Here is a 101,236-nt window from a genome sequence, read left to right on the forward strand (position 1 = left end):
TACTGAACCGTGTACTGGAGCACATGATTGTCGCTGTCAGAGGGTGCATGCCAAGTTAGCTTCACCCTCTTGCTTCCAGAATCAAGAAGACGAAGATTTCTTTCTCCCAATCACTTAGTACAACAGAGTTACTTACGTGTTTCCAACTGGTACTGAACCGTGTACTGGAGCACATGATTGTCGCTGTCAGAGGGTGCATGCCAAGTTAGCTTCACCCTCTTGCTTCCAGAATCAAGAAGACGAAGATTTCTTTCTCCTAATCACTTAGTACAACAGAGTTACTTACGTGTTACCAACTGGTACTGAACCGTGTACTGGAGCACATGATTGCCGCTGTCAGAGGGTGCATGCCAAGTTAGCTTCACCCTCTTGCTTCCAGAATCAAGAAGACGTAGATTTCTTTCTCCCAATCACTTAGTACAACAGATTATCTTACGTGTTTCCAACTGGTACTGAACCGTGTACTGGAGCACATGATTGCCGCTGTCAGAGGGTGCATGCCAAGTTATCTTCGCTCTCTTGCTTCCAGAATCAAGAAGACGAAGATTTCTTTCTCCCAATCACTTAGTACAACAGAGTAACTTACGTGTTTCCAACTGGTACTGAACCGTGTACTGGAGCACATGATTGTCGCTGTCAGAGGGTGCATGCCAAGTTATCTTCACCCTCTTGCTTCCAGAATCAAGAAGACGAAGATTTCTTTCTCCCTATCACTTAGTACAACAGAGTAACTTACGTGTTTCCAACCGGTACTGAACCGTGTACTGGAGCACGTGATTGCCGCTGTCAGAGGGTGCATGCTAAGTTATCTTCACCCTCTTGCTTCCAGAATCAAGAAGACGAAGATTTCTTTTTCCCAATCACTTAGTACAACAGAGTTACTTACGTGTTCCAACTGGTACTGAACCGTGTACTGGAGCACATGATTGTCGCTGTCAGAGGGTGCATGCCAAGTTAGCTTCACCCTCTTGCTTCCAGAATCAAGAAGACGTAGATTTCTTTCTCCCAATCACTTAGTACAACAGATTATCTTACGTGTTTCCAACTGGTACTGAACCGTGTACTGGAGCACATGATTGCCGCTGTCAGAGGGTGCATGCCAAGTTATCTTCGCCCTCTTGCTTCCAGAATCAAGAAGACGAAGATTTCTTTCTCCCAATCACTTAGTACAACAGAGTAACTTACGTGTTTCCAACTGGTACTGAACCGTGTACTGGAGCACATTATTGTCGCTGTCAGAGGGTGCATGCCAAGTTAGCTTCACCCTCTTGCTTCCAGAATCAAGAAGACGAAGATTTCTTTCTCCTAATCACTTAGTACAACAGAGTTACTTACGTGTTTCCAACTGGTACTGAACCGTGTACTGGAGCACATGATTGCCGCTGTCAGAGGGTGCATGCCAAGTTAGCTTCACCCTCTTGCTTCCAGAATCAAGAAGACGAAGATTTTTCGGCCTGCCTGGGGCATCTGAAATGAATTAAAAGAATAAGGCCGGTATCACAAGACAAAAAAAAAAGAGTTTAGGTGTCGAATATGCTACACCTGTACCATGAACGAGTTCCTGGTGCACGATAATATACGGCCAGTCCTAACAGTTGCCGATCTGCTGCCCGAATTCCACGCATGCGCAAAGCTAACATTTTAGTTGAGTTTCTTCCAGATGGCGTGCCCGCGCCGGGTTCTAATGAGGACGCAAATGCGTGCTTTATTAAAATTGTATTAAAATTTAATTAATTATTTTTTTGAAAATTAAAAAAAATTACATTTTCTGATAATTACGGATTTTCAATATGGTGGCCGTGAAATCATAATACAAGATGGCGGATAGTTTTATATTAACTTTCATTAAAATTTTTTATCAATTTTTAAAAGTTTTCCGGATTTTCTAGCATAATAATTACGGATTTTCTGGCATAATAATTACAGATTTTCAAGATGGCGGTCGTAACGAAAAGTGCACCGATCTAGAATCCATTATGGTGTCCGTAACGAAACACGCAACGATTATGTTGTACACATCCAAGATGGCAGGCGTAACGCAATGTGCAACGTTTCTATAATCCAATATGGCGACCGTAACTAAATGTGCAACTAAGTTTTAAAATATAATTTTATTAAAATTTAATTAATTTATTATTTTTATAAATTTTAAATTTTTTCCCGAATTTCTAGCATAAAATTACAGATTTTCAAGATGGCTGTCATCACGATAATTGCATCAGTTAAGTCAAAATTTAAGATGGTGGTTGTGTTGTAAGAAATTGTTATTAAATTTAATTAGAATGTTTTAATATATTATTAATATTTTTTTTTACTCCTGCTGGGTATCGAACCAAGGACCGAAATCTATTAAGTAAGTAAACATTTGAAGTAGCCACATTTTTATATATATATTTTGAAATTTTTTCGGAATTTTTTATTGAAAAATTAAAGAATTTGAATTTTAAGGTCAAGGTCGAGGTCCTGATAATATCGACTTATGGCAGCTTGCTTTTAGGAGTCTTAAGCCGTTTTCAGGAATTTGTGTTCTTTCTGAGGCAACAGTCTTTTGAGGTTTTTCGAATTCCTAATTTTTGAATTTTTGAGGATTTAAACGGAAAATGTTCCCTTAAACGGCAATTTCTCCTTCGAAAATGGGAAATGTTTAGAAATTTTGAGTCATTTTCGAGTTATTTTGAGTCCAACATGGCCGCCGTGACGTCCGGCTCCAAGCCTTAAAGCCTGGCGCAGGATGCCCTATTATATACTACTTGTGTCCATGTACACAATTTTATCTACGTCCATGCCATCTGTCCATAATCTAGATGCTATTTCATGAGCAATTTTTAACACTCTGTGTTCATTCTGGTATCTCGTTTAATGTGGAGTGTTTGTCTGTCATTGATGTCATTATTGTTGTCTTACACAACAATAATATTTAATTAGGTGGATGGTTTTGGGAATTTTACGGCATGCGCTTCTTCAACATTCTCTTTAAAACAAGTATGATGAAATTTTTTTGTTTAAGGTTACTTTTCTTGGTCAGATACGTTTAAATATTCCAATTATATAATTTTGGCGTGTTGTGTTGATGAAAAAAAAAATTGCCCAAGCTAATTTTTTATTCACTGTTTTCTGATTACATGTATTTCCTAAAAGAATACGTCGCAATTATATTTTTTTACTAAAATATTATTTTTATGCCATTACAGTGTCACTGACACTAAAATTTTTATTGCCTCTGCATATTATTTTTTGATTTTCCAAATGTAAGGGTAAATATAACTAAAATTGTTGTGAGCAATTAAGTATTTTTTGTCGGGCCTCGAAACCTTGACGCGCAAAATGGCTTAGATGTATGACAACATATGTTTAAAATTATGTTTTTATATTATGTTAATACATTTTTACTAAGCTCTATGAAATAACTATAACTGTAAAATGCTCACCTTGAACATGAAGGTGAATTGTTCGCTCGGATTTTCCAAATGGATTTTCAGCAATACATGTAAAGATTCCAGTATCAGATTTCATAGTATTTGTGATGTGCAACTCAGAAATGAGACCCTTTTCCAGGGGGCTTTCTTTTATTTCATATCTGCAAATGAAATTTTTGTTGCTTTTCATGGTGTAAAATGCACAAACGATAGCCTACACCAACAAAATTGTCAGAAAAGATAACACTCAACAACGAAAATTATCAGCAAACATGATCGCTTGGATGACAAAGCTGACAAAATTTTGTTTGTTTGAAACCAAGCCACACAACGACTCAAAAACTTATTTTCTGATTCAGTAATTGAGTGATTCAGGGCACAATAAGAAATATAGAACACTTGTGCTTAATTTTGCAACTTAAAACACCATAGTTTAAAAACACACACTTTTAGACACCAACGTTCATAAATTATAGGACCAGATTTCCATTCATAAGTAATAAGGAATGCTTTACACACAAAATATTACATAAAATTTAAAATATGTCAAATAAATTATTTTAGTATTGACTTTAAAAATTTACTATACTGATACTCGTGTTCTATTTTATAGAATAGAAGTCTTAATTAATGTTTATTAAAGTAAAGCTGCTTACTGTAGTTTACACCCTGTGCACAGCTTGGTACACAATAACCCATTGGATGTACAATCTACATTTTCAAAAACCAAATAATCATTTTCACTTCAAACATTTCAAACCCGTCATAAAATAATTGCAAAGAAATCTTTCCATTTAGTAATTTGGGAATGAATGTGCTGTGTGGTTGGCGATTTGATGCATCTCCTCCGTCACAAAGAGCAAAATAACGCAGCTATAAGACAATGGACTCGCATCCAAGGGAGCTTAAGTTTAAATACCGCTTCAATTACACTTATTTCAGTTTTCCACCTTTTTCGCGGAAGGAATGCAGGCAAAAACTCAGATGATTTCTTGCTCTAGTCCAAAGCTGATTCCTCCTAACAATATAAATCTGGTATCATTGTTGTGTGTTCTCTACTGTGATTACCTGAAGTCCAAGGAACGTAATGATTAATCAACAGAAAAAAATCTTCTATCGGTAACTTGGATTCTGTTTTATGAACATTTTTCACCAAGTACACATTTATTAACACTTTACATTACCAAATCAACATCACTTACTTTTTTTACAAGTGCACTGTTTATGACAGTACTATGAAACAGGGGCAGCTGGTGCAATGTATGATTGCTTGTTGGCTCGTCGGCTTGTCGATCGTGAAGATTCGGCTATGTTCGGGCGTGTACGTCGCTCGATGTCTATTATCAGGAGCTCGTCGACCATCTTCGGTAACATTCGTGTCCTAAATTCGCAATCCAGCCCGATGGTTCACTGTTTGTGAACTATAGTGTGTGATTGTTAAATTTTTTTTAATAATTTAAAAATAGCTCAGAGGTGGACGGATTCTAACCAACGACCCTCAATACTTCAGTGCCGAGGAGTTACTTTATATGCACGGTCATCGCACCGACCATCACAAGCAGCTGAAGCACACGAGATAACAAGATCGTAGACTGTGATGAAGCACTGAGACCAAAAAGATGGAAACGACGCGTTTGAATAAATTATTCTCGTCATTGGGATTATGACAATTTGAATGACTTTGAGATGGTGTTAAAACAGAAGTATTTAGTTATATTAAAAAGACAATTAAAAACAAGTAAGGAAGAGGACAGCATCAGAAGAGATTGATTACACATCATGGGAAGATCCCAAAATATTGATCGACAGGTTAAAACATCTATTTGCTTCGCAAATTGTTGAAAATTTATCCATCACCAAAGAAAAATATACTGTGGGCTACATAGGTACAATGAATGATTTTAATAACCTGCATGCGTATAAATGTAAAAAAAAAAAAATTCATAATTTTGATTAAAACTAATATATTTTTTTTTATTTCTGGAAATCTAATTTCTAACTTAAAACTGAGTTCTCGTTATACAACTTCTAACTAAATGATATAAAGATTATAAAAATAACTAACAATATGGAGAGGAATAACAAAGCTATTCGAGCCATTGGGACCAGTTGAGCAAAATGCAACTGAAATCAGTTGGAACAGTTGTAGCCAGTCGGAGCAATAGTAGCCAGTTGCCGCACTTTTTATTATTGTAGCCAGATCCTATTGTATCCTGTAGATCGCATCCTATCGTATCCTAATGTATCCTGTCGATTGTATCCTACCGAGTTGAAAGTGTGTTCAAATGTACGTCCTTTTCGTTAAATGTGCTCAGTCAAGTCTGTAAGGACTGAAGATATAAAGGTTCATCACCTCATGGTCTTGTAGTAAGTATAAAACATTTTTCAGAATTTTTGGTCCTATAGCAATCGTAAAACATGCTTAAATCGGTGGTCTATATGATTGTAATAGGTTATGTCCATACTGTAGGTCTGGCAGTTCGGAGAATGTTGTCTTGTCTACTTGAAATAGGTCACATTTGTTTGAAAGATATGACAAGTTTGCTATTTTGGTTCGGATATGCTTGGTTTATATGTCTGATATTGGACATGACTTGGTTGGAACGAATTCTAAGAATCGATGAAGAAGGCCTTGTGGTTCGGATACGCTTGGCCTATAAGCCTGACACTGGACATGGCCTGTTTGAAAGGTATGGCAGTATCTAACATTAGGTGTCTGGATTCGGAGACGCTTGATCTACACATCTGACATTGTACATGACCTGGTTGAATACTGTACACATTAATGTCAGACCTTGATATTAGCGACACACAAATGTTCTGCAATAGAGCATGCCCACAGTTCTTCCCTGATTGCAACTAACCAGCTGTTGAAATGATTACACAGTACTTTTAATGTAGCTAATCTAACCTAACCAACCATCCACACTCTTTTTTAAGTATTTTAAATATAGCTAACCTAACCCAATTGACCAGTCTCATAATATCACAGATTTTTAATATATAAAGTAACTCTACCCTAAATGCAATATTTTTCATTCTTATTATGTAATGCGCAGGTTATAATAATGCATATAAGTTAGGGAAGTAAAGAATTGCCGTGGTTTACCGTGGATTGTGATGGGCCGAGATTTTCATGTTTCCTCTGTGCCAGGAGATGGTCAAAGGATGGTCTCCATGTGTTTCACAAGCGAGGGTCTGCGATGCCCCACGCCTCACAATTGCTTGGGAAGATTTTACCTCAAAGTCCGGAGGAACTGCCAACATTTGAAACACAGTTTATCACTGTTAAGCCGACTTTACAGGTCAAGTAATACAATATAATATTTTTATTATCTTTCCCTACTCAGGCGAAGCTAGGAAGCTGATTTGGTTGGGGATGATCAACACAATCAGCTTGTGGTTTGTTTCATAGACGAGCCAGTAAATGGCTCCCATATGAAAATTGGCGCTGAAGTGGAAAGTACCCACTTAGACGGGGAAAGTAGACGGACAATTTCAGGCAGCCAGTACTTGCCTTCATCACTGGCCACCTCCGTTTTCCCCGTCTATAAGGAGCTAAAGCCCCTTATATGGCTGTCAGAAACTGTCGGTCTACTTATCCCGTGTAAGTGGGTACTTTCCACTTCAGCAGCAATTTTCATGTTGCAGGCAGTGAAATCAAAAATGTTGCAAACAAATTGCTAAACGTTCGTGGTTCCAAAATCTATTGCATCACCACTTGGAGTCATTGGCAGCTATGTTGCGTTAGTGAAATGTTTAGTTATGTGCACACGTATTATAAAAAGCAATTTGCTGAAGAAAAAAAATAGAATCCATTGCAGTGGACATGTTCCAAAATAAGAAATAGCTCACAGTGAGGTTATGTTGCTCCCACTTACCGTGTACGACGAGGGTCACCATGGCACTCAGCCCAGCTCCTATGCCATTTGTTGCCTCGCACAAATAGTCCCCTTCGTGCTCTGGAAGCACCTGCCTGATATACAACGTGCCATTAGGAAACAGCTGAATACCTCGACTTCTGTATGAAACGTTTTGGTATTCGTTCGGCTGCCTTCCTAGATACAAATCATGTTCACTAAAATATGATACAACACCCACATCTGTGAAGAAAAAGTCATTATTTTAACGTAACATTGTGCACCTTAATATTAGTTACTTGTATGTTTTAAAGATTAAATATTCTTTAATGTTTTTTAGGCACAAGTTATTAAATAACTGTACAAATTCACAAACAATAATAAGATCTTACAATTTTAACAGAATTCCCATTTCTTAATAGCTGAAAACCTGATTAGTAGAGGTGACGATTTATAGCGCAGATATTTTGTACCAATATTATGAATATAATAAGGACTGCAGGTTCAGAGAAATGTCGGACGACTCCAACGCCATAAAGCAGCCTCAACACGAAAGCTTGGACTGCCGTGACAACTGCCGAGAAAGCCTGAGATCATTTTAATTTTCGTTTCATACAATTTATTATTCGAGTTGTTTTACAGAAATAACTTGAAGACAAAATCAGCAACTCTCACCAAAGTGATCCGGATTCAATTCACGGGGGCGAAGGGGGGAGTAAAGCCTGTTTTTTTTTCCCCAAGGGGGAATCGTGATGAATGTTGACGTGAGTATAATTATGTGTGTCGCGTGGCATTTTTATAGTCTCCACCTTTTCATTTCGCCACTGCTTCGTTCTGACCTCTTAGCACCTCTTCAACTCACATGACCCCTGTGTTGCTGACAAGTTAAGCCGAATTTCTTTCATTCATGCACTTGGTGGAAACAAGGGCGTATCTTCCTCCGCACGACCAAGATAGATACATTGGTTACCGATATGATTAGCCACCTGACACGAAGAAACAGAAAACTGGAAACTAAGTTAAGAAAATACGTGATCCTGATTGAAAAGTAGTATTAAACATGTAACTTTAGTTTCAAAAAACAGATTTTTTTTTTGAAATTATTAACAAAAAATATATTTGTTAATATGTTTACTTTATTTTTTACAAATGTTTCAAGATCAAATACTGTAAAATGGGGTGAAATGTAAGAGCTTGGTGAACAGAAACAGCCTGCTCAAAGAATTTTTATACATGCAGTCCTTTCATTTAATTTTGTAAGTTATTTATTAATATTAGTCAGAGTGACTTTGATTGCAGATTTTTGTAACCAAACGGTCTTTGAGTGGACTGTTTATATCCGCCCTTCTATGTCTATTCAACCTTTTTTTTTATTAGTGTGTTTGTATATCACATCAGTGTATTGTAATTTTTTAAGATATATTTTTAAAATTATTCCATTTTTAATAATAATGTAAATTAATAAGTTTTTTGACCAATTACTTGATATGAGTTTTTCCATTTTATATAACATTCAGAAAAAGTCCTATCAATTAAGAGCAGAATCAATTTTTTTGGCATGCTTTAATATTTCAGTTTTCTGAGTCCTGTGTGAGCATAGCAAGCAATCCCCAGAAAGAAAGCACAGTAAAAAAAAGGAATAAACTCTTTCATAGACTACGTTAAGGTATGTTATAATTTGGTCAGCAAATTGACCAAGTAAAGTCAGAATGAAAATAAACTAACGTGAATGTTACTTCACCGAATATCGGACATAGGACATTTATTTTGATATGCAATTTATGATTAAGAAATGGAAATAGAGCAATTTTTTATAAAAAGACAATTATATGAAAAAATAACGAATAACCTAAAATATAAAGGGCTCTTATATGAACGTATTTCTCTATATTAGTGTGTACATGTCAAAAATTATAAAATTATTTGCATTTAAAATTTTCGCTAATTTTTTAAATAGTACAGAATGTTTAAAGATAGCCGCTGTCTAAACTATGTGAGTGTGAGTGACAGTAAATAGATTTTTATTTAATATTTTTAATGATATTTGAATTTTTTTTGCAATATTTAATATATTTTACATTTTGGTAGAAGAATTATCTGGGTGTACAAAATTACAACATGGCCGCTTTCAAATCGGCCTGATAAAGAAAAAGAAACAAACTTTTAAGAAATTATCATAACAGGTTTAAAAGGTTCGTGATATAGAAAAGTTATCCGGATGAATAAGTTACAGTAAGAACATCCTGTTTCAATTGAGGTCAAAATCAAAACCTATTGACGCAGTGATTGCCGTTGTACGGAAACACGTCTCTTTTGATTCCCGCACTGAAATATTCGCCCGAACCTACAAACAACGCCCCTCCTACACCTGCGTGTTTGTTAGCTGCCTCTGTTGTCTCCAGTTCGAGGGATGAACAGAACAGTTAGCAGTTTTTCTCAGAGACGTTACTGTAACCACTGTGTGATGACAAATACTTCCCTCGAAGTGACAATAACTAGGGACCGGAAAAATTCGCGGGTTCAATAATCTCCAGGATGAACTCCATAGTTCTACGTACACTCGGTCAAATGTCACCCACTCATTGGCTGCTGTCTTGTGAGACGTCCCAACGTAGCAGCCTGTGATTCGATAAAGCTTTGGTCGGGTGTTTCTCATTGGCCCAGAGTTATCCAGGTGAGTTGTGAGCCAATAGCAGAGGCAGCACTGAGGTATAACTATTTGTATTTCAGCCTATCGCGAAATGAATTCGCGAATTTTTCCGGTTTCTAACAATAACAGATCCACAATGGATTTCATCAAAACTTGTTTTCTTCGCTCGTAGGTGTACTCACCGATAACTTTACGCCACACGTGGTTAGGATTAGGGAATCCTTCTGCTTGACAGTGGAGCATAACTTGGTCGTCACGTGTGACGTTCACGTCTCGTGGCTCTGATATCCACCTTGGGGGCACTGTAATTACCAAAGTTTCCCATGAAACTGGTTATTTCGTGGGAGCTCAAGTCGCACAACCCTACACTGTTAAAACAAAGTTTATACCGAGATTTCTACAACCATGCAGTGAACCGTGGTACAGATATCATGCACTGAAGTCGGGTTAAGCTTTCAAGTACTCGCGTTTCAGTAAAACTTAATATTTGTAATTATAAAATGTGTAAATAAATTAGAATAATTTTATGTACTCTATATGTAGTATTAAAATTCCACATATAACTGTTCATTGTTGTATGTATGCTACATAACGATGTCAAATGTAAAGTAATACAATTTCCTATAGTAGTATTTATTTATAAAAACTCAGTAGATAACTGATTATTAACTAGTATTATGTTCCTACACAGTCACCGAAGCAGATAAAAATCTTCATGCAAGTTAAAGTACTAATTCCACATTCGTAATTATTTTCAGAATGTTACAGAATATACTAACAAAATTTATACACACGCACATGTATATATACGCACTCATACACACACACATCATGTTCAACGCATGGTGGTCAGGGTTTGCTAACCCCACTTAACTGAGCTTAATGTATTTTCCCCGGTGATAGATAACATTTCTTCCTTGGCTCAAACGAAGTGTAACTGCGTGAATAAACTGTGTCTTTGTCTGGTAGAACCAAAGACGTAGTTTTTAAAATTGCTATTTATTTTTAGTTTGTTAATGGAAATAATAATTGTTTTTGTGACAATTGCAATTATTTTTAAAGTACTATCTTCCACACACGAAAAGTTTGGCCGAATATTTTGTAACCATTACTTGTTACTTTTTGTAAACTTCTTATTTGTTGTGTTTACGTTGAAGCTTAACTCGACCTCATTAAAATAATCATTTTGTATTTTGTAAGTTTATTATTAGGTATTATTATAAATAAATGCCTTTACACGTGAAACACACTAAATAATTGTTAATAGATGCACCGACAACTAACATTGACATCGCATGCATACAGAAGTTGCAGTTACGTAACATAGACACAATTGTCAACACAATAATTTAAAATTAATGGGATATTGTAAACTAATTTATAAAATTTTACAACATAACTAACAAATTTGATTTACAAACAAATTACTTGCGTTGAAATTTTTTTTTGAACCAATAATAAGTATACAAAATTGTCAAGTTATATTTGATTTCCAGTTATTTTGAAAGTTCGGCTTGGTTTGAAAATACAGTTTAGGAAACATGAATTTTTCATAAAAACGTTTTTTTTGACACTGAAATCAAACGTTAGACATCATAACATCGTGTACGCAATATATTTCCATAACACACAAGTACAAACGACGGTGCAAGTTCTAAGCACAGCTAACTGAAATGGCTTGGAATTGTGCAGTTTGTGAAGCGGGAAGCGGTGCAGTGGTTCACTCAAGTGTCCGGCTGGTACAGCAAACATACAGTGCACAAGTCCTGCCTGAGGCAGCGAGGAAGGCGATGGTGCAGTGAGCAGAGTGCGTACAGAAACGAAGCGAGTCTAAGAGCCGTGTGCTGGTGCACGAAAGCAAATAACCATGTGTTGGTGCAATCGACAGAACTGAAACGAGATGCGGTGCTGTGCCCACACAGACCGACAACCACTAGAGTAACCGGCAGGTTCAAGTTACCACTAACAACAAGTTGGGCTGTGACCCTCGCCTCCTTGTTGGCTGGGTTATTGGCAATGCACGTGTAATTCCCAGCATGCATTCTGCTCACACGTGGGATCGCCAGTGTGCTAGAATGAGCGTCTTCGACCAACTGAATCCCTAATCGCAGGGGGATCGCACTGTCATCCTTGAGCCACTTGAGGATGAGCGGCGGGTCTCCGGCTTGGATGACGCACTGAACCTGCGTGCGAACGCCTTCGATAAGCTCGCCAAAAGTGAACGGACCTATCCTAGGAGGAACTGGAAGAACACACTTTCATTTGAATCTTTCTACTAGAATAAGTCCGGCCACAGCTCGTTGCCCAAACCGAACAGCGACTATTCCTGTGCTGCCGACAGGGAACCAATCACTGAGGTGTTTGGGCAACGTCTGAGGCTCTTTACCATTGACCATCAGTCTGGATGAATGGGAGTCCTTAGCAGCCGAATTGGAAGCAATGCACGAGTAGTCCCCGGCATGGTGAGGCCGCAGGTTCTCAATGCTCAGGGAGCTGATATATTCACTCAACTGTCGCACTCCTACGTCCGCTCCGATGGCCAGTCCGTCTTTGCGCCACTCAATTCTGAGGGGCAAGTCTCCTTTGGTAACGAAGCATTGCACACCGGCTCGGTCGCCCAAATGCAAGTCCGTTTGAAAGGAGAAAGGAGCAATTCTCGGAGGCACTGTAACACAACATCTTCGAAAGGATGTACAAATCTGACTGTTCACACGTTAGCCAGCATTCTTTAAATACGATCAACATACTCGTGTTAATTTGATTTGATATACGTTTCAAACAATCATACACAGGAAACATTTTTACGCTACGATTTTCCTCGTTTTTTTTTTTTTTTTTTTTTTTTTTTAACAATTTTGACATGTGAACGGCTTACTTGATGTATTACAAAAATGAGACATACATTTACACACGAGTTTATTTTCCCTTAAAACAAGTTGATCTTAATTACAAGAAACTGTAAAAGAATCAATGTGAATTTGAAAAGATCAACAAATTTTCCGTTAAAACTTAAAAATATTACATGTCAAACTAATTTACATTTTAATTAGTTTGATTGTGTAAAAACATACTGTAAGCTACTGCAAATACGTATTTGACAATAAATAAAGAAAAATAAAATTTACAAATGTGCTACATTTATATGAAAAATAAAATTTATAACACCTCAGAAAATATTATAATGCTGAACACATGTTAGTATAATTTATTTCCCCATTATTTATCCTTATATTGCACGACTTTATACTGTATGATATCCATGAATTTATTCATGAATAAAATGTTACATTTGAAGACAGCTTTTTTACTAGTCGCATAACACATATCGGTGTCAACTTTTTTTACAAATGCTGCTACTGCTAATTATGAAAATATTTAACTCTTACAACAAAAATAATATGAATTGAATTGAGAATAAAATCTTAACTTATGTTATTTTTTCTTTTTATTCACATTACACATGTATAGTAGCTACCGTAAATTGTTTGACCATACCAACACCTGTATGTTTGGTATGAATAAATCTTTCCTTATGGGCATGATTCCCAAAATAGTCACCTGAATGGTCTGTATGAAATATTTTAGTAGGTATGTGAAATAGTAAAATAGTTTAACTCCGAAAGCACCCGTGACAACGTTTAAAACCATCTTTGGAATTATTTATTTTGACTATTTCAGTAATTAATTAACTTATTGAGTATGTGTTATTTCTTCTAGCCTAACAGGAATATTTGTGTCTAAAATGCATTATTTACTTACACTAATTGCATAAAATATGATTCTAAACAAAAGTAAAATTAAAACTACATTCTCGTAAGCAAAATAAAACCTTTAACTAAAATTCCTTAAGTGGCTATAGTTTTTCAATGTGTTATATATCACTGCATTGTTGCCACATTTTTCTCAAACATTGGTTGCCTAAACACTGATTTCTATAACTTTTAAAGAAAGTTGAGAATCATTCCAATACTAACCACTGGTTAGAAGTACTGTTAAAATTTATCGGATGATAAGAAGACCACATTGCAAAAGTAGGCCTAAGACATTTTAGGGGGATTGGAAGCCACGGTGGTATTTCTAAAAAGAGTTTTACGTCACACCGTTATACACAGAGGCCTAAGGCGACGGCGCCTTCACTTTTATAGTGTGATCGAGTGAGATCTCTCGCTTCCAGCCAAGGCGATCCGGGTTCGATTCCTCCCGAGGTAAAACATGTATTTTTCGCAGTTGGTTATTGTGGCGGACGATGGGTTTTATCGGGATGATCCCGTTCATGTCACCCATTTGCCTATAGTGAACTCAAGACCATTGAGTCGTTTAGCCCTATTCCATTCATGTGAGCACTTGTGAGGAAACCTGTAGCCGCGCAACAGGGAGGGCGGATGGATGTAGCCCCATCCCAAAAAAAAAAACCTAAGAGTAGTATAGCTTTCTAGGTCCTGCTACAGGAGTAGCAGTGAGGTGCTGGTGCCAATGTCCGCGATCTTGGATCCTGACGTCACGGCGGCCATCTTGGATGACCTTGACCTTGACCATGGCCGCTATCTTGGATCTACCATCTTGGATTCCGCCATATTGGATTACACAATTTTGAATTATGATGTTACATCTGCTTTCTAAAACTTTCCACCATTAAAAATTATGACATCTCTTGCAATTTATGTTATGGCGGCCATCTTGAAAATCTGTAATTATTATCCGATTTTAATGGGAATAATTACAAAATTTACAAAATAAATAATTACATTTTCATTAAGATTTTATTTCAAAACCCATTTACATCATGGATCTTGGACTCATCGGCTCGAACTCGGTGAGTGCAAAAAAAAAATAGCGAAGGATCCTTCCTCCACAGAAGCCATTGACAGACTAACCGCTCACCACTAATGCCAAGGTACATTTAACGTCAGCTTATATAAAGAAACGTCCACCATTTTGTTTTATTCTGCTGGAGGTTGCCATCTTGGATCAGACATATTGTTTTCATCTGCTAGAGTGTGCTATCGCCATGTTAATTTAATTTTTACCTGCTAGACTGCAATAATTATTTATCGCCAGGTCACCCGCCATCTTGTAAATCTGTATTTATTAAGCTAGGAATTCAGGGAAAATTCCGAAATCCATCAAAAAATCACTTATTAAAATAATAATAAAATTTATCGATTACTGTGATTGGTTCGAACCTTGCTCGATCCAAAACTGTTTGTTCTAGGTAAAAAAAAAATACATTTATTCAATATAAAATGGTGAAAAATCCTAAAAGCAGCTTAAATGCCTCATCTACTAGCCTTCAGTAAGCCTATGATGACATATTGGCTGCCATCTTGGAAATTATTAAAATGAACCTAGAAAATCGGGAAAAATTTAAAAAAACATCAAAAAATTAATTATTAAAATAATGATTGAATCAATCGATTTCCATCCTTGGTTCGATAAGTGGTCAGTGAAAATAGTAACTAAAACTTAAAATAAATTTTTAATTCTGTTTCCTATTACTTTTAGTGGAGTTGATTAATCATTTTCTCTATGAAAAAGACTCTAAACAAGATACCTGTCAAGATCAGTGTAGCATACAAAATAATTTTAAAAAATAGAATTTTACAAAAATAACAAAAAATATACAACAAATAATAATAAAAATATTAAAATATAAAATTCCATATTGTGCTATAACTCTATCGTTCCTGAACAAACGAGACGTTCACTAGCTGATGGAAGTTGTTTTGTAATTTTTTTTAGTTTTGTATTATTTTTATTGTTTTTGGTAATTTTTTGTTTTTAATTTTATAATTATTTTTTGTGGTTCACTAACTTAGATTTAGGAAAACGCGTACTTGTTTTCTCTGTGTGCTCCTGATTATTACTGTTATTATTTTGTTGGTTTTCTCTACTTGCTCCTGATTATTCCTAATGAGACTTCTGATGGTTTTCTCCATGTGCTCCTGATTATTCCTGTCAATATTCTGTTGGTATTCTTGTTGAGACTTCTTCTGATATTCTCCGAATGTTTCTGTTTATTCCTGAGAAAACAATCCCTGTATTTAAGTATTTTGTACTGAGACAGCCTAAAGCTGACAATATCGAAAACTGTGATGAAGGTCTTTTAAGCCTATTTTAGGATGTTTCACCATTTTAGATTGAATAAATGTTTTTACCTAGAATAAAAATTTTGAATTGAGAAAGGATAGAACCAACCACTATATTGGATCAATCAATTATTATTTTAATAAGTATTTTTTTATGAATTTTGGAATTTTCCCTGAATTTCTAGATTAATAAATACAAGTTTCCAAGATGGTGACCGATACATTTGACAAGATGGCGGTCGGCCTGCCATTAAATAATTACTGCATTCTAGCAAGTGAAAATTAAACTAACATGGCGGTAGCGCACTCCAACAGACAAAAACATTATGTCAGATCCAAGTTGGCGGCCTCTGTACGAAAAAAAGATGGCGGACGTGATGTCATAATAGCTGGTGATATATACCTTGGCATTAGTGGTGGACGGTCAGTATGTAAATGGCTTTCATGGAGGAAGGATCTGTCGCCATTTTTTTGCCCTCACTGGGTTCGAGCCGAGGAGTCCAAGCTCCATGATTTAAGTGGGTTTTGAAATAAAATCTTTCTGAAATTGTATTTTATAATTTTTTATAAATTTTAAAATATTTCCCATTAAAATCGAATAATAATTACAGCCATAATGAAAGTTGCAAAAATGACATCATAATTCAAAATGGTGGAATCCAAGATGGCAGAACCCAAGTTGGTAGATTCAAAATGGCGGCAGTATTAAAGGTCAAAGGTCAAGGTCAAGGTCATCCAAGATGGCCTTTGAGAAGTATAAATCCAATATAGCGGACATCGGCACCAGCACCTCACTCCTACTTCTGTAACAGGATCTACCAATCTATACTACTCCTAAGAAATCCTAAAAATCAATCGTTCCCACCAAAGAAGGGAAAGAATTTAAAAGCAAACAACAAAGAGTTTATCCAACCCTCTCTCACCACCCAAAAAATTAAATTCTGCCTGTGCTCGTGGCTGATTTAGAGGAAAATTTGAATTTTTAATTTTATTTGTTTCTTAAAAGGGAAATTTTCTCTGAAAAATGTGAAAATTTTGGTATGTTTGTTTGGTTAAAAAAAGGAAATTTCGAATGTTAAAGTTCACTGAAATACGAAATGGTGGTCTTTCACTGACTCTCATCACTCACCAGAGCCTGAAACACGTGTAAAACTTGCCTATTACATATACCTAATCACAGCACTTGTTTGTTGATTTTTATTATATTCTAGTGTACACGTACATAATTCAACTTACATGAATTATATTATTTTAAGTAATTAATACATAATATTGGCTATAAACTAATTTAATAACTAAAACATTCTTGCAAGTGGAGGTAATTTATGTGAATCATTTGGACATACGTTATTGCACGTTGATATCTTGTGAATTTGTAGATTATTGTCAACTTATTGGATATCAAATGCAAGTAACTCAGCTCTTAAATGAAATAAATTACCAATGTTTTCCACTCAAAATCTTATTCATTTCGTCGATGAGTAAATACAACAGTAACGTGTTAGAACTATATCACAAGAGAGTTTCTCAAATCTGTTACACTGAATACCCAAGAATACAGAAGCGAAATTACTATTGGCACTGCCAATCCCAGCTTGTAAAATGTTACTTGTTGACAGTTACGCTGAAATGTCATCTGATGCCGTGTAGGTTGTTTAGAATATGTGAATTTGTAAGGTACGTAACCGCGCTGCATGCGATGAAGTTGAGAACAACACACTTTGTTTATTTTTGGTCAGTTTTTTAAGCTACATTTTATTAATTTCATCCGAATCAAGAAAAGTTGTATACTAAAAACTATGACCTCCAGATCACCTGACGAAGTAATTAATATAAGTAATATACAGTTTGATTTGAAACACCATTAATTAAGAACCCCAAATTAAAAAAATCAATTATGGCACTTATTTCATACCATTGTCAATTAAGAATCAAACTAGCGATGAATAATACGGCTGAACCATCACTGCTTAAAGATAAGCCCTTAAGAAGGTTAGCCTTACCAACAGTGAATGTTCCCAGTCAAGCATCAATCAATCAACCCAATGACCAACGTAGGGCTACATAGACTAATAATTAAAAACACTAAAAACACATTTCGCTTCTGTATGCTTAAATATTCCGAGTCCGTGATTTTTTAATCTATTTACCGTTAAATAGTACTTTTTACCGACAGCAAAAATATATATATATGAGTTAGTCTTTCAGTACTCGCCAAATGTGTAACATCAAACCTCGGTAAGGAGCAAATTCATGTGTTCACGTGTTGCAAATAAACTTAAAATACGAAACATGGACACGAAATAAAACGCAGAATTTTTTAAAACAATCCCGAGCGTGATAAATATACGCAAACTGTGTTTTCAACTGAATTTCTGGACGCAGATCACACGTAGTTTCTACACCCGCCGCTAGAATTCGCTGCCGGAGCAGCTACGTCGACTATAGAAATCTCCTAAAAGGAATTGAAAAAAAAAAAATCTGAATCCCGGGTTTGGTTCTGATTTACGACAAGGAATTTTATTAAAATACTGCCCATCTTGTTGAAAACTCATTGAACCGTTAGTACAATAAAGATTTTTCTTTGTATTTGTGAACTTTGGTATGCGCCATCCGCCACAGATGGCAGCACCGTGACTATACAGCTCCAGATGTCCTGCACCGAGAGTTAAGACGTTACACAAAAGGGAAAAAAAGAGCAATGGCGTTGTGGAAGCAGGCGAGCTGCGCAGTGTACCTATAACATTGAGCGTGAGTGTCTGCGCGGAGGTGTGGCCTTGCTTGTTGGACACCCGGCAGCGGTAGTCGCCCTTGTCGGCGTCTCTCTGCACGTTCTGGAGCAGCAGCGTGCCGTTCGGGAAGACGTGCTGGCGTCGGTTCAGCGGCAGCGCGTCGCCGTCTGCGAACAAGAGTCGCCGTGTCGCCGTGTCCCCGTGTCGCCGTGTTGTCGTGTCACCGTGTCGCCGCGTCGTCGCGTCACCGTGTCACCGTGTTGTCGTGTCGCTGTGTCGCCGCGTCGCCGCGTCGCCGCGTCGCCGTGTTGGCGTGTTGCCGTGTCGCCGTGTCATCGTGTCACCGTGTCGCCGTGTCGCCGCGTCGCCGTGTCACCGTGTCACCGGGTCGCCGTGTCGCCGTGTCACCGTGTCACCGTGTCGCCGCGTCGCCGCGTCGCCGTGTCACCGTGTCACCGCGTCGCCGTGTCGCCGTGTCACCGTGTCACCGTGTTGTCGTGTCACCGTGTCGCCGTGTCGCCGTGTCGCCGCGTCACCGTGTCGCCGTGTCGCCGTGTCATCGTGTCACCGTGTCGCCGTGTCGCCGCGTCGCCGTGTCACCGTGTCGCCGTGTCGCCGCGTCGCCGTGTCACCGTGTCACCGCGTCGCCGTGTCGCCGTGTCACCGTGTCACCGTGTCACCGTGTCACCGTGTCGCCGTGTCGCCGCGTCGCCGTGTCACCGTGTCACCGCGTCGCCGTGTCGCCGTGTCATCGTGTCACCGTGTCGCCGTGTCGCCGCGTCGCCGTGTCACCGTGTCACCGCGTCGCCGTGTCGCCGTGTCACCGTGTTGTCGTGTCGCCGTGTCGTCGCGTCGCCGCGTCGCCGTGTTGGCGTGTCGCCGTGTCGCCGTGTCGCCGCGTCACCGTGTCGCCGTGTCGCCGTGTCATCGTGTCACCGTGTCGCCGTGTCGCCGCGTCGCCGTGTCACCGTGTCGCCGCGTCGCCGTGTCGCCGTGTCACCGTGTTGTCGTGTCGCCGTGTCGCCGCGTCACCGTGTCGCCGTGTCGCCGTGTCGGACCACCGGCTCACTGGCTGCGCGCGAACTCTCTTGGAGAAAAACTAAATCTCAACATAACGAGTGCTACAGAAGCGAGCGTGTTCTTATTTAAAGCTGTCGGAACTCTGATAGTCATTTCTTGTGATCGATCACGACGCACTGTCAGGCAAAATCCATTAATTAAATATCTATATTTGCCTGACCTCTTGCAACGAAACACACCCGGTGATATGAATAGCTACAAAAACTTATAAATTATCCTAATTACATTAACTAATTTTAGAAAAAATCCGAGTCATAAGAAGACTACACTGAGTGCAAGTCATTGTAATACATCCCTTGTTTTTAAGATACCGGCTATTATGGGACGCGCACTAGCTAATGTTTTTCTGCGCGGTCCTACTTAGAACAGCATCTGAGTACCTTTACACGTACCTATGTGTGTTCAGTTTATTTACTTCTCGCGAAATAATTTTTTTTTGCATGAATAAATTTAAATTTTGTAAAGACACTCCAGGCGAATTATGGAATGGTTCCTCTTGAATGGCCATAGCCAAGTGTTCTTTACCGACTCCTCTGATTTGTGATGCAGGTCTCCAACAAACTCATCAACGAGACATAGCATTAGTAAAACATTAACAAATATTATAGGGAAGCAGGTTGTTTATATTTTTATGTACGCGACACATTAAAATAAGAAATATAACTTATAGTGACAGGTAAGTTAATTACATACTATGGAACTCCCTTGGTAGTTTCAACGACGAGTTGAAATTCCCTGACCTCTTGTTGTACGGTGCATTCGAAACACAGTTTATTAAATCTTGAAGGTATTTGAAGTCAGTTTATAGTTCACATTATTGTTTGAGCGCAAATTTCGAAGTGCGTGTGTTTGATAACGTCACAGCAAACCACGGCAGTCTGACATAAAGTTTATGTTTACGGTAAACTTTCCGTCGTATCTCGTATCCTTGCCCTTAATAGTGTGCAATCGACATATCAACTCAGTACCTATCAGGTTACTCCAACGAGAGTGTACCCTGAAGAACAAAAACCCACGTATTGTCTTAACAGTAAACTACAAACGTTAAACTTCATCTTCTCGTCACATTTAGGTTTAGCTTACAATATTCACTTAGAATTTTTTTTAATAAAACTAATAAAGATCGTTTAAAATAAAAATATAAGTTCGTTCACACATATATTACCTCGTTCCCATGTAATTTTTTCGATGGGATATCCTGCCACTGGACACGCTATATATAAAGGCTCTCCAGCAATGGCCGATATGTTGGACATTGGGCGGATAAAAGGCAGCCCTGAAAAATGAAACGGAGAAAATCGTAAATCTTTTATTACATAGAATAAAATTTCCACACCAAATCTTCAAAAATGTATTCGAATTTCAGAAAACTTAACGTTGATTCAAATCATTACTTGCGAAATAAAGGAAACATACTTTCAGAGAAAAGAATTTTTTTCTTGGTAAATAAGATACTTGTAGCCAAGATTACTTACAAAGAAGTGAAATTAGTGCTAGAAGTTGTTGAAGAGTTACTTATATTAACTAGGATAACGTCTGCTCTCTTACCATAGACTCGCATTTCAGCTGAATGGCTTACATCTCCTATGCGATTACTAGCAGTGCACTTGTAGATCCCACCATCTTCTATTTGCACACTGCTTATGTTAACGTGACTGATGACGTCACCATGCATTGTGACGTACTGTCCAATCAGGAACCTGAAACATCACCCACAGGAAAACATTGTGGTAAGCAAGTTACGCATCTCTGTCCTGTGACATATATCTGCAAAAAATCGTTGGGGATTGATAGTTTATACGCATCGATCAGTATTAAATACATATTTATTAATATTTTTATTTTCAAATAATGGAAATACGAAAATACAAACACATATTTCGAAAAATCGCTATAATAACACAAACAATAATCAAGCAGATTTTGTCTGAACAGAATAAACATTTCAAAATTTTCTTTTTAATTCGTGCAACACATTTAATGTGCCAGGACTAAAAAAAGTGTATCTCGCTTAAAATAAGGTATCAAAAATCAATTTTAACTAAGAGATTGTAGACGTACATGAATTTCAAAGATAACGTAATTTCTTTATGAAGCATTTAAGGTTGTCAAACTTTACTATCTAAAATTATCATAAGCGTATATGTAATATCAGTGTCTTTAGTCTAACGAAGACTTTACAGCAACACTGTTAAAATATTACTTCGACAATCATGTTACGTATTAAAGAGAAAGCAAAAATATTGATGTGTTCTAAATGTACCACTTTTATTTTCTGTACTTCAGGAAGGCGGGATGTTTATGATTTTTTTGCTAGACAGTGTAACCCAATATTAATTTATATCTCCTCTAAATTCCGATAAAAATTAAAATAATATATGAAAAGATGTGTCCACTTCTTGCCTTGCTCCCTTACCCCGCAGAATAAATTATGTTCACAACTTACACACAGAGCTGTTCTTAAATTCCCTTCACTACGGCATCTCCTTCAGTTTAAAGGAAGTTTAGCCTGAGGTCTTCCATATGCGACTAATCGGTTGGAGGTGAAATACTATGTTCCAGACGAAAAGAAAACTGGCTGCATCATAAAAATACCCATTGCAGACTGAATCTTACTGATGATAAAGTAATTGTTTTTTGAGTATTTTTTTGTGAGTCAGAGAAGAATTAAACTACAGCTGCTGGACTCACGCCAACAGCGAAAAAAAAAATGTTAATATTATTTCACACATTTAGAATCAATTGTAGACGAAAAATTACCATTTTTCTTATATAATCTTAATCCATTGGGGAAATATACACTCATGTAGGCCTATATATATGTATATATATGCACGCAAGTACACCTACATCTACACACATGTATATATATATATATATATATATATATATAGTGTCTCATAACTCAACGTCAGGCCGAGAACAGTCGATAGGCCAGTAAATTACTGTTCTGAAACTTAAAACAAAATTTCAAAAAGTGTCGTAGTTGTTTTAATTATATGTATTTTTTTCAAAAGTTGTTGTATCCCCAACTTTCACCAAATTATTCGATACTGGGACTAAACATTTTTGCTGAGCAATCATAAATAACCCTGCCATTGATACATATTCAAAATAATATCAAACATGGTAGGTATGTTTAGGAAGAAAAAAAAATTTGGATTACTGGAAGACATATGCGGCAAACTAATTGTATTTGGGTAAATTTGACTATCAATAATTTTTAAAAAAAACTTTGCTAATTAGCAAGTTGTTTGAAAATACGTCTAATCAAATCAAATAATTTTTTCTAAGTTAGCAAAAAAAAAAATTTACAATGTAAATAGTCAAAGTTGCCAGATTAAAAATGTTTGCCACATGAGTCTTCCAAATAATTTTCCCCCCAAAAGTATATCAGTTTGATTTTATTTCGAATTGTTATCAATAGAAGAGTTATTTATGACTGTGTACCAAAATCGTTTAGTCACAGTATCTGATGATTTGGTGCATGGTGGGATTTAAAAACTTATATATATATACATATATACATATATAAGATGGTGGACATGGCGTCATACTATCTGACGATATATATAACTTGGCTTTAGTGGTGGGAGGTCAGTATATCAATGATATTATCTCTGTGGATAAATGATCCATTACCATTTATTTGATTTAAGAGCTCTATAAATTAATGTGTATTAAATTGTATTTAAATAATTTGTTTATAAATTTTATAATTTTTTTCCGATTATCTAGCTAAATAATTACGGATTTTCAAGATTGCGGCTGTGACTTCATTATTTCAAAATGGCAGAATGTTTTTATTAAAAATTGAATTAATAAATTTTATTATTATCTAATTTTAACCTTTTTTTCCGAATTTTTAAAATAAATGTTACGGATATTAAAGATAGCAGTTGATTTTCAAAATGGCGTCATTTTTTTTTATTAAAATTTTGTAAATTAAAATTGTTTATTAATTAAAAAAAATTCACCGAACTTCTCTTAATATTTACGGATTTTCAAGAAGGCGGCCGTAACGAAAATTGCAACGGTTAAGTAATAATTCAAAATGGCCTCCAAGGTATCCTAATTGTCTAGGTCATGACCTAAGTGACTTAGGGCGGATACACTTCTATTACAAAGAAATATATAATAATATACAATATTATTTGATTTTTGTAATTGGTATCATATTTACAACGAAAAAAAAAACCTGTCAGAATTAATTCTCTGTGACTAAAAAAAAACATTTCTTGACCATTTTTCAAACCGTGGCTTGCAAATCATCACATGATGTTTGTTTACTAAAACTGACAACCACGTAAGTTTGTTTATATAATACAGTCGAAGGAGCAATGACAGAAGGATACGTTTATCTTTTTTTTTGACGTGACAACGTTTAATAAATCGATGAACGCTGGCTGCACGCACGAAAAAGTGTCCCGTAACGCACATTGTCCCGTTACGCTGTGTCCCGTTACGCTCATTGTACGCTTGAGCCGCATCTATCTCTCTTCCACTCGATTGGAACAACCATCGATTTGACTTTTTCGAGGCACATTAAACTTGAAACACTCCCATTCGTTTCCTACTTTTCCTATCATCGTCCTATCCTTAACAGAATAACACAGATTGGAAGAAGTTAAATAGCAAACATGTACAACAGTTATATTTAAAATAATCTCTTCGTTAAAGAAATAAACATATTTGAATTAATGAGTGCAAATAAAGTAAATTTATCAATTAAATTGTAGATTTCATTTCATTCCTTTGTATCCATACAAAATAGTTATAATTCAATAAAAATGATTCAATTTTATTCATAAAAGTATGAAATCATTTCATCAATGTTTTGTTATGACGTTGCCACGTTAAACTATCGTCCGTAAACCGACTTTACAGACAACCAATTTTTTTACTAATTTTGATAAATTTTTAATTAGAGACAATAATACAAGTATTGGAATATTTCACACATTTGTTATCGCAAAACATGGAACTGTAACAATCCATGGTTTACATTGCTCTACGTACGCATCATTCTTTTACCGGTGCTAAGTTCTGTTAACTTTTATCTTGTAAACCTTTAACAGATATGATATTATGTTGATCTTTAGCTGTTCGTTTTTCCAAGTTAGTAATTGAATCGGCACATGCTAAAAGGGCCTCAGTCCAAGCAACCCAGTTTTGAGAAAAAAACGAATAAATCTGTCTCTAAGCATTCCTTTTAGCGTACGTTAGGAATTTCCCTAGCTAATATCAGCCAACCCGTGCGTGTGACCCAATCCCTTTTAGCATAGATGGTTGAAGCTGTCCTACAACATGCGGTTTTCATACTGAACTCACTTTGCCATTTTTTTGTGACTGAGGCCCTTGTTATGATTAAACTATTTGATGATCTCAATTCTTGACTATTCTAAGACAGGGTGATAGGGGGCTCAAGACTAAGAATGAAAGACAATTCAATATAGAGACTTGATTTACTGTCACGTACTATTACAGTGTTAGCTGTCACCTAATTCCGACAATGATCGGGGAGCCTCGCTACAACACTTCGGCAGGTTCCTTACCCACGCATGTGCCGATTCAATTGCCCAACAGACAGCGGGCAGTACCTTTCGTTCTGAGGCAGCGGGAATCCATCCAAACGCCACGATATGTGAGGCGTGGGGTTGCCGGTTGCTATGCACTTTATGGACACAGGTGGCCCTGGCTGCAGCGTTTGGTTGATGAACTTGTACAGCAGTTGAGGATGGGCAGCTGCGCATTACAGAATACACGGTGAGCTATTAGTAGAGACAGGAAAAATTCGCGGATTCATTTCGCGATAGGCTAAAATACAAATAGTTATACCTATGTGCTGCCTCTGCTATTGGCTCACAACTCACCTGGATGACTCTGGGCCAATGAGAAACACCCGACCAAAGCTTTATCGAATCACAGGCTGCTACGTTGGGACGTCTCACAAAACAGTAGCCAATGAATGGGTGACATTTGACCGAGTGTTCATAGAACTATGGAGTTCATCCTGCAGGTCATTGAACCCGCGAATTTTTCCGGTCCCTAACGGTGAGCTATTAGTAGGGACCGGAAAAATTCGCGGGTTCAATGACCTGCAGGATGAACTCCATAGTTCTACGTACACTCGGTCAAATGTCACCCACTCATTGGCTGCTGTCTTGTGAGACGTCCCAACGCAGCAGCCTGTGACTCGATAAAGCTTTGGTTGGGTGTTTCTCATTGGCCCAGCGTCATCCAGGTGAGTTGTGAGCCAATAGCAGTGGCAGCACTGAGGTATAACTATTTGTATTTTAGCCTAACGCGAAATGAATTAGCGAATTTTTTCGGTCTCTAGCTATTAGAAACGACTTTCACAACCACTAAAAAAAATAAAAAATAGATGGGATCGGTTAATGGGATTCACATTCAAAACTTAATATCCTGTCTAGTTGACTCTTTAAAATCACACCACTTGAATTTTATATATTTTTTGTTAGTTCCAGATTTTTAACAAACAATTTTTTGGCAGAAACAAATAAGTTAACCAAAATGCACTCATAATCCAACGATTTTGTACTTCTAATGAGTAATTAGTTAAACAAAATATGTGATGTGTAAATTTTACAAATAGCAGGCAAACATTAGCATGTATCTCGCGACATTTGCAACAAAATATATAATATGCAATGCTTGTTAATGAAAATATGTTAAATTCCACTTAATAGAAAACAATGATATGATAATGAAATAAATCTAAATGGTCGGCGTGCAAAGTATACACAGAGATTCAAATATTGAACATTTGTTAGAAAAAAACAAGGTTAGTTTACCTTCAATTTTATGTTTTATTTGTTGTAAATAGCCCTAATTAAACTGTTATGATATGCCATTGAAACTGGGATTTTCTTTTATGGACTTCCTGTATTGTATTATTTCCTTAGCACGTTTCCAATAGTGCTTTGAATCGTGTCCTCCACTTTGCTGTACAGTTTACCTTCTTTCTTGGATGCAAACCAGTAAAACTTCCCGATCGCGACGGAACACAGTTCGTGCCTGGCCAGACAACTGGTTGCCAGAGCTGTGCCACGGCCGTATCAGGTGAGAGAGAATGTCTCCTCCCGGGAGACCAGCCATCCCATCCGCTCCCAAAAATAACCAACATGTTAATGGCAAGGGTCCTCATCAGCGAGGCAAGGGTCGATCAATCGATAGATCGATCACAACTCCAGAATGACTCCAGGATCCGGGAGCAGTAAAGTGGTACCACGTGGTTTGGAGCATCATCTTAAAATTTCTCGTGTACAATCATACAACAAGCTTTTCAAAGTCAATATAAGAAGAATATTCTTTTGGAGACATTTACGAAGTAAGTGAACACTGTTCCCAAAAATTTAAGAAGTTGTGCGTAAAATTGTTCATCAATAATGGTGAGTGTAAGTGTGTCGATAATGGCGAATATAAGTCAATGTTGGCGAATGTAAGTCAATTTACCATCATAGACGGTAAATGTGCATCTAATTGTGTCACAAAGATGGGAAATGTGCTTAGAATTGTACACTGATGATGACGAATGTGTATTAAAGTTTGTGAACGTTTATCGAGTTGCGCATTAACGATGGTAAATATGCATCAAATTGTTCGACAGTGATGGCGATTTGCATAAAAATGTGAGACATTTTGATGAATGTGCATCTAATTGTGCAGTTATGATGGCGAATGTGCACCGATGTAGGCGACTGCATCGAATTGTGTGTCAAGGATAGTGATACGCATTAAATTGTGAATAACATTTTGCATTCAATTTATTAGCATTGATAATGGTTTATGTTTATCAAACTGTGTGCCGCTTATAGCGAATGTGCGTTGAATTGTGAATTGATGATGGTAAATGAATATAATGATGGAGACTGTGCGTCTTATTTTGTGTCAATATTAACGAATTAGCATAAAATTGTGCATTAATGATGGCGAATGTGCACTGATGTAGGTGAGTGTACAATGAATTATGTGTCAAAGAAAGCGAATGAACGTCTAATTTTACATAGAAATTTTGAGTCAAACTGTGCGTTGATAATATATAATATTCATCGAATTGTGCTTAATGATGATGAATGTGCGCTGAATTGTGCGTCGATATTGACGAATGTGTGTCGAATTGTGCATTGACTGTGAATGTGTGGTAATAGTCTGGTTGCGCATCGACATGTACGTAAATGATGGTGAACAAACATTGTAATGTGCATCAGATTGTGTGTTAATTATTTTTAATGTGCATCAAATTGCGCATCTAAATTAGCGAATGCGCGCCGCATTGTACGTTGATGATGGAAAATGTGCATGATGATGGCGAATGTGCGTGATGATGGTGAATGTGCATCTAATTTTGCACTACTGATGGTGAATGTGCGTTGAATTTTGCATCGATTTTGGTACATGTGTGTTGAATTGTTCGTCGATGATGGTAAATATACATCCATGATTGCAAATGTGCAATGAATTATACGTCAATGATGGTGAATTTGTGTGAGTTGAATTCAAAATATTGTGTGTAGCCAAGTGTGTAGCTTTATGTTTTAATGTAGATACATGTTGACGACAGAATAGTTGTTGGCGATTAAAGTTTATAAGATTTCTTCTTGAACCCATGATGATTACTGCTGAACACATGTTGAGTATGGCTGGTTTAGGATTTGTGGTTCTAAGAAACTTGGTCGATATGATTGTCATTGGTTCTGACTTGATTCGCAGGGGTGGGTCGAGAGGGATTGGGGTCACGGGGTCTCAAGTCCCCCTCCCCAGAAGGGTGCAATATGCACTGGATAATACGACTTCCGAATTAATAAACAAGTATTATATTAGTTACAGAATACCGATGAACCTCACGACCCCCAGAAGTCAATCCTGTATATGCCACTGCTTGATTGTAAGGCATTGCATCCTGGTTTTTCAACAATTCTCGTGTCACATATGCCTCACATTTATCTTAATGCACACCAGGTTATGTCTTTTGCAGTAGGTCTAGTCGTTCGGAGAAACTCGTCATATATGTTTGTCATTGTTGCTTACATTTGCATGAGACATACTAAGTATCAGCGTTAAAGGTTTCTTGTTCAGAGACACTTGATCTATGTACATGTTACTGTCTATATTGTGGTCGTATGACATATCAATTATGATATTTTTGTATACTTAATGATGCCATAATGTTAAGTCGAGTAGCTAAACTTTTTTATAAATTAAATTTTCATAAAAAATTTAGATTTTTTACGTAAATTATTTTTGTTGAATATTTAGTTAAAATATATAATCGGGGAGCCAAATTGCACTAGAGATGTTGAACTTCAGAAACATGAACTAAATCCGGACACAACGACTTGAATTTTAGAAAATTTGAGAACCTTAAACTGCTCTAAGAAACATTTTTCCTCCATAAGGAAAATCCAGCCTTTGCTAAAGTGTTCAGAGTATTGAAATAAGAAATTTTTTCCCCCTTGAAACGGGAATTTTTCATCAAAATAGCAATCTTTCGTGTCATTTCAAAAGACTTTGTAACCATTTTTATTATTTTTTTTTTAGAAAAGAGAAGTTTTGATAGCAAAATCCAATAAGGCTGCCGGTCTTTGATCAGTACCCTACCTCGTGCCTCGCCCTGGACTCTTTGCCAGAAGGAACTATTCTGCAATACTTCCCCACCACTGGGAAGTATTCAATATCGCAAAAAAATAAATAAATAACCTGTCAGACGCTTCCTCTCCCAACCCTCAAAAAATGTCAAAACCACTTGACCATCGATTACATGTTCAATAAAGACATATGATTCATTCCAATTGTTAGGATGTATACTTCGATACCAGCCTCGCCACCGGACATTTCACAAAAACAACCAGTGGTTATATGGACATCGAGCATACATGAAATGTAGGAAGTTGATATAGTTAAGCTCACAAAAATAATAGCATTGGCGCTATGAATGCCCCGTAATTTTCGCACCTGACAACATTTAATATATTTTTCCTGAGAAACATGCACACTTATAAAAAGTTGTATGTACTCTTAAAACAATTATTATGGGAATCGTTAGTTTGAATGGGCAACTCAAAAATTAAACTGACAATGAACTAATAAATTTGTCTACTTGAAAGTATAAATATTTAAAAATCTAATTTTCAATTAAAATTGGGAACACCTTAAAACATTTCGTTTCTTACTTTAACTATTGCAAAATTCGCACCACTTTATTTTTTGTGTTCTACTTTTTTTTCCTAAACATTACCAAAATAAAACCTTTGACAGTACTGAAAAATATACCATAAAATTTTTCAGACATCTAAGTAGAATGTTTCGGAAACATTACAATGTTTTAGCGTATGTTGAAGTGCATACAAGTTAGTATTATTTTTGCTGTAATGGGAGATAAATAATCTTCGACTGCATTCCATATAGATATATTCCAACCTTGCAGCCGGCATTTCTCAACGTTCCCCTCCCAATATGCGCCCTTGAAGGGTAGTGTGGGAGTATCTTCCAGTTCTCTTTTAAACATTCCAGAGATTTTAACATACAGAACTGTTAGGGATCACTCCCTGTTGTTGATCGGGAGGGTATTAGAGCTTCGGCACCGACCAGCGGCTGGGGCCACCAACCCAGCATAGTCGCCGCCTCAGCCCCTCTACCACACTCAGCTAACCAGACAGTTGGCTGTGTCCTGAGCCCTGAGACTTTATCAGCACTGCTGGCACCTACCCCGATCTCCCACATCACACTGGGACCCCTCAAAACACCCAGTGAACCCGTGGTCCGGTGGAGGCCTATCCAACCTCTGTAGCTATCCAGGCTAGTACCGGAGCTGTGTCGTCGCTCACAACGTCGACTCCGCATCAGGCTAGGGAACCCTTGGAGCCTGCTCCAAGCGATCGGAGCACCACTACCAAGTACGAGTCCTACCCAAACAGAATCCAGGGCATTGTAGGAAACCTCAGCGGGACACCGTTCAATCTTTCATGGATTCTTCCCGTACTACTACCAACTTGGCGTTAATTCGGCAGACTGTTCGCCAGCTGCTAACCGACTGCCACTCTTCAGAGTTACTCCACAGGATGTCCTCGTCTCCTCGGATTACCCTCCGACCTGTCGTACCTCGACCCGGCAGATTTACAGCCGATTAAGGTCCGAAAGTTCCTGAACTCATCCGGCGGCGATCGCAGGAAGCCCTGACTAGAAATGACAACCATGGTGCGTGCGCAGGAGGGCCTCGGGGTTGCCTCGGTACCTCCCCCGACCACTGAACTAGGGGAACGTAGCACACCTAGTCAAGCAGTTTATATATCTTTTTAAAGCCCGGGTGCACCCGAACACAGGGGCGCCTTTCATGGTCCTTCCATTAACATAGGCCTAATCCATTCACTATGGGGCCCTTTGGGACCGACACGCCGGGGCTCGACAGTCGAACCCCCCCAGAAAGGTTTCAATCGAATCTGCTTTTGCCCGCAGATTCAGCCAATCCACCATTTCTGGTCCCATACATGCAATTGTGGATGCACTGCGGCAGGGTTACGCCTGGCATTGTCCTCTGCAGTTAAGGCGATGCTATGACCAGAGGTTGAGGCTACCCATCCCAACATGGTCACCACGATTCGCCCCCAACAACGGTGCCCACGTGGAGGCAGAGTATTGCCACTTGGTGCGGAGAGGCTATATATTCCCATACTTGCACCCATTCCGTGAACCTGTTGGATCATGTCTCGGATACTAGAGCCGGCAACAGCTCCGACACCTCGAGGGACAATCACCTTCCCGGCAGGGTCAGGTCCACTCCCGCCTGCATTCCATATAGTGCGAACACTTTTGAATGATGGTGAAGTGTATGATTTCAGTCGATAATGAATTAAAATATTAAATATAAATTAATATGTTTTCCGCTGAAGTATTTTTTGACGCGATATGTTAAAGTTCAATTATGTGCAACTGGTAATGCAGATGACCACTAAACGTTTAATTCCAAAATGCTAAGATTATCTGGAATGCACTCTAGGTTGGTTTCCAAAATTTTGAGAGAAAATATTAACATAGAAAGCTAAACAAACCGTCTTCGGATGGCAGATAGTCATTGACTTTGCAAGAAAGAGAACCATTATCACGTTTCTCAAAATTTTTGTCAGCACTATGGAAAACTTTAGTATCTAGGGTGCCCACAAGTCACTCAAAATTCCTGTCAGCATGATGGAAAACTTTAGCATCGAGAGTGCCCACAAGAAAGTGGAGCAAGTCAAAAAATTTTGCAGCTTTGAGTTAGCTTCATATTTAACCATTGAAACGTTAATATCATTATTTGTCATGGAAAACTCTATTCTCCAAAACAATATCTGCCTGAGCCTCTCAATTTAAGTACTTAATTTCTTATGACTATGTTTCTTACATGTAGATTGACTTGTTAAGGAAAAATACTTTTAGTTATGTAGCCTATGTAATACGTCAGACACACACAATCGTTAAAGTGTCGTGTTGTAAGCGCCAAATATTGGTGGAACACGTTAGAGTCGCCTTTCAAGTATCCTGTACCGTCCGAGCAAAAAGCGGACGGCAATGCCCAAGTTTTGCCCCTTGCCCTGACTGACTCTTCTTCCTGGAACAACCTTCTTTCTTATGCATCCAAACTGCTTGCTAATGCATAACTTATTGCACCCCGCACGAATGCAGGTTTCCCTGTGTCAATGCAGGTTTACTTAACTAGTTGTAGCCTAGAGTTAATATAGAGGAATTACTCATGGAATCAGTTGCTGACGTTGCTGGTTAATCCCCACTAACACATCATGCATGCTTTCCTTCCTCCTTGGCTAGGCCCTTGCATGATCAGTCATATGGCCTTCGGCCTGAGACGCACTTTGAGTCCTCTTTAAACCAGAACCCTTCTAAATACACATAGTTTATAGCTCATGTAACTAGAGTCTTGTGCTTATTCTCAACACCTCGGCATGACACATATATACGATCAGTGAGTCGCTACCCAATTAACTAGTTCTGCAGAGCCCACTGTAATCTAGGAGGTTCCATTGTCTTTAGCCTCTGTGTATGACAGCGCGATGTTAAACCTTGTCAAAATATCAGACAACCAAATGTTAAAAAAGGAGCGCATGTAACTCAGTACAAGTGATAGAAGGAAAAATTCTTTGGCAATTCACATCTCGAATGGTGAGTGCTCTCTTTATATCTCTTTGGTGTCAGAAACGTTTCGAAACAATGTTTCCAGACAACAATGTTTCTGCATTAAAGTTCGGCCTTGAAATTGTAATTAAAATTTTACTCTCATCGCGCCCAAAAATGTTTCACTTCAAAAATATTTTGTTACACAGCTAAAATAATATTACTATAACGCTGTTTAACAATGTAACGTGTGTACCTGTGTACACTTGCAAAGTATTGTACCCCTGACTTTTCATGGCATACCACCTGCAACACAGTGAGCTGGGCAGGCTTCCCCCGAATAGACGAGACTATTCTTCTTCCAGCTCGTCTGGGAAACCTGCAGTATAAAAGGGCATGCGCCCAGACTATCGATAAGCAGAACAACTGGGACATCCAGCCAGGAGGCTGCCTCGCTGCTCCGACACCGCTCGCCGGCCTACACCGTCAATCGCCGCGGAGTTGCTGCCGCCTGAGGACCGACAAGACATCGACTGGGTGAGACCTCTCCAGGTTGTAACCCAGGATATAGACAGTTCAAGTGGAAGCGTCGCTGGAGTAAGCATAAAATCTTTCAGAACGAACATTAACAAAATACGACGGTTCAGCCACAAGGGCAAAGAGGGCGGGCATTAGCAAACTCCGTGAGGGCCGAGCGAGCGGAAGTATTGACACGATAAAGACACTATCGAGACACTATCACAACCCGATCGTAACTCTGTATGGACTCTAACTCTACCGCCGGTAACGAGTAATTCTAGACACAAGAGACAGTGGTCAAGATAAAGAACTTAGGCGTTGCTACGGAAATGCGGAGAAAGCTTCACATGGTACCGGGGGAAGAGTGCTGAAAACCAAGCTATAGACATTGACAGCGTTACACGACTAGTTGCGTGTATATGTTTGTAACCTCTGGTATTAACTATCTGTATTAACATTGCGTGTAACCTTGAGTAATATTAAGATTAGGTATGTTCCTTGTAACTTTGTAAAACTTTGTAAATGGTATAGCCTTAGTAGTTGAAATTGACGGCGTTTTGATAGTTAGCTGTGACGAGCGCACGGCTCGCCAAAATTAAGGGTATTGTTTTGTTTTGTATTAATTGTTCTGGAAGCGATCACTTAGCTTTAATTCGTACGTTTTGTGTTCTAGAGCGAACTTGCATCAGCAGTTCGTCTTCACGAGAACCCGACTTGTTTAAGTGTTATGTCAGTTTGAGAATCCATGCAATTCCTTTTGGTGTTATTAAGTTTGTCAATAAATTGTTATTGGATCGAATTTAACTTAGCAACTAATTTCATAACCACCCGCAAACGTCCCTTTTTCCTCCTTGTTAGGGTTTTCCTTTGTCCTTATTAAAACACGCGACAACAATACTGATTTACATAAGTAATTAAAATAAAACGTACTCGAAAGAACACAATTTTCTTGCGAATATGGCCTGTGGCATGGTGCACAGCAATAAGCTCAAACCCTGCTGTGTAGCCCTCTGCCCGCACACTCCCTTACTAGATGCCAGCAAGTCGGCGGGCGTCAGGAGCAGGCGGGTCCCTGCAAGCGTGGAGTCCGACGAGTTCTCTGCACCGTCCGCAACCCATCAGCGTCAGTGAAATTCGGCCTTGAATCTGTACCCTACTTTTCTACTCTGTCCAACTCTTCTTCCAGAACCATCCTTCTGTTTCCCGTAACCAACCTGCTTGATATTAATGCATGGAATTTTTTGCATCCCGCACGTAAGTAGCCAGGGGTTTCCCTGTGTCTATGCAGGTTTTACCTGGGCCCAGTGTGGGGAGTTAGTCACGGCTGGCCAACCCCCTCCTAACACATGATAGATGCTACCTCTCCTGCGCGTTTAGAGCGTACAGGCTTCGGCCTGAGACGCACTCGGTCTCCCTCCCGAACACACGGGTCGCACCCACTGACCTCCCAGCTGCAGCTGCATGGAGCTCTGCGCGCAGTCGTCCTCGCTCCGGACCACGCACTGGTACATGCCGGCGTCCTTCCTCTGCACGTTGTCCAGCTGCAGCTTGTCGGCGGTGACCCCGGCCAGCAGCGCCTGGCCGTCCTTGAGCCACTCGGGCGGCGACACGGCGGCCCCCGACACCACGCAGCGGAGCTCCACCCGACCGCCCACGTCCACCGTCACCTGCGCGCAAGCACGTGCGGACCGGTGCCTCCTGTTCCAGCTCAACATTCTATACTTACAGTAATTACAGATCAACTCGTAGACTTTTGACGTGATAACGTCTTATAAATCGACGAACGCCGTCTGCACGCACGAAAAATTGTCACGTTGCGCCCGAGCCGAGGCTGCAAGAACCGGCGAACCACCGTGCGAGAAAATCTTCTATAATATCAAAAAGGTTAAGGCGGGCTTTTTAACTAATTGTTCGTGATTATATTTAAAAAATTATTTAAATTAAATTTTCAAAAAACTGTAAATAATATTTGAAAATTTTAAAAGTATGTAATATTTCATCAGTGTTTTCTTATGACGTTATCACGTAAAATTATCGTCCGGAAACCGACTTTACAGACAACCCCCCCTTTTTTTAAATTGTTTAACTTTCACGAATTGAAAAATATATACAGTGCATATTTTTTGCACAAATAGCTGCCAAAGTTACATTTTTAACATTTTTGGGTTGTACAAATAAGGAGAATTTAATTTAACACAGGGCTGAAACTTTTTAGGTTTAACTGCAATGCCACTGGCTACTTCAAGAAATGGTTTGAATTTCTTTCAGAAAATATTAATTTATTTTACCTGGCATTTCAAAATTTGTTACGATTTTGACAGCCATGAAACATGAAATGAGTTTTTGTGATAGAAATGCAAACCATATCATGAAGTAGCCAGTGGTGTTGCAGTTAAACCTAAAAACTTTCAGTTCTGCAATAAATTAAATTCCCCTTATTTGTACAACCCAAAAACATTAAAAATGTAAATTCGGCAGCTAATTATGCAAAAAGTATGCGCTGTATATATTTTTCATTTCGTGAAAGTTAAACAATTGAAAAAGTCTAAAAGCGATTTCAACTATGCGAAAAACACTTAATGCTGTTTTGAATTTAAAAAAAGTCATTATATATATAAATAAGTAGAGGATACAAAAATTACTGGTATGCTACACCACAAAATATGAGGCTACCAAAATAGAGTGAGTTAATTTTCACTGGATTGTTTACCCGATGCATTACTTCTCACAATCATTGTAGCTATGTTAGCAACATAGGTATAATGAAAGCTGCCATCTAGCGGGGGGGCCCAAAACCACTTCAGAAAGCTGGTTCTAGAGAGTCTCCCCGGGTGCGCACCTGCCCCGCCGGCTGCATGGCCACGGCCAGTGGTGACGTCACGTGCAGCCGCAGCTCCAGACGCTCGGTGCCGGCGCTGTTGGAGGCCGCGCACGCCCAGTGGCCAGCGTCAGACTCGTCCGCGTGCAGGATGGCCAGGCACTCGCCCACCGCGAACACGCGCTCGCCCGCCTCCACGGCGGTGCGCCGCTGGTGCTGGTCCTGGCGGAACCACCTGCGCACACACCGCCGCTCGGGAGCATGCGCCTTGGCCACAGGGCGAGGAGGGAGGCACACAAGTGAGACACCCCGCGTGCAGGCCAGGCACTCGCCCACCTGCGCACACGCCGCCACTCGGGAGCACGCGCCTTGGCCACAGGGCGAGGAGGGAGGCACACAAGTGAGACTCCCCGCGTGCAGGCCAGGCACTCGCCCACCTGCGCACACGCCGTCACTCGGGAGCACGCGGCTTGGCCACAGGGCGAGGCGGGAGGCACACAAGTGAGACTCCCCGCGTGCAGGCCAGGCACTCGCCCACCTGCGCACACGCCGTCACTCGGGAGCACGCGCCTTGGCCACAGGGCGAGGCGGGAGGCACACAAGTGAGACTCCCCCGCGTGCAGGCCAGGCACTCGCCCACCTGCGCACACGCCGTCACTCGGGAGCACGCGGCTTGGCCACAGGGCGAGGCGGGAGGCACACAAGTGAGACACCCCGCATGCAGGCCAGGCACTCGCCCACCTGCGCACACGCCGTCACTCGGGAGCACGCGGCTTGGCTACAGGGCGAGGAGGGAGGCACACAAGTGAGACTCCCCCGCGTGCAGGCCAGGCACTCGCCCACCTGCGCACACGCCGCCACTCGGGAGCACGCGGCTTGGCCACAGGGCGAGGAGGGAGGCACACAAGTGAGACTCCCCCGCGTGCAGGCCAGGCACTCGCCCACCAGCGCACACGCCGTCACTCGGGAGCACGCGGCTTGGCCACAGGGCGAGGAGGGAGGCACACAAGTGAGACTCCCTCGCGTGCAGGCCAGGCACTCGCCCACCTGCGCACACGCTGTCACTCGGGAGCACGCGGCTTGGCCACAGGGCGAGGAGGGAGGCACACAAGTGAGACTCCCCCGCGTGCAGGCCAGGCACTCGCCCACCAGCGCACACGCCGTCACTCGGGAGCACGCGGCTTGGCCACAGGGCGAGGAGGGAGGCACACAAGTGAGACTCCCCCGCGTGCAGGCCAGGCACTCGCCCACCAGCGCACACGCCGTCACTCGGGAGCACGCGGCTTGGCCACAGGGCGAGGAGGGAGGCACACAAGTGAGACTCCCCCGCGTGCAGGCCAGGCACTCGCCCACCTGCGCACACGCCGTCACTCGGGAGCACGCGGCTTGGCCACAGGGCGAGGAGGGAGGCACACAAGTGAGACTCCCCCGCGTGCAGGCCAGGCACTCGCCCACCTGCGCACACGCCGTCACTCGGGAGCACGCGCCTTGGCCACAGGGCGAGGAGGGAGGCACACAAGTGAGACTCCCCCGCGTGCAGGCTAGGCACTCGCCCACCTGCGCACACGCCGTCACTCGGGAGCACGCGGCTTGGCCACAGGGCGAGGAGGGAGGCACACAAGTGAGACTCCCCCGCGTGCAGGCCAGGCACTCGCCCACCTGCGCACACGCCGCCACTCGGGAGCACGCGGTTTGGCCACAGGGCGAGGAGGGAGGTACACAATTGAGACTCTTAGCCATAGAGCGAGGAGGTGTGACTCTTACAGTGGACTTGCAACATGTGGCACTGGGAATTTAAATCTTATGAATCAAAATATTTGTTAGGCAAAAGTTTCCAAATCTTATTAGTTGACTAAAACAAATTATTTTGAAGTCTGCGTAACAAAGTTGTTCACAAAAATGTTTATAAATTCGTTATCTGAATCCAAGAGAGCGGATGTGATGTCTAAATTCAAGTTGTCAGACATGACTTCATAATTAAAAATAGTGATAGTGAATATGCGAGAGGTTCTAGAAAATAAGATGTTTGGCGTGGCATCATAATTCAAAATGGCAGATGATTACAGAAAACAAAATGGCGGAAGTGTAGTCATTATTAAAACTGGCAGAATCCAAGATGGCGGCCGTGACGTTCTCCAAAATTGCTACCGAGGTCACAGTCATAGGTCCCCTCCAGAATCTTACCAGAGGCTTGCAGATGGTGAATGTAAGCATTTTTAGTGACTTTAGTTATTTTAAAGGCAAACCACTTTGAGGAATTATTAATTTTGAATTTTTGAAAACTTTATGATAAATCTTCCCTAGAAAATGAAAATTTTGAACTTTCAGAATTATTTTGGGTTTTTCGGCGGAAACGTTTTTCTAAAAACTGTAAATTTTGAGTAATTTAAACGAATTTAGGGTCAATTTTGGCAAATTTTTAGCAAATTTTGGCCAATATTTGGCAAATTCGAAAGGGCAACCTCAATTTCCAAGGTCATCCAAGATGGCTGCCGTGACATTAAAAACCAAGATGGCAACCAACAATCCCAATCCTAGCACCTGCACCAAGGCTTGGAAATACTTTTAGCCTATATACTACTCACTAATAATTTAAATTTGGCCAGGGACAACGATTAGTGAATTAATGGAAAAATGCCCCTATAACAACACCAAACAAAAAATAATAACGTCTTTGAAGTTATAAATACAATCAATCATGAAAGCCATGCATATTAATTAATAAAGAGTGCGTTAAAATTATTTTCACAATGTTTTGAATCGGTTTTTATTTGGATATAGGTATGCAATATAAAAGTGCTTGATATGAATTGTTTTTTAACCGACACTACGATCTTTATAGTTTGTGTCATTGTAACAACTTTCAAAGATTTTTGAAGTACAAATCTTAAAAACCTATTAAATTTCAAAATTATTATACTACCTACAAACAGGCTTCGTGAATACTCTTGTGTCCACATACTTTTAATAATGCAATGTCCATACGGTAATAAGCGATAATCGAAGGCGGCTAAAGCCTAGAAAACTACAGTATACTGACAAAGACCGTGAAAGCCTGATTAGCAAAACATAGGAATAATATATAGGTTAACATTTTAAACTTCCGCCAAACATTTAAAAAAAATATTCTAATAAACATTAAACACCACATGTAAAAAAATTATTGATTTAAAAAATTTTAAATTTACTTTGTTTTGGTAACAAAGACACGTTTATATATTTATACCAATATTTAACATCATATGTACATTATTTTCTCTAACTTAAAGTTGAAATATGTTTACATTAAATTGATTATCAATAATACGAGATTAGAAGTTGCGTTTACTTATCTCAGGCTCATTATTTTCTTAAAACTGTGATAAATTATTAAATTTCGCATTAAGTAATTTTAAGTTTTGCTTTGAATTTATAAATCAATACGTAAACAAAAACCTAGCTCTTAAAAAAATTAAAACATGAAATATATATTTCACCCAAATTAAAAATTTAGGACTAAGTTACGAATCGATACATATATTTTTTTTAAATTGATTGTTAGTTTCTATGCAAAATAAGAAAAACAAAAACACTTTAAAATTTTAAAAATTACATTTATTTCTGAAGTTAAAGATTCAAAAGGAAGAAATACCGCTTCTTGAAAAATAGATTGCTTATTACAACTTCATAGTTTAAATATTATTGAAATTTCAAATAAATTTTGTATAGCAAAAATCTATTTAATTTTTAACTAATAATATATTTTAATAATACATACTTTTCAACATTCATTTAGCTCTATTTTAATTTAGAAAACAAAAAATAAAAAATTAAGAGTTATTGTAATATAAGATAAAAATTATTTTTTTCTCCATTTTGACATTTTAGATTGGATTGCAACAGATTATTTTTTCCCCCTCCATTTCGTTCTTTCTTGTGTCAGTCATTTCAATTCAGTGTATGATCAGCAGCCGAAATCCTCCTTGATCCGATCATTGAACCAACTTTTTCTAGGTCTTCCTCTTGCTTTATAACTCTCCGTAAAGCCTTCCTTTACAGTTCCCTATGACGAAATATATCTTCAATCCGGATGGTCCGGATGGTCTCCCATATCCTTTAAACCTTCTCTCCGTCGAACCTCTTCAATCGATACATGGCAGACGACGGGATATCGAGTTTCCGAATGAAGCATCACATTTCAAAAGAATCGATCTTTCTTTCTTCTCCTTCCATTTCCAACATGGACTGACCTCGAGCAGCGGTCCTCGATACCAAAATGAAATCTACACTCGTCTGCTTAATAAATTGAAATAAAATATAATAACAGATTCTTGCTCAATAACAATCTACAAATCATTATTTTAGTTTGGTTTACATGAGAAAGACCTAATGCTCTGTTATTTGAACTTAAGAGGCCACTCTAGTGTTTCAGGGGCACTACGCAACCCGCGTTAACCTCATAAGATTCAATGCTATTTTCATTTTGCTTATAACTAATTAACTAATATAGATTTCGAAATGATGCTTGCTTGATATGTAAGACAACGATGTTCTTATCAAAGCCCCTTTCTTCAAAAACGTGCATAAATTATGGTTTTATACTAATCTTTACTAATATGCATAAGTGTATTGTCTAGGTTTGAACCATAATTTATGCACGTGTTTGAAGAAAGGGGCTTTGATAAGAGCATCGTTGTCTTACATATCAACCAAGCATCATTTCGAAATCTATATTAGTTTATTAGTTATAAGCAAAATGAAAATAACATTGAATCTTATGAGGTTAACGCGGGTTGCGTAGTGCCCCTGAAACACTGGAGTGGCCTCTTAAGGCTTGATCTCACCACGAATGTTGATAATTACACTTTCATGACAATACTTTACACTAAAGGCTATTTCTGACAATTTTAACATGATACCTCTCTTACATTTTTTTCTATCAGAAATGTGTTCTATAATTATTTGAAAAGTGTAATTCATGGCAATGAATTTAAAATGATCGTAAATGTTTGTTATTATTATCACTTGCCCGACTTTGTACACCAATTATAACACTTAGTAGACATCCGTTGAAAATATTTGTCACAGAATAACAAATGCAATAGAGGTATCGTGTTATGAGGGTTGTCTGATAAGACCCGTCAACAAAAACTGGGGAATGTGTTTGCGCATGCTTTGGAATATACTCTCTGAAATCTCAGCCATTTTGGACGCGCAGTTGTATTATATCAATCGTTTGCGTGAATCTATGCATGTTTTTGTTGACTAGTCCTGCCATCTTCATGATGTGGTCGTAAACTTTTCATACAATCCTCGTAATTAACATACATAGACCAATAGTTATAATGATATAATGAAATAAAATCCTTTTTGAAGTGTTACACTAATCTGTAAGCTCTATTACGAACAAACATTAAAAAAAAATTGGGTGTTATAGGGTTGGAAGTGTTTGTTGTTAACTCTAAAAAGACCATACATGGACCAAGTAGGCCTACAAAAAGTTTTGTTATTATTGCCATTGTCCCTACCTGTTTAAATTTTTGGCCAATCTGGGCCTAGTGATCAACACATCGAACTTTCTGAACACATGTCTCAATAAGAGTTTCCTTAGGATCCTTGTCGTTGTTGTTTGATCAAAGAAGCTATTCTTTCCAGATGCTACCTTAGCTTGGTCTGCTTCTGCTCATAAGGAATTTCAGACATTGTCAATCTGATGACTTTGGTTCCCAGGTAGTGAAATTCCTCAATACTGTCCAGCTTTTACCCACCCAGAACTTTGACTGTCTCTGCGTTGTGTTTACTTGCTACAGAAGTTTTGGCTTTGTCCTTGTGTATTTTCGTATCAAACCCCTTGTCGAAAGTGGGCTTCATTTCAGTCGAGTGTTCTTTACTTTCGGCAAACAACACTTCATTATCTGGAAGAAGTAACATGTTTTAGTTCCTTCTTCCTGTACACACTATCCACTGGATATCCCCGTTTTTCTCTTGCATCATCCAAACCATTTTGGAAGTAACTATTAAATAATGTTGGCGACAGAAAGTACCTTTGCCGAGCTCTTATTTTATCCCTGACTCTCGGCAGCATCTCCTCATATTTAAAATGCTACTTCTTTTTTATACAGGTTCCATGTCTGCCCAAGGCCCCTCCCTCTATTTCACTTCTATATCCTTTATTATAATAAACGATGGACCCCATACGACTCTATCAAATTGTTTTTTTTTTTTAAATCAATTAAACAAAATACAGACATGATAAATAAAAACATTATATTTTTTTCCATGTGTGGGTTTATTTCAAGAAAATTGAAATTAAGAGATTGATAGTTGAGAAACAAAAAAAAATCGTACTATTTTACTCGAAAAGTGTGTTTATAGAACTATTAAAAAAAACCTTGACCACTTACAGTTAAAAGATTGAGGCATAAAAGTTCAGTTCCAAAACAGAAAATTGTACTGATAACCTGGTAGTGAGAAATAATCCCGAACGGGGCTTGCAGCAGAGGGCCAACGGCCATTTGTTTCCCTACTCCTTGGCACGTTGCGCAAGCGCGGCACAAGTGGGCAAGGCTTACAACCAAAGAAAAAAAACAATGACGTCACAAAGGGGTAGAAGAGGGAGGGGATAGAGGGGAGGTCGACGCTAAGCACGGACAATTCAAACACGAGTTGATGAGAACTATACAAGTGGACAAGAGTTTATTCATATTAATGAAAAAAAAACTGTCAAATGTGTGAAAGAAAATTAGATAAATTATTTTCCAACTCATAAAAATATCGAAAACCTACTTAACAATTTGTAATTTAAAAAAAATATTAATAAGTAATCAATTAAATTGTTTCAGTAATATTAAATTTTGTATAAATTTAGTTTTGTATCAGTTTTAAAACACATGTTTATGATATTGATTATTTAGAGATGTCATCATAGTCTTACTACACAATTCTATAACAACAATAAAAACAAAATGGAATGCTATTTCAATCAGTATTTATAACCTAACAAGATATCATAATATCTTTAGAAATTCATTAGGAAAAGAGAGCAATAACAAGGGTTTAACCTAAGTGTAAAATTAAATTGTTATTTAGAAACTAGCTATAGATGAAAAGGAATACATTTTTGTCGAGGAAAGTGAACATAAACCTAAAATTGATATATTATTTCTTAAAAATTCCAGAAGATTTTAAATTTTTTTTTTAAATTAGTTACAACTAATTTGTAGTTGTTACTGGTTCACTTACAATACCATTTTACTAAGGCATTATAAGGTCAGGGGGGGTAATAAGGCCCAGCAGGTAATAAGGCCCGAGAGCTGATATCGATAGTAGCGATGAGATATTTAGGTTGCAACGCAAAGCAGTATGTACCTACCCTGGGCTACCATCTAGCGGTGTATACGAGAACCCGGTGGATTTAGTTACGCGTGAAGCACGCACGAAGCAAGGTGAGCAAGGTAAGAACATTGATGTTTTTATAAATTTGTATTAGAATCGTGATATGCTATTTCATTGTAAGTTATGTATTACATTTTTGTGAATTAGTGCAATGTGTTGGGTATTGAATTAACAATAAACTAGATATGATTGTTGTTATAATTTACATAAAGGAAGCGACGGTATAACCGCAAACCAAAATGTCTACGTTACAGGAAATATGGCCCTCATGAAAGAATAAGTGGGCCTTATTTCCTGCAAGGACCAAACACCGTTATTTTTATTTTATTTGTATGAAATCACTGCTGAACTATGGTGCAAGTATGTACTATATATTGTCAGTAGTCAGTCAGGAGTTTATACAATCAGAGAAAGAGGTTTGTTGGTATTTTTACATGTTAATTTATTTTTAAGTAGGTAGATATAATGGTAGCCATGGACTTCTTATGAACTCTGTGTTGAAAGTGAAACACCCGGCACCATATTAGGTGTATGTTGATTGAAAAGTAATAGTTTAAATTATTTGTTTCTAGCTTATAACTTTGAGCTTACCTACCTGAGTTAAATTAACCTTACTTTAATACATAAGAAAACAGTCACCATTACTGGATGATTTTAATCCATTGTTGACATAAGAAATGCGTTTTTATTTTTGTTTCAGATTGTCACAATGGGTAAGAAATGCCGAGGCCTAAGAGGCAACTGGACACGTAGCATGATGGAGGAAGCTTTACAGTTACTTAGGAAAGGAAAATCTCAAAGGTATGTTGAAAATCACTGCGGTATACCTCGCAGAACTTTAAGAAATCATTTAAAGTCTGGGAGCTGTGAAAGAAAATTGGGTTGCCATAAGATTCTCACTGCAGACCAAGAGAAGGATCTGGAAGAGAGGATTGTTCGTTTTGCTGATATAGGATTTCCTTTAACGCCCTTAATCATGCGTAGGTGTGTTTTCAAATTCGTAGAAACACACAGAATCAAACATCCATTTAAAAAAGAAGACAAGTTAGCTGGTAGAGAATGGTTTCGTGGCTTCTTGAAACGCCATCCACGTCTGTGCAGAAGAAAGGCCCAGTCACTGAACCCCGCAAGAGCTCAGAAATTGAACCCATTCATTGTTGATGACTACTTCACTAAACTGGGTGCTGTCATTAACCAACTTAACCTGAACGGACGCCCTCAGAACATATTTAATATGGACGAAAAAGGGATTCGCTTGACATTGCACCACCAACAGAATGTTCTTGCACGCAAGGGAGCCAAACGTGTTCATCTTGTCTCTCATGAACATGCTGAGAATGTGACAGCTGTTGCATGTGTTAGTGCCATGGGAGCTGTGATTCCTCCCATGATATTGTTTAAAGGAAAGAGGTACAGAAAGACTTTCAAACATGGCCTTCCTCCAGGATCAAAAGTGGTTATGACACCTAAGGGGTCAATGACAAGTGAAGTTTTTGTGCAATGGCTGGAACACTTTGCAAAATTCAAACCTGCGGGTGATACTTTACTTGTCATGGATGGAGCAAAACCTCATTTGGACATATCTATTGTAGAGAAAGCTGAAGAACATTCCATAACTCTGCTTTGTTTGCCGAGTAACACTACACACGAATTACAGCCACTAGACAAAGCAGTCTTCCGACCTTTCGAGCATTATTGGGATGCTGAACTGCTATACTGGTGGGACCGAGACCCAGAAGATCCTGACAGGAAATTAACGAAGGATACTTTCTCTGAAGTATTCACTCCTGTGTGGAGCAAATCCATGACTTTGAGCAACATAGCTAATGGCTTTCGTGCGACAGGAATTTATCCATTCGATTATAAAGTGATTCCAGAAGAAGCCTTCGCCCCCAGTACTGTCACATTCAACGAAGAAAAAGAATCTGATGATGATACGCCTCTCTCTGTAAGGTTGGCAAAACTACATGATAAACGCAGACATGAAATGACAAAATCACCATTTCAAGAACTTTTACCAACACCACACAAGAAAGCCAAGAAATCAAGTGGAGTTCCTCGCAAAAAGGCTGTGAACTATAAAGCTCAAAGACTATCAAGGAATTTGTTCGCAGCTGTCCCAGACAACGATGCATGCACAAACCAGTTGGAAGGGGTTACACCACTACATCAACCTGCAACATCTTCGTTAGCTCCAGGAAGATCTACTGCTCGTTCAAAAGCAACTACTCCATTATTACAAGCTGGTACTGCAACTGTACAATCTTCAACATCTGACACCACGACACAAAGTTGGTACTGCACTGCTTGCGGAGAAGACTACCAGGCTGACATGCGGGCTTGCAACAAGTGTGGGGTTTGGGTCCATGAGATATGTGTCGGTCTTACAAAAGACGACAAGGAAGATTTTTTTTGCTGTTAATTTTGTAATTGCTCAGTCAAATTTTTGTTTCACTTATTAGAGAAATGTTTCATTTGGTCCTTACCTTTAGTTTTAACTTTAATAAGGTTACAAACTACATGTATCGCATTTTACAAGACAAAAATGTTCTATTTTTGGTCAATAAAGTATGTATGTAATATGTAGGTATATAAAAAAGTTATTTTAATTACATGTATTAAACTTGTTGATTTTATGTACCTTTCATGTAGTGGGCCTTATTACATGTCAGTGCAGGAAATAAAGCCCATTTGCAGCGATGTCTTCACCTTCATTTCATGTCAACTGTACCTCTCGCTGAAATTAATCTTAATTCCATTTAAGTGCAGTACTTTACAAATGTGAACTTTCATTTATAAGATTTTTTTATAACTTCATTACTTTACGTACAGGTGCTGTTTATTTCGAAAGTGGGCCTTATTACCCCCCCTGACCTTAGTACAAATTCTGCAGTAACATAAACACGAGCAAAAAAAGGTGACCTCAGGAGACGTTTTTTTTTCCTTATGGGAAATAGATTTTTAAAATTTCAAACTGTCGACCAGTAAAATACACGTACATATTATTTGTTGAAACTCCTTCGAACTTACTTGTATGTCGGGGGAGGATTTCCTTCGACGACGCATGGCAGAACAACAGACTGTCCTTTCTTGGCATTGATGGTGATTTGCTTCTCCAGAGGGCGCGGTGCAGTGATCGCATTCGAATCTGCAATAGCAAACAATGTCATCAAGTCAAATGATTTCTATGAAGGCAAACATTTTTACGCAGTGATCGCATTCGAATTTGCAATAGCAAACAATGTCATCAAGTCAACTGATTTATATGAAGGTAAACATTTTTAAGGAGTGATGGCATTCTAATCTGCAATAGCAAACAATGTCATCAAGTCAAATGATTTCTATGAAGGTAAACATTTTTAAGCAGTGATGGCATTCAAATTTGCAATAGCAAACAATGTCATCAAGTCAAATGATTTCTATGAAGGCAAACATTTTTACGCAGTGATCGCATTCGAATTTGCAATAGCAAACAATGTCATCAAGTCAAATGATTTCTATGAAGGCAAACATTTTTACGCAGTAATCGCATTCGAATTTGCAATAGCAAACAATGTCATCAAGTCAAATGATTTCTATGAAGGTAAAAAATTTTACGCAGTGATCGCATTCGAATTTGCAATAGCAAACAATGTCATCAAGTCAAATGATTTCTATGAAGGCAAACATTTTTACGCAGTAATCGCATTCGAATTTGCAATAACAAACAATGTCATCAAGTCAAATGATTTCTATAAAGGCAAACATTTTTACGCAGTAATCGCATTCGAATTTGCAATAACAAACAATGTCATCAAGTCAAATGATTTCTATGAAGGTAAACATTTTTACCCTTTGATCGCATTCGAATTTGCAATAGCAAACAATGTCATCAAGGCAAATGATTTCTATGAAGGCAAACATTTTTATGCAGTGATGGCATTCTAATCTGCAGTAGCAAACAATGTTATCAGGTCAAATGATTTCTATGAAGGCAAACATTTTTATGCAGTGATAGCATTCGAAACTGCAATAGCAAATAATGTCATTGAGTCAAATTATTTCTATGAAGGCAAACATTTTTTTTCGCCCAAATTTATTCATGCACTTAAAATGATATCACACAATCATTGCTCTATTGCTATCCTTGACACATGAGTTGCGATTTATAGATTTAAAAAAATCGAGAAAACTTATGCATAAACATTTTATAGGTAAAATATAAAGAAGTGGTAATGACATGTAATAACACACAGTCAATGAAAAATTTCTGCACAAATGGGAATCCTTTTTTTACATTGTTTGTAAACTTCGCCATACAAATATATATATATACATATATATATATATATATATATATATATATATATATACAGGGTGCGGCAGAGAGGACGGACGGTTTTAAAAAAATCATAAAATAGTTAATTTTTACGCAAAAACAAATTTATTGATACAATCAGGTTCACAAGGAAATAGCATTTGAGACAGTCAGTGTGGAAAATCACATCAGGCATGTGGTGGCCGAAATTGTTGATGCAGTGCTGGAGGCGTTCTTTGAAGTTCGCGTAGACTCTCTCCAACATCGCTCTCTCAACTTGGGCGACTTCCACGCGAATTGCGTCCTTCGATTCCGGGCAGATTGAGTCGGACTGCGAAGAAAGGCTTGTCGAACGATTTCAACATTTTCAGGAGTTCGAACTGTTCGCGGAGCTCCTCTTGGACTTCTGTTGATCAGTTCACCACGCCTGCGAAGTGATTCAACCCAACTAAGGATGGTGTTTCGAGAGGGAACAGCTCTATTCCGATGAATGTTGAAGTGGCGACGAAACTCACGCTGTACGACGGTGACTGACTCATTATTTCGGATGAAACAATCATAGGCGAAAACGCGGTGCTCCACCGTCCAAGACTCCATGACAACAACTGGTAAAACAATGCTAGGAACTCACGAGTCCAACGGCACCCTCCCCACCACTCTCATAGACGGAGGGGGAGAGTACTACCCATCTCAAAAAGTCCATCCTCTCTGCCGCACCCTGTGTGTGTGTGTGTGTGTGTGTGTGTGTGTGTATATATATATATATATATATATATATATAAAGCAGAAAGTGAGGGAATATGGCGCACCTTAAGAAAAAAAGCCTATTATTTATTTGAATAATGACATTTTGAACTGTACTTGCTCCTGTGCTTTCTCTACTATATATGCAAAACAGTTATATAAATCTTGTTCTCATTTAACCAAAAGTTCTGGAGTGGAAATACAAAAAAAATGGATCCATTACACGCATTCGTTTGGAAAATATAATGCACAGTAGAAAATTGGGAGAAATAATTTAACCGCTCATTTAAATGTGGTTTTATATGTAATGGACTGTAGTAATACTATATTACGTACAATGAAAAAAGTATTTCAGTTAAGTTATTTTGATCATTTTACTAAATAACAAATACTTTAATGTTCTTGCAAAGTTTTCCAATCCCATAAATAACACTTAAACTTACACTGATAAAATATAGATATGAAAATTTGAAAAATGCTTATTTTATTAATTATAAATTTATAACTTTCATTCGTTGTCAAAATAAGAAACATATTTAAATCATAGGAAAAACACATAAGTGTACACTATACATAATTATCCCTCGCATTGAAGCATTTTTACCAGTAAAGCGAGTTCACATTTTTAGGTAATGCAGTTTATTATCTTAAAACTGAAATCAACCATGATATAGGTTTTTAAAAATAATAATACATGAAAAATAATTTTTTGCCTGTAACAGTAAACCGAGCATATCCAACACTTAGCAATGTCACGCTAGTGAGGGCATTCACCGCTCGCCACTGATAACTAGTGTATTTGTCACCTTCATCGACCCGCCATGATAATGGTTCTCCCGAGGGAAGCATGTGATATTTACTTGTCACCGTGAACCGAGCATATCCAACGCTGAGCAACGTCACGCCAGTAAGTGTGTTCACCACTCGGCACTGATAACTGTGGTATTTGTCACCTTCATCGACCCGCCATGATAACGGTTCTCCCGAGGGAAGCATGTGATGTTTACCTGTCACCGTGAACCGAGCATATCCAACGCTGAGCAACGTCACGCCAGTAAGTGTGTTCACCACTCGGCACTGATAACTGTGGTATTTGTCACCTTCATCGACCCGCCATGATAACGGTTCTCCCGAGGGAAGCATGTGATATTTACCTGTCACCGTGAACCGAGCATATCCAACGCTGAGCAACGTCACGCCAGTAAGTGTGTTCACCACTCGGCACTGATAACTGTGGTATTTGTCGCCTTCATTGACCCGCCATGATAACGGTTCTCCCGAGGGAAGCGTGTGATATTTACCTGTCACCGTGAACCGAGCATATCCAACGCTGAGCAACGTCACGCCAGTAAGTGTGTTCACCACTCGGCACTGATAACTGTGGTATTTGTCGCCTTCATCGACCCGCCATGATAAAGGCTCTCCCGAAGGAAGCATGTGATATTTACCTGTCACCATGAACCGAGCATATCCAACGCTGAGCAATGTCACGCCAGTAAGTGTGTTCACCACTCGGCACTGATAACTGTGGTATTTGTCGCCTTCATCGACCCGCCATGATAAAGGTTCTCCCGAGGGAAGCATGTGATATTTACCTGTCACCGTGAACCGAGCATATCTAACGCTGAGCAACGTCACGCTAGTAAGTGTGTTCACCACTCGGCACTGAAAATTAGTGTATTTGTCACCTTCATCGACCCGCCATGATAACGGTTCTCCCGAGGGAAGCATGTGATATTTACCTGTCACCGTGAACCGAGCATATCCAACGCTGAGTAACGTCACGCCAGTAAGTGTGTTCACCACTCGGCACTGATAACTGTGGTATTTGTCGCCTTCATCGACCCGCCGTATCAGAAGTTCTCCCGACGGTAGCATGTGATATTTACCATCTGAAACCAACACAATGCCATAAAACTATCATCAACTTAGTGATCAGCACTAACATCACATAAACAAACTCGTTAATACAATCATTAATTAACTATTTCTCCTACAAAAAAGACCAAATTTTTTGATTTAACTTATTACACAAGTCGTACATTCTTTAAAATCAGGTTATAATATGCATATTTTCAGAGAAACATTTTTCTAGCTGCTTTTATTTAAATATGAGGAGGTCTTTCAGGCACAAAACAAACAAAGTACGCTAACAAACATTAGGTATATTTTACAAAGCAATACTTTACTAGAGATGGTAATGATGTTGTCTAAAACGTGTGGTGTTATGTTTGCGACTATGCATGTAAACATATATTAGGTAGTTTTGCACTCCACGGGTACATGCATTAATGCGTGCACTATTAGACGAATAAAACTCCCGTTATTGCTACTGTCAAAGATGCCTAGTGTGATATAATACTTTGGAAGTGGGCAATAATTCCGACACGTAGTGTCAAAAACTATAATCATTTAAATATCTATATAAGCTGTCAGAGCTCTATAACTTAGTTGCAATTGGCTGGAGTTAGTTAATTTTAAATAAATTACCTCCTTTCATAGAAGGATAGATGTTAAAAGATGAATCTTGGACCCATGATGTGACTGTTACGTAGTCACGGACGAAACTTGGGATTGTACATTTAAGTGCTGCTGTGTTGCCTCGAAGTATGTTCTTGTTGTAGTATATTTGGACTTCGAAGTACTGCAACACAACTAAAACATAAAAGCTGTGATTAATTTATTTGTCATGAACATTTTGAAATTTACTCTTGCAACACTATTTTTATAGCTCAACATTATTACAATGTTACAAGACCACTTAGAATTTATACAGTTAGGAAAAGAAACCCGATAGCTATAAGATTGGCAAGTAACAACATCAATGTATAATAAACAATTCAGCCGGATGTAGTCACCAGCAAATATTACATTTAAAAAAGAGATCTTCTTGGACCACAAAAAATATATTTTGGCGTCACAAGACTGAGTAAATAATTTAGTTTTCCCCTGAAACGAATGAATGCTTCGCTTTGAAAAATAAATATTTCAGATACCACAAATTCTGATGTAAATGTTTTTCATAATACATGAATCTTTCTCATAATCCAAGTGTCTGCAGATGGCAAAATAACATGCAATACGCCTACCTCTACAGTAGCAGGTGCTCACCTGCTCCAAAGTGTTATTTGCTGGTAGTATCATCAGACTATTGTGTAGTCCCTCTCTAGTTATTGTGACCTCTACGGTAGCAGGTGTTCACCTGCTCCAAAGTGTTATTTGTTAGAAGTATTATCAGACCATGGTGTGAATACTGTCTAGTTAATGTGACCTCTACGGTAGCAGCTTCTCACCTGCTCCAAAGTGTTATTTGTTTGAAGTATTATCAGACCATGGTGTGAATACTGTCTAGTTACTGTGACATCTACAGTAGCAGCTTCACACCTGCTCCAAAGTGTTATTTGTTGGAAGTTTTATCAGACCATGGTGTGAATACTGTCTAGTTACTGTGACCTCTACGGTAGCAGGTGCTCACTGGCTCCAAAGTGTTACTTGTTGGTAGTATCATGAGACCATAGACAGAAGGTGCTCACCTACTCCAAAGTGTTACTTGTTGGTAGTATCATGAGACCATTGACAGCAGGTGCTCACCTGCTCCAAAGTGTTACTTGTTGGTAGTATCATGAGACCATGGACAGCAGGTGCTCACCTGCTCCAAAGTGTTACTTGTTGGTAGTATCATGGACCATGGAAAGCAGGTGCTCACCTGCTCCAAAGTGTTACTTGTTGGTAGTATCATGAGACCATGGACAGCAGGTGCTCACCTGCTCCAAAGTTTTACTTGTTGGTAGTATCATGAGACCATGGACAGCAGGTGCTCACCTGCTCCAAAGTGTTACTTGTTGGTAGTATCATGAGACCATGGACAGCCGATGCTCACCTGCTCCAAAGTGGTACTTGTTGGTAGTATCATGAGACCATGGACAGCAGGTGCTCACCGGCTCCAAAGTGTTACTTGTTGGTAGTATCATGATACCATGGACAGCAGGTGCTCACCTGCTCCAAAGTGTTACTTGTTGGTAGTATCATGAGACCACGGACAGCAGGTGCTCGCCTGCTCCAAAGTGTTACTTGTTGGTAGTATCATCAGACCATGGTGCGGGCTCTCTAGGACAGCAGGTGCTCACCGGCTCCAAAGTGTTACTTGTTGGTAGTATCATCAGACCATGGTGCGGGCTCTCTAGGACAGCCGGTGCTCACCTGCTCCAAAGTGTTATTTGTTGGAAGTATTATCAGACCATGGTGTGAATACTGTCTAGTTCCTGTGACCTCTACGGTAGCAGGTTCCCACCTGCTCCAAAGTGTTACTTGTTGGTAGTATCATGAGACCACGGACAGCATGTGCTCACCGGCTCCAAAGTGTTACTTGTTGGTAGTATCATGAAACCATGGACAGCAGGTGCTCACCTACTCCAAAGTGATACTTGTTGGTAGTATCATGAGACCACGGACAGCATGTGCTCACCGGCTCCAAAGTGTTACTTGTTGGTAGTATCATGAGACCACGGACAGCAGGTGCTCACCTGCTCCAAAGTGTTACTTGTTGGTAGTATCACGAGACCACGGACAGCATGTGCTCACCGGCTCCAAAGTGTTACTTGTTGGTAGTATCATGAGACCACGGACAGCAGGTGCTCACCTGCTCCAAAGTGTTACTTGTTGATAGTATCATGAGACCATGGACAGCAGGTGCTCACCGGCTCCAAAGTGTTACTTGTTGGTAGTATCATGGACAACGGACAGCAGGTGTTCACCTGCTCCAAAGTGTTACTTGTTGGTAGTATCATGAGACCATGGACAGCAGGTGCTCACCTGCTCTAAAGTGTTACTTGTTGGTAGTATCATGAGACCACGGACAACAGGTGCTCGCCTGCTCCAAAGTGTTACTTGTTGGTAGTATCATCAGACCATGGTGCGGGCTCTCTAGGACAGCAGGTGCTCACCGGCTCCAAAGTGTTACATGTTGGTAGTATCATCAGACCATGGTGCGGGCTCTCTAGGACAGCCTGTGCTCACCTGCTCCAAAGTGTTATTTGTTGGAAGTATTATCAGACCATTGTGTGAATACTGTCTAGTTACTATGACCTCTACGGTAGCAGGTTCCCACCTGCTCCAAAGTGTTACTTGTTGGTAGTATCATGAGACCACGGACAGCATGTGCTCACCGGCTCCAAAGTGTTACTTGTTGGTAGTATCATGAGACCACGGACAGCAGGTGCTCACCTGCTCCAAAGTGTTACTTGTTGATAGTATCATGAGACCACGGACAGCATGTGCTCACCGGCTCCAAAGTGTTACTTGTTGGTAGTATCATGAGACCACGGATCGCAGGTGCTTACCTGCTCCATAGTGTTACTTGTTGATAGTATCATGAGACCACGGACAGCATGTGCTCACCGGCTCCAAAGTGTTACTTGTTGGTAGTATCATGAGACAACGGACAGCAGGTGTTCACCTGCTCCAAAGTGTTACTTGTTGGTAGTATCATGAGACCATAGACAGAAGGTGCTCACCTGCTCCAAAGTGTTACTTTTTGATAATATCATGAGACCACGGACAGCAGGTGCTCACCGGCTCGGATGCGGACGTCTCTGCTGACGATGCGCCCGACGGGGTTGGACGCCACGCAGCGGTACACATTGGCGTGGATGTCGTGGCGGTAGGCGCTCGGGTGGAAGGGCAGGAACAGCAGCGAGCCGTTGGCGAGGATCTCGACGATCTGCGAGACGGGCCGCACCGGCTTGCCGCCGCCCGTCACCCAGAACAAGTCGGGCTGCGGGCTGCCCCCCGCCGTGCAGTCGACGCGCGCGCCCGTGTCGTTGGCGAAGTCCACGCGGAACGACGGCTCCTTCAGGAAGAACGGGCCCACGAACGAAGCTGAGGCTGGAACGACCACGGCGAGCACTGTCACCCCTCCGAAGCACGGCCATGAGTAGGGACCGGAAAAATTCGCGGATTCAATGACCTCTAGGATAGCCTCCATTATCCTCTGCATTTCTCAAGTAAACACGCGTGTTCATTGGGTACTAAATTGTGAGGCGTCTCCACTGGGTAGCTCGTGATTCGACGCTTCTTTGGTCGATAGTCTTTCATTGGCCCAGAGAGTTTAAGTTAAACTGCGAGCCAATAGCAGAACCAGCAGAAATGTACACAAGTTTGAATTTCAGCCTATCACGAAATGAATACGCGAATTTTTCCGGTCTCTAGCCATAAGCGAAGCTCGACACTTCCATGATCAACTCAAAATACCTGGACTTTAAAGCAACACTTTTGAAACGCGCAAAAACATCCACTTCATATTGCAAAGCTATCCTGGTACACCCATGTTATTTGACGGAAATAGCTCCCTCCATGCTATGGAACGAAGTAAGCAAATTATGGGGAACTTCAATTTTAGTTTGACTTCCTTTAGTCATACATACCCTATAGTCAATAGTTAAATGGCTAGGTTCACCTGCATTCCTGCACTAGGCGCAGACTTTCCGTTTCTACGAAGTAACTCGTGGAAACTATCAGTTAAAACGGACGTTTCAAAGAGGAGTAGCCTTAGTTATTAAACTTGAATGATTTGCATTTTTAGCTCAATTTTTTAAAATAAATTAATCAATATAACCATGGGAAAGTGATTGTAAAGGAATTAGTCGTTTTAATACGTGTTTATTGAGTGGCTTTGAGAAACTAAAAGGCCAATTTATGCTTAAATCCTAGCGAGAATATAGGTAACGTAATTATGTGTAATACATTTTTGAATTAAACTTTTGTATGTAGCCTTTTTCTTAACACATGAATGTTTTTTTATAATCATTCGTAAAGCAATAACAATTTGGTTTCGAAAAAGCCAAGAAACCTGATATTTCCAGGGTGTTGGGAAAATCTAGTTTTTATTTATTTATGAATGATATTCCTAAAATTAAGAGTTCTGCACAAAAAGGCTACATGCAATGGATAAGCAAAAATTATATAATACATTATACATGCTCTCAATTTATGCAAGGATAGAATTATAAATTGACATTTAAGGCTCTGGTAACCATTAAATAAAACTTACTTAAGTGATAAAACCATTAAACAATTATAAACAATTAAAATTAGATACATATTTTGATTCAATTCAAATCACTGTAAAATAAAAGAACCAAAATAATTTAGTAAACCACAACCTGTTAAGGCTTCACCACATCAGTCGGTTTAGGTTATTTGAGTTCCATGTTACTATATTCGATTTAAGGTCATTCCTAAGGACATTTTACTATATAAACTTTGCTTAGTTTACTTTATTACAAACATTTCCTTCATGCACATGCTACAAGTATAGACTATGCATTAGAGATCATAAATATTTGATTGACCAACTGTCAGGTACCTTTTAACAAGTTCATGTAATCTTTTCCTACAGCTGAGTAGTAGTAAGTTAAATTCTATAACCACTCATTTAAAAATATTTTTGTCTAAAACATTGGAAATAAGCAAAAAGCCCCAAAAGCTCAACATAGGTATCGAGTGAAGCCAAGGCTTACGCTCCTCTTTATTAGTGCAAAAGAGCACGTAATGAACATATTGTTGAAGATTTCTTAGTTATGGCTGGCTTTGATCGTTCATGATGCTTGGGAAACCAAGAAACACGTTTGGAGATTCCTCTAAATAAATGTAGACACCAATGTAAAATTAAAATAAATAAATGTAACACTAGTGGTTTTTAGAAGCTTTTTTTGAGATTTTATTACTCTCTGAGGGCACTTTGGACTCTGTAAGATCGTTGGGGTTGTCACCTCTTTGAACTACGCTACTTTTCGGCTCTAAAAACCTTTGTGGTTTCTGCGAAGAGTTCCCTGTGGCGCTTTTGCTCTACTTATTTGCAACTGATCCTTATCTTGCATTTTTCTATACAGAGTGAGACTGTTATTTACTCCAAACACAAAAAAAAAATTGGTTGTCTGTAAAGTCGGTTTACGGACGATAGTTTAACGTGACAACGTCATAACAAAACATTGATGAAACGATTGCATACTTTTATGAATAAAATTGAATCCTTTTTACTAAATTATCACCATTTTGTATGGATACAAAGAAGGAGTGAAATGAAATCTACAATTTAACTGATAAATGTACTTTTATTTGCCCTCATTAATTCAAATATTTTATTACTTTAACGAAGAGATTATTTTAACTATAACTTTTATAATTGTTAACTATTTAACTTCTTCCAATCTGTGTTATTCTGTTAAGGATAGGACGATGATAGGAAAAGTAGGAAACGAATGGGAGTGTTTCAAGTTTGATGTGCCTCGAAAAAGTCAAATGTATGGTTGTTCCAATCGAGTGGAAGAGAAATAGATGCGGCGCAAGCGTACAATGAGCGTAACGGGACACAGCGTAACGGGACAATGTGTGTTACGGGACACTTTTTTTGTGCGTGCAGCCGATGTTCATCGATTTATTAGACGTTGTCACGTCAAAATATATGTATTTAGGGTTAGCATAGTTTTTCCCTTCTATTCGATTTCGCACAGCTCAGCTTATTAATTCAGTCTTTTAGTATTTAACAGATTTTGCTACTGCCATGTAAAATAACTAAAATTATGTTTTATTTTCCTTTTTTTCCGTTTATGATTTTATATACACATAATTTCCCCTGAATCCAAGTTTTAATTCCCGTTTTGATATTATTTAATTTCTTTTCACCCGGCAAACGCCAATTTTATTTTTCAAGTTGAATATAACAATTTTTCCCCGCGTTCTGGTGCAATGTGAGTGTCACGTTGTATGTGGAGTAACAACATTTTCACCCAATGTGTTTGTATTAATAAGCGATCAGTAGAGATCTGCAAAATTCGCGGTTTCGATGGCCTTCAGGATAGACTGCACATACCCCTGTACACTCGGGCAAATAACGCAAGTTCATTGGTTGTTGACTTGTAAGTCGTCTCAGCTGGTTTGTCTGTGATTAGATCCTTCTTTGCTTGAGGGTTTATAATTGGTTTAGATTTGCCAAGATGAACAGTAAGCCAATAGCAAAATTATCTAAGCGGTATATGTGTTAGAATTCTAGCCTTTCACCGAATGAATCCGCGAATTTTGCAGGTCCCTAGCGATCAGGAAAGCTGGCTGCAAGTGAACCAGGGATTTTTTGGGCCATGGCTTCGTGCAGCAAGTCTGTGTGGTAGAGTTCGAGCAAACCAGATCGTCGGATGGGCCATATTTGCATGTGAACTCGGTGTACGTGTGTTCGTCCGCCATTTTCCCGCGCAGTAATTTGGGATGAGGTTGTACTCGTGCTGGTACCTACCGTTTCGCGGTGATATTTGTCGCACTTTGCGCATTCCGCCACCTGGTGGAGGCTGCAGTGAACTAGTGTCGGTCTGTAGGAGTTTCCCGAAAAGGATTTTACCCATCAGTTTAAAAATTATAACATTTCACCTAATAATAATACATTAAAAAAGTTAAATTTTCAAATAGATGATGGCATATACAAACAAAAATTATGAAAAATATTTTGCACAGTAGTAAAAAAAATTTTCAGAGAAAATATTTTTCTCAAAGGAACAGAACTTGTATCTTGCTCGGTAAGGATTTCCATGTTTCCATTGTGAAAGGCGCCAAGTTTATATAAAATCATATATCTGCAAATCTCTTCCAGTTTTCATAATAATTTATTTGTTTTAACTATGTTTACTTCTATGTAATAAAATTAATTTGGCAACATAAAGTTTATCAAAAAAAGTCATATATTTAGTATTGTTTTAGTTGTTTGTATATTTCAAAAAATATAAATATATGTCGTCAAAAAACAGACTATTTCCATGAAAATTCGCATTCACGTAGCATGATTTATTTTTACGTGTAGATTGAAAAAGTCCAAGGGAAGCACCAATCAAACTTGAGGAGTTCATCTTGACGCGTGGCAAACACTTAAGAGCACCGCGCGCGCGCGCACGGCCAAGGAATCAATCGCACGGCTGAAGACAAGCGAGAAGCGCGCACGCGCTGTTGCCACGCGTCTCGCCGCCTGACGACTTGGCAGCGCAGCGGGCGGAAAGAAGGCGTCTCGTGTTCACGCGCGCGTGCGAGGAGCCACTCCGTCACGCTCGACTGCAGCGCTTCACGTGTGGCGGCTAAACGTGCGATAAAAGAAATAACTGCCTGGAGGGGGGGGGGGAGGCACCCCTTTCAAGCGTTTATTTCCTGCGCTGAAAAGAACCATAAAGCCCGAGCTCCATTAAGTTTTTATCGAGTGATTTTTATATCGCCATTAAATTTTCCAATCTTCTATAAAATAAAATTTATTTTTGCGCTCTTTGAATGATTCCTTAAAATGGGTAAGATTGATTAAAAATAATTTAACGTACATACATGATGTAAGCTTTTGGACATATGCCATTGCTAAGCACATGTATGTCTGTAGAAGAAAACTACAAAAAACCAAAAGACAAAAAACACAAATTAAGCAAACAATTGCTGTTGTCAAAAGGATATATACACCACATAATATTCCATAACAGAAATATGGTCAACAAACAATGAAAAAAACAAAGATAAATTGACTAAGAGAACGAAAACACCCCTACAAATGATGAATTGAACCCCAAAAAATTCAGTTGAAACGAGACAAAAAAACAACAAAACGAAAAGACGAAACAAAAACAATAGTTTACAAAACAGAAACAAGCCAGCACAACAGTTGAAACGAGAAAAAAACACAACAAAACGAAAAGACGAAACAAACACAATAGTTTTCTAAAACAGAAACAAGCGACGTTTCGGGAACTGCTATCTGCTCCCGTCCTCAGGCAGAGACGCACATGGTACGAAAACACAGGTGCGACTCTTTTGTTGTGTTTTTGTCTCGTTTCAACTGTTGTGCTGAATTTTTTTGGGGTTTAATTCATCATTTGTGGGGGGTTTTTCGTTCTCTTAGTCCATTTTTCTTTGTTTTTTCTTTTTTTGTTGACCATATTATTGAATATTATGTGGTCTATATAGGCCTATCCTGTTGACAACAGCAATTTTTGCTTCATTTGTGTTTTTTGTCTTTTGGTTTTTTGTAGTTTTCTTCTACAGACATGCATGTGCTTAGCAATGGCGTATGTCCAAAAGCTTACATCAAGTCATGCACTCCCATTGCACAAATCTTTCAAAGATAACAAACTTAACTGTTGGTTTACACTGTGTTTTGTTTTAACAGAAAAACCACGAGAATTGGCAACAAAGATCACACAAGAACAAGCCAATATCGGCTGATGTCAAATATTACGTGAGTAGACGGTAACAGATAATTCCTTGGAAGGAATCAAGTCTGAAAACAAATTACAGCACAGACGAACAGAGTGGGCTGACAACGAAAAGCCAGTTGCAAAACAAGGGAAGTTGATAGAGATGTAAAACAACTTAAAAACTTTGGGCAACAAAGCGACGCACAGATGAATCCAGTAATGAAACGACAACACGGATGAACACAGTAGGTTTCTATGGCGAAATATGTAAAGGAATTTTACATTTGACATCAGCTGATATTGACTTGTTCGCAGTGTGTTTATGTGTACCTTTGGTTGTCAATTCTTCTAGTTTTCTCAGACAACCGTGAAGTATGTCCATGGAAATTTTTCGAAATCAATATTTATTTTGTAGGGGCCCCCGTACAACGTTTTTTAAAACAATATGTGACCGTTATGGTCTCGAAACGATGTGTTTCGTTTCTGAAAAGTCACGGTCGTGCCCAGTGAGCAATGCACGTAGTTTTTAAAACAACTGCCCGGGAAATGTTTCGAAAGAAATATTTCCTTAGTGGAAATTTTAAACGAAATGTATGTGGCAGACGTCTCCCCGAAAAAATCGTTATTTAACACCTACACGTGTTGTTGCATGATTACTGGAGGCGAGATAGTATGTTGAATATCGACCTAATCGAAATAACACCGAAATGGAATTCAGTACTTCACACAATAAAGATCTGCAGGACCAAACACTAAATGCGACGGAATTTGCCTGAAAAACCTCAATTTGTCTATTAAAATGTAAAAATAAATTTGTTAACATTTAGTATAGCTATTTATTTTGAAAATTTAACATTTTGAAAATTTGAAAATTAATTTTGTCAATAGTGTATAGTTTTGTTCTATGTGTACTGAAAAGTTATTTAGTAAAAATATATTTTAGTTATTATAACTTAATTAACCATTACGTAAATAAATTAAGTCTTCTGATCTATCATAACTCATAAGGAATGGAAAATTGTACTTTCAATATCCTTTATTAATTTTCCATTGTTATTTAAGTTATTGTATTAATAATAAAATGCCAGAAGTTAAAATAAATTTTTTTAAACTATCTAAGCACCACAGAGAAATGTAAACGAGTGTAAGCGATCTAATGTCATACTTTCCCACTGGGCCACTGCTTAACATGTTCTGAGGGTTAAGAAGCTCCAATAATATGGAATCTTGTTTGGTACATAAAATTTGTAGTATGCCAAAATTTGAGTAATTATATAATTATGCACTATGTTAGTGTAATGTAAAAAATTCATTGAAATAAAAATAGCAACGAAATCTTAAATTTTGTTTTACGAAACTGAGCAAAAAAAAAATCAATAAAATCCTAGCACCCTTGTGCTCATCCAAATACTATAAAAATGTAAAAGTATAGTTAAATTATTTAGTAGATATACTATAGTTGTTGGCGTATTTGTACTCTGTTGTCCATACATTTAAAAATTAATGCATGTGGTATGTAGAAATTAACCATAGAGGACAGTTAATTTTACTTCACCATTTAGTAAATTTACACAAACAATGAACATGCAGATTTGTACTTCTACCAAATATATAATATATATGTACACATATATACATATAAAAAGAGAGAGTAGTTTCTAGGTGTTAATAATAAATGTGTATTTGAGAGCGATTTTTAAGTACGAATGTATGTATGTATTTTTAATATTTTTAATGAACACATAGCGTTTGATAGTTCTAACACACTATGGCTACACTTTTAAAATGACGTAGCACCTATCGCCTCTACCACCAAACAATACACATTTCACTGTGTGTACAAAAATAAGGAAACTTTTTCCGCTAACAGCTAAGAAAAAACCTTGGAAACTGTTTCCGCCCGGGATCGAACCGGGGACCTTGTGCGTGTGAGGCACACGTGATAACCACTACACTACGGAAACGATATATCTGATAATCAACTTCAATGGTGTGATTTCGTTCTTCACCGTGGAACTACTATATTTACCTAGACAATAACATTTACTTCACACACAGCAGTATGTTTGTTAGAGCATCTCTTTAAACACTGTCATAATATGTCATCAGTAACAAAGCGAAAGTAAACATAGTATAAATTTATAATAATAACATACCTTGTTATGATCTTATGACTGTCTATGACTCTGTTGCTTTATTACAACTAAATTATAATAATAAAATGATCATGAGTGTGGTGCTCAATAACCTAGAGGGATAACATAAATACTTCTAAGAACGTGAGTGATAAATTGGAGTATCTAATACATTGCCTATCGTATAACAGTTTAGCGTCTTAACCTCTCCACCTTTGTGTACACTGGTAAATAATAAAGTAATAGGAATACCATTTACATAACAACGTGTCGAACTGGTGCCATATTATCAGTGACATAATGTAAGTTGAACAAGTTTTTATCAACATGCATATGTATTTTTGCAGTTATTTGGTCATTGTAAATGTATTTAAACAAATATCATGAATTTTTTACGTTGACTTTAGTGTGACTATACAACTATAGTGCAGTCAAAACAAATAGCACACTGTTTAATATAAAAGGGTGTTACATTTGAACATAATCATACAAATATATCAAACAGAATTTTATATTTTAATCTGTCAAAACTAATAAAAACTGTACTATAAATTATATTAAACATTAATTTTATTGTGCCTGCAAAAAATTGTGCATGTTAAAGCTAGGACGCTGACAAACTCAACAAAATAGCTTATATATATATATATACATTTATTTATTCTGAAACGAAACACAAATAAATATAATTACATAGCAAGTAAAAATTGAGGCTAATGACGTCGGTAAAAGTCCGCAGTTTCATAAATATCGCAGTGGTTTGTCGTAAAAAGCATATCCTATGTTCGGCTGCGTTATTTTCGTTGCATTACACTCCGCGTCTTAGGTTTTTTGATGCTGTGCTAACTCTGTGTGAGTTTTTTTTTTGTTCATTGTTTCGTTCTGAGCTGTCTGCCCGTTATATTATTTACTGTATATTTTGTACTTACATTTTATTCAATTTTCGGTTATTTTTCATATTCTTTATTTACAGACACAATTCCATTTGCGAAATTTGGTGTCCAAGGACTCTGCTGAAACTCTTATGTTTTACAAGAAGCTTTATGATTAAAGACAAAACCTCAAGATTTTTAAACTGCTGCACTGAACCACGCCCTGACATAGCCCACACATTCCTATGCATGTGTGTTTTCCACTGGAAAGTTAATACTTATCAAAAAATAAACCTTAACAAATATATTTATTCGCATTAAAGAATACATTATCAACCATTATTCATTTACAGATTCAACAAAATTCTTGATAACATCAGTGCTAAATCACTGAGAATGTGACTTTAAAATAGTCCTAACGCCGACTGGCTTATAACACAGTTTGCCCTACCTATATCAAAGAGAAGAAATCATATCATGTCTTATCTATAGTTTTCTCTGATCTCACTGTGCGTGCGTGAATAAAGTTCATTGAAGGACACCCAGTCTTATCGACATGAAATTTCTCAACTCAACCCAGACGTTGGAAATATTTAATTTATTTTCTTATGGTTAGTAAGCAAAGATAGAACGCATATGACAAAACAAACAGTGTGTATGTATGTGTATATATATATATATATATATATATATATATATATATATATATAAGAATCAGAACACTAGCAGCCATACAAAAAATATGTGAACGAGTATTTCAGTACTCGCCAGTGATGTATATACTAACCTCGGTAACGAGAAGATTAATGTGTTCTCATGTTGCAAATAAACTAATAATACGAAATTCAGACGTGAAGTTAAACGTATAATTCTTAAAAATAATGCCGAGCGTGATAAACACATGAAATGTATTCATTTTGGGAAAAAGGTAAAACATTTTCCCCCTTTCTAAAATTTAACTATAATTTTGTTCAACAAAACGATAATAAACTAATCAAACCGAATAAAACTCAACCCAACCCAGGCTAGGATAGGCTATTTTTTTTATTTCCTACAAATTTTCTCACAGTCAGTGCATTTGATCAAAGTCAGTGCATTTGATGCGCTTTGGGAAGTTTCGAAACAGTTATGATACATTGATGTCAGCTTTTGGACATACGCCATTGCTAAGCACATGCATGTCTGTAGAAGAAAACTACAATAAACCAAAAGACAAAAAACACAAATTAAGCAAAAATTGCTGTTGTCAACAGGATATATACACCACATAATATTCCATAACAGGAATATGGTCAAAAAACAAAGAAAAACCAAGAAAAATGGACTAAGAGAACGAAAAAAAAAAAAAAAACAACTCACAAATGATGAATTGAACCCCAAAAAAATTCAGCACAACAGTTGAAACGAGACAAAAACACAACAAAACGAAAAGACGAAACAAACACAATAGTTTTCCAAAACAGAAACAAGCCAGCACAACAGTTGAAACGAGACAAAAAGACAACGAAACGAAAAGACGAAACAAACACAATAGTTGTATGAGTGGTGTGGAGTCTTCCCAGAGAATTTTATGGTTATTTTCCCATGTATGTTCAGCAAATCTGGATTTTAGGGTTTCACCCTTCTTGCAGTTGTTTTTGTGTTCTTTGATTCGGGTGGTTAGAGATCTGCCAGTTTCACCTACGTACATGTGGCCACATTCACAGGGGATCTGATACACACAGTTGTGGGTTTGTAATTTTTCTGTTGCTGGTTTCACCTTGGTAACAATACTTTTAATAGTAGATTTATAACGGAATGCTGTTTGAAGTCCATATTTGTTTCCCAGGCGTCTTATTTTTTCTGAAAGCCCTTGAACATACGGAATGACTAGGGTTCCGGCCGGTTTCTCGGTTTCTGTGGATTTGAGTGTTTTGTTGGATTTCATATGCTGATTGATGGTGTTGACAGGGTAACCATTGGCTATGAGTTGCTTTTTTATATGATTGTGTTCAACCGCAATAGATTTCTCATCAGAACAAATAATCTCAGCTCGGTTGGTTAGTGTGTGAATTATGCCAGTTTTTTGTTGTTTTGGGGTGGTGGGATGCAAAATTAAGGTATTGGCCTGTGTGCGTAGGTTTCCTGTATACTTTAGTTTCCAGGCTGTTGTTTTTTCTGCTGACTAGTACATCCAGGAAAGGAATGCTACCATTGGTTTCTTTTTCATAAGTGAACTTTATTGATGGCCTCAGAGAGTTGAGGTGGTTCACAAATTCCTCCAAAGTTTCAAGTCCATGTTGCGACAGTGAAGGTGTCTACATAACGGAGCCAGATTTTAGGAGGGCTATTACTTTTGCTAAGTACTTCTTGCTTAAAGTTTTCTATAAATATACTAGCCATAAATGGTGAAAGAGAAGAGCCCATTGCCATGCCATCGGTCTGTTTGTAGAAACTATCCTTGAACTGGAAATATGTCGTGGTGATATAAAAGGTAATCATTTCCATGATGGATGGGATTGGTATTATAGTTCTGTCCTTTAGAGTTGGATCAGCCTCCAATTTGGCCTTGACAATGCTGAGTGTTTCAGCTACTGGCACATTGGTGAAAAGGCTTTGGACGTCAAAACTCACCAGGGTATCATTGTTTTCTATTTTCAGTGTTTTGGCTATAGATATAAAATGATTAGAATCTTTGACAAAAGTATCTGTCTGTTCTGCTAGTGGCTCAACAATTTTCAGGAGATATTTTGATAGTTTGATAGCATGTAACATCGTTTGATTAGCCTTCCCAAAGTCACGTGGTAAAATATATACGGGTTCGTGTTGCCACACACGAATCCGCCATCTTGAATATCTGAAGTCACAGCCTAGCTCGACTAACGCCAAGAGGTTTTGCTGAGTCGCTTTGGAGGCGCAAACTACTGCTAGCCACCTGGTGCTAAATTAACAAGATAGCGCCCCAGAAGTCGTCAGTTTTGTTCAGAAACATTCTGTATGTATGTATAGTTGAACGTTAGTTGTGTAAAGCTGTGTATTGATTCTAGCAATATTTCCCTGCACTATCACAAGAAAATGAATAAATGAATGTGATGAATTTCAAGAGAGCTCTCTAGAGACGGATGAGGAATGAAAGGGTAAAATCGAGTAGCATAGGAATGGAATGACAGCACCCTAAAAAACGCCTTGACTCAGGGAAACGTCAGCCACGTTTCAAACTTCCACACAATTCCAGGTTTGTCCCCGCCGAATATCGAACCCGGATTGTCTTGGGGACCGATGAGTTATGTTACTACTCAAACATCGTTCCCTTACAAAAATTAAAAAAAAAATGTGATGGGGACGTGAGTGGGGTGACACATGAGCAAAACACAATGTAAAAGTGTTATCTTTAAAAGATTTGTGCAATGGGAGTGCATGACTTGATGTAAGTTTTTGGACATTTCTTAGCAATGGCGTATGTCCAAAAACTTACATCAAGACAATGTAAAAGTGTGCAGTGTCATTTAAAAAGGCCAGAATTATGACTTTTAGACACACGGTATTTCGCAATTTACAAACCTTTCAAGATTTTTAAAAGTTTTCTTTTTACGAACAACATTTTTGGCCTTGTGATTTCATTTACAATTACCACAAAACCCTTGATAACATCGATTCTTAATCACTGAGAATGAAACTTTGAAATACGTAGTTCAAACAGCTGGCTTGGAACACAGTATGCCCTGCCTATATCAAAGAGAAGAAATCATGTCAGGTACTGTCAATATTTTTTCTTTGATCTCACAACGCTTCCGTGAATAAAGTTCATTGAAAGACACCCAGTCTTATCGACACATTAAAAATTCTCAACTCAATGCAGACGCTGGAAATATTTAATTAAATTAATTTTATTATTGTAAGTAAACAAAGATAGCACGCACATGACAAAACAAACTGTTATTAAAAGTATATATAATAATTGGAACATATAGTAGCCATATAAATAAACAATTTAACATGTGGGTCCATCAGGTTTTTTTGTACAGAGGAAAAAGCTAAAACGAGGGTTTTCACGGACTTTCAATAGGAATGAAAGATTTTTACACGCTTTTGTAAGCATTATAGGGACACCGCAAAATGATTGTGTCATGACGTAGGCGCGCTAGGCTAGTAGATGCGAAGTGATGAGTGATGCGCCAGGCATTGTCCTTTTTAAGGCCCGCTTACCACAGTCCAAACCAGTGGATGGTCCGTGTCCTTATCCTAATGTGAAGGACGGCTCATTTTCGCGCGGAGAACTGAGATGTCCGATGTCCGAGTGTCCCGAATTCTAAAGTAATCACTAGAGCGCAGTTATATGTTTCTAAGCGCGATTTTCAAACGGGAACCAGACACTCAAATATCGTGAGTGTTCTGTTGTTCTATGCTATCACAGGACAATTATTGGGACAAAAAGTTCAAGTTGACCAATGTATTCGGACCGTCACCCACACAACGCATGACGTCAGAGGGTCACGTGGACCAATCAGCGACCAGTGTCCGTCGGACATTGTAATTTTAGACCGGGCCTTTAGCGCTCGTGTGCCGAGTATGGATTGTATTGGGTTCGGAATAACGTAGATACCTACTCGTTGCTCATAAATATGTCATGAGTTGGGCCAGTCAGCATGACCCTCGCCTCATGAGAGTGACTTATGAGTAGAGACCGGAAAAATTCGCGGGGTCAATGACCTCCAGGATAGACTCCACTATCCTCTACACACTCGGGAAAATGCCAACTGTTCATTGGCTGTTGACTTGTGAGTCGTCTCGACTGGGTGGCCTGTGATTCGACACTTCTATGAGTGAGGGTCTCTAATTGGCCCTCAGTCCTCCAGATTAACAGTGAACCAACGGCAGAAGCAGCACTAAGGTATAATTATTTGAATTGTAGCATTTCACGAAATGAATCCGCGAATTTTTCAGGTCTCTACTTATGAGCCACTAGAGAGACTCTGAACTTTCATTCCTAACTGGTGAATTTTGGCGTCAAATATTTCTCCGTTTTACAAAAAAGTAAGAATATAATAATTTATTTTTGTACGGTATTTAATATATTGGCTTGGTTTGATGGAAAGGGCGTACAGATAAAATGGCTGTCTTAAGCGTGTATCTTATGGGTTATTAAGTTTGGTGTTGGTGTGAGTTTATTACTTAAAGCATTGAAGTGCAAGGCTAATCTTGCATATTCTGTTAACAAATCGATTCCGTTTTATTTACTAGGTTTTTTTTTTACTTTTTATGAACTATACAAATAAAAATTGTCAGTTTTTGAGGTTTTGGTCAAACATAATCAACATTAAAAATTAATATTTTTTTAATATAAATGTAGATTTGTCTAGAAACTACACAGAGTGATACTATATAGTAAAAAATTATTTTTATAACTATCATTATTTTAAAATTTCAAGAAAAATATTTGCATAATACCAGAAATTTTTAAAAACCGAACTTAACTAATTTCGTGATTATGACCTTCGACGTTGAATTGCAAACTGTGCGAAAATAATTTTGTTGGTTTTTTTTCTACTTAGGCTATAAGCGCATGAAATTCCCCCCCCCCCCCCTTTTTTTTTTCCAAAGATATTTTATTTTTCTAAGAAAAATTATTTTGGAAACCAATTTCAAAATGGTGGCCGTTGACATAGACAGTTATAAAAGGAAAATAAGTAGTAATTTTTTTTAAATGTAAATTGTTTTGAATGATTATATTGAGGGAAAATCAAAATCGACGCGGAAGCCGATGCCAAGATTAAAGTAATCGCATTTTTGAGATTAATGCGATCCTCTAAGGAAGGAATATTAAATACTTTGCTGTCGAAATCAATGACCGAGTTTACGGCCTACCAGACATCATTCCTGCCATTTTTAAACTTTTCAGAAAGCATATGCCACTTATCAAGCGTGTGCAGTTATATTTTCTTTGCATGTTTTTATACTTTTTAAGAAAAGTCAAAATGTGACCGAATTATAAAAAAAAAAAAAAAAGTTTGCTAACGGGTATAAAATCCATTGAGCTTGATCAGACTTGAATTCCATTTTTAATAACTTTTTTGTAAGAATTGAGAAATTTATAAACTGTTATGCCGTGTCGTATCGTAAAGCTTAGCGGCACTTGAGAGTTTTCGAACAACTCATTGGTGGGGATTGCACATAATAGTGAAATAATGATAAATAGGATAATCATGTGGAGGTAGATTACCTCAGTATAGTGAGTGCTCAGATGCAAGCACGATCTACCTCCAATATTAAGTGGGTGCTTTACCACTTGTTCACCAACATACTAGTTATGCTTTATTAACATGTCCTGTTTTTGTTGTGATTCATCCCTTTGTTGTACTGGACTGCTTCCATTTAGTTGACTTCTATGTATTTTGGCCTAAAGTATGTTTTCAGGAGATATATCCTTCCTATATAAGTCAATTAAATTTTTTTAAACTAGTAATTTGTGAACATTTGATTTGAAACCTTAAATAATTTAGTGACTTAGAACGAAAATGTTTTCAGGCCGGTAGTTTAGTCCTTGTTTACTGACTGCTGTATTATTGTTACCTTACTTACCTTGTTTCTTATCGAACCGGGAGATTTAAAGAGTCTAGAGGGAGGAGATCAGCTTAATGTTCATAATTTATTCCTCTTACGTCATCGTCCATAGTAAATTTATTTTGTTGTATTATCCGCGGAAAACTTTATTTCAGGCATGTTCAATTACAAGCTTCGGTGTTATGTGCAGTGGTTGAGACAACATTCTGAACCAGATCTTAGTGAGATAATTCCCATACACGTTGTCAAGATTTTATGGCTGGTGTCTGGTGAATTTATTTTGTTTATTAGCACTGCGTAATTAGCTAAATTAATATTTTTCCCCTTTTTTTTATTTTCAAGTCAGCACTATACGGAAAAAAATAAACGTTATTACATTTTCATCCAACTTTATAAATACTATGTATTCGAGCATTGAAAACATATTTGCTTAAATTAAAACTGTAAACTAGCTTTCCAATTCAAAATTCCAGTTGTTTTTTTTTTATTGTTTAAAACTAACAAATGAAATTTTTTCAAAGTGGTGTTTTCCTCGATAATATTGCTGAAACGTGTGTTTAAAGTATGTTTAATAATCTTTATGTTTTGTCAGTTAATTCCAGTGCTGTTCGGAAAGCGAGCGTCGTCTTTACAAGCGGCGGCCGGCAGCGCCGCTTTAAAACAGCGCCAAGGCGCGCGAGAAGACGGCGGCGGCGCGTGCGCGCACGCCCGAGCCGGGGCGAGCCGGGGCGAGCCGGGGCGAGCCGGGCGAGCCGGGCGAGTCGGGCGAGGGGCGGGCACTCACCCAGGTGCAGCAGTCCGAGCGAGGCGACGGCCAGAGCCCGCCACATCGGTGGAGCTCCCGCCGCGGGCGTCCGGCCGAGCGAGTCTGAGCAAGTCGTGACTTGTCGCGCGCGCGGGTAGGGGAGGGGCGAGGGGAGGGGGCGTGGACAGAGGGGAGGGGGCTGCGCGTGCACGTGCCGCGCGGAGGGGAGGGGGCAGTCGTGTGCGGCAGTCACGCCGCGGCCTGTCGCAACCTGCGTCGCGCGCGGCACCCAAGACGCGTCTGGCGCACGCACTTGGCTCGCTGCGTCTGGCCTCTTCGGCGGCGGCCGCGCTGTGTACGGCGCCGGGCGCTCTCTCTCTCGCGCGCTACCTTCATCGATTCTCGGGAGCTGGGGGCTGAGTGCTCGCCGCCCGAGAGACTTCCCGCAGTGCTCCGCTCCGTTCTTACGTCTCTCTCTCTCTCTCTCTCTCTCTCTCTCTCTCTCTCTCTCCGCTCCGTCTTCCCACCCCACCGCTCCCCTTCACGTCCGCACATTTCTTTCCCCGAGGAGCGTCTTCCCTGATCACTAATCTCCGCAGAGCTCCCAACTGAAATATTTACTGCAGGAAACAGGTGTTTACCTGATATCCTGATAATCTGGCATTCTTACATTTCACCGCGAATCTTATCTCGCTTTTCTCAACTCATCTAGTCAATATATATTATTTGAATCTCATATTTTAACACACAGATATTTTCATGAACGTTATCAGATCTGCCGGATATAGAAATACCTAAGTACAGGTTTAAAAAAAAAAAAATTGAGGGAAAATTTTACAGTGTTCCGATCTCAGTTTTTGAAAATGTACGACTACATTAATTAAATATATACATCGTTTAGAGTTAAGCCGTAGCGAAACACCCGCCACTTTATCGAAATAAGTAATCTAAGTAAAAAAAAATTGTTCTGATAAAATCATCTTGATTTCGTTATTTTTAATGAGCTGTTGATGGCACCGGCCAGAAAAAAAATTTACGCAAAACGAAAATATATCTTTAAATTGGCGTGTTCTGGGACAAGCTTAAAGAAATGTCGGTCAAAACGCAAATCAGTTTTTATTTGTTGTTTCTTTTTATTTGGTAATTTTTTGTCACATGATAGGAGTAGCGAAATTTTTTCTTGTTTTTAAATTAATTAAGGCTGTTCATGTTCCCGTCGTTCCCAGCCATGACCTTGACGAATGGACTTCCCCTCTGACATCCAACATGACTTAAAATTAAGGATGAAGTATAATATTTGATAACCAGCCCGCATTCGTATTTTTAGTCACCGGTAAATAGTTTTACCTTAAATTTACGCAGAATACTAGTCACATACTATCCAAGGACCTTAGGGTATTAACAGGTATCGAAATAAATATTTTATATTTCTATGTATTATTTGTTTGTAGTTTTACACTAATTTATATGGCAGCAAACTTATGTTAGTGTATTTTTAATCCTGCACATGTTCATGCTTTTTTTTTTTTTTTTTTTAACTTTGCGTTTGTTAAAAACCACCACCCAATATCAAACGTACAACTGCTATAATATGGTAAGTATGCCATGGCTGTTGGGGTATTTTATCTATAATATGCCAATTAACATATGCAACGAATATTTACGTATACACAGATTATGGCTATATAAAAAAAATTCTTCAGAAAATATTTTTTTGCTATCTTAGCTTAAGTATTTTTTTTATCTTCATTTCCCTACAATATTAATGGTTTTAATGAACTAAGAGAATTCTCTTTAACATCGAAAGAACGACGAGTCTATTGCCAGAGAAAACAAAACAAGCGTCACATAAATTTTAGAAATTTACTCAATATGTTGGCACAAATTTGGTTATTGCAGTTTTTCTATAAATAAAATATTTAACTTATACAATGACATAAGAGTGTTTATTTAGCTTAATCAAGCGTATTGATAAAAAAAAAAAGAGCATTAGGGGTACCCCAGCTTGTATTCCGGTGACCTTGAACTCAACGTGTCAATATATTGGAATATACGTATTTATCTTCCAAAAAAATATTAGCATATTTAAAATAAGTTTTATTGTGATTGAAATCATTATTTGCCAATAAATCTAAGGTAAGGTACGAAGGGTGAGAAATATATCGTCACTTTAACTCGTAAATGTTGACAGTTCGTGGTGCTCCATCCACGAGAAAGCTCGTGGTCCATGGATTTTTGCCCACGCCCCAACTCGCGATTACATCCTGGCGCTCGGATCCAGGTAACACTCCGTCTCAAAGGACTGGGGACTGGCGCGGAAGCGCGAGGCGGAGTGGTTATTGGCTGTGGTTACCCGCCAATAGCAGTGGCGGGCCCCCCTCCCCCTCCCAATCACCGGGGCGGATAGTTCCTTTGTGGTGGAGCGCCACCAGGTCTCTACTTGCTGCGGTGTCTGCCAGCACTCGCCTCTCGCGGCACCAGATTCCTCTGCACGTGTCCTCCCAGCAACTGCCGTGCCTGTAGGCGATACACACATAACACGTATTGCAAATGTATCACCCGGAAAAAAAAAAACAGCGCGCGTAACTCACTACACGTGATGGAAATGAAACTTCTTTGGCTAGTCAAACCTCGACTCATAAATAGAGACCGGAAAAATTCGCGAATTCATTTCGCGATAGGCTAAAATACAAATAGTTATACCTCAGTGCTGCCTCTGCTATTGGCTCACAACTCACCTGGATGACTCTGGGCCAATGAGAAACACCCGACCAAAGCTTTATCGAATCACAGGCTGCTACCTTGGGACGTCTCACAAGACAGCAGCCAATGAGTGGGTGACATTTGACCGAGTGTACGTAGAACTATGGAGTTCATCCTGCAGGTCAATGAACTCGCGAATTTTTCCGGTCCCTATATAAGTATATCGTAAGAGGTTAAACAGCAAATATTACTCACTGTTGAAATACTCTCACCATAAAGAATTAAAAAAAAAAAACTGTGCGTGTTACTGTTTCTTCAAACAATTCTACCATTTAAAACACACCAAATCTCTGAACGAAATGTGAAATTCATAACAGGTGGCGATATCTATGTGGGAAATGCTTGCTGGACTGTCTCAACTGCGCTCGCTACGTTACTGGTTGAACAAGGAGGAACTCGAGCGAGCTCTTAGCAAATATAAAATTCAAGGCATTCACAACTGACTGTATAGGATACCTATATCTATTTTCTGAAACAAGCACATGTGCACAATCTCTGTCTTATTCTTTCGTTCATATATCTCTCTCGGTTGTAATTTTCTTTGGTTGGGGGACGAATCATCGCACAAAGAGGAGAGTTAAAACGAACACAGCACAGCTTTTATAGAATGTGCTCTCTTTATATCGCTTTGGCCAAGTACCTATTCTCTGTCCTTTTGACAACAATGTTTTACGAAAACGTTGCATTAAAATTCGGCCTTGAAATTTTACTCTTATCGCGCCCAAAGACGTTTCACTTCAAAAAAATCTTACGACAACTTGCAAGAAATGAACAATCGCTTTCAGGAAGTCGAGGCTATAAAAGGTGTAATTATAATACAAAATGTGCTGCAATAATGTGTGAACGCTAGAATGCAGGAGAAATTTTAAGATCGAAGTGTCACGGGAGTGTTTCTTACGCTAGTAAATAACAATTCCTTGTTATTAATAACAACATAAGTAATATTTCGTGAAAGTGCCATTTTGTAAACTATTGTCATAATTACAATTTTGATTACATTTCATTACGAATTTTCTCATTCAAAGTAATTTAAATATGCATGTTTTGTTAAGTTATTAAGGATTTGTCGGTCGTTAAATTCATTAAATTAAATTATAAATAATGTTTTCCTAACATTACCCAGTCCGCGTTGGGTAGACCTAGGTGTAAACGGGTAAAGGCCGAATTCAAATTTATTTTAGTGAGTATTCGAACTTTACCCAAAAAACATGGATAACGCAAAGTCAACCTGGGTAAACTTGGGTTTACTTCATCTAGCGTTACCCTTAACAAGTTTACATAAAATAAATACAAATGCTAACTTTCCTTTATGTAATATATACATTTTGAAATTTACAGTTTGTTAGAAAATTGAAAGGTAGAAAATTTACTGGATTGTAGGAAATTACAAAAAAGCAATCATTCTAAGGAAAATATGTCCGGAAACGAAAGCCTGTAAACTGACAGGCATCAACGGTAGCATGCATACATGAATTTGTCGGGCTTCAAGGGACTATTTTACTTGCGCCAATGAGCTGCGGCTTTTGAAGGACTGTAGCGGAATTGGCGAGTTCGGTACTGAAGGGGGAGCCTTGTTGGCCGGCCGTAATACGTAATGGCGCGAGTTCGTGACCCGAGTGAATTAGTATTTAACAATTAAAGTCCACAGAACTATATGGTGTCCATAAGAGAATGTCCTAGTTCCAATGGTACACTATAACAGTTTAATTTCGACTATTTACAAGAAATCATAAATCAAATTGAAGGTAAACTAACCTTGTTTTTCTTACAAATGTTCAATATGTGCACCTTTCGTTACACGGTACACGTCCAATTCTTCCCGCGCTTTGGTTAGCACGTCCGGAGTAATGGAAGAAATAACCTCTTCTTCAATTCTGTGTCTCAACTTTTGCACATCATTAGGTAGCGGCGGAACGTAGACGCGATCTTTTATAAAGCCCCAAGGAGAAAAATCGCACGGCGTCATGTCAGGTGAACGTGGAGGCATCAATTTTCCACTTCTGGAAACTAAATCCATTTGGAAATTAAATCCATTTTCTGCTCTTGTGGTAGGGCAGTGTGCTCAGGTTAAATATTTTCCATTGCTTTCAATGACAGTGGGCTTCCAGAAAACACTCACTCTCTCATCGGGACTTCATCGTTAATTATGTCGCCTGCTCTGTTTAGCACCTGGAGAGCCGAGTAATTAAAAGGGACGCTCGATACCAAGAGGGCACAGGGAGGGGAAAGCGTCCTTCTGACTGGCCAGGAGTTGCGCGCGCAAGGGCGCTCAAAAAAAAAATTCGAAAATCTCTGACCGTCCTACAGTTAGCCTACCTTCAGGGGCGACCGTGTCGTGCATGTGGCGCGATCAGGCGCCAGCCGCAAGAACTATCTCAGGCTGAGTTCTCAAGACTGCCGCAATGGGGTGCGCAGAGACATAGCGGCAATTGCCCAGTACCTGTGGTCAGTGGGCTGAGAGGTGCCACTCTCTGGCGGGCAAGGTAGGAACTAATGCAGCGATAGTTGGCGAGATCGTAGATATATGACGCTTGAGGTAGCTCAGTGGGGGAAGCCTTCTTTTCACAGACGAGAGAGCCAAACGCCAAATCGTGCATCTTCGTTTTTTTTTTTTGGTTCATTGTAAATAAATATGGCGGTGTTGATAAAAGGAAAGACCATAAACAAGGCAACGGTATTTATTTGTAATTGTTTTTAGAGGAAAATACCTAATTGAAGAAACGTACTTCGTGGATTAGTATATTTTTCATACCGTATAAAATCTAGGAAGTCTTTGTCTTCCACAAATATTCTCGGGACGCCCCATATTCCGTGAATGTTTATTTTGGACAACTCATGATAACTAATGGTATATTAGGTTAGGTAAGCTACATTATAAATACTTTAAAACATTGTGGACGGTTGATTTGGTTAGGATAGCTACATTAAAGATAGGTACTGTGAAATCATGTAAACGGTTTCCTAGCCCTGGATAGCTACATATTAAAAAGGTTATTTGCTAAGCAACCATAAAATGATTTAACAGTATTTTTAATGTAGCTATACTTACCTAATATAACCAACCATCCACAATGTTTTAAAGTATTTATAATGTAGCTAACCTATCCTAATCGACCCCAAAATTTAATGCCACACCAGTTTATACAATGAGATAGAACGGGGGGAAATAAAAGCGAGCATGAACTTCGGGGAACTTCGGGTGTGGCTCTCTCGTCTGTGAAATGAAGGCTTCCCCTCAGTGGCTGTAAGGCCAGGCTCGATCCGAAAACCACACACAGGGCATGAAGCCGATGAACCGGTTGTTGTCCGGGGGCACAGTTTAGAACATCGCCGCAACCTCGGTGGGCCAGGGGAAGGAGGCAGGGTGGTGTAGACGCGGGAACTTCAACTTGCAACTTGGCCCCCGAGGCGTGCCAGAGGTGGGTGTAATTTTGGGTCTGGGTGCATGGCAGAAGTCGCTCACTTCAGGCGGTCGTGTTCAACTGATTTGACGGAACAAGGAGCTCGGGAAGCCTAAGATGTAACTCAAGTTCTGTCCCTGCCCGAACACGCCCGAATATTCACCTTCGGCCAACCTCGGGTTTATTTATATATATATATATATATATTTATATTTCTCTGTTTATTTTAATGTAGCCATACTAACCTAACTAACCGTCCATAGTGTTTAAAGTGTTTTAATGTAGCTAGCCTAACCGACCACTTTTAATATTTGAATTCATTTTTCCTGCGCAAAAATAAAACAAATCCCGAGGTTGGCCGAAGGTGAATATTCGGGCGTGTTCGGGCAGGGACCGAACTTGATGTACATCTCAGGCTTCTCAAGGAGCTCAGAGCTGCCGGTCGTGACAGCTGGACCGTAGAGTAGAGCGATTTCAGACTCGTGCACGCATGACAGGCGGGGAAACTGCATGCTTTTAGCTGATGAACAAGAGGCTGCCTTCTCCGACGCTGAAGTTGCTGGGAACTGTGATGAAAACAGTTGGGTAAAGTTCGAATATGAGTTTACATTGAGGCAAAGTAATTCAAATTATTGTCCAAAGCTACGTAAAAGTTAGTATACACAAACGAAAATAAACAAAGGAAAAATGGTGCCGAGAAAATATTCGCAATTTCTGGCACAGCACCAAAAGTTATTTGCCATTTAAAGTTTTCCGATTTATTTAGTCTTCCTAGAGTGCAGCAAGTCCTTCGCATAATTTGTCAATATTTTTTCTGGGCTGTTTCACATGACATTATATTACCACACGTCACACATCTGAAAGTTCTCACAAAATGGGAGGGATATCTCAGTTATCATAATTACTACAATTAATTTTAAAAATTAAGATTTCTCCTCAAAAAAAAATAAAAATTAAATATTTCTAGGATCAACCACATGAAATAATGATTCATTTATTAAAAATTTATCAAATTAATTTTCATTATTTTAATTTTTTAACATATCATTAAATTTATTAGCAGTTCTCGTAAGCAAGGAGTTTTTTTAATTTCAAATAAATAAATATTTATAAATTTAAATTTTATTTTATATAATTTTATAATTTTTATATATGATGTTTTCTGGAATAATTATTACAAACATATGATTTTTCCCATTAATTGCAAAATTTAAACATTTGCAACAAAACTGGGTTATCAACCCAACATACCTCTTTATTAATGATTACAATAAAATTGCAAGCTTTTCTTGTGTGTTGTGTGGGGTTTTTTCAATGGGTCTAAGCTATTAAACACTGAAGCTCTTCCTTCTGCATGAAACTGATGTCATAAACGGTGACTGCATAGAGCCATGATGGTACTTGTGCATTGTGTTTGTCTACAATATTAGTCTACGTCGTCAAGATATGGCAGTAAATGTCACCACTGAGTTTGTACGTAGATGGCCTCGCACTTAAGACACACAATAGCACATGGCTTATTGCATGTACTGTTGCCAGATCTCCAGTACATTACAAAGTTTAGATTTATGATTTAGAATTATGAGTGCACAAGAAGAATTATAGGAGCTCATATCGTCATTTAAAATATTTTAATCTGTTATGCTAAATCTGTACTAAATTTCCAATTTCATTTTTAGTTAACTTAGGTACAATAAAAAAACAATTCCTACACATGCATCGATACGAATTCATACGAATTTGCGATGTGCACTAGATTGATGCCAGCCCTTTGTATCGCTTTAAGTTATACAAGAATAAGGTGCACTAATCAAAAAAAAATTAAACATAAGAAAAACTAAAATAATAACATATTTACTAAATTCCTAATCAAATAAATGCACCTAGTCAAAGTAGGTACTGTTCGCTGATTTTGCTCGAATCTAACACGACTTTGGTGGTGAAATTCCATAATGGTGTTGAAGGACAATGAAGTTATCTTTGAAAGATTTGTGCAATGGGAGTGCATGACTTGATGTAAGCTTTTGAACAAACCCCATTGCTAAGCACATGTATGTCTGTAGAAGAAAACTACAAAAACCCAAAAGACAAAAACACAAACTAAGCAAAAAATTGCTGTTGTCAACGGGATATAAACACCACATAATATTCCATAACACGAATATGGTCAACAAACAAAGAAAAACAAAGAAAATCGGACTAAGAGAACGAAAAACCCCATAAATGATGACAGCACAAAAATATTTTAAAAAATTCAGCACAACAGTTGAAACGAGACCAAAACATGACAAAACGAAAAGACGAAACAAACACAAATAGTTTTCCAAAACAGAAACAAGCAATTTTTTGCTTAAGTTGTGTTTTTATCTTTTGGTTTTTTTTTTTTTAATTTTTTTTTTTGTGTGCTTAGCAATGGCGTATGTCCAAAAGCTTACATCAAGACAATGAAGTTGTACAACACCTCAGGTGCCAGTTGTATTGTTGAGTAAAGCATGGATCTCTGAATGGCCTTTTGAACTGTTTTAGCTGTAACTTAGCTCCCTCTTGCTGAGAGTGCGCTAAGGTTCAGTTCATGATGCAGGTACGAACAGGCTTAGTGTCGCATATCTTCCCGTAATGATAATTGAAATGGAATGTGCGCTGGTTATGAACCACAGATATCGTTTGTATGTAGACCACATAGGTGTAAGCAAGTCAGTAAATTGAGGATTTGAAAGAATAAATGTGTAATTAGTCTATCTGAGGACTAATTAAGTTGGAGCCGTGATGGAGAAATTGGCTCGGTGAGTTCAAACTGCGCGCTGGCCTCAGTAGCGTTCTACTGCAAGAGAGACTCTATGTATGTTCCCCTCTCCATCCCCTCCCTTGGTAGTTTGCCAGTTCCCCTTCCTCCCCTCCCTACACCCTTTGCTCGCACGGGAAGCCTAAGATGCACATAAAGTTCTGCCATTCCCGATTACACCCGGGCAATTCACCTTCGTCTAACCTCGGGTTTATTTATATATATTTATATTTCTCTGTTTATTTTAATGTAGCTATATTAACCTAACTAACCGTTCATAGTGTTTTAAAGTATTTTAATGTAGCTAACCTAACCGACCACTTTTAATAGGTATTTGAATTCATTCGCAAAAATAAAACAAATCCCGAAGTTGGCCGAAGGTGAATTGTACGGGTGTAATCGGAAATGGCAGAACTTCATGTGCATCTTAGGTCTCCCATGCACGGCACAGTCCGCGTCTGTCAGTCAGTCTGTCGTTTCGTTTCCTGTTACAGTCTCGACAGACCGACTTGTTCTGGCAGCCCCCGACACAGTGACATGTAGGGTTGTACGTGACTTAACTTGGAGTTTGCTTGTGCGACTGCAGTGAGTACGAGGGCGGTGTACGTTCGCATTATAACTTTCGAGCTTCCATACAATTCCATTAACTTTTTTTTCTTCAAATAATTAAAACAAAATATTCTTTTGAAATATCTTCTTGTTTGTTCACTCGGCTAGTGAGCGATGATTGTAAGACACCTTGCATTGGTGTTTAGTCCTCATGGCTGGCCTAGGGATGCCTTCATGTCACAGACGAGAGAGCCACACCCGAAGTTCCCCGAAGTTCATGCTCGATTTTTTTCCCGTTCTATCTCATTGTATAAACCGGCGTGGCATTAAATTTTGCGGTCGATTAGGATAGGTTGGCTACATTATAAATACTTTAAAACCTTGTGGATGGTTGGTTATATTAGGTAAGTATAGCTACATCAAAAATACTGTAAAATCATTTTATGGTTGCTTAGCAAATAACTTTTTAAAATGTAGCTATCCAGGGCTAGGAAACCGTTTACATGATTTCACAGTAACTTTAATGTAGCCAGTGGCGAGGCGTGAGGTTTACATGAGGGGAAGCAACACCTCTGTTCACATCAAAACATGATTGGGGGGGGGGGTCTTGGGGCCCTCCCCCGGGAAAATATGGATTTCAAGGTACAAAATGGTGCTATTTAAGAAGTTTTCTTAACTGAACATTGACTATTCCACAGGTAGAAAAATTGACATTTTTTTTTTAATTATTTTTGAAAAAATAATGTTTAACTTGCATTATTCTGATAGTAAAATACCTACTCAACATTACTTATATACTAAGTGGGAGTGAAGTATCATCGATATCTGGTACAAAATATATAAACAGACCACACATGGAAAAGTAAGAACTTAAAATAAAGAGAAGAACCTCATAAAAATGTACTAGAATAGTAAAAATTAAATCTTGGTATTTTTCGTACCAACACAAAAGAAATTATCTTCATACGTGATCAGAAACTCTGTTAACTGGTACGTGTACCAAGAAACTGGCACGTCAATCATTCCTGAAACGCCACGATATTTTTCCTAGCCTAAATTATTCTAAGTGTGTAAGGGGAGGGTCCAGGTTAGGGGAGGACCTAAGTGTGTCTCAGGCCGAAGCCTATACACTCTACCATGCGGGTTTTTAACCATGCAGGACAAGGGCGCGTGCATCGTGTGCTATTGGGGTTTACTGGCCAGCCATGGCTGCGATTGGCGCCATGACTGACGCCCCATTGGTCGCCTAGCTTAAAAGCTAGTAAATGTGACCCAGGTAGAACCTGCATTGACACAGGGAAAACCCTGGGCCGGGTCATGCGGGGATCAATTAACATGCATTAAGCAAGCAGGTAACTACTGGACAAAAGGGAAGAAGGGTCCAGGTAAGAAGAGTTGGAGGGGCTGAAAAATCAACCATGCTGGAGTTGGGAGCTTGGGCCTTGCGGCCCGCATTTAAATGTTGGGTACTCCTGGGTTATTATTAACCAGGGGCGCATGCGCCCCCAGGGGCGGGCGACTTCACTCGTCAGCCCAGCCCAGCTGCCCAGGCAGCCACAGTTAAACCAGATGTGGGCAGACGTGCCAGTAAACCAGCTCGAACTGCGGGCGCACGGGGCGAAAGGCAGCCTGACATTGCGCCATCTTCATCTTCCTTCTTCCAGTCAACAGCCTACAACCTTTCAAGCCAGGGTGGGGGTAAGTCGTTCAGGCGAATTAAGTATCTTGCGAGTCGGACCCTCTTGTCCTCCAAAATCCCGGGACATTTGAAGGTCGCCCCGCCCAGGCTACCACTGGCTCCAACAGGGCCCCAACTTAAAGGCGCCGCCATCTCTGCCTTCAGAGTTACGATGCTGTTCAGTTCCGTTGCGCGCGCGGCAGTTCACAGCTCCGCAATTTCCAGCCCGCAGTTCGTCTACACTTCGCATCTAGGGCACATCGAACTCCCCTGCGGTGCCTTCGCCGACGGAACTGCTTTCTGCCACGCGCCGAGCTGCATTCAGGCTACCTTTCACCCCGATAGCCGTAATAACGACTCCACAGGCCGGCCATAGGTCCGCGGACTGCTGTTGGTTATTCACAGTCACCCCAGCGAGATTGCAACTCTCGAGCTGGGATCCCGTATCCGCCACCCGCGGGACGCGAACGCCCACAAATCCCCCACGCACTGCCAGCCAACAGCCCGCGGGAGAGATGCGCGCTCCCCGAGAGACGAGCGCCGACTGAAACGCGACCTCGCCACCTGCCCTGCCGAACTGTGGCGGACATAGCCGAAGCAGTCGGCAAAAGAATTCCACCGTCTGCTTCGGCCATGTTCGCTTCAGATCGGCAAGAAAGCGCTACCTTCGTAGCTTCTACCACGTGTTTTTACAGCCAATCCCCTCCCTGAACCTTTGTACCATGCCACCCCCCCTTCCGAAAGGAAACTACTGCGGCAGCCTTCCTGCTGAAAGCGGTCCTACCAGCGCTTCTAAACCTAGCAACGCTTCTAAAACAGCATGTTTTGTGTGTCAACGAGTTCTTTTCTTATAGCGCACAGCGCACAGTACTAGGACCCAAGAAGATAGTGTAAAAAATACATACATCTAATGGCACGAGCCAAAGTAAAATACTATTCTGAATAAAATATTTATTTAAAAAATACAATGTCTGGAAACTGCCTGGGCAAGCACTGCTTGCCTTGCTTGCCCTGACGAGACGCCACTGTTTGTACATGTTACAAAGCTACCAATGCCGAGGCTTTGAAGCGTCTAGTAAAACGTTGGTGCATCGTAACCACTCGTTATTCGTCTAGCAATAGAGGACATAATTTCCCTCTTTCCTAAGGTTTATTGTGTAAACGCGTGTTATGGACTAAACTAAACTAATTAAGTTTATTTGTGAGTGTATGTAGTTCATATTGGCATGGGTTGTAACGAACTAGCAAGAAATATGGTTTTATAAATGTAATTAGTTTTTTAAAGTAGGGTCTCGATAATCCGAGCTCCGATAATCCGAGTTCCCAATAATCCGAGTCAGTTTCGGGGGTTATGAGAAAAAAAAAATAAGAATTTTGCAAACACACATACACGTAGGAACGGCCAGGGCTATGTCGAGGAGGAAGGCCCGATGGGGTGTGTTGGGTAAGTGACTGTACATGCAGGTAGCGGCCCACCCCTGTCGGAAGTCGCAAGAATCTATTTATAGAACATTGGGGGGAAACCATTTCCTCAGTCGGCCTAGACCCTCCGCCCCCTCGTCATTTCCCCACGTTCCCTCCAGAGGGCAATTTTTAGTTCCCATAAGTTCTTCGCCGTGAGCACATCTATGTAGTTACGTCCCAGTTCTATTATGAACCAGTATGAGTAAAAGAAAACATACTGAAATATCATTAAGTGATAGATTAGAAGTGCTGACGCGGGTTGATAAAGGTGAGCCGCTAAAAACAATTGCGCGTGAGTTAGGAGTGAGTGCTGGTTACCGTGGGTGACTGGAGGCGCAACAGACAGAAATTGGAGTTATGGCATACTCAAAAAAATCTTTCTCAGGCTACAACATCCAGATCTCGTATGAAAAAAAAAAGTGAGTACGAAAAAACAAGTGAAGCTTTGTTTTCATGTGTTTTAGCACAGCGGCAAAAAGGTGTCCCTCTTTCTGGGCCTATATTACAAGAAAAAGCGCAGTATTTTCGTAATAAATTACAAGAAGGTGAAAGAAATTTTAATGCCAGTAAAGGATGGCACGATAAATGGAAAAAAAGATACGGTGTGCGGCAATTGCATATCACGGGAGAAAAGCTTTCGGCTGATGCTGCTGGTGCTGAAAACTACGTTCAAAAATTTCAAATCATGATCGAAGAAGGGGGCTACACACATGACCAATTATATAAGTGTGACGAGACTGGGCTAAATTTTAAAATGCTACCTGACAAGAGTCTAGCATCCAAAGACGAAATTTCCGTTCCTGGGCATAAAAAGAGCAAGGAACGAATTACTGTTCTGCCATGTTCCAATGCCTCTGGGACACATAAGCTTCGTCCCTTGGTGATAGGAAAGTCAAAAAAACCTAGAGCTTTTAAAAATGTAAATATGAACGCACTACCCGTCGCATACAAAAATCAAAAGAACTCGTGGATGAATACGACCATTTTTAAAAATTGGTTCTTCGAGGAATTTGTTCCTTCAGTATAAACTTTTTTAAAAGAACGACAATTACCGAGAAAAGCACTGTTGGTTATTGACAACGCTCCATCCCATCCAAATGTAGAATAGCTATCAAGTGATGAAATTAAAACTGTTTTCCTGCCCCCAAATGTGACTAGCCTCATTCAACCTATGGACCAAGGCGTCATTGCGACAATAAAGAAAAAGTACAGACGCATGCTTCTGACATTTATTTTGCAAGAAGAAATTTCATTAGTAGATATGCTAAAAACAGTTAATATAAAAGACGTTATCTATTGGTTAGTTGATGCGTGGTCAGAAATTAAACAGGAAACTATACAGAAGTCCTGGTCAAAACTTAGAAAACCGAGAGTTTCACAAAGTGAAGAAGAAGAAACAGTTGAAGATGACTGTGATAATATGACTATATTGAATTTAATGGTGGCAATCCGTGGCTGCGAAATGGAATCCAGTGCTGAAGAGGTTAAGAAGTGGTTAGACAGTGATGAAATTGAAGAATTGACAGATGAGAAAATTATTGAAATGGTCAACAACCTGGATGAGGACACCGAAAAAGACGAACAAGAGGAAGAAGAAACCAACAAAAAAATTAGCCATGCAGATGGGTTTCTACGCTTAGAAAAGACACTCGAATACGTGTAGCAGCAAGATGACGTCACGCCAAATGACGTAATGTTTTTTTAAGAAGTGGAGCACACGAGCAGCTGAGAAGCGAGGAGCATTAAAAAAACAAAAAACAATAATAGATTATTTAAAAAATAATAATAATAATGTATATATTTCTATTCTGCCTTTTAGTATGTTTGTATTTTCTTTTTATTAAAACATCGACATATGTATTAGAAATAGATTTTGCGTGTTTTTATTCGTATTTCCAATAATCCGAGGTTCTGATAATCCGAGTTGGCCCCGGTCCCATCCAGCTCGGATTATCGAGATTCTAGTTACAGATTTTTTTAACAGATTTTTAGTCAACTCTTAATTTTTCCCTAATAACTTGTACTTAAAGTGATCTGTATCACCTGCACAACAAAATAACTATTAGGAATTAATATTTTGGTAAAACCACAATTAATCTCTAGAAGGAAAATTAGTTGATAGTTTGGAACTAAATCTGTAAAATAAAATTTGATTTCATTGTTTTAGTAAAACCCTGAATTTGTTATATTTCACTTGCCTAAAAACACTCTTCTCCGGGACTGTACAGTAGTTGAGCCTTTGTTGCACGCACCCAGTGCCATTAAGCAACGCGGAATTGTGTTTCTTCTTCGGGCAGCAAGCTGATGACTGGCCTTGGAAATTATTCAGACAAAATACTTGCCAAGGTTCAAGGGACAGTAGGAAGAAATAAAGTGAAGCGAGGTTTGTTAAAATAATGAAATTTTTATTTTCTATATTAAGATTGCTCATCGAGTTTTTGTCAGTTTTTTTGTATAAAATTGTTAATGGGTAGACAAATTCCGGGTAAACATCGGACTTCTCATTCACGGAAACAAATCAAACAAGCAAAAACTGCGAACTAGACATGGAGAAAAAATGCAAGTTATATTGAAGAAGGGTAAGCGAAATCGAAAATATATATTAATAATCTGAGTTTCATGGAAAAAAATATAACATTAAATTTTACATGCAAATACGTTTCAGTATTTGAGGTAATACATTTATATTTTATTTGCTTTAGTTGTGCCGAAATATCATTTGAAATCTAAACTGAAGATATGTACAGTGTAATGGATGTTCCAGCAAAGAGCCAAACTTGCCTGAAGTTGAAATACAGAAGATGGCGGGAAAATTACTAATTACGTCGGTACTCATGATAAGCAGATTGCTTTAGAAAATAATACGCAAGACCAGCACGACAACGCGCTGTGAAGAACAATGCGTCTGAATCGCCTTACATCGTCTAGGTTTTGATTAGTAATTCGAAAGTATGGTGAAGAACATTCTCTTCAATAATACTGAGACAGTTAAATTTGGCAGGCTACTAAAAAAAAAAATCACTGTGACAACAACGCTCAAGTCGGCAGTGATGGCAGTGTAGAGGTAAAATGTTTTCATTATATTGGTTAAAATTAATATATTTGTGTATGGGTTTTGAAAAATAAAGTGAGATAGTCTTTGAGTATCCACCAATATAACGAGAAAATTAATGTGTTCTTATGTTGCGAATACACATAATACCAAACTTGGACACGAAATTTAACGTAGGATTCTTTAAAATAATACCGAGAATGATAAATATACGCATATTGTATTCTCAGTTACATTTCTTGACGCAAATCAAACGTATATTCCGAGTTTTTTTTTATACAGAGCAATTCGAATACAAATATGTTAAATGATGAATAAATAAATTGGCGAAAGGAAAAAAATATTCAAAATCACTTGTAGATGTGTACAAAATCAAAATCAAGAAGTAGCCAAAGCGATCAAGATATATCTTTCCCAATAAATAATAGAAAGGTTATATGCTTACCTTGTGTAAATTAACAAAGTGAGCTAAGTATTAAAAACTATCTTAACAAATAGTTTTATAAATGATTTCATAAATTTGGTTTTAAAAAGTTTCTGTTGTGGGAATCGTGAACAGTACTGGACTAACACGTAATTTGCCATTTCTAATATATTAATATGTTGAGGATATTGTGTTATCAGTTAGGTAATCCCAGGATTACAATAAAATTTTATTTTATATAAAACTAAAAAATATTTTGGCAAAACTCTGCGACCCCGGAGAAACCCCCAGATGATCCCCGCGTGGGGAGCCCAAGAAAAGAAACGGGCTCCCCATTTGGAAGCCACACTGCAAGGTTTTTTGTTTCCACCTACCGTCTCTTTGGTAGCCTGACTTGTTGCAAGGGATTGTATTCATACCAGAAAAATGCCACCATTTTTTCTGGGCAATCCGCCTTGGAGGAGCCGGGGCGCGAACCCGGATCCTACAAGTCACAAGGCAGGCGCTCTACCCCAGAGCCAGAGGGTAGTGCGAGGGCGCGGAAGACTACCATATCGGAAGACTACCATAATGACAGTATTCCGCCTGGCCTCTTCGAAAAAGGCGGGAAAGTACCATAACGGAAATCTGCCATAAGTTCAAAGAACGAGGAGGAATTCTACCATATTTCCTTATACACTCCATGGAATGAGTACAGCTGCTTTGCTCTCGAAGTAGTGTATAGAACACGTCGTTTGGTAGCACTGTTAACCCCCTAGCAGTTTCTTAGGTTAACTTAAAAGGCTACAGATAACGCTTCTGACGGTTACTTTCTGTAGTTCCAGTAATAAATCAACTCAACAGATCGCGCACTAATAGAAACATATGTTTCCAAAAATGGGTTATAGGAAGCAGCACTGTATACTTATAACCGCGATCTGTAAAAATAAAAATATGGTAGTTTTCAATTATGGAATTTTTCCTCCTGTTTTGACGGGGGTCGACGGAAGACTGCCATACTGGAAGACTACCATACGGAAGACTGCCATACTAGAAGACTACCATACTGGAAGACTGCCACACTGGAAGATTGCCATAATGGGATCATTCCGCCTGTGGCGACGGAAAACTACCATAAATTAAAATGTGACCATACAGTCCTAATACTCGAACGACATGAGTAAATTATGTCTATTATCTTAGAAAGAATTAATATAAATAAGCAGCATACAGTGTCTTGTGATTCTAATTAATGTTTTAACTCCAGGCCACTAGTTGAAATGCAATCTAGTGACCGAAAATCACAATTCCCTGCCAACCGACGGTTAAGTAAGTAAAATATTGCATTTGTTAAATCATATGTTAAAAATGCCACGACAGATTATCTCCATCAAGTGTATAGTCATCTATACTACTGAGGTGGCAATTCAATTGAGTTTATTTTATGTAATGTCTATCAAAAAACAATAAAATAAACTTAAGCATTAATGATTTCACAAAAAAATATATTTTTAAGTTACTGCATCATTAATAATACCCACATTATGTTTCTGATGGGCTATTGGGGTTCACTTTTCATGGGCTGACTTCACTACGACCTTACTTCTTAATGGCTGTGGTAGTTGTTTTTGTCATGTCGGATTTGTTACAGGGTATTGTGATTCCAGCATTATGATTTTAGCATGTGCTGTGAAAACCATTAGAAGAGTATTTTAAAATATAGATGTACAGAAAAAAACAATTGCCATTAGGAATATATATAAACAATAACAGAATTTCCAACCTGTGAACTGTGAATACGGAATATTTGTTATACGTTACTTACGAACGATTTACGTTTGCTGTTTAAGTTTTACTGATTAAGTAGTTGTGAAATTAGACCTATATTTTAACTGCTTCAATGACTAAGAAATAATTTAGAAATACTGTAATGAGCTGGTTAAGTGAAAACATTTCAGAATATTAATTTATAAAAGCCTTGAAATCATTTTTATGTGGGTTTACCAGGGGAATAGCCTATTTCCGATATATTTTTCTTCTTATTCTGAAATGCTTGCTTGTCCGTAAACATATTATAACGAGATCACTGCAGACGGCAAAAAACAACGCGACAATATGAAAGTAATTAGCCATGACCTACAGTAAGGAACCAATTCTCTAGAAAAAAATCGGTGGGGCTGTATCGAGACACACGGCTGTTGGTTTCAAGTGAAACTTCAATGTCAGCGAGTCGCTTTTAGTTTAATGGTTTAAAATTTAAAAAGCAATAAAAACGAGAAATTGACTAAGTACAAAAATTTTAATTCCAAACAGACACTAAATGGTAGCTTACTATTCATTTCAATTACTATTTGACGAAAAATCTGTTAAAATTGGCCTGTGATATGATAAATGAGAAACCGAAGGCATAATATAAAAATTAATGTTTTTTGGTGAACGTACAATCTGTATTGCCCAGTGTTGTCAGTTCTCTAAACACAGTCACACGAATCACCGCGCTATCACATCTGTGTCGTGAGCTACACTGAACAGAAATTATTTCCGAACAGAAATTAAAACTAAGTGTATTTGGGAGGTCTAGGTAAGGAAGACTTAAGTGCGTCTCAGGCCGAAGCCTATACAGTTAGAAAAATGTTAAAGCAAGATGATACAGATCTTTTCGTCAGATTTTTTCTGGTACCCATACTTATGTTTCGCTCTGATTTTTAAGACGTTTCACGTCAAAATGATATGACAATTACCAGTCGGGATTTGAACCTATGTTCTCTGGAATACGAATATAATGTCTTAAGACTCGGTCCATAAACTTCGGTAGTGTATCTTTTCTCATCTTCAGATTGCCTTGTAGTGATTCCGTATGCTACAGGCGTGAGTGTACGATTATTGCATAACAGTACAAATACATAGTTTCAGACTATAGTACTCCATTTAGGCTATCATCACATGTCTTAAAAAAATATTGACATCTAATATTATAAGTACAACTATCAAAAATTACTGTCTCCAAAATTTTAATTCACGTCTTTTGAGTATATCGTGTACTAGTGCGTGTAACTACGTGTGATTTTGTGTACACATTTACCATGGGTGTAGACAGTATTGTGGAATGGGAGGGCAGAAGCCAGTCCCTCCTCCGGAAACTTTTTACAAAGATAATGCTTGAAAATAAATTTTTAGGTTAGTTGACGATTCCTTAAGTACTATTTGAAATTCCTGCCATTGTAATTTTTGTAAAATAAAATTCTTTGTCTAAATAAATCTGGCAACCCTACTTTCCCCCTTTATTTTTACTACGCTCTTGACACTTATTGTTACAGAAACAGGTTCCTCTTTTGAATAAGCTTCTCAGCACTAATACCTGTGCCTTGTTAACAGAAGTGTAAACAAATATACACATAAAACAAATAAAACACAAAACTGTTTTAAGAAAGTCACTATCTATGTGAATATCAACAGATTCAGTATAGTTCATTAAATAAAATTTCCACTGACAAACAACATTTTAAATAATAGGTAAATTAATTTAAGATGTAGTTTCGGACAAACGCCATTACTAATTAAACTGTATGTCATGACAAACATCAGTCTTTTTGTGCCTTAAGATCTCTTTTCCGAAACGTCGCAACTGTTCTCTTAGGAATCATATACTGTGTTAGTCTGCGCTATCATCGTTGTAGTTTTCAAAATATCTGTTATTTTCGCTCAGCTGTTGCTTACGGTGTTTGTCTGTGCTGTCATCGCTGGGTTCACCTGTGCGTCTCTGTGTAGCCGTTGTGTTTTCAATTTTTATCTGTTAAGTTTCATCGTTGATTTATTCTGTTTGCCGTTGTCCACCGTAAATTATCTTTGTAAATGGAACAGAAATATTCATGTAACCTTAAATAATATTTGTTAATTTCTTCATTTACATGAAAATAACTGTGTCACTACAAAATAGTGTTACCATTTATGCTTCGTGTTGCCCCAGTTTATCAAATATTTAGTTATTTGCAAACAGTTGTTTGAATAGCTTTCAGTTTTAGCCGCGCGTGTTAAGCACAGTAAAACAAAAGAAAGCCAAAAGTAATATAAAAAAGTTAACTTTTCTATGGCTCTAAAACCAAATAAATAAGATGTTTATACAATAACTTCATGCTTGTAAGCACACATATTTTAACTAAACAAACTCTTTTAATATCTAACATTTATTAGAAAATAACTTTACCATCGACAGTGCAAGCTCTTACATATGTTTTTATTAGTCTATATTTCTATATAATTATTGTACAGCGGGACTGTAAGTTTGTTTGCATGAAATCAACTAAAAAATTGCCAGACTAGTTATACAAATTATATTTCACTATTATGAAATTACATAATTCATGCTGAACGAACAACATAAGAACACATAAATTTGTTCGTTACCGAGGTTAGATGTTACTGCACGTGTTAATGACACACGAAACTACAGTAACCTCGTGGAATAACATAATGTCAGTGTTAAGAAGACTGCAAGTATCTGCTCTACCACTCTGGTTCTGGGGTAGAGCGCCTGCCTTGTGACTTGTAGGACCCGGGTTCGCGCCCCGGCTCCTCCAAGGCGGATTGCCCAGACAAAATGGTGGCATTTTCTCTGGTAGGAATACAATCCCTTGTAACAAGTCAGGCTACCAAAGAAACGGTGGGTGGAACAGAAAAAAACCTTCCAGGTGGCTTCCAAATGGGGAGCCGGTTTCTTTTCTTGGGCTCCCCATGCGGTGGCCATTCCGGGGGTTTCTCCGGGGGAACGGAGTTTTGCAAAAATATTTTTTGTAGTTTTGTAGCGTTTTAGTTTTTAGTAACTGTAGCATTATCATTCCAACATGTTATAAATAAAGCTCAAACAAACATTTAAAACATTTAAAAAAAATTGCTTTTGTACAAAAATATTTTAATTAAGTGTGCATCAGTCAGTGAGCGGTTGTGTGTTCAACCATTTATCGGTATATATTTTCTTGAAGTAAGACTAGTGACGGTTAAATTCTAGTCAGAAACCTTTGTTTTGTAGAAGTTTTTGACGAAAAAATATTTATCGGTACAACAATTTTATTCCTAAAAATATTACTTCTGTAAAACCACATAGTTTTCAATCAGGAATATATATATATATATATATGTGTGTGTGTGTGTGTGTGTGTCAGTATAAATCCAGATGTAAATCAAATATTCTATTTATTTCAACATGAGCAAAGCCTTTCATACTTTCCAACACAATCTTATGATAAAAAAATTATCAATTTTAGGCCTCGTCAAGCAATGCGTGGTATACATATGTTTTAATTATCCTACAAATAGACGCGTTTCAGTCAAATTTGCAAATGCAATTTCATTACGTTCCCCAAAGTAATAGTTTATCTCAACTACTCTTTAATATTTAATAAATTATATTCCAACTGTAATCAGAATTGATCAAGAAAATATGCTGATAAAAAAAATTGGGAAATATGTTTGTGAAACTATTCAGCAAGATATTTCAGCTGTCCGGATCTGATTTTCAAGTTAACAAACGTCTCTGAATTACGATAGCATTCATTTTATAACCTTCAGTAAATAGTAATTCAATTAATCAGAATCATCACATAGTAAGTTGCCGTCGTTCGGGGTCTCGGGCTCGAGTCCCGGTGCGGTTCCTAGCGGGAGTGGCTGCTGTGACGGTAATGAGTCCGGGTGGGCGCCAGACTAGCTCTGGTGCTAGTCGGTAGTTGGGTCGTGGGGTCGATTTCCCTGCGTGGCCCACTAGGACCGTCGGCGGTGTTGCGTGGGTTTAAGGAATTCCCTACTCGGCGGAGGTTGGGAATAGCAGGTTTAAAGAAGCGTACGCTGAAGTGAGGTATTCAACCCCGCTAACGGAACGCGCCCCTAGCCATGGCCCACCCGAGTCAGGCGAGCCACCAGCAACCAAGGTAGAACCCGGCCCCCTAATAAACAGACCGACATTACAGCCGACCACGTTGCAAGAACAAACACAGAATATTAAACAATATTATGTATACATTAAAAGTTGATTAACGAAAGTGCGACGTAGGAGTGCCCGGGCACTCACGTGTGTAAATACGTCGATACGTGTGTGAGTGTCCCCCTGGCGGCCTTCTGCCTAGATTAGTTAATTAACCATGTGACATAATTATTAAACCCTTGTGTTCGTTATTAACCCCCACCAGAGCAGTCCGGCAAGAGACGAACAGTCGTTGGTGTGACGTATATTTAGAGGACATAATTCGTAAACATACTAACTCCAATTCGTAGAAGGGCCGAGTGATGTTAATTTAGCCTTCATAATTAATGTAGGAATTTAGCGCCCTTAAAATCTCTTATTAACGTGTCACATTAGAAACTAACATAATGAGGTCAACCCAGGCGCGAGGGCTACCGAGCCTCGGCCGGGCGCCATGACATGACGCCAGTACAGCGCGACTCGTGGACCGGGGCGGACGCACGTCACGGAGAGACATCATCCATTGTCTGCATTGAATTCACTTCTGGTAATTATAGTCACTTCCTCGAAACCTCTTTTTACTTATCTCTCCGTGCGTACCCGGTCCAATTTTCGGTCCAGGACTTAATCCGGCCGCATAACTTTTAAAAACCCCTGCACCACACTTGGTCTGCGGGGTAGTTTCAGTATACGGCACGGGCCGCCTCCCGAAGAACAGAACTTTAATTAAAACCAGTCGCTCCGGCACTGACACCACCCCGTAAGGGAACTTTGAGCGAATTAAGCTGCGGTCCGCGCTCCACTACAGTGGACGCGAACACCGCCTCGAGACATTGATATACGGGATTGGCCGCCTCCAATCGCCCTCACCCCTCTTTTGAGTAACCAGGCTCAGAACCGCCTAGTGCCACGCTAATACGTAATATTTAGTAACTTTGTGCGACGCCTTGAATCTAGGATGTTTTCTTTTGTAAACTTGTGCGACGCGTCACCGCGTAACATTCAATAAACTTGTGCAACGCACCTTCGTGTAACATTTTTTTGTCAACTTGTGCCACGTCTTATTACATAACTTTCAAACTAACTTTGTGTAATTGTGTAACTTCTGTATTGTGTGATGTTACCCTCTGTACGACGTGGCGTGTAATCAACAGTATTACACCAAAACCACAGTCGCATGAATAAACGACACACGTCATTTGTTACATCCCTTCAGCGTCTGATTAATTAACCATACGACTCCCAACCACCGCCAAGTAGGGAATTCCTCATAACCCACGCAACACCGCCGACGGTCCTAGTGGGCCACGCAGGGCAATCGACCCCACGACCCACCTATCGACTAGAAACAGAGCTAGTCTGGCACCCACCCGGAAACATTACATCCACAACAGCCATTCCCGCTAGGAGCCGCACCGGGACTCGAGCCCGAGACCCCGGACGACGGCAAGTTACACTACTTCGAGGACAATGCTGCTGTACTCAATCCTTGGAGGGTGTAAGAAAATATGGCAGAATTCCGTCTCGTCCTTTGGACGTATGGCACTTTTCCGTTATTGTATGTTTCCGCCTTTTTCGAAGAGGCCAGGCGGAATACTGTCATTGTGGTAGTCTTCCGTCGCCCCGGTAGAGCGACTATCTGCCGCCTTAACACTGACGAGTGTACTGTAGTTTGGTTTGTCATTGACCTATGAGGGCGAGTATTTTAGTACTCCCAGCGATGTGTCAAATGTGCAAATACATATGATACCAAACTCGGACACAAAATTTAGCGTGGGATTATTTAAAAATAATAGCGAGTGATAAATATACACATATTGTGTTTTCAGCTATATTTTTTTGACACAAATCAAACGTATATTCCGAGGTTTTTTTTTACAGAGTAATTCTAAGACAAAAATGTTAAATGTTAAAGAAATTACAATTCCATTTGCAGAACGAAATTTTAAACTATGTAATGAAAGCGCTCCGATAAAAGCGAAAAACACTTGAAAAAATTCTAAACCCCCGCCATGGACCTGATTTTTGACAAGGAATTTTATTAAATGCCGCCCATAATGGTAACTTCAGAAGAAATTTGTATCAGGGTATATAAATTCAAATACCAACCTCAATTGATTAATGAAAGGACATTAAAATGCAGTCAAATGCTAAATAACAGTGTAACCAGGTCATTTTTCGTAAAAACAAACACACGGTGTGTGGTCGCGTATCCTGAAGGAAGAGCACATGAACCTAGTTCACATACAACAAGCAGTGAAGTAATCTGTAGCGAAGAAGGCATTTCCAAACCTATTTCCTTTCGTAACCTCACAATTTCATCCCTTCATTTCTTTCTACAACCCAACACATTGTCCTATTGTCGAGAATATTGTGTCCAAAAATTAGTCCAACGTACGCGCAGGGCTGAGGACAGCCACAGCCATTAAGGGGCCCGCCTCGTCAGGGGTGTATCTGTGTTAGCGAGGCGGGATGATAAGCGCGACGCTCGCTGGTGCTTCTAGCGCGGTATAGTCTCTAAGCGCAAGGCTCTGAATTGGCGCGCAGTCTTCTCGTCGTCACAGGATAACTGTGAAATTTGAGCGGTGACCGTAACATTATGCGGCGGAGAGGTGTAATGCAAGTCCTTTAAGTACTTTCAAGAATCTGTACTGGTTGTTTTACGCCTAAAATTTACTCTAAAAAACATGCATCATTTTAACTCTTCTAAAAATACAGTTTAAAAATTTAATCCAAAATCAAAAGTAGTTTTCAGCTCTCAGCGAACTCTTAAATGCTTTTCGTAAGCAGACTCCACCCGGATATCTTGAGTAGTTTTGAAATCATGTTGTTTTACCTGAAGCTCTGCGCACCGTGCACACGAGGAGAAGAACGTCTTGGAAGGATTCCGTCGTGACAATAAGGTCAGCCGTGAAACTGCACAACACTGCCGACGGCGCATTCTCCTCAAGGTTTAAAATAAGAGGAACCAGGTCACGAGAGGTGCTTCCATCCTGAATCGTCCGCCTGCCGCCATCACGGGACGCTGGACGGGCGGCGAGCAAGATGGCCGCCGAGTATCGATCGCCTTCCATGACGACACCTCAGCTCCGCCGCAGGTATTCATGCCGGCGTGTGTAGGGCGTGACTCTACGAGGTTCACGTAATACTTAGCCACTCGTTGCTGTGTCCCGCTCTGTTATTATCTAAACCACTAATAAAACTGTTGGAGGCAAAACGTCTATAAGTAGTGTATAATAGCCGAAGCTGGTGCAATGTTATTCTTATGCGACTACGATTTTGTGGTGGCTTGTCAGTTGTTAAGATTCGGCCATGTTCAGACGTTTCCGTCACCGGATGCCTAAAATCGGGACCTCGTCGACAATATTCGGGCACTTTAACCTTTTCTTTTTTTATCCGCAATCCTGCATTGTTGTTCGCAGTTGTGCTAGTGTCGCCTGCTAAGCGCAATACCGTCGTGGATGGTCATATTTTTATATTTTTATCGGTATTGAGTCTTTCTACTGTAAAAATCGTTTTATGTTAGTTCTTGTAGTGTTTCCTTAAAAGATTTAAAGAAGTTAAAAAATTTTGGAGGTGGGTTATCAGATAACTGTAACTGTAAACGTTGCATGCATATCCAGGCTATTATTTTGAGCCGGCGCCGGGGTCGCCAAGGAAAGACATCGACGGCGTGCCGAAAATGCTTTAGAGATCCGCCTCGACTGAGATGTTTCCCCTCCTTGTTTCCTTACCTCGTTTCCCCTCCTTGTTCCTCCTTCCCCTGGTGTAGTGTCTTGGTTGCGTGGCAACGTTTCCCATCCGCGCCTGCGCTGTTAGTTCGCCGAGCTGTGAACGTGATGCTTGAGAGGTATAAGGTTCTTCTTGAGCGAGCGGGGAACGGACCAACATGTGGAGGTAGCAGCAGGGGATCCCTTTAAGACTGTGGGCACGAGGACGGCGTGCCATGTAAGTTGACTTAATAGATTGCTGCCTTATTCCAAATTTTTGTTTGGCACCGTCCTTCTAAATTCCATTTCGAATTAATGTCTGTCTGGCCATGTTTCTTCAGTCTTCGGTTAGTCATGCAAAAACCTCCACCTGCTCAGTTGTCCGTTGCCGGAAAGGCTAGCTTTCATTTTGACTTAGTTGCTGCGAGGTCTTAGAGGCCTGTCACTTTAAATTGTTCAGTGGGACTCGATATGCGTGGTCTAAAGGGGACCTGTAAATTAACTGTGTGGGTCATTGCCCCAAGGCTTGGGACTAGCATGAATCATTAATCTCTGCATTATTTTCATTCTATATTTATGATTTGTAATTCCTGTATTTAATGAGAACTTGTTGAAAGTAGTTCTGCTTTTCAAGAACAGAGGTAAATATTATTTATGTTTCATGTGGGATGCAGGATGCTCACTCACGATTGCAATAGAAGGAGGGTTTCGCTAGACATCAAAACGAAGGAAGTTCATCTTACATTGACGTCGTCCAGCCGAAGGCCACCCCAAAGCCCGACCTGCAACCACCAGTATCCGACCCCGCTAACAGAACGCACCCCTAGCCATGGCCCACCCGAGTCAGGCGAGCCTTCGATGCCAAGGTAGAATCAACGGCCGTGTCTAATTAGTTAAACACCTCGACCCCTGTTCACTAATAATCAAACTGACTTGTCCCAGGCAGAGGGGAGGAGCAGGAGCAGTCCCCGAACAGGGGTCGCTGCCCAAAAGCAGGGGAAGGTCGGGCAGAGGGGAGGAGCGGGAGCGGTCCCCAAGCAGGGGTCGCTGCCCAGGAGCAGGGAGAGGCAGAGGGGGGGGGGGAAGAGCAGGAGCAGTCCCCGAGCAGTGGTCGCTGCCCAAGAACAGGGAGAGGTAGGAAGGAGGAGCAGTCCTTCAGAGAGGTTGCTGTCTAAATAATACTACTCAAGTTTTTTTTTTTTTTTTTTTACAAAGGGGACTCCCACTGAAGGGAGTCACCCACCAAAAAATCCATCATTTAATAAAAAAGGGCACAAGGTACAATAAAAGATTGGTACATGGGCACAAGGCCTGCAAGGTGACAATAGTCTTTATTCAACAACAAAGCAGAGCTTCCCCGACGAGGTCGTCCTTGATGCTCAGCTACTTATTGATGGGCGAGTTCTTCACGGCTGCTGGGGGGTCCTCAGGGCTCGGATGGTGCCGCGCCGTTGATGGGCCGGCGCGGAACAGCGGAGAGAAGATCATCATGGCGGCGCCGAGGAGGATGGGGTTCCCACAGTGCTACCAGTCGGCGTGGAGGCCCCAGGGTCATCTGTCTGGTCCACCGGCCGCGCCTACGTCGTCCGGCTGTCCTTCGTTAAGTAAGTGATCGTAACTGAAAAGCGGACGTCGTGGGTGCGGTGCGTCGGGCGGCGGCTCCGCCAGCTGCCGAATGTACGGATTGTCGCTACGTCGGCAACGACGGAGGAAAGTGTCGGTCGTCTGACAGAGCAGGTGGTGGAGGTGCGGAAGTCCCGTCCTGTCCAACAGTGTCTGGCGGAGCGTGGCGCGAGGGAGGCCGAGGAGAAGGCGGGCACCAAGAAAATATGAGCACGTGACAGGTCGAAGGTTGGAACGAGATGAGTGAACCCAGACCGGGCAGGCGTAGATGAAATGTGAGATGACATATGAGCGATATGCGGTGAGGCGAACTGGGAGCGGAACGGCAGAGGACGGCCTGAGTACGGTGGCCAGCTGGGCCAAGATGGCGCGGGACTTGGTGCGGACGGATTCCAGGTGTGGAAGAAAAGTGAACGAACGATCGAGGGTGACCCCGAGATAGCGGAGGGTGGGCGACCAAGGGACGACTACGGTGGAGATGTGGGGGGGGGCGGTCCTGGTGAGGATGAAGACGGGAGAAAATGATAGAGCGTGATTTGGAGTGATTCAAGCCAATGCCGTGCGCAAGGAACTGGGCGTTGAGTGAGGTGAGTCCGCGGGCAAGGCGGTCGCCGAGCAGCCGCTCGGAGATGGAGGAGGCGAGGAGACAGGTATCGTCGGCGTACTGCACCAGGTAGGTCCCAGGCGGGGGCTGCAAGTCGGAAATGTGGAGGGCGAACAGGAGAGGCGAGAGAATGGCGCCCTGGGGGACGCCGGCGAGAATGGGCCGGGGTGCGGAAAGCGTCCCCTCTACTCGAACCCGGAAGGAGCGACCCCCCAGGAACGAGCAGAGGAGACGGACCAGGTGCGGCGGAAGACCGATGGCGGAGAGGCGAGAGATGAGTTGGGAATGCGGAACGGAGTCGAATGCACGGGCCAGGTCCAAGAGCACCATGCCCGTGTGTTGCCGCCTGGCGAACCCCTGCACCACCAGGAGTTCCACACGAGCAATGGCGTGGGTGGTGGAATGACGGGGGCGGAAACCGAACTGGTGATGGGGGAGCAGGTGAAGGGTGTTGACTTGAAGAAGAAGGCGCCGGTGGATGACTCTCTCTGCGATCTTGGAGAGGATGGGGAGAAGAGAGATAGGACGGTAGGAGGAAGGTAAGGATGAAGGCTTGCAGGGCTTGGGGATGGGTGAGACGATGGCGAGTTTCCAAGGAGACGGAAAATGGCAGAGGATGAACATGGCGTTAATGATGCGAGTGAGAAAAACAGTGGCTTTACGGGGAAGATGGCGCAGAACGGGGGCGGGAATGGAGTCGGAGCCGGGGGCCGAACGAAACTTGAGATGGGAGAGCAGAGAGGTGACTTCAGAAGGCGTGGCAAGCGGGAAGGGCAGGACATCAGGGAGGAGGGGGAGAGTGACGTGACGGGACAAGGGGGAAGGAGCATCATCATCGTCCGAGGACTCCGACGACAAGGTGGGGTGGGGGGCGGAGGCGAAGGTGGTGGCGAGGTAGGCGGCGACCGCCTCGGTCCGCTCCGAAGCCGTCTCCGCCACCCCGACAGGAAGAGTGAGGGGAGGGATGGAGGTGGGGACGGAACGAAGGCGACGGACGTAAGACCACAGAGAGCCAGAGGTAGCGGTGAGGGAGCCGAGGCGCCGCGCCTCCAGTCGGGCCCTCCACCCCGCGATCAACCGGCGGCACCACCCCCGGAGCACCAGGTAAACTCGGCGATGCAGCGGGGAGCGGCTCGCCTGCCAGCGACCACGGAAGCGGTTGCGCAAGGACACGGCGTCACGGAGATACGGCGGGAAGGGGACGATGAGAGGGCGCGGAGGCGCGAGCGGAATGTGAGAAGAAGCGGCCGTTGAGATGGCGTCGGAAAAGTAGAGGACTCGGTCGTCGAGTTGAGCAGGAGTGGCGAAGGGAAGCGGGAGGTCCAGAGCAGCGGAGAGTGAATCCTGGAAGCCATACCAGTCGGCGTGGATGAAGTCGTACCGGGGGAGGTGAGGGTTGGTGTGAGGAAAGAAGTGGAGCGAGCCGAGGACAGGCATGTGGTCGGAAGTACCGGCGGTGATGGTGCGAAGGTGAGAAATGACGGGAAGGGGAGATGAGAGAGCGAGGTCGATGACACTGGGGCGGCGATGGCGCTGGGCCGGATAGAAGGTCGGTGTGGGTGGTGCGTGAAGAGAAAGGTGAGTACGCCGGAGGAATTGACGGAGGGAGCTGCCCCGCCGGTTCGCGGCAGCGCAGCCCCAAAAAGGATGGGTCGCATTGTAGTCCCCGGCCAGCACGACGTGGGCGTCGAGCCGTCCGAGGGCCACAATGTCGTCGGTAGGGAAGGGGAATTGGGGCGGGAGATAGAGGGAGACCAAAGTCAGGGAGTACGGAAAACCGTGCAAACGCACGGCGACAGCCTCGGCCGCGGGGGAAGACGGAACGAGACGACGATGGTGGGACAAGGTAGCGCGGACGAGTAACGCCACTCCTCCGCCCCGACCATCACGATCGGCGCGGTGAACGGCGTACCCCGGAATATGGAGGGGTGTGGGGGGGTCGAGCCAGGTTTCTGCGAGGAACACGACATCGGGAGAATGCACCCGGAGAAGGTGGAGAAGATCGTGGAGTTTGGGAGGAAGGGAGAAGGTGTTCCAGATAAGGATACTAAGGGGTGGGGCGTGATTCATCAAAGAAATTGAGGAGGGCTTGGAGGAGCACCTCAAATTTCTCCGATGGGGTCTGGGCACGGGAAAGCGCTGTCAGGACCTGGCGGATGAGTGGCAGGTAGTGGCGGATGAGCGTGATGAGTTCCCTCAACATGGATGTCAGCGAAGTGTCGTCTGAGTCGGCATCGGCGGGGCGAGTGGAAGTGGATGACGTGGCGGGTGGCCTCTGTGAAGAGGATGAGGGGAGGTGAGCAAGAGGTGGTGCCCGGGAAGAGGAGGAAGGCGGGTCGTGGCCCTGCCAAGCAGGAGTCCGCAGGGCCGGGAAAGTCCGAACGTCAGAAGGGAGCGGAGCAGACGGGCGCGGAGCGTCGGTCGTCATCGTCGGGTCAGCAGGTCGCGGCGGGTGTCGTCGGATGTATGCCTGTATGACACGGCAGTCCGTCGAGGTAGCAAAGTGCGGCCCGTCGCAATTGACACACTTTTTAGTCGTAGAGGTGCAGTCTCGCGACCAGTGGTGCCCAGCGCATTTGAAACACCTGGGGTCCCGCTCGCAGCGTGTCGATGGATGTCCGGTGGACTGGCACCGATAGCACTGGGGTACCCTCCCAGAGCCCCGGTAGCGCTATACGGTCACCACCCAGCAGCCTAGCGTCTTCAGATTGAGGAACCGCGTCGCCTCCCCTAGTCCGTTGGTGCAGACGAGGAAGGGCCGGGTTGTTGAGTCGGCGGAGGTGCGGAGCGGCAAGACGGTGCCCACCGGGAGGCCGAGGTCCAGGAGAGCCTCCTTGACCTCGTCCGCGGTGGTGGAGGAGGGCAGGCGCTTGACCACAACACGGTCGGTGCGCTCGTCGGGACGCAGGTGGGTGTAGGGCTGGTAGCCATGTCTCTTGAGGTGGTCATAGAGGAACTGATGGTCGTGAGGATTAGCAGTGTAGAAAGACGTACGATCGTTAATGGAGGTGGCGGTGAGTGGACCGGTGAGCAAGGACTGCAAGTGTTTGA

At 39.9% G+C, this 101,236-nt stretch overlaps 1 protein-coding gene and 1 non-coding gene across 2 annotated transcripts; both read right to left on the reverse strand.

Annotated features, from left to right (window-relative positions):
- Window positions 1-1,327: 1,327 nt before the first annotated feature.
- LOC134528984 (cell adhesion molecule Dscam2-like) lies at window positions 1,328-99,622 on the reverse strand. The gene is made up of 21 exons (XM_063362652.1): window positions 99,464-99,622; window positions 98,154-98,323; window positions 72,599-72,720; window positions 70,243-70,503; window positions 54,273-54,584; window positions 51,192-51,356; window positions 50,444-50,593; window positions 49,709-49,855; window positions 46,691-46,808; window positions 36,308-36,521; window positions 34,913-35,135; window positions 25,425-25,569; window positions 21,373-21,524; window positions 20,990-21,100; window positions 18,750-18,911; window positions 11,887-12,168; window positions 10,109-10,228; window positions 7,298-7,474; window positions 6,526-6,673; window positions 3,429-3,577; window positions 1,328-1,467 (listed from the first exon to the last, which is right to left on the reverse strand). The coding sequence occupies exons 1-21, from the start codon at window positions 99,620-99,622 to the stop codon at window positions 1,328-1,330; spliced, it is 3,627 nt and encodes a 1,208-aa protein (XP_063218722.1).
- Window positions 61,803-61,875, reverse strand: Trnav-cac (transfer RNA valine (anticodon CAC)). The gene has a single exon. It is a non-coding gene; the product is annotated as a tRNA-Val (tRNA).
- Window positions 99,623-101,236: the final 1,614 nt, after the last annotated feature.

Source organism: Bacillus rossius, chromosome 2 (genome assembly GCF_032445375.1).
Source record: "Bacillus rossius redtenbacheri isolate Brsri chromosome 2, Brsri_v3, whole genome shotgun sequence".
NCBI classification, from domain to species: Eukaryota; Metazoa; Arthropoda; class Insecta; order Phasmatodea; family Bacillidae; genus Bacillus; species Bacillus rossius.

Coding starts and splice junctions, on each gene's coding strand:
- LOC134528984 (XM_063362652.1), bottom strand. CDS start 99,622: ATGCCTGTCCTCGGCTCGCTCCACTTCTTTCCTCACACCAACCCTCAC. Junction 7,475..10,108: donor CGTGTGGCGTAAAGTTATCG/GTGAGTACACCT, acceptor ATTTGTATCTAG/GAAGGCAGCCGAACGAATAC. Junction 1,468..3,428: donor AATTCACCTTCATGTTCAAG/GTGAGCATTTTA, acceptor AATTCATTTCAG/ATGCCCCAGGCAGGCCGAAA.